The sequence below is a fragment of the Hyperolius riggenbachi genome, chromosome 5 (genome assembly GCF_040937935.1).
Source record: "Hyperolius riggenbachi isolate aHypRig1 chromosome 5, aHypRig1.pri, whole genome shotgun sequence".
NCBI lineage: Eukaryota > Metazoa > Chordata > Amphibia > Anura > Hyperoliidae > Hyperolius > Hyperolius riggenbachi.
Genome location: NC_090650.1, coordinates 256,230,524 through 256,374,702, shown reverse-complemented (window position 1 = coordinate 256,374,702; position 144,179 = coordinate 256,230,524). Strand labels below are relative to the sequence as shown.

The 144,179-nt window shown below is 45.5% G+C and overlaps 1 protein-coding gene across 3 annotated transcripts; it reads right to left on the bottom strand.

Moving 5' to 3' along the window:
- Window positions 1–34,303: 34,303 nt before the first annotated feature.
- RIPK1 (receptor interacting serine/threonine kinase 1) lies at window positions 34,304–108,750 on the bottom strand. Of its 3 annotated transcripts, XM_068236812.1 has the most exons (12): window positions 108,598–108,750; window positions 94,799–95,000; window positions 83,538–83,691; window positions 81,864–82,001; window positions 78,289–78,529; window positions 73,943–74,092; window positions 72,216–72,292; window positions 59,997–60,099; window positions 51,591–52,208; window positions 48,094–48,153; window positions 44,428–44,568; window positions 34,304–36,749 (listed from the first exon to the last, which is right to left on the bottom strand). In XM_068236812.1, the coding sequence occupies exons 2-12, from the start codon at window positions 94,975–94,977 to the stop codon at window positions 36,460–36,462; spliced, it is 2,151 nt and encodes a 716-aa protein (XP_068092913.1). In that variant the 5' UTR covers window positions 94,978–95,000; window positions 108,598–108,750; the 3' UTR covers window positions 34,304–36,459. The 3 variants fall into 3 exon arrangements, with proteins under 3 accessions (XP_068092913.1, XP_068092914.1, XP_068092916.1); XM_068236813.1 differs by lacking the exon at window positions 94,799–95,000; XM_068236815.1 differs by lacking the exons at window positions 94,799–95,000; window positions 108,598–108,750 and adding an exon at window positions 86,230–86,309.
- Window positions 108,751–144,179: the final 35,429 nt, after the last annotated feature.

The window sequence follows — 144,179 nt, the reverse complement described above, 5'->3', positions numbered from 1 at the left end:
AGAACATTATAAACTTATCTGAGTTCGAAATTAACAATTCTCACAGGTCGCTGCTGAACAGAGGTCTTTCGTTTTGTCCAACTCGCCATGGTGATCACTTTGAGGTCTATAAGGATATAAGATTATTTCTTAGGAGGGTCCTGTTCAAGGTGATGTGGGCAAATAAACGGAAAGATAACAAAGTAGATAGATTAGAGACTACAGAGACTGAGCTGACGTTAGCAGACAGGAGAAGTTTGATAGAGCTGGAATCGCTGGCGGATCTAGCCGGGACTGACCCTGACGAATTAGAGGATCAAACAGTGGCATTTTCAGATTTGAGACCTAAATCTAAATATTTTCCACCCCTCTCCCTGAATCCCCATTTAAAAATCTTTGCTGAGGCAGTGGAGCATGATTTAAAGTACATAAATTGGCAACCTCCCTCTATGGACAACTTGTCCCCTGATGAGCATGAAGCACTTATGGATCTGAGACAATCTCAGGCAGTGATTGTGAAACCCAGTGATAAAGGGGGCAATGTTGTCTTATGGGGGAAGGATAAGTATGTTACCGAGGTACAAAGACAATTAAGAAACTGTGATGTCTATAAGAAATTGAATTCTGATCCCTTTCCGGAGATTGTGGAGAAATTAAATAGTCTACTTGAATTGGCATTAGATGATGGTGCCATCAGTCATGATGAATGGAGATTCATGAAAGTTGATCATTATAGAACTCCAGTGTTGTATCTTTTGCCCAAATTGCACAAGAATTCTGAGACTCCTCCAGGCTGTCCGATTGTTTCGGCAGTCGGAGGTCCGTTTGAAAAAGCATCGACGTTCCTAGATACGAATTTGAAGGAGTTGGTTAATGAATTGCCCTCGTATGCACGTGATACGCGCCATGTATTATTTTTGATAAATGATTTGTTGATACAACCAACGGATCTACTTGTAGGTATTGATGTAGAGGGATTGTACACCTCAATCCCACATGATGTGGGATTGAGTGCTGTGGAATTCTTCTTAAAACATGTGGGGGCAATACAACCTGGAAGGTGTCAGGTCATCATGGATCTCCTGGAAATGGTACTTACCTTAAATTGTTTTAGGTTTGATGGTGTATACTACCGCCAGACCAGGGGGACGTGGATGGGCTCGGCGTGCGCCCCGGCCGCGAATGTGGGGTTCGGGGCGCATGCCGTGGCCTGGATTCGGTATATTGATGACGTCTTCATGGTCTGGCGGGGTACAGGAGAGGATCTTGAGGTATTTTTAGACCAACTAAACATGAATGACAGGAATATTGTACTTACGTATACTATCGCCGACAAAGAAATTAGTTTCCTGGACTCAGGGGCGGACATACGTGCAGGCCGTGCAGAGGCACAAGGGCCCCTCAGGTTCCGTTTCTGGAGGGGCCCATTCAGTACCGCTGATGATTAATTTTTTTACATAGTGTCAGAGGCAGAGCTGCATGAGCTAGGAGCCGAGGCGAGGAACGCTATTTGGCCACACCCCTCCTTCTCTCTACACCCCTCCCCTCTGGCTGTCTCTCCCCTCTGGCTGGAGGTACTGAGAGAGACGTCAGTATCAGACATGCGCACGCTGATCTGACGTCTCCCTGCGTAAGCCAATACGTGTGGCTCGGCGGGAAACAGCTGAGGAGAGCAGAGAGCTGGCACTGCTGCTGGCAGGAGATCCTGACGAGGAGACAGGAGACTGCAGTTCAGATCCAGGGCCCAGCTTCTCTTTGGACTTACCTTCCCCCTCCTACCATTGATGGATCTCCGGCCACGATTCTTGTCCCCTGAGGCATATAACAGTGACGCTGCTGGTGATGGGTGAAAGGTCACGCTGCTGTGCACCACTGACAGGAGTCAGAAGCCAAAACACACGTGCTGAATCTCCTCTCAGAGTCTCATGCAGGCAAGTTTCTGGATGTGGGGGAAGGGGAGAGCTGGAATTAGTTATGTGTAGTCTGGCAGGGGGAGTTGTGGACATGTCTGTGTGTGGGGGGATTTAGCTATGGGGGGCAGGTGTGAGTTCTAGGAGGGGGGCTAGATCTGGCTGTGAGGATTTACCTGTAGTGGCAGATTGGGTGTCAGTAAGGATGACATTTGGCTGTAGGTAGAAGCAGTAGGAGGGAGATATGGTTGTCACTGACACTGAATTGGTATCCATTGACGTTTGTTTGAGTATTGGAGGAATTATGCTGGGTACACACTATGAGATTTTCTGGCCGATTTACTGTCAGATTGATTATTTCCAACATGTCCGATTTGCTTTCCGATCGATCTCCGAGCATTTTCCGATCGATTTCCGTTCTTTTTAATAGGAAGTAGATCGGAAAATGCTTGGAAATCGATTGGAAAGCAAATCGGACATGTTGGAAATAATCGATCTGACAGTAAATCGGCCAGAAAATCTCATACTGTGTACCCAGCATAAGGTGTTTATTTTAGGAGGATGAAGGATTTTATTACCTTTAAATGGTTTCATTTATTTTTCTACAGTGAATTTGGGAGCAGTTTCGATGTTTTGCACATATTTTGTATCTTAAAGTCCTATGGGAGAAAAACGCTATAGAAATGTTATTGTATAAAGGAACCCTGAAATGACTTTAAAAAAGTGTTTCACTTACCTGGGGCTTCTGCCAGCCCCCTGCAGCCGCCCTCTGCCATCTCTGAGCAGTCCTCCGCTCCCCCGTCACAGCTATGTTTCATTATGGCGACTTGGAAGTCGATGGCCGTGCGCATCCTCGTTGGCACTCCTGGCGTCGGGAGCGTCCTGTACAGGTGCAGTGGCCATCGACTTCCAAGTCGCAATAACCAAACATAGCTGCCGCAGGGACCGGAGAATTGTTCCGTGATGGTGAGGGCTTCTGGCTGCAGAAGCCCCAGGTAAGTGAAATACTTTTTTTTTAAAGTAATTTTAGGTTTCTTTTAAGGTCTCTTAAGATGCATGGACCTGTACGTTTGGATTTCTTGTTCTGCTAGTTACAGAGTACATAGTCATTTCACTAACTGTCCTCAGAGGAGCTCACAGTGTAATCCTATCATAGTCAGTCTAATGTCTTATCATATTATTATGTATTTATATACCACTGATATATTCTGCAGCACATTACAGAGTACATAGTCATGTCACTGACTGTCTTCAGAGGAGCTCACAATCTAATCCTACCATAGCCATAGTCTAATGCCTTACCATATTATTATTATGTATTTATATAGCACTGACATCTTCTGCAGCACATTACAGAGTACATAGTCATGTCACTGACTGTCCCTCAGAGGAGCTCACAATCTAATCCTACCATAGTCATAGTCTAATGTCCTACCATATTATTATTATTGTTATGTATATAGCACTGACATCTTCCGTAGTACTTTACAGAGTACATAGTCATGTCACGGGCTGTCCTCAGAAGAGCTAACAATCTAATCTCTGCTATATGTATGCCCAATAGGGCATACATTTTTCATTAGGAGACAGGGCTTCATTTAATGTTTCCGTGGTGATGACCACTGTCTTTGAATCACACCACTGCTAAGTTCATGTACATTTGGCCCTGCCCATGACCTGTCATTACCACGTCCACTTTCTAGTGTGTGGACACGCCCATTTATTTTTGCAGCGGCAGGTCAGCACCTTCCCCAGCAGAGAATACAGCACCTGCATAGCACTCTCAAAAAAAAAAAAGAAAAAACAACCCGGACCTGCCTCCTGTTTACAATCCACTGTCTTGTCTTCCCACTGCACCTCCTAGCTCACTCAGCCTCTGTACTAGGTTCCAGCCTGGTGGTCTAGATTGCAGACTGCACCATCTTTGGCTAGTCAATCCTAGATTTATTTGCATTTGCTCCAGTCAGCTCCACTTTTCAGTCAGAAACATCTGATTTGTATGCTTGTTCAGGGGCTGTGGCTAAATGTAGTAAAGGCAGAGGATCAGCATGACAGCCAGGCAATATGCATTATTTAAAAGGTAATAAATATGTTGGCCTCCATATCCCTCTCACTTTGGGTGTGCTTTCAAGTTTAAAACACAGAGTCTGTCATGTCAGCCTCGGTCTTAATGATACAGGATTGGGGGTCTTGGAGATAAGTTTTGCTTTTCAGTTCAGTAAGCTGTATAATGCAGATGTCACATGTATGCATCAAGAAATATTTCTGGGCCTCAGGGAAGGTTGCCATAGACTGTATTGGTAAATAGATGCACTGTGTTACCACACCCAATTTAGTTATGTCCACACCCACTTTTAGCTGTATGTTGGGGGGGGGGCCGCAATTGGAATTTTGCACAGGGGCCCGCTGCTGGCTGTGTCCGCCACTGCCTGGACTTGTTGATCAGAAAGGACCTTGACAAATTGAGCACTGTTACTTACAGAAAACCGACAGCAGGGAATACTCTGCTTCACGCCTCTAGCTTCCATCCATCCTCACTACTGCAGGGAATACCGGTCGGTCAACTGTTGCGAGTTAGACGGAACTGCAGTGAGGAGGATGACTATGTGAGGGAGGCTGATGAGATGTGTAGCAGATTTTCCAGACGTGGCTATAGACAGGAGGTTTTGGATAAAGCAAGGCATCATAGCGACAGTACCCCGAGAAATTCATTGTTGTCTTATGATAAGGAACGGGGTAAATCAAGGAATGAGAATCTTCGTTTAATTACACAATACGGTACACATTGGAATTAACTCAGGAGAGTATTGGCCAAACATTGGCACATTTTGAGGCTGGACCTTAAGATAATAGAGGTGGTCGGGGACTTTCCCAGAATGGCGGCTAAGAGAGTACCCAACCTTCGCGACATGCTTGTACAATCGGAGTATCGTTGTAACGATCGGTGAAGCACAGAGAGGATCTGATTACCGGTGATCTGCAGTATCACTGGGAATACAGATGTATACCAGATTATAAGTGATCTGCAGTATCACCGATAATCCGATATACCAGCTAACCTCTGTTCACCTGAGTAGAGGGTAGTGTTTGGTGTAACAGTAACACTTTGAGGACTAAGCCTCAGCGCAGTAAGGTATACTGCACGGATTCCTTCCGAAGACCTGGACTCTCCAAGACGGGAGGAGTCAGGCTGCGAGTAGGAAGGATTGTCTAAAAGTAACACTCTGGAGGAAGTGTCACTGATAGAACGGGGAACCGCCTCCAACAGTGAGGTCGGTTCTCGAGGTCGGACAAGCCAGGTCGTACACACATGGACAGATAAAGTACAATATCAAGAGGCAAAGGCGGAGTCAGGTACAGGCAGGATTCGGCAACAGGGTATCAGAAATATCGAGGTACAAGATCAGTAGGCAGAAGCAGAGTCTAAGGACGAGCCGGGGTTCGGCAACAGAGTATCAGAAATATCGAGGTACAAGATCAGAGTTCAGTAGGATAATCAGGCAGGCAAAAGGTCATAACAGATAATCACAATCAAACTAGTACTTTAAGATATCAACAGAAACTAGCTAAGTGTAGGATTACAGCTCCAGCTGGTCCCGGCACACTTGCGGATCTGACTACGGATCTGGGTGCTCCCACGTATGTGATCGCAACGCCAGACAACCAGCAACTGAATAAGCAGCAGAATATGTAGTTGCTGGACTCTGCTGCCCCGCCCGAACCATTCAGCCAATCATGAGTCCTGCAGGAATCAGCTGACCTTCCTGATCAGCTGACACTTCCTCTGCAGGTATAAAGGTCCTGAATTCAGGCCCGCGCGAGCATAGCTCTCCATCTGCCTAGGTGCACTAACAGACCCAGCCACACCAAGCACATGCTGCTGCATGCAAACAGCCGCTTTGCTGTCAGGACATGCGGCGGCTTTTCCGCATTCCACCACACAACCAGACGCGTGCAAACCGCCGCGTAGGACGCGGAGTCAGCCGCCTAGCTCTTGGCACACGCGGTGGCTTTACCGCATTTCCTCACAATCGTTCAGTAAGTAGACAGTCGGCGAGGATGTGGTTGGATCCCTCTACGTGACCTCTGGGGATGTTCCCATGTGGTAAATGTAGTGTCTGTCACCTGGTTCATCGATGCAACGTGTTTGTTGATGCGCGATCGAGACGATCATACGATGTTTGGACGTTTATGAATTGTGAGAGCAGATTTGCTGTATATATGATTGAGTGCCCTTGTGGCTTGAAATATATCGGGAAAACTACACGTATGATCAAACAACAACAGCATGTTGGAAATATTAAAGCAGGTGATGAGGCAAGCCCCCTGGGGTTACATTTCAAACTTTACCATGATAAGAACCCTGATTGTCTGCGATTTAACCACTTGAGGACCCACCCTTTACCCCCCCTTAAGGACCAGCGCTGGTTTGATTGATCTGTGCTGGGTGGGCTCTGCAGCCCCCAGCACAGATCAGGGTGCAGGCAGGGAGATCAGATTGCCCCCCTTTTTTCCCCCCTATGGGGATGATGTGCTGGGGGGGGTCTGATCTCTCCTGCCTGCTGTGGGTGGCGGGGGGGGGCACCTCAAAGCCCCCCTCCGCGGCGACATTCTCCCCCCTCCCTCTCCTACCTGCTCCCCCGGGAGATCTGGGCTGCACAGGACGCTATCCGTCCTGTGCAGCCAGTGACAGGACGTCCCCTGTCACATGGCGGCGATCCCCGGCCGCTGATTGGCCGGGGATCGCCGATCTGCCTTACGGCGCTGCTGCGCAGCAGCGCCGTACAAATGTAAACAAAGCGGATTATTTCCGCTTGTGTTTACATCTAGCCTGCGAGCCGCCATCGGCGGCCCGCAGGCTATTCACGGAGCCCCCCGCCGTGATTTGACAGGAAGCAGCCGCTCGTACGAGCGGCTGCTTCCTGATTAATTAGGCTGCAGCTGGCGACGCAGTACTGCGTCGCTGGTCCTGCAGCTGCCACTTTGCCGACGCACGTTATGAGTGTGCGGTCGGCAAGTGGTTAAGGGTATCGTGAAGTTACAGATTCCTACCAGGGGAGAGGATCTAGATAGAAGATTGTGCCAAATTGAGTCTAGCTGGATCTTCAGGCTGGGTACTGTCATATCTGACGGATTGAATTCTGATCTTTCATTGGCATCCTTTTTACCAACATAAAAATGGATATGGTGTGTTTGGTGCGGATGGTGTGTGTATACCTGATGTCCACATACTGTTTGATATATCAACTGGCGAATCTGATATGCCCTATAACCGTCTGGTGGATGTTTTGCACTAGATAGATTGTGTGTATATAAAGAAATGTAAACAAATGCTTACTACAAGAAAATGTATGCGTGCTCAACACCAAGCTTAACCCTTACAAGTCTGGCTGTGCAAATCTGGCTAAATTGGCTTATCATGAGGCATTGCTCATGCAAAAATGCATTTGCTTTCGCATGCCATACTTTGCAGGGTCAAAAACTAATACCGCGAAGCGGTTGCCCTGCGGGAATTAGTTCATGCTACATAGCACTATCCAGGAGCGCCACGGGGAGGCTTCCCAATGCCCCCATACAACCAGGGGGACTGTGAGGCCCCAGGCTCTCTTACTGCCTAGGGACCACAGTGTTACCCCGGAGGGGGAGGCTGGGTGGAGCGGACGACTCCCCCAAGCGTGGCCAGCGCCGGGGGGGCATCCGCACCCACCTCCCAAAAGTTAAAAACAGGCACTTACCTTAACGTCCATTGCGTTCTGCTACTGCGCATAAACTTGGGGGCACTGCATGGGAAAGGAATGAAGTATGGGTCACCCCAAGCTCAGGGCTCAGGGCTGGCTCGCACACATCACTCCAGAAGGGGGGGGGAAGCAGGCACAGACAGTCCACTCCAGGGCTCACACCACCTAGAGCAAGCCATCCACCACCTGCCTCCAAAGGGTAGAGATTGCAAAATGCTTACTACAAGAAAATTTATGCGTGCTCAACACCAAGCTTAACCCTTACAATTCTGGCTGTGCAAATCTGGCTAAATTGGCTTATCATGAGGCATTGCTCATGCAAAAATGCATTTGCTTTCGCATGCCATACTTTGCAGGGTCAAAAACTAATACCGCGAAGTGGTTGCCCTGTGGGAATTAGTTCATGCTACATAGCACTATCCAGGAGCGCCACGGGGAGGCTTCCCAATGCCCCCATACAACCAGGGGGACTGTGAGGCCCCAGGCTCTCTTACTGCCTAGGGACCACAGTGTTACCCCGGAGGGGGAGGCTGGGTGGAGCGGACGACTCCCCCAAGCGTGGCCAGCGCCGGGGAGGGGGGGGCATCCGCACCCACCTCCCAAAAATTAAAAACAGGCACTTACCTTAACGTCCATTGCGTTCTGCTACTGCGCATAAACTTGGGGGCACTGCATGGGAAAGGAATGAAGTATGGGTCACCCCAAGCTCAGGGCTCAGGGCTGGCTCGCACACATCACTCCAGAAGGGGGGGGGAAACAGGCACAGACAGTCCACTCCAGGGCTCACACCACCTAGAGCAAGCCATCCACCACCTGCCTCCAAAGGGTAGAGATTGCAAAATGGTTACTACAAGAAAATTTATGCGTGCTCAACACCAAGCTTAACCCTTACAATTCTGGCTGTGCAAATCTGGCTAAATTGGCTTATCATGAGGCATTGCTCATGCAAAAATGCATTTGCTTTCGCATGCCATACTTTGCAGGGTCAAAAACTAATACCGCAAAGCGGTTGTCCTGCGGGAATTAGTTCATGCTACATAGCACTATCCAGGAGCGCCACGGGGAGGCTTCCCAATGCCCCCATACAACCAGGGGGACTGCGGGGCCCAACGCTCTCTCACTGCCTAGGGACCACAGTGTTACCCCGGAGGGGGAGGCTGGGTGGAGCAGACGACTCCCCCAAGCGTGGCCAGCGCCGGGGGGGGGGCATCCGCACCCACCTCCCAAAGATTAAAAACAGGCACTTACCTTAACGTCCATTGCGTTCTGCTACTACGCATAAACTTGGGGGCACTGCATGGGAAAGGAATGAAGTATGGGTCACCCCAAGCTGAGGGCTCAGGGCTGGCTCGCACACATCACTCCAGAAGGGGGGGGGGGAAACAGGCACAGACAGTCCACTCCAGGGCTCACACCACCTAGAGCAAGCCATCCACCACCTGCCTCCAAAGGGTGGAGATTGCAAAATGCTTACTACAAGAAAATGTATGCATGCTCAACACCAAGCTTAACCCTTACAAGTCTGGCTGTGCAAATCTGGCTAAATTGGCTTATCATGAGGCATTGCTCAGGCAAAAATGCATTTGCTTTTGCATGCCATACTTTGCAGGGTCAAAAACTAATACCGCGAAGCGGTTGCCCTGCGGGAATTAGTTCATGCTACATAGCACTATCCAGGAGCGCCAGGAGGCTTCCCAATGCCCCCAGCCGCGAGTGCGGCTGCGCAGCTCTAGGGCCAACCCCGCAATCCACGCAACTTGTAGCGTGGATCGGGGGGTTAGCCCTAGAGCTGCGCAGCCGCACTCGCGGCTAAGCGGACTGCGCAGCCGCGGCCAGCTCATGCGGCCATCTTTGTGCAGCCAAGAGAGCCCGACCCGGGCCGAGCGGTCGGGACCCGGCCGGGGGGCTTTTGAGCGCAGGGGACCCGGCGGAACGGCACGGAGGGCGTGGGCGGCGTCCTCCGTGCCTTAAATGAGCATACAGGTATTTTCCTTATTTTAAGATTTCACCTCGTAAGTCCTTTAAATAATGCCCGGCATCAGTCCTACAGCGCAGCGCGATCCACATTGCTTCCAAGCAGTATAGGAGCAGCCGCTGTAAATATCCGCATTGCTGAGCCCTTTGAGCCCCCTCTTTCTTCATGCCGGTATCAGCGTGATCCCAGCTAACAGGCACATCTTCAGCCACTATAGCAGCAGAGTCCTCAGAGGCTTCCGTACTGCAGTGTTTACTGGCGCCCTCTCATGACCACGTGGGTCGCAGGTCATGAGAGGGAGCCAGTAAACAGGACAGTACAGAAGCCTCTGAGGACTCTGCCGCTATAGCGGCTGAAGATGTGCCTGTCAGCTGGGATCATGCTGATACCGGCATGAAGAAAGAAGGGGATCAAAGGGCTCAGCAACGCGGATATTTACAGCGGCTGCTCCTATGCCGCTTGGAAGCAATGTGGATCGCGCTGCACTGTAGGACTGATGCCGGGCATTATTTAAGAGGAAGATTAGAGGAAATACATTGTGGGTAATTACAGCGGCTGCTTCAATGCCGCATGGAAACACTATGGATCATGCTGCAGCCTCCCCTCTGCGCACATCAACAGAATCATTTTCAGCCTGATTCTGAACGCCCAGACCAGAGGCATAGTACATACCAGGCAGTCCATGCACAGCTTCCTTAACCACTTGATGACCCACCCTTTACCCCCCCTTAAGGACCAGCGCTGTTTTGAGTGATCTGTGCTGGGTGGGCTGTGCAGCCCCCAGCACACATCAGGTTGCAGGCAGAGAGATCAGATTGCCCCCCTTTTTTTCCCCCTATGGGGATGATGTGCAGGGGGGGTCTAATCTCTCCTGCCTGCCTGGGTGTTGCGGGGGGGGGGGGGGGGGCACCTCAAAGCCCCCCTCCGCGGCGAAATTCCCCCCTCCCTCTCCTACCTGCTCCCCCCCCCCCGGCGATCGAGGCTGCACAGGACGCTATCCGTCCTGTGCAGCCAGTGACAGGACGTCCCCTGTCACATGGCGGCGATCCCCGGCCGCTGATTGGCCGGGGATCGCCGATCTGCCTTACTGCGCTGCTGCGCAGCAGCGCCGTACAATGTAAACAAAGCGGATTATTTCCGCTTGTGTTTACATTTAGCCTGCGAGCCGCCATCGGCGGCCCGCAGGCTATTCACGGAGCCCCCCGCCGTGATTTGACAGGAAGCAGCCGCTCGCGCGAGCGGCTGCTTCCTGATTAATCAGCCTGCAGCTGGCGACGCAATACTGCGTCGCTGGTCCTGCAGCTGCCACTTTGCCGACGCACGGTATAAGCGTGCGGTCGGCAAGTGGTTAATTCACATTTATTTCCTCATTGACTTTCGTCAGCAGACAAAATGACACAATAGCAGGTAGACAACATGAATGAAGTGGATCGATCTGAACTGTATCAAAGGCGAGTGCGGGAGAGTGACCAGGGGATAAGAGGACAGCGCAACAGCCGTTTCGCACCGGTGTGGCGCTTGTTCACGTGCGTATGTCCTGGGGCAAAGACGGCGTGTCCGGGTTTCCGAGATGTAATCAGGAGGCCCCACCCACCACGCTCGTCATTGGCCCACGGTACTAGGAAGTGAAAGTGGCTGGGGCTGAGGGGGAGGGAGCTGGCCGTGTGACGCGGCATGAGTGACGGAAAGTGCTTCCACTGATGTGATGCGTATGTGAAGGGAAGGAGGATCGCCTTAACACGCCGAATACAAAACCAATGTGCTCTTTGTAAATAAACAATTATCTTGTGATGTGTGCTCGTGAAACATAATTTTCCAGGCTACCATGCCAAAAAAGAAAACACTTTCATTCATTTATGTGCACATTTAAAATAGGTAAGTGCATAGCATCCATTTAAAAGACCCACGTCACCCTAGATACACCTGGATGTCATCACTGTTCCCCAGCATCCATCTATTCCTTAAGAACCATCTTTATTTAAACATATATTTAAAACCACCTCATTCCCTTAGCTAAAATCACTATGAAGTTGGAAGGGGAGGAAAGAGAGAGAAAACCAAGAACCTAGAGATAAATCTCTAAATCGGGAGTTTATTATACCCACCCACTCTCACTTTTCACCCTTGGGTCGGCTGGCATCAATGCAGTCACAACCCATACACATTCTAAAATACTGGGATAAAAAAATCAAGGAGGAGGAGGGAATACTCCCACTAATGCCCCTTAGTAAAGGCATGTGGAAATTATCATTACAAAAACTGAGGTTTTCCTCCGTTTTTGTAATGATAATTTCCACATTTTTTACAGAATCTACAGATTAAACGGCACATGCGGCACTCCGCAGGAATTAGTCAGGGATCAACATAGGGGCACATGGGACATCTAAGTACAAGAGCCTCCATAGGGTGTTATTTAACGGTTGGAATGATGACAGTGCATATATGGAATGGTTTGTCCCTGGGGAGGACAACCATTGGGGCAGTTAAATCTCCTTCCATGGTATCCACTCATCCCCTGGGAAAAAATGATGACTTTGCCACCAGCATTCTGGTGACATCTCTTGTCACATTATCATCCATAGTTCAATTGCACCTGTCCCCCAACCGATCCCTACATACCACATCTCCTGGGGGTATGCCCCAGGATTATGATACATTATCCCTCAAACCTGAGACCTCTATTGGCAAAAAGGAGACAGGAAAAAACGTTAAAGAAAATAAGGGGCAAAAAGAATAGACAATAAAAAAATTTAGGGAAAGAAGAAACCCATCTAATGGGGGAGGGGGATAAATTGTAACCCAAGAGGACATTCTTATAAGGGCACAACCTGCGACCAGAGTTGTGCCCTGCTTTTCAGAGGAGGGAAAAAGGAAGGAAAACCAGAAAACACTAAAGGAAGAAAGAGGCGCACCCCCAGGTCCACCATCAAGTCCAGGAATAAGGGGAAGTCCGGATCGCTAGGGGTCAAGGAAGCATGATAGTTCCAACCTATCATTGAGGCCTAACGGCCCCATTGCCTCCGTACGCAGAATCACGCGGGATTCTCGTCTAATTAACTCCTGATCCCTATTACCTCCCCTTCTGGGGTTACTGACATGTAGAAGTCCTGCAAATTTCAAACACTTGGCCTTAACTCCATGAACACTTCTAACATGATCGCTTAAGCGTGGACACCCCTTCCCAGACTTGATGGACTTGAGGTGCTCCCCCACACTCTCCTTCAGGGGCCTAGTTGTCTTGCCTACATAGAAGAATTGACAGGGGCAAAAAATAACATAGGAGACAAACTTAGTCTGGCAGGTTTTAAAAGCCCTCACCTCCCACTGTACCCCTCCCATTCGGAAATTCGTGCCTTCTAGCATCTGAGGATAGTATTTGCACTTGCCACATCTGTGGTTCCCCTTAGGACGTCTGATTGTTAACCAGTTAGATGGTGTAATGGAGCGATATTCGCTCTGTGTCAGGATATCACCTAAGGTCGGGGCTCTCCTATGAACCACTCGTGGGGGTTCGGGGAAAACCTTCTGTAGTACGGGGTCTCTGGTTATAAGTGGTCCTTTCTTTTTTATGACCTGAGATAGCTTTCTGGTCATAGGGGTATAATCAAAAGTGCATGTGATAGAGCTGCCTTTATCAGGTTTTGGCTGTCTAACCAAAAGGGAGGATCTATCTTTCCCTCCAGCCCTTTCCTTTGCTATCTTAAGGTCAACCTCATCATAATCCCTTGCCCGCAGGCGTGCAGTGAGCTCTCCCGCCTGTGTCTCAAATGTGTCCGGATTGGTGTTATTACGTCTAAGGCGTAAGTACTGGCCGTATAGCAGGGACGACTTTACATGCTCAGGATGATAGCTACTTCTGTGTAGTAATGAATTAACGGCTGTAGATTTCCTAAAGCCCTCACAGATCAATTTAGCGGTTTGATCTTTAAATCCAAAAAACATATGCCCCTATCGTTGATTTCTGCCGTAAATCGCATGTTAATGTTATTGACATTGAGGTAATCCATTAACTCTCCAAATTCCTCATGGCTTCCCCACCATATGACCAGCACGTCGTCCACATAACGCGACCACACCTTTATATTCCCTCGAAAAGGGTTGGAGGGGTTTAGCACATAATCCTTCTCCCAGGCTCCTAAAAAGAGCCCAGCATAGGTGCATGCCACAGAGGTTCCCATGGCCGTCCCAGAGGTCTGGTGGTACCACCTTCCATCAAACATAAATGCGTTATGCGTTAGGACATACCTGAGACATTCGCACAGATAGTCTTTGTATCCCGTGTCCTTGTTGGTTCTATCAAGGAACCGACGGACTGCCTTTATGCCCTCATCGTGGGGTATCCGGCTGTAGAGACTCTCTACATCAATTGTGGCAAGCCTGTATCCAGGTCGCCACTCAGCAATATTAATTGCGTCCAACGTGTCTGCCAGATAGGATGGAACCCCCACGAGAAGAGGGCGCAACAAATGATCCAGAAATCGTGAGAGCCGTTCCGTGAGGAACCCACATCCGGAGACTATGGGCCTCCCCGGGGGGCTTTCCATGGACTTGTGTAATTTGGGAAGATGGTACCACACAGGATACCGGGGGGACATGGGCAACAAATCAGTGGCTAACTTCTGTGGCATGCACCCCAACTCGACCCCCCGTCTTAGCAAACTACGGAGGGTCGATTGGTACTTTGTGGTCAGAATACGATCCAAACGTTCATAATAATCACTGTTTTCCAGCTGTCTGTATGCCTCCCGAGTGTAGATCTCACTCGACATAATCACCACATTTCCCCCCTTGTCCGCCTGTTTCACCACCAGGTCGCGACGCTGCTTGAGCCATCTTATGGCCCTCCTTTCTGTGCTGCTTAAATTATCCGGCACCTTGTTATAACAAAGGGCTCTCATTTCGTCCGCGACCTGGTGGAAAAATTGATCTATTGGCGAACCAGGGGGGACCGGCACCTCCCGAGTGGACCTACACGGACGGAAGGCCCCAGGGTTACCCAGACTAAGACACGAGCTGGAGGGGTCCCCCTCATCCATGGAGCAATTTCCACCCTCTTCCCATAGCTCCTCCAGTATCCGGAGTGCCTCCATCTCGGCCAAGTCCCAGTCCACCATGGGACTGAACCCTAAAGTGGACTGTGGGACCGCCGTTTGTGTAGGGCCTCCTTCACTCTGTCCTTGGAGCTCCACATTGTCATCACAATAAAGCTGATTAAGCATCATTTTTCTGGTCATTTTGTAAAGGTCAACAAAAAAGTCCACAAAGTCAAAATCTCTTGTAGGTGAGGAACCCAAGCCCTTTTTGAGAAGGGTTAGGCGCGCCTCGGGGATGACTTCCCCAGTTAAATTGACCACCTGCAAGTCCCCTACATCATCCTCCCCCTTCCCTACTATTATTCCCTGGTCCTCCTCTTCTTTGTGCCGTTGTCCCCATGAACGCTCCTGACCACCACTGGAGAGTCCCAGGTCGTTGTCCTTTCCAGGCTTATTCCGCCTTCTGCCTCCTCTGCGAATTCGTTTCCTAAAGGGGTCGAGGCACATGGTTTGGGGGTTGGTTGCTTGGGTTTAGAATCTGGATTACCCCCTTGTCTCTTCTTCCTAAATGGCTTTGGCTTAGAACGTTTCACACTTTTCTCATCCCCTGTATCCGACCCGGAGTCCGTTGTCCAGTACCCCCTCCTTTTCTTATGCCCCTTGTTCGGAGTGCCTCCCTGACCCCAATAGAAAATTCTACCTTTCTTAAAGTCGTCCTGATCACGGTGGAATTTCTTCAATTTCCTAGCCTTAAGTTCGTTTTGTATGGGTAAAATCTTCTTCTCTATCCTAGTGATGATTGCCTCAAAGTTTTCTTCTGTTGTAGCCTCCTGCAGCTGCTCCCTAGTCTCCTGCAGCTCTCCTGATACCTTGTTATGTTTGGCAATAGTCCATTCCCTCACGATCTCCTGCAGAGTTCTGCAATAATTCAAGTGGGCCATCTCCCACCTCTCTACAAACTGCTTATCCTCCCGATACTCCGAGGGCTCCTTGTAAGATCTGAAGCCCCGAGCAATGTAACCTGCCTCCTTGTACTTGTTGAGAGTAGTGGCAGTCCAGAAAAGCTTGGTCTCCTTCTCACATAGACCTCCCAACTTCAATTCTAGCACCCTGGTCACTACTTCCCGATTTGCTGGCCTGGTGCAGGACTGGCGCTGTGATCGAATATCGACCTTCTGAAACACCTTGGCTTATAAGTCGATAATCCAGGGAGGAATCACTTTCACTCCATGATTCTCATAGCTCCATGTCCGGTGCGCCCCCTTCAGCAATCATGAATGCAACTGGTGCTCATGGCTATAGAGACAATAAGGTACACAAAAGGAACTGGTTTGCCTGGCACTCAGTCATTGGGGGGTGAGTGGGTCCACTGCACCTTTAAATAAAAAACTCTGTCCTGTTCCACTTTGCTGCTCTATGTTTGTGAGGAAGCGTGCATTCAGGCTAGTGCAGAAATCCAGAAATCGTGAGAGCCGTTCCGTGAGGGACCCACAACCGGAGACTATGGGCTTCCCCGGGGGACTCTCCTCAGCCCCAGCCACTTTCACTTCCTACTACCATGGGCCAATGGCGAGCGTGGTGGGCGGGGCCTCCTGATTGCATCTCAGAAGCCCGGACGTGCCGCCTTTGCCCCAGGACATACGCACGTGAACAAGCGCCACACCGGCAGGAAACGGCTGTTGCGCCATCCTCTCATCCCCTGGTCACTCTCCCGCACCCGCCTTTGATACAGGTCAGATCGATCCACTTCATTCATGTTGTCTACCTGCTATTGTGTCATTTTGTCTGCTGATGAAAGTCAATGAGGAAATTAATGTGACTTAAGGAAGCTGTGCATGGACTGCCTGGTATGTACTATGTAACTGTTTGATGTCTGCACTAGCCTGAATGCACGCTTCCTCACAAACATAGAGCAGCAAAGTGGAACAGGACGGAGATTTTTATTTAAAGTTGCAGTGGACCCACTCACCCCCCAATTACTGAGTGCCAGGCAAACCAGTTCCTTTTGTGTGCCCAGAGAGACCAGAGGGACCCAGCTACTGCCACCCATCCTGGTGAGATAACCTGAAATGTAATTGTAGTGATTGATTAGTGTAGCTGGGGAGGATGGGGGGTTGTTGTGTAGTGTAGTGTAGCTAGGGGAGCAGCAGGTGTTAGTTAGCTTGTCAATGTAATTTAGATAGAGACATCTTGTTGGGGAGGGGGGAGGAAAGGTCAATAAGACCCTCCTGGACCATGGACTCACCTATGTTTCATATTTTTTCTCTCTAGTTTTTGCCCTTTAAACCTAGGTGCGTCTTATAGTCCGGAGCGTCTTATAGTCCGAAAAATACGGTAATTACTTTTTAGTGTTTTCTATAAAAAGAAATGTTATAATACTACTCTGCTAAAATGTATATTTCTTTAGTAACGAAGAAGTCATCTGGGGATTTTCAATACTATTTACCCATTGAGCTTTCCATTTACTTCCTGCCTCAGTGAACCTGAAGCCAAAAAAGGTGACAATTGAAGGGAAACTCTCAAATGGTCCAGAGGCTTCCCCCATCCTCCTTGATCCCACTGATCCAGCGCTGGGATCCTCTGAACATGTGCAAAAGTCAAATATGTTCATGTGGCCATGCCCGCGTCCATGTACAAGTGCATCCACACTGTGCAGGTGCAAGTACGTCCCACGCTAGTACACAGATAGGAGCTCAGCCGCAAAGAGGAAGGAGTTTACAGCAAGCAGCGGAGGGGTGGAGGATAGGACAAGTGTCTCTTTTTTTTATCACAGGCTTGCTTTAAAGAAAAATCTGTAAGAAACCCCACCCCCAGGGGTACTAACATCAGGAGGGGGAAGCCTCTGGATCCTAATGAGACTTCCCCCATCCTCCTACAATATCTTGTTGCCTTGACAAAGGGGACCCTACGGGGCCCTGAAACGACTCGGTGTATGGAGTGGATTTGTGTCACGATACTTGAATAAATCTGGAACTTGGTTCATTGAGTGTGCGGACATTTTGGATTCTATTGCATTTTACACCGGTCCAGCACTACCACAGTGGTGTGCGATTCTTTATGATTTATGGTGGAAAAATGGGCCTGCTCATGACATGGTGTGGGCGGAGCAAACTGTAATGCAACTCTGAGGCAGTGGGCCAGAGTTTCCTCCCAAAACACAGATAGGCAATGTGACCATAAAGGTAATTAGGCAATGTGACCATAAAGGTAATTAGGCAATGTGACCATAAAGGTAATTAGGCAATGTTCCCCAAATGCATAAGAAAGCAGCGTTCCCATAATTATGTGGTGAAATGGGAGATTTGCATTACGGATGTCAGTCCATGACATGACTATGTACTCTGTAAAGTGATGCAGAAGATGCAAGTGTTACATAATTACATGATAATGATATGGTGGGACATTAGACTGACTATGGCTAGGATTAGATTGTAAGCTCCCCTAAAGAACATGACTACATTCTCTGTAAAGCACTGCCTTTGATGCCAGTGCTATATAAATACATAATAATATCATAGGACATTAGACTATGGCTATGGTGGGATTAGATTGTCTGCGAAATCTGCAGAAACTGCTGATGCTACTTTATTAGCATACCATTGAATAATCATGAGCCCCCAAAATTCCAAATGCTGCCACAATAACCCCTATGTTTGAAATGCAGTCTCATCAAATAATAACTGCAACGGTTACCTCTGACACATAAATTGCAATGCCCGTTTACCTCCGACAAATGAAATGCGCACTACCTTTACCTCTGACACATAAAATGCAGCAGAAACGATTACTCCGACTCTCAAATTGTTAATGAGGCAAACATTACCTCATGCGGTCACAGAGTCTCATGCCTGGGACACCCAGTAGCCAAAAGTGGGACATTACCTGGGATACATTGCAGCCTGGGACGTGTCCCAGGTAAAATAGGACATCTGGTCACGGTACCCATACAGTAATTTTTAGCATCTGTGGTTTTGCCCCCCTCCCTCATAAAGTAATCTCTGGTGTCTAGCGGTCGCTCTCCCTCCCCTAAACAGTTTCCTGGTGTCTAGTGGTCCCTCTCCTATACAGTTCTCTGGTGTCTCGTACACCCCTCCCTCCACTATACAGTTTCCTGGCATCTAGTGCTTCCTCTCCCTCTCCTATACAGTTCCCCAGTGTCTTGTGGTCCCTCTCCCTCCATTATACAGTTCCTGGTTTCTAATGTACCTCCTCCATCCTCTATAGTCCTATACAGTTCCTGGTGTATAGTGGCCCCCCTCTTTCCCGTATACATTTCCTTGGCATCTAAATACAGTTCCCTGGTGGAGTGGAGTGGTTTCCCCGTACAGTAATCCTTGATGTCGTTCCCCCCTCCCTCCCCATACAGTAATCCCTAGTGTCTAGTGCCCCCCCCCCCCACCCCATACAGGCACAGTAATCCTTGGTGTGTGGTGATTCACCCCTCCCTCTCAACAATGCAGTGATCCCTGGTGTCTAGTAAGTGGCACCCCTTCCTCATATAGTGATCCATGGTGTCTAGTTTCCCTCCTCCATCATACAGTAGTCCCTGGTATCTAGTGTTTTCCCTCTCCCTTCCCCACACAGTTCTCTGGTGCCTAGTGGCTCCTCCCTTCCCATTCAGTGAGTTCTGGTGTTTAGTTGCCCCTCCTCTCTCTCCCATACAGTAATTCCTTATATCTAATGGTTTTACCCTCCCTTTCCCATACAGTAGAGATGGGCCTAACGGTTCGCCGGCGAACGGTTTCACGCGAACTTCGGTGGTTCGCGTTCGCGTCCCGCTGGCGAACCTTTGCGGAAGTTCGGTTCGCCCCATAATGCACCTTGAGGGTCAACTTTGACCCTCTACATCACAGTCAGCAGGCCCAGTGTAGCCAATTAGGCTACACTAGCCCCTGGAGCCCCACCCCCCCCTTATATAAGGCAGGCAGCGGCGGCCATTACGGTCACTTGTGTGCTGCCTGCGTTAGTGAGAGTAGGGCGAGCTGCTGCAGACTGTCTCTCAGGGAAAGATTAGTTAGGCTTAACTTGTTCCTGGCTGGCTGCATACCTGTTCTGTGAACCCACCACTGCATACCTGTACTGTGAACCCACCACTGCATACCTGTTCAGTGAACCTGCCACTGCATACCTGTTCTGTGAACCCATCACTGCATACCAGTTCAGTGAACCCACCACTGCATACCTGTGCTGTGAACCCACCACTGCATACCTGTGCTGTGAACCCACCACTGCATACCTGTGCTGTGAACCCATCACTGCATACCTGTTCAGTGAACCTGCCACTGCATACCTGTGCTGTGAACCCATCACTGCATACCTGTTCAGTGAACCTGCCACTGCATACCTGTGCTGTGAACCCACCACTGCATACCTGTTCTGTGAACCCACCACTGCATACCTGTGCTGTGAACCCACCACTGCATACCTGTGCTGTGAACCCACCACTGCATACCTGTGCTGTGAACCCACCACTGCATACCTGTTCTGTGAACCCACCACTGCATACCTGTTCAGTGAACCCACCACTGCATACCTGTTGTGTTCAGTGAACCCGCCACTGCATACCTGTTCTGTTCAGTGGACCCGCCACTGTATACCTGTTCAGTGAACCCACCACTGCATACCTGTTGTGTTCAGTGAACCTGCCACTGCATACCTGTTCTGTGTGTTCTGTGGCGACCATATGGGCTGTAAAGCCACCAAAACCTGCACTCTCGCCATGGTGCGCACCAGTCCAGCACGGCCATCACTACACAAACAGCTGTTTGCGGTGCGTTACACGGTGAGTTTAGTGTGTCAGTGTGAAGCAGTACCTTAATTACACTACCTGATTGATGTATACACATGCAAGATGTTTTAAAGCACTTTAGGCCTGTCATTTAGCATTCAATGTGATTTCTGCCCTTAAAACGCTGCTTTGCGTCAAATCCAGATTTTTCCCCGGGACTTTTGGCATGTATCCCACTCCGCCATGCCCCCCTCCAGGTGTTAGACCCCTTGAAACATCTTTTCCATCAGTTTTGTGGCCAGCATAATTATTTTTTTTTTTTCAAAGTTCGCATCCCCATTGAAGTCTATTGCGGTTCGCGAACTTTAACGCGAACCGAACGTTACGCGAAAGTTCGCGAACCCGGTTCGCGAACCTAAAATCGGAGGTTCGGCCCATCTCTACCATACAGTAGTCTGTGGTGTCCAGTGATCTGCCCTCCCTACATAGTTATCCTTGGTGTTCAGTGATCCTTTCCCTCCCCCATACAGCAATCCCTAGTGTCCAGCCCCACAGTCATTCCTGATGTTTAGTAGTTCTCCCCTCCCTCATACAGTAATCCCTAGTATCTAATGGTCTTTCCTCCCTATGCAGAGACCTGTACAGGGAGTAAGGGCCCCTTTACACTTAGTCAGGCGCAGTAGAGCTGACCCCGCCGGCGGGTTGCAATCATTACCGGCGACCAGTGGGTCAGCGAGGAGCACACAGTTCAACTGCTTGTGGAAAAATAATGCTGTTGTGCTGCCGCTTTGCAGCCCATTAATGCCTTGAATGGTATTGGGCTCCCAAAGTGCTCCTTAGCTGTATTGGCCAGTTGCGGCAGTGTACCTCTCCCCCACTAAAACTGTATGCAGCCACATGGTGGATGGCATGTTATATCTGTTGACAATACTTTGCATACTGTAATAAATTATGGTGTGTGTTATAAATCACCTTTTTGCTTCAACACCAGCAACTTCTTAGAGTTGCACCTCACAAGATAACTTGACTCTCAACACAGCAAGCATTATTGGAGATAGACCGTTCTCAGTCGTCTTCAAAGTACAAGTTGTTTATTCAGGAAACAGATATACAGAGACAGTTCGTCACATCTTAGCAAAGCAGATTCTCATGTTGCGTTACAGCTTCGTGATTACCTTCCTGCTGAAGGTAATTAGGTCCTCTTATGTCTATCCTATGTTACATCATCTAGACTACCTATGAACAGCATACATCATATCAGAACAGAAATGGATTATATAAAGGTTTAAGCCAGCAGAGACAGGTAGCAAGACAGAAAGTGCTACTCCATACTCCGGCTGTGGGTTTTATATGACCCAGAAAGAGTTAAATGTGACCTTATCTGAGCCATCTATGATTGGTTCAGATCCCTTGTGATGTCAGGACACACACCTACTCGATTAATATTCTATAAGATATTTTGGCCTAGATACCAAGAATTTCCATGTTGACTAAACATGGCTTTGTTTACTGTTCTTGTGGTCTCCATGTTGAGGTCAGTGAGACCTGTGGCCTTGCCCACAGAACAGCTTCTTGGTATGTCCTAGTTCTGCTGACAGAACTGTAGATTTTCTCTCTAAGAGAAAATCCCCTTAAAGGGCAGGTCTGCACCCCAAGCCTTTTTGACTAACTCAGTCCAAATAACTGAGGCCTACTTAAATTATAACAATCCCCCCTAAAAAGGCTTGATCCGCAGATCCCTGCTTCTGAACCCAACAGTACCTGGTTTCTTTTCTTTATGTTTAACTTTTCGATGCTCGTGCTCACACAACTTCTCTGCTCTAGGCGGTTACCCCTGGAAGAGAGGGCAAGACCTCTTGGTCTTCCTGTAACCAGGCTCTCTGGGGTGCCCTACTTCTAAGTCCCTCTATACCACATTCTCAGCATTTGCGTCACTTGCGTATCATTCACAAACTTGCATGATCACAGAAAAGTGAAACTCGTTTGTCTGTTACACGACGGAGCAGTGCCAGGTGCCTTCTAAAAGAGCGCCTTTATACAATCAGCTCCATCACAGGTACTACTAAACCTATACCTGTAACCCTGTATGTCCCTTAATTTGGAAATATTAGTTCATGAGATTGTTTATGAGGCACCAATCTCTTGACCAGGTTAATTTGTTCTGCGTTATTTGACACACAACCTCACCTGGATAATGATGCCCAAAGTTGTCATCCCCATCCCGACGACCAGTGGGTGTAGGAAGAAATTCTGAACTGCGGAGGCCCCGTCCGAGTGTCCCTGGAACATTGCCGGAAACCTTTTCCACCAGGTCAGACTGGAACTCACCTGCTTATATTTGTATTCTACCTCGTTAAGATCACCTGGATCATGGTGAAATCTTACCTCTAACTTAGTGTTCTGTTTGTTTAACCATTGTAACAAAGTGTGGTCATCTTGGGTCAAAACCTGTTCCCATTTGTACCATGTCGTGTTATCTTTCAGGATGGGAACTCCCCCTGAAGCTTTGAACTTTAGAGTTCTCTTAACAATTTGAGGAATGACATAATCAAACTTGAATGACTTGATCCATATGGGATCTCCACTCATACAATAAGCTCCCCTCAAAAAATGTACCTGAGCAGAACAATTATGAAAATGTATCTTGAATGTGTCATTAGACATTATGTTTAAAAAACAAACCTTTCCTTCAGCCACCGGAACTATTGGTTTGGCTTCAGGGCGGATCTTTTGAATGGTAGCCTCGCATTCTGTGTTATTGAGCCAGCACTAAATTTGACTTGTCCCGGCAAACACAGGTACCTCTGTGAGAATTGCCCGCATGAGGGCAATTCTACTTGTTTCACCTCCCCGTCTAGCACCAAAAAATGTTGACCTCTCAGGTCATGGTGTAAGACATGTGTTGAGGTGGGAACTAAGGAAGTGGCGGTGCCTAAAGAAGTGTTGCACCCTTTCCATTTGTTCACCCAAACATCTCGAAGCTTCCATGCAAAATATCCTTCTCCAGAAAAATCGATAAACCTCTCCTTGTCCAATCTCAGTTGTACAGGATCTTTTAGCATCCCCCTGACAAAATATGTCCCCCAACTGTCCTGATTGGCCCTCTTCCCCCCTTATGTCCTGAGGCAAAATGTGTACCTGAGGTCGGGAAGCCTGTACTCTCTGCAATCTTTCAATTAACCACCCTGGCGTTCTATTAAGATCGCCAGGGCGGCTGCGGGAGGGTTTTTTTTAAATAAAAAAAAAAACTATTTCATGCAGCCAACTGAAAGTTGGCTGCATGAAAGCCCACTAGAGGGCGCTCCGGAGGCATTCTTCCAATCGCCTCCAGCGCCCAGAATAAACAAGGAAGGCCGCAATGAGCGGCCTTCCTTGTTTTGCTTACATCGTCGCCATAGCGACGAGCGGAGTGACGTCATCCGACGTCCTGACGTCAGCCGCCTCCGATCCAGCCCTTAGCGCTGGCCGGAACTTTTTGTTCCGGCTACGCTGGGCTCAGGCGGCTGGGGGGACCCTCTTTCGCCGCTGTTTGCGGCGGTGATCAGGCAGCACACGCGGCTGGCAAAGTGCCGGCTGCATGTGCTGCTCTTTATTTGAAGAAAATGGGCCCAGCAGGGCCTGAGCGGCAGCCTCCGGCGGTGATGGACGAGCTGAGCTCGTCCATACCGCCCGGCTGGTTAAGAGTACTTCTTCACTTACCCAACTAGCATGAGGATAAGTGGCTGCATATGGACTGTGTAATATTGTCCCCTGTTGTGACCCGTGTAGTGAGAATGGGGTTTCCTGTGTTGGCTTTCCCTCCCCCGGGATCGCTCTCCCCACCCTCTTTGTCACCTGGAAATGTGGCTTGATCTCGATTTTTACTTGTTGTTTCGAGAACCACAAAACCTCGGCTTTCCAGCCTTTACGTGTGTGTATAGTTGTTTCAGAGACACTCTCTGTTGGTAGTTCCAGAGTGTGATGTTGTCCCCTGCGTCTCTCCTGTAGGAGAATTGACACCTCCTGCTCATTCCTCTCCAATCTGGAACCATCTCACTCTGGATAACCAAGACAAGGTACCCCTAAATCACACACTCCACCTTTTGCATGTACCCATTGTACTGCAATGTACCTTTTAACAAAACTTTGGATCGGTGCATTGATTCTGGGAGTGTGACATTCAATAGCAGATTTACACTGCCTTTCAATTCAAACTTCCAGCACACCTGACCCTTCAGACCTTTCACCAACATTGTGCCATGAAATTTGTTTCCACCTGGCACAAGTGCTCTTTTCCTCCATCCCTGCATGGTCCATCGGTGCCAATCAGAGGGAGGTGAGAAAGGATCTGTACCTTTGTCTCCAAACATTAACATGCTTGGACCTTGTGTTCTCATTAACCCCTTATTGTTCATGAGAATGTCCTCAATTCGGTCTCCTAGGACGAAATGGCAGCCTAGAATCACCATCAGCACAGTACTCTTCATTATAAAAAAACATTAGCAATTTGCATTATGCTTTGCTCAGTCAGATTTTTTTAGTCTCTTTCCAATCTCCGAAATCTCGCTGTTCTCCAAACTCGGATTGGCATCTGGAGCCTTTTGCTTATCCAACTGACATCTCTATCTCGGCTGCCAGCACCTCAGCTCTTTTGCTTCCATATTGCCAAACTCCTGAAATCGAAATGCAAACAAATCAATTCTTATTAATGATTTGGGATTCGCCCTGCGGCTTGTACTCTGTACACTTTAAATTGATCAATATATGCCGTAATTGATCTCGTTGCTTTATGATTCTCATGAACTCTGTTTACTCTTTTTGGTAGATTGGAGTTAAATTTCTCTCCCCTACCTAAGTACTATCCTAAGTACTTACCTGTTTAAAATATGCTCCCGCAGACTTCACCTTTGGAAGCTCTCACCTCATTGCAAGCTCTCCCCACATCCCCCCTTCTGTACATACACGGCCGTCGTATGCACAGAGTACGGATGCCACACACCTGTTGCTGCTTTGCAGGTGAGCCTGCAATGCTCTTGCTCATTTTCGCATTTACTTACCTAGAACGTCATTGCGATACCAGCTCTGCTAGAAGTCCTGTGTGTTGTACCCTCTGACCACTGTTTGCCATGCTACTACCCCCAGACTACAAAAAAAATGGCTGCCTCCCTATAGGAAGGAGCACTTTGCACTTAAACTACACAGGCTGCAGGGCTAAGCATTCCAGCGTCATATGCCTGTATGCAGATCCTTGAATGCCCACTTGGTAGGTAGTCATATGGCAAAACTGTACTGATACACTGTCACTCTGTAAATGGCAATTCCTTCATCTTTATAATTGCCCCATGAACTGCTGCCAGTTCTTGTTCTTTGTGCTACACTTGGTAGGAGCTGGAAAAAAAAATATTTGACCAATCAGTGGACGAGAAAACGCACAAACAGCCCCAGCCCAGCATTGACCTCTTTGTCAAGCTCTGGCCCTGTCCACTACAAAAAACGGAAAAACGTTACCGCTCTGCAACCACGGCGACGGAATACCTGGATTGGTCAACTCCCTTCTTTTTCCAACTCCGACACCCCCTGATGCACTGTCCCCCCTTTTACTCTCTTGGGAACTCATGCTGCACCACCCATTAAGGTGCCTCACTTAAAAGGAATAATCCCATAAGTAACCCAGTACTGATACTTCCCTGATCTGCTCTTGGAAATCACTTCCTGGGAAATATCTGACTGTTCTGTGTTTCCATGCACCTTGCTGGAAAACACTCCCATCAGTGACCATGCTAGTCAACTGCTTGGTGCACATATTCTGGCATTCCTTTCCCTGAACCCAGGCTCTGGGGAAATACTCCAGGATCCGAGATACTCAGTAGAGTGTCTCATTATCTCTACCATCCCTTCCTCTCAGCTGCTCTGCCCGTTGCTGTGAGCACAGCCTGACATGATGTGGATCCCCCAGCCCCTACTCCCCCCCCTGCCATGACGTGTGGGGGTCATGACTCGTGGGGGCGGGCCATCCTCAATGCCGCCATTTTGAGTCCTGGGCTGCCAGTTAAGATGGCTGCTTTGCAATCTCCCATAGCAACCTCTTAACCTCCTTAGCGGTAACCCCGTGTGTGACACGGGGTAAGCCGCCGGAGGGTGCCGCTCAGGCCCTGCTGGGCCGATATGCTTAATTTTTTTTTTGCTGGACGCAGCTAGCACTTTGCTAGCTGCGCCAGCACCCCGATCGCCGCCGCTGCGCGCCCGATCGCCGCTATCCGGTGCGGCGCGCGGCCCCCCCCCCCCCAGACCCCGAGCGCTGCCTGGCCAATCAGTGCCAGGCAGCGCCGAGGGGTGGATCGGGTCTCCCAATGACGTCCCGACGTCGCTGACGTCGGTGACGTCATCCCGCCCCGTCGCCATGGCGACGGGGGAAGCCCTCCAGGAAATCCCGTTCTTTGAACGGGATTTCCTGATCGCCTATCGCCGGAGGCGATCGGCGGGGCTGGGGGGATACCGCTGAGCAGCGGCTATCATGTAGCGAGCCCTCGGCTCGCTACATGATAAAAAAAAAAAAAAAATTAAAAAAAACTGTTGCGCTTCCCCCTGGCGGTATTTTTCATACCGCCAAGGGGGTTAATCCTATACACATTAGGAAAAAAAAAAAATCAAACAGAACAAACATTTTATGCCTAGTTACACATAGCATAATTACACATTGCAGAAAATCAGCATTCCGCTACATACCCTCTCGGATGCCTGCAAAAGAACCACATACAAGTCAAATAGCACAGCAGTTTGTGAAGTTTCTTATCTCCTCCTCAGAAAAAAAAAAACGCAAATCATCTTGGACATGCAGACAGAGAAAAAAAAACATGCACTCAACCCCGTGCACTCAAACCTACGCTCTGCGATCCGTGAATATATAAAAAAAACACGACACTGAACAATGCAAATCACCGAAAAAAACACGCAAAAGCCAAATACAGCAAGAGCCACACACAGTGCTTCTCCCACTATCCCAGCTGTGACTGTAAACTGCTTCATACCTTCACAGCGACCCAGTGAAGTGGGCTGTGTGCAATCCTGCATATCCAGCTCCCGCAAAAAAAAAAAAAAAAAAAACAGAGAGAAAGAAAAAAAATACTTCCAACTGCTACCAGACAGCGTAGACCCTCTGACTGGAAAGTGGAATGTCCCTCACCCAACATCTAGCCTTTCTCTCCGGCTTCTCTCTACCCTGTCCTCTATCTCTCTCACACTCCATCCACTACTTGTAGACTGAAACACCGCTGGCATCACTCCAAGCTCTCCTAACACACTGCGTAGACAGTAGCAGACCTTCTCTGAGAAACGAGAGAGAGAGAGAGAGAGAGAGAGAGAGAGAGAGAGAGATAACATCTGTCCAGCGAAAGGAAACATGCCCGTGAATAAACAAACGTGTATATACCCACTATGTAAGCAATAACATGCAACACAGGAACATTAAATCATAAGAAATCCTCACCTGCACATTAAAGCACATAAACTCTGAAGACAGCAGTATGTACGCTCTACACCGGAGCTGCAACCGACCTTTTCCCCCCTTCCCACCACTCACAGGAGGGGGAAGAAGTACGCAGCCTCCAACCTAACCTAGCAGCTGCACATAACACAGAATGCATTATTAACTCCTTGTACAACTCCAAATACAATAAAGATAATGCAATATAACAACGTAAACCATACTTGCCTTGGTCCGTGGACTTCTATTCGCTTGCCAATTCGATCAGCCGTAGCAACTTCCCCACGAAACTTCTGATTGGACACACCTGGAGCTCCTGCTGAGTCTTATTCCGCTCAGTGGATCGGCTTCTCATAACAACATAAACCATACTTGCCTTGGTCCGCGGACTTCTATTCGCTTGCCAATTCGATCAGCCGTAGCAATTTCCCCACGAAACTTCTGATTGGACACACCTGGAGCTCCTGCTGAGTCTTATTCCGCTCAGTGGATCGGCTTCTCCCACGGCAGTTGCTCGCCGGCCTCGGAGCGCTCCCACAACTCACGATCCTGTTTAGGCTTTTAACTGCATGTGCACCTGCAGCTTAACTCTAAAGTCCGAGAGTTTCGCTGCTGATTACCTCGAACTGCAGCCCGTGTGCTGGCTCACGCACACCACTTATCTGCTTGAAAAGCTTTCCAGTCCGCATCTACTCCGCTTGTTTTGCTGTGGAATTCCTTGAAAACTTCGGCCTCTGGCCCTTGTCTGCCCGTTTCACTAGACAGTGAAGGGTTTAACGGCACCACTGTTATTAATCACCTTTTTGCTTCGACACCAGCAACTTCTTAGCGTTGCACCTCACAGACTGTGAGATAACTTGACTCTCAACACAGCAAGCATTATTGGAGATAGACCGTTCTCAGTCGTCTTCAAAGTACAAGTTGTTTATTCAGGAAACAGATACACAGAGACAGTCACATCTTAGCAAAGCAGATTCTCATGTTGAGTTACAGCTTCGTGATTACCTTCCTGCTGAAGGTAATCAGGTCCTCTTATGTCAATACTTTGTTACATCATCTAGACTACCTATGTACAGCATACATCATATCAGAACAGAAATGGATTATCTAAAGGTTTAAGCCAGCAGGGACAGGTAGCAAGACAGAAAGTGCTACTCCATACTCCGGCTGTGGGTTTTATATGACCCAGAAAGAGTTAAATGTGACCTCATCTGAGCCATCTATGATTGGTTCAGATCCCTTGTGATGTCAGGACACACACCTACTCGATTAATATTCTATAAGATATTTTGGCCTAGATATCAAGAATTTCCATGTTGACTAAACATGGCTTTGTTTACTGTTCTTGTGGTCTCCATGTTGAGGTCAGTGAGACCTGTGGCCTTGCCCACAGAACAGCTTCTTGGTATGTCCTAGTTCTGCTGACAACTGTAGATTTTCTCTCCCAGGGGCTTACTCCAGCCCCTTGCAGCTGACATGTCCCTCGCAGCATCTCCGCTTGCTGCCACTGGCCTGGGGTCGCCGCCGGTGCAGAGGCCGACCTTGAGGTCGTCCTTACTGTGACTGCGCGAGCGCTGCTCTCAATCAAGCCAATGTTGTCCACAGTGTACTGCACAGGCGTGGACTTGATTGACAGCGGCGCTTACGCAGGCGCAGTAGAGGTCGGCCTCTGCACCGGCGGGGACCCTGGGCCAGCGGCTGTGAGCAAAGATGCTGCAATGAACATGTCGGCTGCAAGGGGCTGGAGGAAGCCCTGGTTAAGTATATCATGGGGCAGCATATTTTGACTGATAACGTCTTTATAGTGACACTGAAGTGAAAAAAATATGATATAATGAATTGGTTGTGTAGTACGGATTATTACTAGAAGATTAGTAGCAAAGAAAATATTCTCCTATTTTTATTTTCAGTTATATAGTGTGTTTTATAACATTGCATCATTCTTTAATATCTACCGTTTACACACTACTCAGCATTCTAAATGATTTTTTCAGAGAAGTCTTGTGAACTATTGACCTGTCCTCTGGCAGAGAAAATGAAAATTCTTCACTGACAGTTGAAATTATAAACTTCAGAAGACAGCCCTCTCTGCGACTTTGAAAGTTTTAGAGTTTAATGGCTCATGCATTGAGATAACAACTGGAGTTTCTTAACTCTTCCTGTACTGGAAACAGACTTATGCCTCTGATCCTATTGTTTTATTTCTTAGCTGTACTACACATACAAATCATCATAATTTTTTTTTCCGCTACAGTGTCTCTTTAAGTCCAAAAGCAATGCAAACTTATGTATTTTCTCAAACCTTTATGGCCTTTCAATTTTTTTCCCCCATGTGTGACTAGTAACTCCAATATACATAGCAAATTTGCTGTTGATAGCTTGTTTGCAAGCTTTGCAGTAGCCATAAACAGTTTCAGTGGGACGAAGGTGGTTTTAATACTTTCCTGCAATATAGACGTTTATAAATAAATTTATAAACGTCCTATTTGTGCACCCTTTAGTGGGGTTAGGCCTTGGAGGGGGGAGAGGTATGTGTGAGGGTAGAGTAGGGTTGGGTTTAGCGGTAGTAAAATATCAGTAATATTTGAAAAATTAATATTACCTGCCGGGAGCGATTGCTCGGCAAAGCTCTGATCTGGAAAAGAATAAATACAATGTATTTATTCTTAAAAACGCAAACACAATCACTGTACAAAGCGATTTTTGTGAGCGTTTGCGTTTTTCCTATACCTTCCATTGAGGCAAAATCGCCTCAAAAATGGCTCAGGCACCACTTTTCTGACCTGAAATCGGATGGAACACTCCAATCTGAACTACACCATAGAGAATCATGGTGTAACCACTTTCATGGTGTTTTTGAAAAAACGCCCTCGCTTAAAATTGGCCAAAAACGCCTCTAGTGTGAACTAACCCTTAGGGAGATTTTATGGAGCATGGGCACTGGAGGACATTTTTCGACTTCGGAGCGGCCAGGCCAGTTTCATGCTGTAATCTATTGGAAGTCAGTCTGCGGTGTATTGGCAAGCAATCCCTCACTGATCAGATTTGATCAGAATGATCTGTCTCACGGTCGATCTGCTCATACATCGCCTGATGTATGGGCATTTTTAGCGATTACCACAAGCTGCCAATTATATGCATATCATAGAGTCCCCCGTCAGTAAGCCAAATAGAATTACAATATTATGCTCAGTCAGTGCCCGGCAAAATTGTGGAACCACGCGCCTTGAGAAAGAGGGACCCTGCAAGGCCCCCAAAACAATTGTCAGTAATTCATCTGGCTGATTGCCCGAGGGGCATGACTGGGGCAACAGCCCCAGGACCGCCTAACGCCGATCAGCATAAGGTCCTGCGGACCTGTTTTGAAGGAGATTGCGCGCACATCTCCGCTTGGTAGGCGGAGCTCCGCCCCGCCTTTAGTCTCCCAGAGGTGAACATACATAAAACTATATTGAAAAATATTACATTAAATCTAGGTATTGATTCCCTCCAATCATGCTCAGAGGAGAACTCCCAGCAGCAGCCAGTCAGTCGAAGAATGTCTTTGTGCCCCAGACAGTGAAGCATACCCAGGTGACAACCTGATGCAGAATTGGATTAGATAACTCCTCGCTGGCTTCTACAGTATGTGGATGGGTGACGCCAGCATTGCTTCTACATGTGGGCAGAGGATATTTAAAGGTACAGTGGGCCGCATCTATAAGTTATACATTTTGTGTTGGGGGGGGGGGGGGGCAGTGAAAAAGCCTTAGTTGGAGGACCACTGTTCTATACAGTAGAGATACATTAACACTATGACTGGGACTATATAAACCAAACTTAAAAGACACCTGAAGTGAGAGGGATATGAAGTTTGAGATATTTATTTCCTTTTAAACAATACCAGTTGCCTGGTGTCTTTCTGATCTTTCATGTTTCAGTAGTCTCTGAATCACACATGGGGAACAAGCATGTAGCAAATCCAGTCAGAACATCTGATCTGCATGCTTGTTCAGGGGCTATGGCTAAGAGTATTAAAGGCAGAGGATTGGCAGGACAGCCAGGCAATGTGCATTGTTTAAAAGGAAATTATGTCAGCTTCCATGTTCCTCTCACTGCAGGTGTACTTTAAAATTGAGGTGAATCAAAGGATAAATACCATATACTTGCCTAAGAGGGAAGCCTCTGGATCCTCCAGAGACTTCCCCTGTCATCCCCCTAACACCGTAGCTGGCAAAAGACCATCCTGAAGATTGTGACCGTGCTGCACCTGCGTGACTATGAGCGTGCCTGCGCAATAGCATAGAGGCACCCATCCACAAGGGGCTTGTGCTTACTGCGCAGGTGTGGCCATACTCGTGCAGGCACAGTACGGCCACGCTTGTGCATGAGGTGCGCAGTAGCGATCAGAAATCCAGAGGCATTTCTCTTCTTAGGTAAGTATCTGTTTTTCACCCTTAGGTTTGCCTGGGGAACACTTTAAAGTGCTGTGAAACATGTCAGTGCTCTATAAATGTCTAGCATACATAACTTACCTGAATTGTGAGGGATATTGCTGTATCAAGGGCATACCTTAGCTCAATAACAGAGGATTCACACTGGTCACTGCAGGAAAAGCATGGGATTTTTCATATTCACATTTTCGCATTTGTTGTACAAATGTTTGTGTTCGTTTTTGTTTTTTTTATATTCAAATGCTTTATGTATATGAAAAATTGCAAAGCAAATTCTGCATAAATACAGATGAAGCTAATTTACATGAAAAATACATGTAATTAGCTTCCAGATCACCTGCAATTTTTCTTTCAGAATGCAATTTTTCTGCTTTCCCATTGACTTGCAATGAAACACAAATTGCGCATGAAAAAAAGCAGAGCAGTCTAAATTTAGAAAGCAGAAATATCACAAATGGGGATGTGGAAACAATTGCAAATAGCATGTGATGCCACTGAAATACATTACATATACAATGATCGCATTTTTGGAAAATCGCAATTTTGACGTGAATTTTAATAAATGTGAACCCTGCTTGTAAGATTCCCCCTCTGTCTCATCTGAGAACGTTGGATGTACGGATCAGGGATATAGATTGTTACACATTCACACATAGAAGTTAGTTCAATTAAAATAAGATATCTAATATTTACATATATCGTAAATAAAATACACCTACTGCTTCCAAACCTAGAAAATTATGTAAAAATACATTTCTGTAATATAAAATGAATTACATTTCACATACAGAGAGAAAAAAAATCAAAGTTTTTAAAGGTTACTCTCATATATTAAAATGTATATAAAATATTGCTATTCCATAGAACAAGATCACATTGCTTTCACAAATGCTCTTGCATCTTTGCATCCAAGTGATTAGAACAGCATGTTTCTTTTTTTATAGTTCTGATTAATTACGGAATTCTGTAGACAGAGTGCATTGAAGTCAGAGGGAAAGGTGAAATTCTGTCCGTTCGGCCAGTCATCCCTAGACCTGTCTAGTCACCAACTGCAGAGCTTGCTATATGTGTAGCATCTCATTGACTCACTACAGGCTACATTCACATTGTTTTACAGTTTTCACATTACCACATGCACATTTTAATGCATACAGCATGTTCATATACGTTGAAATGAGCATGTTCTGAGAAGCAACACAATACCTTTCAATGTAAAGAAGTCGTTTTTTTACGCATACAAAAAATGCATTTGTGAACCCGCCCATTCATTTACATGGGCTGAGATAAAATGTGTATATGTGAGCAGGAAAAAGTGAGCCGTGTGAATGGGGCCTTAAGATTCTTGTTCTGGAGCCTCTTAGTAGGCACTAGAAGCCACACACAGCTCTAAACACATATGCTATACTCACAGCCTCTCCCATACCTCAGCCCTGTCCTCTGCAGTCTAAGCAGTATGATGATGCCAAGCTGCAGCATCCTCTAACTACACTTAAATGAGATGCTAATAACTCTAGAATGCATGCAAATTTTATGCAGATTGTTATTAGGCCAATCCAAATCAACAGGAAGGGCCTCTGATTGGCCCAATTCCCAGCTGCATTATAGTTTCATTAAAGTCAGGGCCGTTTTTAGACAAAAGCATCCCAGGCCATTGGTCCTGGGGCTCCATGCCCAAGGTTTAAGCCCTGTCCCCCCCGAATGAAGTCCCGTCCCCACAGGTGCTTTATCACCGGCTTCTGCTGCATGCATGCAGCAGCAGGAAGCTTGGTGTCCTGAGGAGCAGCAGCACTGCAGGTCCCTGGAGAGCAGACATTACAAGGTCCTGATAGTGTGAGTTGCAGGCAGCAGCCACTGTGTCACATCCCTACCCCCCTCCCCATGCATCTTTCTGTCTCCCTGTACCTCCTTCAGTTCCCCATGCCACTCCTGCCCCATGCCTCCTGTCCCTCGTGCATCCCTCTAGCCACCTCTGCCTCTTTCTGTCCCCCTTTGTGCTACCTCTGCTCCCTTATGCATCCCTCTGTCTTACTGTGCCCCCCCCCCCCTTTGTGTTTCTGTCTTCCTGTGCCTCCTGTCTCCCTGTGTGCCTCCTGTCTCACTTTGTGACTCCTTCTGTGCCTTCCACTGTCCTCCATGCCAACTCTGACACGCCCTCCCACCCATGCATCCCTCCATCCAACTGTGAATAGACTGCTTCTGTCCCCTTTGTACCTCCATCAGTCCCCCTTGCTGCCTTCTGTCCCCCAATGCCTCCTTCCTGTCCCCGTGTCCTTTCTGTTCCCCTTTGCACATGTCCTTGTAGAAACAGATTGCAAAACGCAGCAAATCGCACCTAGTGTATAATAGCTATAAGGGCCTGAGCCCACTGCTGCATTTATAAAAACGCATAGAAATGCATGCACTTTTAAGCGTGTTTGAAATGCATTTTCAGGTGTTAAAATGCATTTGACGCGTTTCAAAGCAACTTATAAATGCAGCAGTGGGCTCAGGCCCTTACAGCGTGTTCATACTATGCACGTTGCTGCATGTGAGCACTGCCCATACAATTGTGTGTGCATGATCACATCTCTGCATTGCGATGGACCACATTATCCTAATGCACTTTCTACAGTGTGTTTCTGGATAACATGTGCGATAACATGCACAGCACAAGTCTATATGCTATGAAATGTAATGTTCATGTTATAATGTGCAGTGTGTGTTGTGTTATGTCCACATTGTAGCACAGGCTATGCCGTAGGTAAATTCTAAGAAGAAATAAGTTGTTTACCCAGATCTCTATAGCACTATATGAATATAGATTATGGATAACTTATAGCTGTTCAAAGCTTAAAAATTCAGATTTGTTAGTGGTACTCGCTGAGCATTGAATCCATTATGGAGTATTGTTCCTTTCTGTTTAGGCCTGAACGATTTTAGGAAAAGATTGAATCGCACGATTTCTGTCAGAAATTGCGATTTCGATTCGATTCACGATTTTATTTAAATCAAGATTTAGCACTATTCACCATGTACATTAACATTTACAAAAGCACATCAACAGAAAATGACATTGTACTATCCATTTGTGGTGATTATTCGGGATGGCAGCTCTGTGAATGAGTGCAGTACAGACTTGCTATGAAAAGGGAGGGAGATTGCGAGTGACAGATTAGCGAGGGGCACTCAGAAGCATGAGGACAAATTATTAAAAATAAATGAATAGACACACAGGTATATAAATTAAATACATTATTCATATACATATACATACTAACACTTATTTTAAGCTGTCATGACAGATGACTGAAAATGTTGGTGAAACTTACTGCATCCGCCCAACTAGATGCCACTCTGTGCCCCCCGCACTCTCCTGGTATCAAAAGATCCCGGCTGACTCCCCTAGTCTGGCACTGCAGTAACCTCAGGAGGCCCCTGCTGGAGACGCACCGGCCTTCCGTTTCGGAAGTGGCTCTCCCTCTGCCCTGTTAGGCCTTGCACGGGCCGCACCAGTCTCTCATAGCCCTGCCGGGCCCCGCCGGGAGAACCACAATTAGCGCAGACCGGCATGTACTTCCGGAACCTGCCGCTTGCAGAACACGTCACTGAGTTGAGCCGCGGAACGCAGGAAACAGACGTGAGTCACTGAGCCTCCACTCGCTACTGTGCACAGAGCAGCGAGGAGAAGGACTGCGCCGCCCGGGGGGATATCTTCAAAAAAAAATCGCAGCTGTGACGATCTCAAGATCGTCATTTCCGAAATCGCGATTTCGATCTTAAAACGATAAATCGTTCAGGCCTATTTCTGTTCTCATTTTATAAGAGAAAGCAAATACTTACTGTCTGGTATGATTTCTTTTTCATTAACACTAAAGTAAAATATTACTCGTAATCACAATAAGCAGATCCAGGAGACTCACTTATTAAATGAAGATTACATTCCATTAAGATAATAATAAAAAAATGTCCTGCTAGATAAACTGATAAAACCTCAATGAGATCATTTAAAATGAGTCTTATGCATTATTGCAAGTTCCCAGGTGAGGTAATTGAGGCTCCTTCCCAAGCTGGGCACTGTTAAGCCAGACTATTCGTTACAACAGGACAAAGTTCTGGTTTGCTTGGCTAGCAGCAATGGAGAACCATATAATTTTGTTGAGTGGTTGATGCATTTGATCAGGGTAGTCTTTTTCTAATCATACAGCCTAGATGTGCCTGGTGTTCAGATGGTGCGAGTCCTCTGGATTAGTTCTGTCAGAAGCTCTGTTTCCCCAAGATTGGAAAGGGCCTTTGCAGTTTTGCCAACAGTTACATTGTGTGTGCCTTCTTTCATTTGCCACTTGTATACCATCTGGTAAACCTTTTCTCTTAGGCCATCTCTTTCATAGTCATGGTCAACTTCTTCAATTTCTGCTGGACGAAATCCTACAAGCCGAGCAAACTCCTTCCACTTCCTGGATAAGTTGTCTCTTAGAAGCTGAAACTGACTCTCATTCATTGCAGTATCATCATCTAAAATATAAATATAGAAAAAAACATATTAGCACTGGATAACAGACAATACACAAATGTTACATTAGTAACAACAGCAAAGGAACATAACGCTTTTCTAGGGTCTGTTTTGGTAAGATCCCGCTGCATTGCATGTTAAATATGGCCGCTACAGCCTCTTGTTCTGTTACTACTCCTGCTGTGTAGTGCTAGGTGAGAGAGCGTTATGTAAAGTCACGATCCTCTCGCATTGCCTAAGCTCCCACAGTGCTGTAGTCACTAACCTTTATGTTGCACTGATACTGCACATAAAGGTCAAGTAGCGTTATACAAGTTGCATGACGCAAGTTAAGAAAATTTCACAAGCATGTTATGCAGACAACGCATATTACATGTATTATTGGCTGATGGTATTTAACTAACGTACTAACTTTTACAAGCACTATCAGTCCAATGTAAAGGTTCGTGAAATACACAATCTGGCAATCTGCAATAGTTCCAATAGCACACCTTTACATTAGGTGCTGAAGCATATGTTTCAGCAAACAAGTGATAAAGGACTGGTCTGCAAACTGATGACATTTTCAAACTACTTATTCACCCATGAAAAAAATGCAGTCCAGAGCATTTACAATGGGGCTCTTGCTGTCCCAAAACGATCATCTAATTTGTTGGACTTTGAGCGATTGCATGACATATGGGTGAATAAATAGTTTGGAGATTTCATCAGTGTGCGGACCAGTAATTTACTACATACTGGGCAGCACTGTGGTGTAATTGTTAGCACTCTCGCCTTGCAGTGCTGGGTCCCAGGTTCAAATACCAACCAGGGTGCCATCTGCACAAAGTTTGTATGTTCTCCCTCTGTCTGTGGGTTTCCTACGGCACTCTGGTTTCCTCCCACATCCCGGACATTCAGTACTCTACAGACGCTAAGGAAATGTGAATACGTTTTTTTGCCAATGTAGGAGGTTCTACTAATTCTAAAACTAAGTAGTGCTGGATAGTAGATGAACAGAAAAGGATCCGCAAACCAAGCCGGATTGAAGTGTAAAAGGCTGATATATTTATAGAAAAAATGCACAGACAGTGCAATAAAATCACAGGATCAACTCACGCGTATCGGGCCTACCATTTGCCCTTAATCGTAGTTAAAAGTGAGCCTGTATAAGGAGGAATTTATATGGAACCAGGGAGGAGAAAGCTCCACCCCCGGAAACACACAAACCACTCCTTAAAGAGACATACATCCTCAAAGGACACTAAACAAAAAGACCTCTATAATATCATTGAAATAGCATATAAAAGATGTATAAAAAGTTACCACTGAGTTTAACAAAGTAGATATATGAGCAAGAGAACACCAACATCACAAGGTACAGTAAGATTGATGGACATAACATGTTTTTAAAATGTAAGAAAAAAAGTGTACACAATCTCTCAATATGTATAAACCAGGCTCAGATCCCACTTTTTATTTAGACCCTGTGGTATGCGAGTACCCAGTCTATGAATCCAAAAGGCTTCGCGTTTCAATAACAATCTTTGAATATCGTACCCTCTAATTGGGGAAACCACCCGCTCCACCCCCTGAAACCTAAAGGAAGATAAATCCCCCCTGTGCACAGTTTCAAAATGTTTTGAGACAGCAGACTTACGAAAAGTGTTCCAATTTGTACCACAATAGTGTTCTGCTATGTGTGCTCTCAAGTGGCGGGTAGTGCACCCCACATATTGAATACAACATGAGATGCAAGATATGACATAAATTGTACATTTGGTATTGCAATTTACATATTGTCTGATAGGAAAATTCTTATTGTACACAAAAGAAAATATTGCATTACTCCTCCTGTGACACTGGCAATAATTGCACGTAGAGAAACCACAAGTATACGAACCCACTGTGGCCAACCACGTAGGAGTGCGAGAAGTGGAGGGGGACCGAAAAAGACTGGGTGAAAGGATGGACCCTAAAGTTCGGGCCCTTCTAGCAGAAAAACGACACCCTCTATCCAAAATTGTCTTAAGTTTTGTGTCCGGGTGTAATACCGGAATATATTTCTTAACAATATTAGTAATTTTATTAAACTCCAGGCTATAACTAGTAACAAAAGTAACCTGGTCCTGTTCAGCCCCACTCGCAGGTCTATTTTTCAACAAATCTGAACGTGGTCTCCTGGTACCTCTCAGACGTCCCACAGCTAACTGTTTGTGGGTATAACCCCTCTGTTTAAGTCTAGTTTCTACCAAATCACATTCCAGCTCGAGATCCAATGGATTTGAGCAGTTGCGTGCAGCTCTAGTAAATTCTCCTGTAGGGATGGCATTTATTGTGTGTCTGGGGTGGCACGAACTGGCTAGCAGGATAGAATTACCTGCTGTAGCTTTCTGAAAAGTACGTGTAGAAACGGACTGTGACAAAGAATCCCCTACAAGGGTAAGATCCAAGTAATCAATTCTACACGGATCTGAATTCATAGTAAACTTTAGATTGAGGGTATTACCGTTGGCATAAATCAGAAAATCCCCCAGGAGAGCCGGAGGACCCCCCCCCCCCCCACACCAAAAGCAAATAATCTATAAATGGTACAAATGGGAACACTTTTCGTAAGTCTGCTGTCTCAAAACATTTTGAAACTGTGCACAGGGGGGATTTATCTTCCTTTAGGTTTCAGGGGGTGGAGCGGGTGGTTTCCCCAATTAGAGGGTGCGATATTCAAAGATTGTTGTTGAAACGCGAAGCCTTTTGGATTCATAGACTGGGTACTCGCATACCACAGGGTCTAAAAAAGTTGGATCTGAGCCTGGTTTATACATATTGAGAGATTGTGTACACTTTTTCTTACATTTTAAAAACATGTTATGTCCATCAATCTTACTGTACCTTGTGATGTTGGTGTTCTCTTGCTCATATATCTACTTTGTTAAACTCAGTGGTAACTTTTTATACATCTTTTATATGCTATTTCAATGATATTATAGAGGTCTTTTTGTTTAGTGTCCTTTTGAGGATGTATGTCTCTTTAAGGAGTGGTTTGTGTGTTTCCGGGGGTGGAGCTTTCTCCTCCCTGGTTCCATATAAATTCCTCCCTATACAGGCTCACTTTTAACTACGATTAAGGGAAGACGGTAGGCCCGATACGCGTGAGTTGATCCTGTGATTTTATTGCACTGTCTGTGGATTTTTTCAATAAATATATCAGCCTTTTATACTTCAATCCGGCCTGGTTTGCGGAACCTTTTCTGTTTACTTCGTTATGGCTTGGCTGACCTGATCCTGCACCGACTGGTATGATGCCTGGGGGTTTAGAGCGTTTATGAACTTTCCTTGTTGCTAGTGCTGGATAGTGTACTGGTCAAGGGTTCTACCTTTGACATGGGAGACCAGGGTTTGAATCATGGCTAGGGTCAGTACCTATACAGTAAGAAGTCCTATGGCAAGACTCCCTCACACTGCAGGGTGGCCCCTTAGTGGCTGCAGCTTTTGAGTGCTTTGAGTCCAACAGGAGAAAAGTGCTAAAAAAAATGTTAGGATTGTTATTATTATTATAGGATTACTTCACAACAAATGAGGGTTTGGATGCATCCTTATCAGTGACTGGATAATGTACTGGTTTAGTGCTCTGCCTCTGAAACAGGAGACCAGGGTCTTCCTGTTCAGTAAGCTAGCCCCTATTCAGTAAGGAGACCTTGGGCAAGACTCCCCAACACTGGTACTGCCTACCGAAGGTAACCTAATGGCTGCAGCTGTGGCACTTTGAGGCCACAAGAGAAAAACGTAAATGTTCAGTGCCTATATTCTAAGTATAATAGCAAAAAAGTTTCCATACCGTGTTAGCCAAACAAATTATATAGGTAGAAAAAAACGTTTTGTAAAAAATAATACCTTTTAAAAATAATACCTTTTTGTGAGAATCTGCTCAGCTGCCTGTGCAGACAGGCAGCTTTTTGACCACTGTTCAGGTCTGCATTCTGCAGGTCTCTTTAAGAGAGACCTTTTGTCAATTCTGCAGCTTGCTGCTGAGGAATTTGCATACGTTTATCATGCAAATTGCCTAGCCACATCCATTGTGGGCTTGCTCTATAAGTACTATCTGTTTCCCACAATGCTGGGCTGGTCATAAGGACTCCTTCCTGTAAAACACTCCTGGAGGAGTGTCAGCCATGCTCTTTGTTTGAAGATCAGCTTAGAGTTATTCCTGGAACTTGCACTAGGCAGGTTTCCCTAGTGCAGTTAGGATTGTTTATCTGTTTTGTTTGTCTGTTGCGATTGTCCTGTCCCAGCGACAGGAAATCATTCTGTGTGGCTGGGTGCTAACCGCAACAGCGGTTGTTGCTGGTAGCCCCTCCTGATCTGTTTCCCTGGATCGTGCTAGCCTCTTTTCGCTATTGCTGTGGATCCTCCTGTTCTGCTACTCTGTACCTGGATCGCACTGGCATCCTGCGCTAGTGCTGTGGATCCTTCTGTTCTGTCTGTCTGAATCGCACTTGCCCTAGCGTTAGTGGCAGTGGATTCCTCTGGTCTGGATCTTGGAGCTAACCTCGGCTGCGGTCGCTGCTGGTTACTCCTGTTTGTTGTGTGCTTGGATCACACTGCTCTGACAGCAAGAGCAGTGGATCTTTCTGATACCTGGTTCGCACTGGCTCTGACGGTAAGAGCTGTGGTTCCTGTTTGATCGATTCTCGTTGTCTGTCTGTTTGCGTGCGCTTGCTGGTGCCTGCGGTAAGGCAACCGTGTAGCAAGTGCGTTTGTGTGGTGTCTGTCTTGTCTTGGTTAGTTAGGTGTGCTTGTCTCTATTGTGCTTATCGCGTGGAGACCGCGCACGAACGCGCGCACTGTTGCGAATGAGTGCGGTGTTCGCGTTCAGTTAGCGTTTGTTATTTTCCTTGTTATTCTCATTGTATTATTTGCTGTGCCTTTGCTATCCTCGTATTCTGTTCTGATCTGCCTTGTGTCACGTCTGGCGATCGCACCTCTCGCGATTGCGTTCCTATTTCATATCTGCTGTTGTGTGTGCACTGTCGCGGGGTGGCGACTAGGTTGGCGCACACACATACAACCTGTCCCTTTGCTCGTTCTCATTCGCAATCGCTTCTCTTGCGATTGCGTTCTGCGCTTCGTACAATTCCTGTCTGGCATTTGTGGAGGTACAGAGGATTGGTTCCTCTGCACTCCTCAGCGCCATCTGCCGACAGGAATTTCCCTCTACGGGTGCGTAGCACCTTTTGCTGGGTGCCTGCAATTACACGCTTGTGGAGGATTTCTGCCGAGTCAGCGCACGCGTTGTGCGCTGATCATGGAGGAAGTTCCACAATCGTTACACTTTTATTCTAAGTATAGTTATTTAGGTAAGTTATTTAATAAGACATACGAAAATGCTGCTAGTTATGTTCGTTATAGGAGATCATGGTTACTCCCACACACCGATATTAATCTGATCATTATAACAAAATAGTGGCATGCTAATTTGTATCTGCTGTACTGTTAGTGCACATTACAAATAACTGCTTATCCTGTACTTAAATACAAGGTGGGCAAAAAAATGTTATATTTTGAATGCGCATTTATAATATTGTTTTCATTGGAGGGCAATAAAAGCTTTGTTTTATAACTATGGAGTATAACAGATCTGTAGAGGACGCCATCAATGCCAGCATGGCATACATCACCGAGCATCTAGACAACCCTGCCTCCTATGCTAGGATCCTGTTCCTAGATTTTAGCTCAGCGTTCAACACGATCTGCCCAGACATCCTGATCACCAATCTGACTCAGCTCGGGGTTGACCCTACTCTTCGGGCATGGATCAAAGACTTCCTGACAAACAGAACGCAGCAGGTGAAGCTCGGCAACCACCTCTCCAGTGTTCGTACCACCAATACAGGGGCTCCACAAGGCTGTGTTCTGTCACCTCTACTGTTCTCCCTCTATACCAATAACTGCATCTCATCCACTGACTCTGTGAAAGTCATCAAATTCGCAGATGACACCACTATCATTGGCCTTATTGGTAGAAACGGGGAGTTGGAGTACCGCAGCGAAGTAGAGAGAATATGCAACTGGTGCAAGGACAACAACCTAGTCCTCAATGCAGCAAAGACTGTCGAGCTAGTTGCTGATTTCAGGAGAAACCCTCCCCCCCCTCCCACCTGTCCTCATTGGGGGAACCGAAGTTTCTAGGGTGACATCTGTGCGGTTCCTAGGCACGACTCTGACAAACAATCTGAAGTGGGAACAGAACACCACCAAAATCCAGAAGAAATCTCAGCAGAGGCTGTTCTTCCTGCGCCAACTGAAGAGATTTGGCATGCCCAGGGAGCTGCTGACTAGTTTCTATACTTCCACCATAGAATCCATCCTCTGCTCCTCAGTCATTGTCTGGTATGCTGGTGCAACGGTCAGCGACAAACACAAACTGCAGAGAGTCATAACGGACGCGGAGAAGATCATCGGAACTCCTCTTCCACCTCCCGACCTCCTCCACTCAAATAGGATGAGGAAGAGGGCCACCATGATCTCCCGTGACCCTGCTCACCCTGGCAGCCGCTACTTTAAGCTCCTCCCGCTGGGCCGTCACTATAGGGCGATACCATCAAAACCGCCAGGCGGAAGAACACCTTCTTCCCCCAAGCTGTTCGACTTCTGAACTCCAAACTCCCCCTATCTGGCCCGCATACCAGCGCACTCTAGCTGGGCTCATCAAAATTGACTCGTGGCCACTACATGCACCTTTATTATTATTATCATTATTTACCTATGTTTGAAATAGCAATGCATTTCAAGTGTACATGTTGTGCGTCTGTCTTGTATTATACTAACTTAGGCCTATGCCATGTGTACCACAAATAATTCCGATTACGGCTTTTGCTGTACTTGGCGAAATAAAGTGATTCTGATTCTGAGTGTAAGCAGGCTTCGAGCTGTTACATAACAATGCTTGCTTGCCTCCTGTGTCATATCCAGTACTACAAAGGAGTGTCCCCTACAAAGGAGTGTGTACCCTTCTTTCCCCCACCGATTGCAAAAAATGCACCTTTTTTCCTCAAATGCAGTCTTAAGGTGGTGATATACTGGTTGATTTTCTGCATCAATATCCAGCATATTATATCATTTAAATTAATCTGCTAGAAATTGATGCAGCAAACGATTGATTCAGTCAATCATGCCCACTGGAAAATTGCACTCTATCAACGACGTGCCCACATTGCCTGTTGTGTTCGGCATCTAGTGTTTATCACATGACACAGGCCCCCGGGAGGAGAAAAGAGACAGAAAGGAGTGCCTGGGGGTGGAGAGATGATGCGCTGATGGACAGGCGATTCACTAACTACTCTTCACAGCCGGAAAGGGGTGGGGGGGGGGTACCGAAATGGGGGACTGGGAGACCTGGGGACCCAGCAAGCAGGCATGAATTTTCAATAGATTTCATTCTGAAATCTATTGAAACTTCTGTGTACACTGTGTGGAGGGATTCAATCACCTAGATCCCTCACAGATCAGGTAATGATCTGAGAGGGATCTATCTGATGGCCACATCTACCAGTGTATGTGTCTCTCTCATGCTAAGCAATGCACCTAGTTTCAACAAATTGCCTTTGCACCCTTATACCAAATGAGTTGAGTGCAGTTTAAAACATTTGTACCTTTTTAATAAATGACTAATTGGTTTAAATCCTAGGGAAAAAAACAACTTACCAAATGCAGGCTGGTATTGCAGATTTGGGCTTACAGCAACATGTCTGTTCGTCATAAAAGATTCTCCCACAACTGACATGTAATTGCCATGACCAATCTGCACAGCTTTGCTATTTGATATCGTAACATTCATTAATTTCTCTAAAAGACAAAAAACAAACCAGAAAATAATCAGTTGTCTTAGTAAGCAATCATTTGGCATCAGCAGATATAGTTCTTACGTAAGCTACATTTTTTTTCCCATGCTTATATAGAGCAATACTTTTACCACAGTGCTTTACACATTATCACATTATGAACCCATACAATCGTAGTAGAAGCATACAATCACCATGCAAATAGTGTCCAGGTCAGAGCTGAGACTGACACTCTAGTTTTGGGCAGCAACCCAACTACATATCACCATCTATTAATAACCGGTTAATAGGGAAGATACAAACTGAAATTATAATGTACAAAGGAGATCTACACATGCTTGCTCCTCTTCTCCAAGGAGGTACCTTGACATACTTCATTGCAAGAATGTAGAGTCCTCTTAAGGTTTACTTAAAGGGATACTGTAGGGGGTCGGGGGAAAATGAGTTGAACTCACCCGGGGCTTCTAATGGTCCCCCGCAGACATCCTGTGCCTGCGCAACCGCTCACCGATGCTCTGGCCCCGCCTCCGGTTCACTTCTGGAATTTCAGACTATAAAGTATGAAAACCACTGCACCTGCGTTGCCGTGTCCTCGCTCCCGCTGATGTCTCCAGGAGCGTACTGCGCAAACACAGACCTTACTGGGCGTGCGCAATACACTCCTGGTGCCATTAGCAGGATCGAGGACATGGCAACGCAGGCGCAGTGGTTTTCAGACTTTAACCCATTCGCGTTCCGTCGTTTTCACGTGAGAAATGTTCACCTCCTATTCATTAGCCTATAACTTTATCACTACTTATCACAATGCACTGATCTATATCTTGTTTTTTCCGCCACCAATTAGGCTTTCTTTGGGGGGTACATTTTGCTAAGAGCCACTTTACTGTAAATGCATTTTAACAGGAAGAATAAGAAAAAAATGGAAAAATTCATTATTTCTCAGTTTTTAGCCATTATAGTTTTAAAATAATACATGCCTCCATAATTAAAACTCACGTATTGTATTTGCCCATATGTCCCGGTTGTTACACCGTTAAAATTATGTCCCTATCACAATGTATGGCGACAATATTTTATTTGAAAATAAAGGTGCATTTTTTCCATTTTGCATCTATTACTATTTACAAGTTTAAAATAAAAAAAATATAGAAATATTTCATCTTTACATTGATATTTAAAAAGTTTAGACCCTTAGGTAAATATTTACATGTTTTTTGTTTTTTTTTATTGTAATATTTTTTTTTTTTATAGTAAACATTTTGTTTGGGTAGTTTTGGGAGGGTGGGAGGTAAACAATAGATTTATAATGTAAATGTGTGTTAATTTTTTTAATTTTTTTTTTTCAGGTGTAGTATTACTTTTTGGCCACAAGATGGCTGCCATGAGTTTGTTTACATGACGTCACTCTAAGCGTAGCACGCGCTTAGAGTGACACATTGGGAAGGAGACAGCCAGAAAAAGCACAGCTTCCGAGAGAAGCTGTCGCTTTTTCAGCGGGGGAGAGGAATCAGTGATCGGGCACCATAGCCCAATACATTGATTCCTTGGATACTGAATCCGCGGCCGGGAGTGCGCGTGCACGATCGGCCGCGGGAGCGCACGGTAGCGCGCATGGTTCCTGGACGTAGAAACTACGTCCAGGAACCAAAATAGGTTAAAGTCTGAAATTCCAGAAGTGAACCAGAGGCGGGGCTGGAGCATTGGGGAGTGGCTGCGTGGGCACAGGATGTCTGTGAGGGACCATTAGAAGCCCCGGGTAAGTTCAACTCATTTTCCCCCAACCCCTCTACAGTATCCCTTTAAGAAAATGTTGCATGTCTGGGTTCACAGTGTGACCAAGTTGTGACTAAGAGTTACTTTTACCGTTCTACAGTACTAGTGTGGTGTCCACTCATATCCCACATGAGGAGAAAAGGATTGAACAGAATATGGGGTTGATTAACTAAGATGCTCCTGGACTAGAGATCACTGAATAAAACAAGTGGTGCAGCAAACACAGTGTGTCCTGAATTTATTTCACATGATAAACTTTCTCATTGTTGGTGTATGTACACCGCTCCAATCGTCCAATGTTTAATATACTTCATTGTAACCTGATAAAACCCAGGACAATTGCTAATCTTTTGTTATATAATGGAGAGTTTTTAATAAATCCTGGCCAGGACTTAGCATTATATAGTATAAGAATATGGAATCAGAGGTACTGCATTTTTCAGTATATAACATGCTCCAGAATATAAGACAGCACCCAGGTTTAGAGGGCAAAAACCAGGGGAAAAATATACTAAACCTGGTGCCTCCATGTTCCAGGAGCGTCTTGTAGATGTTCTCCCCCAATTATTGTGTCCCCCTTGTACCTCGTGTGCTCCTGTGACCCACGTGTCCCCTTTTGTCCCCCATGCATCCCTTCTATCCCCCATGTCTCTTCTGCTCCCCAGTGTCCTGTTCCTCCAAGGAGCAGTGAGGGAGAGGTCTCTGAACGCTATGTGCTTCATGTGCTTCCCCATGGATTAGGTCAGCAGCTCTGCTGCTTTCATTTATGTGGAGACAATACGGGGAGTCTCTGACATCATGGTGGGTCGGCCGTTCATATTGGCGGACGTTCGCAAATGGGGGACTCCCTGTATTTTTGCATATAAGACGCATATATTCCGAATAATATGGTATATTTTACAGTCTGGTAATCCATGTCTGCTCACTGCGGACTAGCTTCTGAAGCGAGTAACAGATAAAGGTTTTCCACTTCAAGTTCTAATGTAATAACTGCAGACACCCTAAATGGCAGTGAAAGCCCACAGAAGGAGTTGAATTTATTCCGGGCTGTCAGCTATACCTTTTCCTCTAGTGGTGATCTGCTGAGTACATCTGCATGCCAATGAAGCTTCCGAAAGGAAAAGAAAATGATATATTACAGTGACATTGTGAACAAGGCCAGATGTATACTCTATCTTGTGCAGCATCTCCCCTCTTCCATATGTTACTCCCCAATTCTACCCTCACTATTCCATTAGTAACCTTTTCTTCCATATGCAGCAACCACTTTTCCATGTCTAGCCGCTCCCTTGGGCAGCAGATCCCCAAGGCCAGAGCCTTTGTGGCCTTTCCCAACCCCCCCGATTGTGGAGGGGTAAGAGGCGACTCAGGATGCTGCAGACACACTTACATGGAAGCTGGAGGGACCCTGATGTATAACTGACAAAATGGTGGTGAATGGCAGGTGATGGTTAGCAATATGATTGCCATTGGACTGCCAATAATCCTCAGATGGGTGTTTAAGAGACAATGACATACTGGGAAAGTTTTGAATCCTGTCTTTTCTGCCGGCATATTTTAGAGAATTAAAACTTTATCATTTAAAAAAAATATGGCAGTGCTCAAACACACAAGATATATTTTGGGGTGCAGCCCTAAGCCACTTTTTTCATGTAGTTAATAGATCCACAGCCGTGTTTAATACCCTTTTCTTGTAAAACAGTGTAAGCTATAATAAACATGTGCATGTGGTTTTCATATGACTCCTAGACCTTACCTGGAGTGTGTGCAGGGGCATAGCTAAAGTCTCTCTTAGAAAAATGACTGCCTGGTGTACCTAAAACAAAAAAGAAAAACATACATTAGAAAGCCTTACACAGAAGCCCTTGGCATAAAAAGTTTAATAGCCCACCTACATGTAAAACATACACTATGCCACGAGAGATGATGATGCTATATAAATCTGCTGTATAATAATATTAATAACAGTTTTCATTTCATGGAGCATAAATAATGATGCAACCTTAGCAAAGCCCAATGCTCCTTAAAGAGAACCTGTACTGAGTAAAAATATTTAAAATAAACACATGAGGTAACTTCAAATGAACATTACATAGTTACCTTGCCATCAGTTCCTCTCAGAAGCTCACAATTTTCTTCTGACAATAATCCCTTCCAGTTCTGACAATATTTTGTCAGATCTGAAATATATCAGTTGCTGTCAGTAAAATATCAGTTGCTGTCAGTTATAGCTGAGAGGAAAAATGTACCAGGTAATGTCCATGTTTCCCTATGGCTCAAGTGGGCGATGTTACAGTTTAACTGTGTGCTGACCAGACAGCTGTTATGGGTAATGCCTATTATCAAAATAGAGGACGGAAAATTCCCTTGATCACAGTGCACAAACAGGGCGCGGGACAGGAGAAAGATACTGAGGAGTAGACTACACGGGAGGTAAGTATGACTTGTGTATGCTTATGTTGACTTTTAATTTTCAGTTCAGGTTTTCTTTAAATATTTCTGGCAACTGTGGGCATGATACAATTACAAAACTTCACCAGCGATAAGCTCTTGCAAGGGCTTAAAAGCAAAAGCAAAGCAAAGCTGCAGAGATAGGTGTTGTACTCTCCAAATTAGAGTTAACATTGTTAATCACTCAAACTAGAGGAAAATTAGAATTAACATTGATAACCACTCAAACCAGAGGAAAATCAGGCTCATCCCTAATCCTGCATGCAGAAAACCTTGACTGGTAGCCTTAACTGCTGTATATAACTAACCTTTGAGGAACATCCTCTCGTCAAACTAAGGTATTTTACAAACATTGCTCAATGTTAAAGCTTTCAGCCTTTCCTCTCTATATATTGCTTACAATTTAATGATTGACCTTTTCTGTGTACCATACACAGATCATACTGCAGATCAAATTGTAGCCCTTATTGCTCACATAGTGTACATATAAAGTATGTGTAGAGATCTGGGCTTATTTTTGTTGCAATTATGTAGAGTGGACATATTTGATGGCGATTTACAGAGTCCATGTTCCTAAAATTTCCCTCAGAAGAGCTCAGAGTTTAACCCATTCCATAGTCTTAGGCTCAACACACACCATACAATCTTGGTTGTTCAATCTTACCACTTTCATGTAGTATAAGGCCTGGTGCACACCAAAAACCGCTAGCAGATCCGCAAAATGCTAGCAGATTTTGAAACGCTTTTTCTTATTTTTCTGTAGCGTTTCAGCTAGCGTTTTGCGGTTTTGTGTAGCGGTTTTGGTGTAGTAGATTTCATGTATTGTTACATTAAGCTGTTACTGAACAGCTACTGTAACAAAAAACGCCTGGCAAACCGCTCTGAAGTGCCGTTTTTCAGAGCGGTTTGCGGTTTTCCTATACTTAACATTGAGGCAGAAACGCATCCACAATCCAAAATCTGCAGCAGCCCGGGAGTATGCGTTTCTGCAAAATGCCTCCCGCTCTGGTGTGCACCAGCCCATTGAAATATATTACCCTAGCGGATCCGCACCCGCAAGCAGATCGCAAACAGCAGCGGAAACGCTCCGGTGTGCACTAGGCCTAAGAGCTTATCCAATCAATCATTCAAGGTATTTTCAATCTGTTGGCCCTTATACTACATAGATTTGGTAAATCTGTACAACCAATATTGTATGGTGTGTGTTGAGCTTTAGGCTGATTTGAAAAAAGTAGGGGGGCAGGTGACCAATTCATGTTGTTTTGGGATGTGGAATAAAATTAAGTCCCAGGAGAAAATACACAAACATGGGGAGAATATACAAAATCCAGATAGTATCAAGGCTAGAAATAGAACACAGGCCGGCTTTTCAGGGTAAAAGTGCTTACCAAACAGAAAGTGGCAGCAACTGTATTTGAATGGCCAAATTCCAAGCTGTAGTCATAATGTCTTAAAATTAAACTTAATTGGCATCTCATAAATAACATTCAATAATGACCTTTAGCTCAGAAGTCCAGACAAACAACAAAAAAGGATTTAAAAGTTACGTATCCACCACACGGTATCCGTTGTGATACGCATTCTAAAAAAAAATTAAAAAAAAAAATGGCAAAACAATGGTGATCAGAGCGGCATACAGTCCATAGGCTTATGCTTGTACCGGAGCTGTGATCATGCGCGTCGTCCAGTAAACGCATTGCATACTATTAGAAACTGGCACACCGCAAAAGTACCAGTGTAGAAGCCCCATTGAAATAAATTTACATGGTACTGCGATTATATTGTGTGAAAGGACCCTTTAGTAGTAGGCATTTTTATACAATTCAGTGTCCTTTACAGCCTCTTTTTGCAGAGTCCTCCACCTGGCTAATTTCCCTTAGGGTCCGTTTCCACTAGCCACCGAGTGCGGCTGCGAGACGCGCGGTGGCACTTCCTGGAATCCCTATGGGATTCGCAGCCTCCCACACGGAAACTGACAGAAATGTCGTACGAATCGCTAAGGTAAGCGATTCGGCGGCACCATAGTTTCCTATGGAAGAGTTTCCGCGTGCGGTTTGCCTGCGGGGAAGCTCTCCGAATTCGGCCCAGATTGCCGCACTAGTGGAAATGGGCCCTTACATTCAGCTGTCACAATGCATTTCTCCAATAATTCAGCAGTCACAGCTGCTCTCAGACTCTGTCTATGATTAGTAAGTACTTCAGAGTTGGAGCACACTTGGGGGAAGACTACAAAGCTGGGAGAGATTTGAGGGCAATAAGACTGAGGTACAATACAAGGTACTGGAGAATTGGGACCTACTTTGAAGAGCAGTATAAAACTATGGAAAAGGTTCTGAAGCACAAGAAATATTCACCACATAAATGGGGGCACTGGAACTTTGGCACCCTAAATATGTTGCATGTGGCACCACCACCATTACTGGCCACACCTACTTTTTTCACCACTGCACCATAGCTTCCCCCACTCAGCTAATATACAATTTCTTAAGAAAGCTCTGCAACTAAACAATTGAAGAATGTGACTCCTATCTGTGCATATCAGAATAAAGGATTAGGATCAGTTTGCACAATCAGCTCTACTCCTAGCCAACTTTACCCATTACATCCACCTCCTCCAAAAATCAACAGTATGGACTTGGTTCCAAAACTACAGACAGGACAAGAACATACGACAGATGCAGACAAGTAAATAAATCTTACAGTACATATGACCTAATAATGAGAATCATCAAAATTAGTCATGAAGAAAAATGGGGATTACATCATCAGTGCTGTGGAGGAGTACTGTAAAAACACACTCACCTCCCATGTGGCTTATATCACTTGGATATGCATAGTTTGGGTTCGGCAAGTAAGGATTTTGCATTCCGGACTCTGGAATTGGAAATGTAGTGGAACCATGTGATGCAGAACTGGTGGGTCCCATCCAGGCTGCACGTGTGTTAGTCGGATGAGGCGTGGATCCTAGTATGCCAGCGAGCGAAACATGTGGCGCAGGTGTATATTGTGGATTAGCCATTGGCGAGAAGTCATGAGGCACATAATACTCGTCGTTGGTTGGCTGACTATATAGGTCTGGAGGAAGTGCAGCATTATGATAGGGGTAGCTGGTTAGCGTCTGAGCTGGCTGTTCAGTGCCATATGGTGGAAAATTTCCAGGAGAGTACTCAGAAATGGATGGCTCATTAAACACTTTCCGACTTCTAGATGCATTTCCAGCCTGCCTGGAATTGTCTGTGATATTTCCAGTATGACTGCCAGTCCAATGATAGTGTATCTCTTCTTCAAGCTTCCTTTGGAGAATTTCATTTGGTTTTTCTTCCTCACTCTCTACTGGTTCATTATTTGAAGCTCTAAATAAATTCTCATCCACATTGCCTTGTGCCAAGCCCATAGAACTGTGAAGAGACTGAGGATTATCTACAGAAAGACAAGAGAAATGTAAATATATTGTTTTAAGTCCATGTCCATTCCATCCTAACTTATCTGACAACCATTCACACCAATTACAAAACCTGCCCTATATTCATCTCCAAGGTTCTTCAACTTCCAGTGGACAGCCATGGAGATGGAGCTCACCTTCCCCTCACAACTCCCTCCGTTGTCATGCCCCTGCCACTATGCCCCCCCCCCCCCCCACTGTTGCTCAATATAGTCGGGTCTCTACATTCATTGGGGGGTGGAGGGGGGAGAGTGATTCATGCACCAGACTCCTTCACAAATTCACTGTGGAGGTTGGGCCACTGCATGGCAGTGGAAGGGGAGTTAGGGATTAAGAGAAGGCATGGAATGAGGCTAGGGTTTGGTTGGGTGGGGAGGTCTGGGACCTTGAAAGGTCACATTGGAGCAGAAGAAGGCAGGATACTGAATTTGCAAATTTTAACCTAAGTGAAATTTACATATTAGTACAGAAACACTTAATCTATTCTTTTTTCTTCATTACAGGTGGATTCCAAGCAGATGCAATGTGAATTAATGAAGGAAGGGTGTATGCTACCCAAAATCTAATGGTTTGTCTTCAATGTGGATTTAGCCAACTTTATCTATCTGTGCACATCGCTGTCAACAATGTTGTCTTCTATGTAAACACACTGTTGCCTTCTGTGTATGTTGGACAACTTGCAACCCGTATTTGCTCTGTTGTCGTGAATTCAGTAAAAACACATTCATTCTGCTTGGAATCCATCATTTACAAACAATGAAAAAAAAAAAAAAAAAAAAAAAAAAAAAAAAAGATTCTTGAACATCTGTACAGAGGAAGAGTTAACCCACAAATCTGTGCACTTTTAATGATGTATGTCAGTTAATAAAAAAAAAAAAAGTTATGCCTACAGTTGAGCAAACACACATGCAGTATATACTTGGAGACCGTCCATGCATCAGTCTGGCATTCAACACAGGCAAGCTTGGCTGTGGACTGCCACTTGAAAGATGTAGTTGGACAGAAAATTGACATTCAGTAGCATCAGGCCCTCCATGAATGTACTACTAGTGCAGTCAAGCTGGATAAGAACCTGACATTTGACAAAGTTAAAGTGAGTAAAAGGCTGCTATATGGCAGGACCAGCCAGTTTAGAGGATTGACGTGGCAGAGGCTGACTTATACCATGCATGGTCTCAGCAAAGGAAGACTAAACACCAGCCAAGGTCTTACATAGTTACATAGTTATTTAGGTTGAAAAAAAGGCATACGTCCATCGAGTTCAACCAGAGAACAAAGGTCTTGGTTAAGGCTAGTGATGCTTGAGGGAGAATTGCTGGCAGCGCAGGATAACTAGTGATGGATGGTTGTAGCAGGTGAAACTGGACACTTGGGCCCTTATTTAATTCAAAACGGGAAAAGGGAAGGAGCGCTCTCTGGTGCATTAACCTTTTTAATCACTCTTTCGCAAGATATAAAATAAACGTACACAATATAAATGTCAATAAAACTTGTCACACTCTAGGTGTATGTCACCATGTCCTGGAGATGGTATCTCTGCTTAAACGCCTCCACGCTATGGCCAGTAGCAGCAGGAATCCGGAATTCCGGTAGCGTCAGCGGGGCCAGGAACACAAGTGATGTCGGCAGCTGCCCTGCGCCTAGTACGTCATGACGCGTTTCGGCGCTCTACGCCTTCGTCAGATGACGTACTGGCGCAGGGTGAAGGGCTAAATAGACGGCTGGGAGCTCGAAGTATGTGCGCGCATGCGCGCAATGCCGGAATACACCAAGAGGGGCCGGCTGTTGCGCGGAAGCGGGGGGTGGAGTTAGTATCCCAGCAACTGGCTGGACGCTTTGAGACAAAGCTACGTCAGGTGGGCAGTCTTCTATCCCAGCTCCCAGCTGGTGGCCATAGCAACGGCTCAATGTGTTTAGCAGGCTAAAAATGAACCTTGCCATGAATAGCAATACAGCGTATATCCATACAATAAAACCATGCGAATCTACACTTATATTGGTGCATTTTTCTAAACCAAAATAAAAATTAATAAATAAATGAATAAATACATAAATACACAGAAATTCCTCAATGGGCATTAAGTGTGCTTTCAGAGAAAGAGCGTGGGGATCTCCTCACATCATATGAAAATACATCTGAGACCCCCGCATCAAACAACAATCCAAGTCACAATAATAGTGAGAAATTGGAAGACAGCACAAACAGCCCTCTTATAGAAATGGTAACAGAGAATGCTGTAAGAGACCCCCGACAGGATTCTTTTTTAGGGCTGAATCACTCACAGACCACCCAGTCTGTGAAAAGGCACCTAGAAGAGTCCGAAGAGGAATCAGGGGAGGAAGGAAAGCCCAAAAAAGGAAAAGTAGAGCTAGGTTAGCCCCAGAGGCGACCAGTTCCACTATAAAGATTTTCAATTTATCTACACGTTGCCTAAGTCCTAGTGAGGAAAGTCTGTTGAAAAGAGGTTTAAATTTTGCCCCTATCGCCAAACCTGATGAGTTTACCCTTTTTAAGGATCTACATCGATTTGTGCGATCTCTCACCCTTAAGAGGTTTTTTTCTATACAAAAAGTGAAGAATTCTCAAGCAGTTGAAAACCAAACGCCTCTGGTTCCTTATGACCCAGAAACAACTGAACGAGGAGAACCACATGATCTTGTCGATGAACAGGCACTGCAGGACTTGGAGGACTTACAATTAGAAGCAGGAGGACCGGAATTAGATTTTGGGACTGACAGTGATTGGTTGCAGTTCCTTCCAGATACAGAAATCAAGACCACCATATTCAAGCCAAAATCGGCATTCTATCCAACCCAATGTAAAGGCCAATACATCAACTCATTCTACAAAACAGTTCTAGAACAGCTTAAAGAGACATGTAACACTAACATAAAACCAAAGGAACAAAATTTGAATAAAGGAGAACGGGAAGCTTTGAAAAATCTCGCAGAGGATCAAAGTATAGTGATCAGACAGGCTGATAAGGGAGGCGGGATAGTGCTCTTAAATTTTGATGACTATAAAAAAGAAGGCCTGAGATTATTAACTGACTCTTCCACCTATAGTAAGCTTTCAGCTGATCCCACTGATGGGTATAGAGGGGAGCTTATTATGATCACTGATACAGCATATAACAATGGACTGATCACTGTAGACGAAAAGAGATTCCTGGAGCCCTTATACCCACAGACCCCATACTTTTATATTATACCAAAGATACATAAGGACGTTAAGAATCCGCCTGGAAGGCCAATTGTGGCAGGAATGGGAGGCCTACTGGAGAACATTTCCACATATGTGGATTCTTTCTTACAGCCATGTGTCCTCAATACAGAAGCCTATACAAGGGACTCCCAGCATGTGCTAGACCTACTTTCAAGGTACAGTTGGGAGGAGAGTTACTATTGGGTCTCTCTCGATGTAACCTCTCTTTATACCTGCATACCGCATGAGAAAGGACTTGAGGCCACAAGATTTTTCCTTGGAATCAATCTAGATCTTCCATCAGAACAGATAAATTTTCTTATAGATCTACTTGCATTTGCGTTGGGGCACAATTATTTCTCATTCATGGATTCAATATATTTACAGATCTGCGGAACTTCCATGGGGGCTGGATTTGCCCCAAGCTTTGCTAATCTTTACATGGCATACTGGGAGAACTTATACATCTGGGGAAATAATCCATATAGAAAACATTTAGTCTTCTATACAAGATTCATTGATGACATCCTAATCATTTGGGACGGCACTAAAGAGGAGTTTGAAAGCTTCTTAGCATACTGCAATAATAACAGCTTCAATTTGTTCTTCACTCACGCTATAGATAGCAAGAGTATAGTATTTTTGGATCTTGTGTTGATGACAGATGATACCAATAGGAAGATACAGTCTAAGACCCATTTTAAGCCTACAGCGGGGAACTCATACCTACATGTATCTAGCTGTCACCACCCCAGGTGGATCCAAAACATACCAAAGAGTCAATTTTGTCGACTAAGAAGAAATTGCTCCACCACTAAAGATTATGAAGAACAAAGTGTAGTATTAGCTAATAAATTTCTGCAAAAAGGATATGGGGAGAAACAAATTAATCAAGCGATAGATGACTTTAGGAGCACGGACAAAATTAAGACCAGCATAAAAAAGAAGAAAAAAGTTGCGGATAATAAGAAACAAAGAATGGAGATTGAAAATAGAGGACCCTCGTTTGTTACCACCTACAATAAAAGTGCAATGAAAATAAAAGACATTGTCAAAAAGAATTGGCATATTGTACTACAGGACCCATGGTTAAGGAAAGAACTCCCAGACAAACCGGAAGTTATTTTTAAGAAGGCACGTTCTATTAAGAATAAGTTAGCACCAAGTAATATAGGTGACTGCAGGCAAGAAAATTCAAGAAAAATGAATTCATTTTTTCCGCAGCTAGTCGGCAACTATAAATGTAATAAGAAAAGATGTGGATGTTGCCCATTTATTCGACATCGGGTATCAGAGCTCCTTGATAGAGATGGAGAAGTCGTTAAACTAAAAGACTTTATGAACTGTGGCTCCCCTTTTATAGTCTATGTGCTCTCCTGTGGGTGCCCAGATAAGTACTATGTGGGGAGGACTACCAGACCCTTGCGACAACGACTCGGCGAACATAAGAGGAAAATTCAGGAAGGATGTATCAAACATGCTGTTCTGAGACATTTTGTTGAAGCCCACGGAGGGACCACCGAAAGTTTGAGAATACTAGGGGTTGAACTTATATCCAAAAATCTAAATAAAGGCTTGAGATACAAAAGACTGTGCGAACGTGAGTCCTACTGGATCTTTAAGCTCAATTCCCTAACGCCAATAGGACTGAATGAGGGATTAGAGGTTGCCACATACATCTAACTGAATTTTTTGTCAGGTTATAGTGGACATTTATTCACTACATTTAGCTGCAAAATAGGGCCACCTATAGAACGCTAGCAGACAAACCACGCACGTCTTGTTAGTCCACCATAATATAAGTGAGACAACTAAGGTAGGCCCCTTTTGGCACCTGTCGGTTCCTGCTTATACCAACATTGTAGGAACCTTTTTCACCGAGCCTTAACATTGTCCTCTCCACCAAACCTCCCACTACCATTGTCTCTAATTATATTGTACTCCCTCACAGATTTTAACACACCCATAAAATATCTTTAAAAAGGGTGCACTCCTCATCCGTCATGAAGCTTTCTTCATAATTGTTAGTTCGTTATACCCTGAAGATAGATCTAAAACTCCTTTTAGTCAGTGTATGTTATGTAGCTGTATATAATATACCTTGTATGACTATGAGATCATACAACTTCGCTTTTCATGTGATGAAAATGGTCACCCATGTGCCTAGATTTTTTAGACTGTCTAGAATTTATGTAATTTTGTATCAAATTATATATTGGTTGTGTTATTTATCATTTTTAGTGTAACATAATCAAGGCGATTTTTATCAAATGAGGTATAGCGCTTATTAGCATGTTCATTTATGTATTTATGTATTTATTCATTTATTTATTAATTTTTATTTTGGTTTAGAAAAATGCACCAATATAAGTGTAGATTCGCATGGTTTTATTGTATGGATATACGCTGTATTGCTATTCATGGCAAGGTTCATTTTTAGCCTGCTAAACACATTGAGCCGTTGCTATGGCCACCAGCTGGGAGCTGGGATAGAAGACTGCCCACCTGACGTAGCTTTGTCTCAAAGCGTCCAGCCAGTTGCTGGGATACTAACTCCACCCCCCGCTTCCGCGCAACAGCCGGCCCCTCTTGGTGTATTCCGGCATTGCGCGCATGCGCGCACATACTTCGAGCTCCCAGCCGTCTATTTAGCCCTTCACCCTGCGCCAGTACGTCATCTGACGAAGGCGTAGAGCGCCAAAACGCGTCATGACGTACTAGGCGCAGGGCAGCTGCCGACATCACTTGTGTTCCTGGCCCCGCTGACGCTACCGGAATTCCGGATTCCTGCTGCTACTGGCCATAGCGTGGAGGCGTTTAAGCAGAGATACCATCTCCAGGACATGGTGACATACACCTAGAGTGTGACAAGTTTTATTGACATTTATATTGTGTACGTTTATTTTATATCTTGCGAAAGAGTGATTAAAAAGGTTAATGCACCAGAGAGCGCTCCTTCCCTTTTCCCGTTTTGTTCTCTATCAGTATAGTGCTTTGGTCCCAGAGTACATTGGAACAGCTGCTGGTGAATAACCTGTCGCATCCTTGTGGTTGGATTACGTCTGAGCGCAGTGGAAATACGTGTTTGTTTCCTTATTTAATTCACTTGTTCTAAGTTTTCTCCTAGGAGATAATTTTTCATCTTCAGTTTAAAATAACTTTTCAGTACTCTGCAAATGAAAAAGTACTAAAAAGTAGGTGGGCGTTTTCTTGCTTGCTGGTGGCTCAAAAGGCATTTTGCTGATAAGGTGGCAAAATATCACCTAGGACAGTGTGTCTCAAACCTGTCTTCGTGGCTCCCCAACGGTGCATGTTTTGTAGGCAACCTCACCTATGCACAGGTGGGGTAATTAGTGTATCAGCTACATTGAATCCACCCAACTGAGACACTAATTATCCCACCTGTGCATAGGTGAGGTTGCCTGCAAAACATGCACCGTTGGGGAGCCACAAGGACAGGTTTGAGAAACACTGTCCTAGGTGATATTTTGCCACCTTATCAGCAAAATGCATTTTCAGCCACCAGCAAGCAAGAAAACGCCCCACCTACTTTTTAGCACTTTTTCATTTGCAGAGTGCTGAAAAGTTATTTTAAACTGAAGATGAAAAATGATCTCCTAGGAGAAAACTTAGAACAAGTGAATTAAATAAGGGCCCAAGTGTCCAGTTTCCGCCTAAGTTGGATTTTGGCCAGCTTCCGCACTTCCTGTGTAGCGCGGCCTGTAACGATTGTTACATTACAAATTTTACATGAACTCTGTTTATAAGATAACCATCATATATTTTTATCTATTGTAACCTCATGTTTGTGTTTTTAATTTTTTTATATAAATATATACGTAACTTTCCCTCTTATAGTACTTTTCTGCGAGAATGGTCCTTAATAGGTGTATGAAGATTGCTGCATCCCATCGTTGCATTCCAATATTGTTCATCTGGTAATTATCGTTCCTTGCAAACGATCGTTATCGCAAGTGTGTACGTAGCATCAGCCTGGTACACACATCCAATTTTGATTGGCAAATCATTAGTCAATATTACCACTTCCAAGTAGTATTAGAGCTCACCTGAACAATCTCTGTCCATAAAAAGCGCATGTGTTTATGAACCTTCGAGCCTGGTACACCACACTTTCATTTATGCCCAATTTTACCACCTCAATGTTCTATGTGGGTCAACAGATATTGAATACTGTGAGCAGATTGATTAGGTAAACCATCATACTACATGAAAGTGGTAAAACTGGTCAGTAATTGGCCAATCATAATTGAATGTGTATATCAGGCTTTATTTTATGCTGTGGTCAGTTGAGCTGAAGATGCAGTGTTAATCATATCAGTTATCAATTGTTGCAGTGGTGTTACGAAAAGCCACTTGGCACTTCAGAGTCCTGTAAGGTGCAGTGCCCCATAGTAATCAATGCACATGCTCATCAAATGTTAGAGCATCAGGACGCTGAGCCCATTTGCCTTTTTCTAAAAACCCAGTTATGGCAGAATATGATTGCTCTAGAATGCTATTCCTTTTTGATTGGATGCAAAGTATTGAAAATGGAACAAACCTCTTGTGGGCATGCTGGGGGGTTCTGCGTCACAGTCTACCTGCAAAGATGCCATCCTTTGAACAAGTGCATCAGGAACAAAAGCATCTTTAGGATAGTTTTCCTAAAATGAAACAAGATAAATACGACACATGATTAATATGTTTAGATGACGGAGTTTAAAAAAAAAAAACATGAGTCATTGCGACATGTTTATGTTAAAGCTAAAATTTTGGTTTTGCGAAGAAAGCATAATCTCTATATCGCCATAACATACTTCAAGGAGTTTAGAAAATATATGGATATACAATTCATCCATTGATCTTTCCTTTTTGATTTATATAAGGATTACACACAACTTTCCAGCAACAAAAATGGCTTCTCAAGATTACTGTTCTGGCCTCAGTCACTCACGATAACATCTACTGCACGAAGATGTGCACATCTGAGAGCAAAAATCCAAAGCTCTGAAAATGTATTGAAGCTAAAGCTTGGTACACACATCCAATTTTGGCTGACCAATTTTACCACCTCCATGTAGTTTGATAGCCAACAGATGTTTACTATTATCAACAGACTGTGTAGATAACCTTTCATACTTCATGGAGGTGGTAAAATTGTCCAATCATTGGCCAATGAAAAATGGATGTGGTGGCTTTAATGCTAAGTACACACTTAAGATAAAAGTCTTTGGAAAGTGAAAGATCAAAGACCAATTTTACCCCCTTCCATGTAGTATGAGAGCATACTCAACACAGTCTATTCTATTGAGCTGAACTCCCCATCAGATAAAAATCTTTGCAAGATGCTGTACACATGCAAAAGATCAGTATCTGAAAAAGACCAGTTCCTGCAAAAGATCAGTTCCTGCAAAATGCATTCATAGTCTATGTTATCTGCAGATCTCATACACACCTTGTTTAACGGACATTTATCTGCAGATCTGAAGATCCATCCTGCATCTTTGTGTAATGTGTGTGCTATCAATAGCCAGAGCCCGAATTATGTTAAGAAGGGGACGGGTGGTGGTAGGCGTAGGGTTTACAGTAGTGGCTGTAGAATTAGTATAGTTAGAAGCCACACAGTGGCAAAATTATGCTAAAAGTCTTAGTAGAATATCGGCAGTATTGTTGATATTCTACTAGACGCTACACTCTGCACCCAAATTACCTGGCACCGTTTTACGATGTTCAAGTCGTGTTTGCATCAATAGTAACATAACTTTTCTTCAATTAAATAAGCAAATTTAATAAGGAAGATTGCTGTTTATTTGTCAGCAGGTCTGGAGAACTAAAACAAGTAAGCAATGATATTTGCCACTTTTTCTGGTGTAAGCATCAGGTCATTAACCACTTGAGGACCACAGTCTTTCTACCCCTTAAGGACCGGCCACTTTTTTTCCATTCAGACCACTGCAGCTTTCACGGTTTATTGCTCGCTCATACAACCTACCACCTAAATGAATTTTGGCTCCTTTTCTTGTCACTAATAAAGCTTTCTTTTGGTGCTATTTGATTGCTCCTGCGATTTTTACTTTTTATTATATTCATCAAAAAAGACATGAATTTTGGCAAAAAAATGATTTTTTTAACTTTCTGTGCTGACAATTTTCAAATAAAGTAAAATTTCTGTATACATGCAGCGCGAAAAATGTGGACAAACATGTTTTTGATAAAAAAACAAAACCATTCAGTGTATATTTATTGGTTTGGGTAAAAGTTATAGCGTTTACAAACTATGGTGCAAAAAGTGAATTTTGCCATTTTCAAGCATCTATGACTTTTCTGACCCCCTGTCATGTTTCATGAGGGGCTAGAATTCCAGGATAGTATAAATACCCCCCAAATGACCCCATTTTGGAAAGAAGACATCCCAAAGTATTCACTGAGAGGCATAGTGAGTTCATAGAAGATATTATTTTTTGTCACAAGTAAGCGGAAAATGACACTTTGTGACAAAAAAAAAGAAAAAAAAAAAGAATCCATTTCTTCTAACTTGCGACAAAAAAAAATGAAATCTGCCACGGACTCACCATGCCCCTCTCTGAATACCTTGAAGTGTCTACTTTCCAAAATGGGGTCATTTGTGGGGTGTGTTTACTGTCCTCGCATTTTGGGGGGTGCTAATTTGTAAGCACCCCTGTAAAGCCTAAAGGTGCTCATTGGACTTTGGGCCCCTTAGCGCAGTTAGGCTGCAAAAAAGTGCCACACATGTGGTATTGCCGTACTCAAGAGAAGTAGTAGAATGTGTTTTGGGGTGTATTTTTACACATACCCATGCTGGGTGGGAGAAATATCTCTGTAAATGACAATTTTTTCATTTTTTTTACACACAATTGTCCATTTACAGAGTTATTTCTCCCACCCAGCATGGGTATGTGTAAAAATACACCCCAAAACACATTGTACTACTTCTCCCGAGTACGGCGATACCACATGTGTGGCACTTTTTTGCACCCTAACTGCGCTAAAGGGCCCAAAGTCCAATGAGTACCTTTAGGATTTCACAAGTCATTTTGCGGAATTTGATTTCCAGACTACTCCTCACGGTTTAGGGCCCCTAAAATGCCAGGGCAGTATAGGAACCCCACAAATGACCCCATTTTAGAAAGAAGACACCCCAAGGTATTCCGTTAGGAGTATGGTGAGTTCATAGAAGATTTTATTTTTTGTCAAAAGTTAGCGGAAAATTGATTTTTATTGTTTTTTTCACAAAGTGTCATTTTCCACTAACTTGTGACAAAAAATAAAATCTTCTATAAACTCACCATACTACTAATGGAATACCTTGGGGTGTCTTCTTTCTAAAATGGGGTCATTTGTGGGGTTCCTATACTGCCCTGGCATTTTAGGGGCCCTAAACCGTGAGGAGTAGTCTGGAAATCAAATTCCGCAAAATGACCTGTGAAATCCTAAAGGTACTCATTGGACTTTGGGCCCTTTAGCGCAGTTAGGGTGCAAAAAAGTGCCACACATGTGGTATCGCCGTACTCGGGAGAAGTAGTACAATGTGTTTTGGGGTGTATTTTTACACATACCCATGCTGGGTGGGAGAAATAACTCTGTAAATGGACAATTGTGTGTAAAAAAAATCAAAAGATTGTCATTTACAGAGGTATTTCTCCCACCCAGCATGGGTATGTGTAAAAATACACCCCAAAACACATTGTACTACTTCTCCCGAGTATGGCAATACCACATGTGTGGCACTTTTTTGCACCCTAACTGCGCTAAAGGGCCCAAAGTCCAATGAGTACCTTTAGGATTTCACAGGTCATTTTGCGGAATTTAATTTCCAGACTACTCCTCACGGTTTAGGGCCCCTAAAATGCCAGTTCAGTATAGGAACCCCACAAATGACCCCATTTTAGAAAGAAGACACCCCAAGGTATTCCGTTAGGAGTATGGTGAGTTCATAGAAGATTTTATTTTTTTGTCAAAAGTTAGTGGAAAATGACACTTTGTGAAAAAAACAATAAAAATCAATTTTCCGCTAACTTTTGACAAAAAATAAAATCTTCTATGAACTCACCATACTCCTAACGGAATACCTTTGGGTGTCTTCTTTCTAGAATGGGGTCATTTGTGGGGTTACTATACTGCCCTGGCATTTTAGGGGCCCTAAACCGTGAGGAGTAGTCTTGAAACCAAATGTCGCAAAATGACCTGTGAAATCCTAAAGGTACTCATTGGACTTTGGGCCCCTTAGCGTACTTAGGGTGTAAAAAAGTGCCACACATGTGGTACCGCCGTACTCAGGAGAAGTAGTATAATGTGTTTTGGGGTGTATTTTTACACATACCCATGCTAAGTGGGAGAAATATCTCTGTAAATGACAATTGTTTGATTTGTTTTACACACAATTGACCATTTACATAGAAATTTCTCCCACCCAGCATGGGTATGTGTAAAAATACACCCCAAAACACATTATACTACTTTTCCTGAGTACGGCGGTACCACGTGTGACACTTTTTTGCAGCCTAGGTGCGCTAAGGGGCCCAACGTCCTATTCACGGGTCATTTTGAGGCATTTGTTTTCTAGACTACTCCTCGCGGTTTAGGGCCCCTAAAATGCCAGGGCAGTATAGGAACCCCACAAGTGACCCCATGTTAGAAAGAAGACACCCCAAGGTATTCCGTTAGGTGTATGGCGAGTTCATAGAAGATTTTATTTTTTGTCACAAGTTAGTGAAAAATGACACTTTGTGAAAAAAACCCAATAAAAATCAATTTCCGCTAACTTTTGACAAAAAATAAAATCTTCTATGAACTCGTCATACACCTAACAGAATACCTTGGGGTGTCTTTTTTTTCTAAAATGGTGTCACTTGTGGGGTTCCTATACCGCCCTGGCATTTTACGGGCCCAAAACCGTGAGTAGTCTGGAAACCAAATGTCTCAAAATGACTGTTCAGGGGTATAAGCATCTGCAAATTTTGATGACAGGTGGTCTATGAGGGGGCGAATTTTGTGGAACCGGTCATAAGCAGGGTGGCCTTTTAGATGACAGGTTGTATTGGGCCTGATCTGATGGATAGGAGTGCTAGGGGGGTGACAGGAGGTGATTGATGGGTGTCTCAGGGGGTGGTTAGAGGGGAAAATAGATGCAATCAATGCACTGGGGAGGTGATCGGAAGGGGGTCTGAGGGGGATCTGAGGGTTTGGCCGAGTGATTAGGAGCCCACACGGGGCAAATTAGGGCCTGATCTGATGGGTAAGTGTGCTAGGGGGTGACAGGAGGTGATTGATGGGTGTCTCAAGGTGTGATTAGAGGGGGGAATAGATGCAAGCAATGCACTGGCGAGGTGATCAGGGCTGGGGTCTGAGGGCATTCTGAGGGTGTGGGCGGGTGATTGAGTGCCCTAGGGGCAGATAGGGGTCTAATCTGATAGGTAGCAGTGACAGGGGGTGATTGATGGGTAATTAGTGGGTGTTTAGGGTAGAGAACAGATGTGAACACTGCCCTTGGGAGGTGATCGGACGTCGGATCTGCGGGCGATCTATTGGTGTGGGTGGGTGATCAGATTGCCCGCAAGGGGCAGGTTAGGGGCTGATTGATGGGCGGCAGTGACAGCGGGTGATTGATGGGTGGCAGTGACAGGGGGTGATTGACAGGTGATTGACAGGTGATCAGTGGGTTATTACAGGGAAGGACAGATGTAAATAATGCCCTGGCGAATTGATAAGGGGGGGTCTGAGGGCAATCTGAGCGTGTAGGCGGGTGATTGGGTGCCCGCAAGGGGCAGATTAGGGTCTGATCTGATGGGTAACAGTGACAGGTGGTGATAGGGGGTGATTGATGGGTAATTAGTGGGTGTTTAGAGGAGAGAATAGATGGAAACACTGCGCTTGGGTGATCTGATGTCGGATCTGCGGGCGATCTATTGGTGTGGGTGGGTGATCAGTTTGCCCGCAAGGGGCAGGTTAGGGGCTGATTGATGGGTGGCAGTGACAGGGGTGATTGATGGGTGGCAGTGACAGGGGGTGATTGACTGGTGATTGACAGGTGATCAGTGGGTTATTACAGGGAAGGACAGATGTAAATAATGCCCTGGCGAATTGATAAGGGGGGGTCTGAGGGCAATCTGAGCATGTAGGCGGGTGATTGGGTGCCCGCAAGGGGCAGATTAGGGTCTGATCTGATGGGTAACAGTGACAGGTGGTGATAGGGGGTGATTGATGGGTAATTAGTGGGTGTTTAGAGGAGAGAATAGATGGAAACACTGCGCTTGGGTGGTGATCTGATGTCGGATCTGCGGGCGATCTATTGGTGTGGGTGGGTGATCAGTTTGCCCGCAAGGGCGGGTTAGGGGCTGATTGTTGGGTGGTAGTGACAGGGGGTGATTGATGGGTGATAGGTGATTGGCAGGTGATCAGTGGGTTATTACAGGGAAGGACAGATGTAATTAATGCACTGGTGAATTGATAAGGGGGGGGGGGTCTGAGGGCAATCTGAGCGTGTGGGCGGGTGATTGGGTGCCCGCAAGGGGCAGCTTAGGGTCTGATCTGATAGGTAACAGTGACAGGTGGTGATAGGGGGTGATTGATGGGTGATTGATGGGTAATTAGTGGGTGTTTAGAGAAGATGACAGATGTAAACAATACATTTGGGAGGTAATCTGACGGCGGGTTTGCGAGCGATCTAATGGTGTGGGTGGGTGATCAGATTGCCCGCAAGGGGCAGGTTAGGGGCTGATTGATGGGTGGCAGTGACAGGGGGTGACAGGGGGTGATTGATGGGTGATAGGTGATTGGCAGGTGATTGACAGGTGATCAGTGGGTTATTACAGGGAAGAACAGATGTAATTAATGCACTGGCGAATTGATAAGGGGGGGTCAAAGGGCAATCTGAGCGTGTTGGCGGGTGATTGGGTGCCCGCAAGGGGCAGATTAGGGTCTGATCTGATAGGTAAAAGTGACAGGTGGTGATAGGGGGTGATTGATGAGTGATTGATGGGTAATTAGTGGGTGTTTAGAGGAGAGAATAGATGTAAACAATGGATTTGGGAGGTGATCTGATGTCGGATCTGCGGGCGATCTATTGGTGTGGGTGGGTGATCAGATTGCCCGTAAGGGGCAGGTTAGGGGCTGATTGTTGGGTGGCAGTGACAGGGGGTGATTGATGGGTGATTGACGGTTGATTGACAGGTTATCAGGGAAGATAGATGCATACAGTACACAGGGGGGGGGGGGGGGGTCTGGGGAGAATCTGAGGGGTGGGGGGGTGATCAGGAGGGGGCAGGGGGGGGGGATAAAAAAAAAATAGCGTTGACAGATAGTGACAGGGAGTGATTGATGGGTTATTAGGGGGGTGATTGGGTGCAAACAGGGGTCTGGGGGGTGGGCAGGGGGGGGTCTGAGGGGTGCTGTGGGCGATCAGTGGGCGGGGGGGGGGCAGATCAGTGTGTTTGGGTGCAGACTAGGGTGGCTGCAGCCTGCCCTGGTGGTCCCTCGGACACTGGGATCACCAGGGCAGGAGGCAGCCTGTATAATACACTTTGTATACATTACAAAGTGTATTATACACTTTGTAGCGGCGATCGCGGGGTTAACATCCCGCCGGCGCTTCCGTATGGCCGGCGGGATGTTACGGCGGGTGGGCGGAGCCAGTTGCCGGGGGAAGCGCGCGTCATCAATGACGCGATCGCTCCCCCGGCATGCCTAAAGGACGCGCCGCCTGAAGGCGTATTGCGGTCCTTTAGGCGTCCACTTTGCCGCCGCCCATGGGCTGTGGGCGGTCGGCAAGTGGTTAAAGGGGACCTGAAGCGAGGTATATGAGAGCTGCCATATTTATTTTCTTTTAAGCAATACCAGTTGCCTGGCTATCCTGCTAACCCTTTGTCTCTAATACTTTTAACCATAGACCCTGAACAAGCATGCAGCAGATCAGATGTTTCTGAAATTATTGGCAGATCTGACAAAATTAGCTGCATGCTTGTTTCTGGTGTGATTCAGACACTACTGCAGCCAAACAGCCAGGCAACTGGTATTATGTAAAAAACTAATAAATATGGCAGCCTCCAAATACGTTACAATTCAGGTTCCCTTTAAGCCTTCATTCAAGTGAAGCAGGTAAAAAGGATGCCATAGGAGCCCTGTTAAAAACAGTGTCTCCATAGCCGGCAATGCCCCTATTAGCAGTTATAAATGGTAATTTGGGCACCTGCCATCTCAAATTTGTTTTACATTTATTGTAGCACACAATATAGGCCTCCCATGACATGCTAAGTTGTCCTGCTCCACATACTGGAACACTGATACAAGGATTACTCACCTGTTTTGATGGATTACACCCACCTGTTAAAATAGGTCACCTGTAGTAAATAGTACACATTTTAGCACATTTATCCTAATTAGCCAAACAGATAAGCATGCATCTTTTGCTACCTGTTCTAACTGTTGGGATAGGCCTAATGAGTAAAATGTGTCCTGGGTAGCTATTTCGGAGCAACTTGTTAATGTTGATGAAGTATGGGTATACCACTATAAATGGAAAACAAACAGTTCTTATGAAGGCACTTGGGCTTTCCATGGCCAAAGAAAGTCAGAACCCAAAATGTAACTGCTTTGGCTAAATAAAAGCCAAGCACTGGCATTAAAGTTGATATAGCTGAACTATAGCCAGCTGTCAGTGGTGAAAACCAAAGGTGCCATTAAGGACTGCTTCTCCTGGGAGGCCTGTTTAGACTAATGGAATGGGTGTAAATGTACTTCAAGTGGTTTATCCATTATTCATGGATAAACTGATATAATCAGCAAACAAGTGAAGGACATCCCGACTCTTTTTTCCAGCCGTCAAAGGCATAATTAGGGAAGTACAATCAGGTCCAAAAATATTGGGATATCGACACAATTCTAACATTTTTGGCTCTATACACGACCACAATGGATTTGAAACAAAACAAACACATTGGGCTCTATTCACAATCATTTTCTGCATGCGGAAATGCGCTTGCGGTAAATTCCCGACTGAAAAAAGACCATCTTGACATTGAACATTTTTTACGCATGATTATTTACGGCATAAAATTGTACGCATTGTTTACCCGCATGCGTACAAAATGCTGTAAAAATCTGCGAAAGTCGGTAATTCCCACAAAAAATAAATAAGTCAAAATTCACAAAAAAAAGAGGCACCTTATTTCTGACTTAACTACCGATTTTTTATCACCTACTGGTACTTGGTGAAATATTTCGCTTTCCATCGACTTAAATGAAGTCTGGAGCCTTGAGTGCTGTGTTTGCTGGACTTTTTCTGGGGGGGACAAGTTTTTTTACGCATGGTTTCAGCATGTTTACTATGTAATTACGCATGTTTCCCAAATTTTTTTACGCATTGTTCCCGAATGCGGGAAACATGCGGAACATTTTTAGTGAATGTGGAAAAGTGCGAAAATTATCACTGGCGGTAATATAGCAGTAAAAAACCTCTTAGGGTACGTTTCCACTAACGCGAATTTGCATGCGTTCCCCGCATGCAAATTTGCATAACCACTTAAAAGTTAATGAGCCTGTGTCCACTTGTCAGGAAAACGGAGCGTTTTCTTGTGCAGGAAAAATCTGCACAGCAGAGGCATCCGAATTCGGACACTGCAAACACCGCATGCGATTCGCAAACAATGTATTTAATAGGGAATTCGCATGGCAGTTTTTTATGCGAATTTTCATGCGAATTCGTATACGATTTCGCATGGAATAAATGAAAAAGCACACAGGCACGGACATGGTTAAATTCGCACACAGCATCATCCATGCGAAATCGTATGCGAATTTGCAGTAAAATTTGCATACAACTGCATGCGATTTCGCTCCTGCATGCGAATTCGTTCGCAGAGAATCTGCTGCGATTCCCCACCGCACTAGTGGAAACGCACCCTTACAGCATGTGTGATTGTGAATAGAGCCCTATGTGCTTTAACTGCAGAATGTCTGCTTTAATTTGAGGGTATTTACATCCAAATCAGGTGAATGGTGTAGGAATTACAACAATTTGTATTTGTGCCTCCCACTTGTTAAAGAAAACATGTACTGAAAAAAGTTCCCCTGGGGGTACTCATCTTAGTAGGGGAAAGCCTCTGGACCCTATTGAGGCTTCCCCCATCCTCCTGTGTCCCATGGCGGTCTCGCTGCAGCCCACGGAACGCACAGGCGACAATTGTCGGGCTGTGCAATATTTACCTTTTCTGGCTCCAGCGGGGGCGCTGTTGCGGCTCTTCCCACGGAGATAGGCGAAAATAGTCGATCTCCGTCGGGTCCGCTCTACTGCGCAGACGCAGGAGACTTGCGCCTGCGCAGTAGAGTGGCCCAACGGAGATTGGCTATTTTCGCCTATCTCCGTGCAGAGAGCGGATACTGCGCCTGCGCTGGAGCCAAGTGGTAAATATTTACATCGCCGCCGCTCCGGGAGGATTTTCGCTGCCACCGTGGGACCGAGGAGGATGGGGGAAGCCTCAATAGGATCTGGAGGCTTCCCCCACCCGAGGTGAGTACCCCCAGGGGAGGTATTTTCATTACAGATTTTCTTTAAGGGACCAAAAGTAGTGGGACAGAATAATAAATCAAACATTCACTTTTTAATACTTGGTTGCAAATCATTTACAGCACAGTTCCCCAATCCTATCCTCAAGGCCCACGAACAGTACATGTTTTGCAGAAAACCACAAACATGCACAGGTGAAGTAATTAGTGTCTCAGCAGAGCTGATTAACTACCTCTGTGGATTTCCACAAAACATGCATTGTTGGTGGGCCTTGAGGACAGGGTTGTGGAACACTGCTTTACAGTCAATTACAGCCTGAAGTCTGTAACGCATAGACATCACCAGATGCTGGGTTTCATCCCTGGTGATGTTCTGCCAGGCCTCTACTGCAACTGTCTTCAGTTCCTGCTTGTTCCTGGGGCATTTTCCCTTCAGTTTTGTCTTCAGCGAGTGAGCAAGTGAAATGCATGCTCAATCGGATTCAAGTCAGTTAATTGACTTGGCCATTGCATAACATTTCCCTTCAGAAACTCTCTGGATGCTTTTGCAGTATGCTTTGGGTCATCTGTCCATTTGCACTGTGAAGTCCCGTCCCCTAAGTTCTGAAGCATTTGGCTGAATATGAGCAAATAATATTACCCATAACACTTCTGAATACATCCTGCTGCTTTTCTCAACAATCAAGAGAAGATTTCACCAGAGTAAATACAGAGGGTTTACAAGATTTAAACCACTGGTGAGCCTTAGGCCAAATTAGTTTGCCAAACGACATCTAAAAAGTCTTCACAGTTCTGGAACAACATCCTATGGACAGATGAGAAGAAGATCAATTTGTACCACAGTGATGGGAAGAGAAGAGTATGGAGAAGGAAAGGAACTGCTCATGATCCTAAGCATACCACCTCATCAGTGAAGCATGGTAGTGGTAGTGTCATGGCATGGGCATGTATGGCTGCCAATGGTACTGGTTCTCTTGTATTTATTGATGATGTGACTGTTGACAAAAGCAGCAGGATGAATTCAGAAGTGTTTAGGGCAATATTATGTGCTCATATTCAGCCAAATGCTTCAGAACTCATTGGAAGGTGCTTCGCAAAAGCATACTGCAAAAGCAACCAAAGAGTTTTTGAAGGGAAAGGAGTGGAATGTAATGCAATGTCCAAGTCAATCACCTGACCTGAATCCAATTGAGCAATCATTTTACTTGCTGAAGACAAAACTGAAGGAAAAATGCCCAAAGAACAAGCAGGAACTGAAGACAGTTGCAGTAGAGGCCTGACAGAGCATCACCAGGGATGAAACCCAGCATCTGGTGATGTCTATGCGTTCCAGACTTCAGGCTGTAAATTGACTGCATAGGATTTGCAAACAAGTATTAAAAAGTGAAAGTTTGATTTATGATTATTATTCTGTCCCATTACTTTTAGTCCCTTAACAATAGGAGGCACATAAGCAAACTGTTGTAATTCCTACACCTTTCACCTGATTTGGATGTAAATACCCTAAAATTAAAGCTGACCGGCTGCAGTTAAAGAACATCGTGTTTATTTCATTTCAAATCTATTGTGGTTGTGCATATAGCCAAAAATGTTAGAATTGCGTCGATGTCCCAATATTTATGGACCTGACTGTATGTCCTGAAAGTGTGTGTTGGAATAGATTCTATGGGCCCTGGGTCACCTGATCTTGCCATTACAACAATGGGCTGGTATCCCTGAATCTTTGTACAAGGTTTCAGAACAGATCTAAGACTTGGAAGACCTATTTGTGATGCAACACTCTGTGTTCCAGCTGCTGACAAAACTATAATTCATATGGAATTAATTAGCAAACATTAATGTTTTCATGTAAGTGGAGTTGTTTTTAACAGACTAAAAATTCCTTTGAATATTAATCCAGGAAATCATCCCCTTTCCCGTCTATTGAGTGATGACTTAAGCCTAGTACACACTAGCAATTTTGATAGGCCAATCATTGGTCAATTTTACCACCTCCATGTAGTATGACCATTTACCTATATAATCTGCATAGAATTGAAAATCTGTTTGGTCCTCATACTACATGGAGGTGGTAAAATTGACCAATCATTGGCCAATCAAAATTCCTTGTGTGTACTAGCCCTAATGTCGTCACCAGCAGAGGTAGCTTGAGATAAGCCTTTTGTTTTATGGCAATGTTCCAGTATTTGTGCAGACATGTTTGCAGCATAGTCTTGTAAAGCGCTTCCTGATTAGACCGTGGCAGTTGCACATTACTTACGATCAGCTCAGACAAGTCCTGTTCAATGGACCCCTCATATTTTTCAGTGTATACGGGTTTCATTATCTTTTCACATTCTGGAAAGAAGAGTAAAAATGCAAGGCAATAAGTGAGATGTAATGGGCTGATCAAGGTCTTCCATCATCCTCATCTGAACTATGGCAGCAGTGATGCTAGCCTCTTTTAGATGCATAAAGAGAATCGGCCAACATGACAGTAGTTCCAAGCAGCCATGATACAACATATTAATACTAATAATAATAATAATAATAGACAAAAAAGAGCACAGCCAAGCTAAACATCTTTTGGTACTTGCACATTTTACTGTCTACAAACATTGACTGCCTCCTGTTTAAACTATATGTACTCCTGATGCACCTTTCCTGAGTTGCAGGATGTGGAATAAGGCGTGTCCACTGCACCTGGCTGCCAGCAGCACTAACCTGGCCACCAGAGTTTCCAGCCCTGGTGTGCAATCCACTATCAAACTAGACATAGAGCTAAAATAAAAATTTGTCAGATTAAAGAAAGGCCCAGCCCGCTGCCCAGCGAGTAAGTCAAGTGGGAAAGGGGACAAGGATTCCAGTAAAGTGGGGGACATCACATTAAAAGTATTGGACACCTCTCGTTCAATACGTCCTAAGGGCTGGAACCCACTAGAGCGATTTTTTGAGCATTTAGGGAGCACTTTAAAACGCTAGCGCTTTCCCTAAACGCTCTGCCAATGTAGATAATGTAACAAATTCCAAAGTAGCGATTAGCAAAATCGCAATCGCAGGACATGCAGCATTTTTGAAGCGTTTGCGCTTCAATGTAATGTATTGAAGCGCTGGCAAATCACTCATGAATCGCTACACATAGTGATTTGAGTGCGATTGCAAGCTGTAATAAAATTCTCATACATTGAAAGGACCAATCAGAATTAAAATTGCTACACAATCGCTGGCAAAAAGCTTACACTTTTTAAAATCTCTCCCAAAAGCGCTGGAAAACGCTCATGAAATCGCTTACAAAACTCTGAATAAAAACGCTAGCGATCGCGATTTGTAGTGGGTTCCAGGCCTAACTCAGAAATGGAGCATGGCATGGACGCATAGTGCAAATCAAAGCTAAGACTCTCAGATTCACAACGATATGTACATTTCAAAAGGAGAGTTAATTTAAATAGCAGGCAGTCAAATTTAGTAGACAGTATAACACCCAAGTATTTATGGGGCAAAATGTACACCAATTTGCAGTTCGCATCACATGGCAGCCTGACAGCATTTCACAGATCAGCCCATTTATAAAACAGTTTAAGAAGCCTTTGCTGTGCTGTTACTAGATGTGAATTAAATAGTGATGGGGCAAGAGACTGCGGCTGTGCATACCTATCAATCTACCGCCAGGAGATTTGGGCAGGTAAATGGCTTAACCTGCTCCTGCACAAGTCCCTGCGGCGTTAATTACTATTCCCCCTCCAGGCCGCCATGGATAGAGGGGGAAAGATGTAATTTGGCTTTCAGCTATTGCTGGCGTTCCAGGGTGGCATACACAAACACCAAGGGGGACTCTGCTGTAATAAATAATTCATACTACAATGCATGCATACACTCATAATTAAAGAAAAGTAAATAGGCCCCCTTCCTCCTGATCTCCCCAGGCATGTATCTATGTTGCTGTCTCTTTAATCTGACCGTATAGGTTCTTGGTCATAAAAGGTTAAATCTCTGTACTGTAACTTCTACCTTCAAAAGAGGGCCTTTCGCCTGGCTCATCCTTCCAGCATTGCTGCATAAGATCAGATGCCTCCTTAAAGCTGTTTTGAAGATCATCAGTCATGTCTGGCCTTTGACCATCCCTCACACCAAGCGACAACTGACTGTCAGTGAGAACATCTAAGTAATAAATAAATAAAGTTACCCACAGTGCATTGTTTTCATCCCTTGTGTATGTACACTGTGCTCCTTAGCTTTGTGTCATTGATAGCATCTAAATAAAAACAATTTTATAAAAGCAACACATGCTTTATGTAGTATGTTGAATTTATCTCTTATGACTGTGTACTGCAGAGTTACTGACATAATATATTTGAGTTAAAAATTTGTAATGAAAAAGGAAGACATTGTTTCACTATAAAAAACGGTGTCAAATCTGCCAATCAGTGACTCCGAAGCAGAATGCAGGTTGGGACAACTGTAAGGACAGGGTACCTTTATCACAGTTATTTAAATGAAAGAAACCAAAGTGACAGTTTTTTGCTGAGAAGAGACCAACATACTGTACATCCCCAGTCCTGACAGTAGAGGACTAAAACAAGCATCTTCTCTTCCTTGTATAATCCACAGGAACAATGTCTGTTTGGGAATATTTGATCAGATCTACGGACAAACAGGATGATTGGTCAAAACTAAACACAAACATGGATCTGGAAGTTTGAGGAAAAAATGAACTGGGCTCTGAGCAGTGATAGTGATTTGGAGGTCTGCTGCTCTGATCCTGGTACTGCCTGATGGTATGATCGATTCAGACTTCAAGTCCAGGTATACATATAGATTTTCTCTTATTTGTAAGTATTAGCCTCTGCAGCATTAGAGTCCCAAGTGAGTTTCCTGGCCCGGACACTGTCTGAAATAAATGTGTATGTTCTCCACTTGTCTGTGTGGCTGGGCACCGAGCGTTCCTCCCATGCCTACTAGTGGGATAATTGACTTTTGCTAAAGCCTGGCACACACATCTAGTTTTGATTGGTCAAGGACTGGCCAATTTTGCCACCTCCATGTAGTATGAAGGCCAACAGATTTTGAATGCAGTTAGAAGATTATGCAGGTAAGCTATCCTACTACATGGAAGTGGTCAAACTGGCCAATCAAAATTGGATGTGTGTACCAGGCTTTATGTAAACTGACCCTAGAGTATGGCAATATGGCAGACATTGACTGAGGTACAGACACATAGTAAACATATACATGCATGACCATAGTAAACATATACATGCATGTCCCAACCTAAGTGAGCAGACTCAGTGAGGCCATTGCACTCCTTAACTGCCCATGCACTATAGGTCCTACAGGTGAAAACATTTTACAAATATCAGTTTGTTGGTTCAACACTGCAACAAAGAAATTTAGATTCTGTACTAACTTAAAAATAAATCCATATTTTTTTACATCAAAATGTTATATATTACATTTCAGATAATATTTGGGTCTTTCCAGAGTGCATATCCTGGGATGCCTAGAGGGATTGGTAGGGGCAACTTTTACTTGTTTCAGTTATCCGGTCTCCAGTCTTTGCCATATTCTTGGCTTGCTACAGTTCCCTCCACTCCTCCTTCATTCAGCTCTTCCTGGGTTATGATGCACTATGAGGCTGACTAACAGCAGAGCACAGTGTAGGATACTGCAGCATGGAAAGGACATGGTGGCAGGCAGTAGCTAGATGAAAACTGGAAACTAGGCAGGTAGAACATAGATGTGGTACCTACACCAATCTCCCTCAGCATGCCCCATACATGCACTCTCTAAACTGGTGGGGGCAGAACAGATATTGGTTCAGGCAGTCCAAAGGATCTAGGCCAGGATTCAATGATCTTTCAAGACTGGTCTGCATTTCTCAAAAAAAAAATAAAAAAAAAATCTGCCATTTGATTGCAAAGCTTGGCAACCATTTCCTAACCATATCAGCTGAAAGCAAGGTTAGCTGAAAGGTGTGTGAACTGGCAGTTGTGCAACTGCCATCATCTAATATGTGTTTTTGTGCGTTTGGTTTTTTTAACCACTTCCCAACTGAGGGGTTTTACCCCCTGACCACCAGAGCAATTTTCACCTTTCAGCGCTCCTTCCATTCATTCGTCTATAATTTTATCATTACTTATCGCAATGAAATGAACTATATCTTGTTTTTTTTCGCCACCAATTAGGCTTTCTTTAGGTGGGACATTATGCCAAGAATAATTTTATTCTAAATGTGTTTTAATGGGAAAATAGGAAAAAATGTGGGAAAAAAAATTATTTTTCAGTTTTCGGCCTTTATAGTCTTTAAATAATGCATGCTACTGTAATTAAAACCCATTAAATGTATATGCCTATTTATCCCGGTTATAAAACCGTTTAAATTATGTCCCTATCACAATGTTTGCCGCCAATATTTTAGTTGGAAATAAAGGTGCATTTTTTTCAGTTTTGCGTCCATCCCTAATTACAAGCCCATAGTTTATAAAGTAACAGTGTTATACCCTCTTGACATAAATATTTAAAAAGTTCAGTCCCTAAGGTAACTATTTATGTATTTTTTTAAAATTGTAAAAAAATTTTTATTTTTTTTTTAATTACAAAAAAAAAATTGGGGAGTGTGGGAGGTAAGGAGTTAATTTTTTGTGTAAAACAAGTTTATTTGTGTGTAAAAAATGGTTAGGGTGTAGTTTTACTATTTGGCCACAAGATGGCAACATTACCAATTTGTTTCATGCGACCTGCAAGCGTCCTTCCCGACGCTTGCAGGAAGTAGAAAGAGGCTGGGACTTTGTTATTTTTTCACAATGATCGCGCTGCTCAGCCGAGCGGCAGCAGATCATTGCGGGGCTTAGATCAACGAACGGGAATGGATTTTCCCGTTCGTTGATCTCTGGGCGAGCGGGCGGCGGCGTGTTTACTAGCGGCGGGCGGCGTGTTTATGAGCGGGAGCGCGGACAGCGGCGGGAGTGCGCAGAGTACGGATTTCTCCGTCCCTGGGGGTGAAAGGATGGAAAAAGGGGCGGAGAAATCCGTACGCGCGGGGGTAAAGTGGTTAAATATGTTTGGCAGGTCTTAAGTGGTTTCCCATGGAAACTGCCGCTCGATTGAGTGGCCTTTCCATGTCAGTTAACGGAGGGTGTCTCCGTGAACAGCCGGAGAGCCGCCGATCGCGGCTCGCCGGCAAAATGTACACTCGCGGGGAAGAAATCCCAGCTGTTTACATCATACGGTGCAGCGCCGTAAGGCAGATCGGTGATCCCTGGCCTCTGATTGGCCGGGGATCGCCGGCATATGATAGGCTGAAGCCTATCCTTCAATGCGCAGGACGGATATCCGTCCTGCGCAGCCCATGGAGTGAGAGGGAGGGATGGGAAGGCAGGGAGCGCCGAAAACGCTGCGGAGGGTGGCTTTGAAGAGCCCCCCCGCAAAGCGCAGCAAGCCGGCGGCGATCAGACCCCCCCAGTAGGACATCCCCCTAGTGGGGAAAAGTCTGATCGCCCTGGCTAAATCCTGATCTGTGCTGCAGGCTGGAGAGCCCACGCAGCACAGATCCTGCAAAACACCCCTGGTCCTTAAGTGGTTAAACGATCCAGTCTCATGACCAGAAACCGCAAAACATAAAAACACTAAGTAACTGTAGTTATAAAAGACTCAGGCCCTTTTACACTTAATCAGTTGCACTTAGTTATAAATGAAAGAAAAAACTGATTTTCAAAGTAATGCCCAGGTTTTCCTATGGCACAGTTCCCACTATACGCGTTTTAACTGCAATCTTTATCACAATGCACTGCTATGTAAAAAACACGGGTACTTATGTATTATCCCGTCTGGAAAGTTTGGCAGTTTTTGTTAACGTTCTGTTTTCTCCCCCAGGAAGATCTGGCCATTTTTGAAAAGCTGAAAGTCCAGGCTTTCTGTTGTACCGGGTCCCGAGTCGGTATGATACCCACTTGCAAAGTTATGGGGTTTTGAAAGAGGTGTCCACTGAACTTGGCTGCAGAAAGTGCAATTACAGAAGTACGGAACAAACCCAACATGATGATAAGCAGCACAACTGGTAGGTCTTCTTCCTTTGCAGCATAAATATGTGTCCTCATAACTTATGTTAAGTGCCCTGGATCTCATTACAGATGAAGGAGCAGCACATCTATGCACCCTCGTCTTCTCTCTGTCTTACTGGCATTTGCAGGTGACTCAATTCCACTGTGCTCTCTGCAGCAAAGTGCATTCCTTGAGAAAACCACCTGTGTCTCTTCCTCATAGGGTACTACACAATTACCTAAAACATACTGTACTTCAGAGAATAGATAGAGGACAACTGATTAAAAAACACATGGCAGAACAAAAGTGTGCCTTACTTTCATAGGGCTCCTTGTCGCTAAGAATCACCCAAATAACTATTCCAAAGCTGTAAACATCGGATTTCACAGTAGCTCTGGTGTTTATTTCCCGGAGGTGTTCAGGTGCCAAATAACTCAATGTGCAGGCACTGACAGGCTTGGCCGTATCGCTTTTTCTACTGCGACTCCTTTTTCGACTAGTTTCTTCCTTGGTTAAAGTACTCCATTTCTGAAAGGCTGCAACGCCAAGATCTGCAATCTGTGGAGACATGGTTAATCCCAGGTCAGACATAACTACTAAAATCTTGTAAAAATACAAATCTTGGTGCTTTAACCTAACTGGTGGTAACCCTGAGTCAGGCTTGGGGTGGAAAAAATAAGCCAGGAGTGGTAATCCCGAGCCTGACTCGGAGTAGCCAGAGGGAGGTTTGTGCAAAACCTGAAGCGCAGCAGGCGTTTCAACTCACCTCCCCCAGGACACAGATGATGGCAGCCGTTTTTCAGTCCTCTGAGGTTCTGGATCCCCCTGGTGAGATTACGATTTGTCATCATGACGACAGCCGGCAATCTCACTATAGGGTAAGAGCGCCACTCGGAGGACAGAGGGAGAATTGTGGAGCTGGATCCCACGGAGGTAAGTGCAGGGCTGCCGCAGATCTCTTTGCAGTAAGATTTTTTCCCCCCAGTTTTAGAGTCTAAAAGCATGCAAAAAAATGGCACTGCTTTTAGACTCCAAAATCCAGATATAATCATACCGCCAGAGAGGTTAATAAAAACCTGAACTGGGATGAGAGTGGAAGAAGCCACTGCTGGCTTTTAAAACTTCCACATACCTGGCTTTGTCCATATTCTCTCCCTTTATGCCATCTGAATCACTGGCTCAACGCGAGTATGGAGAATTAGAGATCCCTTTGACTCCAGTTTTAGTTAATTGGTTTCATGCTACTTCCATGCATACAGATAAGAGACTAATCAATACAAAAGATTGCTGTGACCAGTGTTGGTGTTCAAACTGGGTACAGAAAATTTGAACACCCAAATAATCCCGATTGCAGCTGTTCAGCAGTGCACCTGAATGAGCGGACAAGGTCAGGAGGAGTTTGCTGCCTTGTGTGTCATGTTGTGCTTCATGACTTTCCGATACTTCCTCCTTCCAAACTGGAAGGAGAAACTATTGGGGTCACGTGAAGCTCAACATGACACACAAGGCAGTGAACTTCTACTGATCCTGTCCACTTGTTCAGGTGCTGAACAGCTGCAATCGGGAGTATTCAAGTGTTCAAATTCACTTTACCAAATTCGAACACCAACACTAACTATGACAGCCAAGCAAATGGCATTTTCTAAGATTTGTATTATTCCCAGTTCATGTTTTTAACCACTTGCCGACCGCGCACTCATAACGCGCGTCGGCAAAGTGGCAGCTGCAGGACCGGCTGCAGGCTAATTAATCAGGAAGCAGCCACTCGCGCGAGCGGCTGCTTCCTGTCAATTCACGACGGGGGGCTTCGTGAATAGCCTGCGGGCCGACGATCGCGGCTCGCAGGCTAAATGTAAACACAAGCGGAAATAATCCGCTTTGTTTACATTCGTACAACGCTGCTAACAGTAGCAGCGTTGTACCAGATCAGCGATCTCCGGCCAATCAGCGGCCGGGGATCGCTGTCACATGACAGGCAGGAGCCTGTTAGAGGCTGCACAGGACAGATCCGTTCCTGTGCAGCCTCTGATCTCCGGGGGGAAGGGAGGTAGGAGAGGGAGGGGGGAATGTCGCCGCAGAGGGGGGCTTTGAGGTGCCCCCCCCCCAAAACTCAGGCAGGCAGGAGCGATCAGACACCCCCTGCACATCATCCCCATAGGGGGGAAAAAAGGGGGGGGGGCGATCTGGTCGCTCTGCCTGCTACCTGATCTGTGCTGGGGGCTGCAGAGCCCACCCAGCACAGATCACAGAATACAGCGCTGGTCCTTAAAGAGAACCCGAGGTGTGTTTAAAGAATGTTATCTGCATACAGAGGCTGGATGTGCCTATACAGCCCAGCCTCTGTTGCTATCCCAAACCCCACTAAGGTCCCCCTGCACTCTGCAATCCCTCATAAATCACATCCATGCTGTGAGGCTGTGTTTACATCTGTAGTGTCAGTCTCAGCTGCTCCCCCGCCTCCTGCATAGCTCCGGGCCCTGCCCCCGTCCCTTCCCTCCAATCAGCAGGGAGGAAAGGGATGCAGGCGGGGACTGGAGTTCTGCAGGAGGCGGGAGAGCAGCAGACTGACACTATAGAGATAAACACAGCCAGCTCTGACAAGCTGTTTGTCAGCAGCATGGCTGTGATTTATGAGGGATTGCAGAGTGCAGGGGGACCTTAGGGGGGTTTGGGATAGCAACAGAGGCTGGGCTGTATAGGCAGATCCAGCCTCTGTATGCAGATAATATTCTTCAAACCCACCTCGGGTTCTCTTTAAGGGGGGATAAAGCGTGGATCCTCAAGTGGTTAAAGAGAGTCTAAAGCCAATAAAATTACCTCTTTTGTCTCTCCAGTCCTCTTCAGCATTAAGATCAAAGATGATTTGCTGCATCCCCGTGGGAGAACAATGTATTTCACCCCCCAAATCCCGGGGCAAAAATTCTACGACTTTCCAAGTCGCAGATTTTTCTGCCTGGGGGAGCCAGAGCTGAGCGCAGTAGCTCTGCCTCCAGTGAAGTCAGTCTCCACCGATCTTTGCCTCTACCCACCACTCTCAGAGAAAAAAGACTGAGAGGGGTGGGGAGAAGGGGAGATTGACTGCACTGGAGGCAGAGCTACTGTGCTCAGCTCTGCCTTTTACAGGAAGTAACAGAGGATTTTGTCCCGGGGATTTCAGGGGGGATAAATACAACGTTCTGCCGCAAGGATGCAGTGATTCATATTTGATGTTAATGCTGAAGAGGACTGGGGAGTAAAAAGAGGTAATTTTATTGGCTTCAGACTCTCTTTAAGGCACAGTAGTCAGGGACGGATCAAGATCAAGTTGCGCCTGGGGCAAGGTCAGGTTTTGGCGCCTAAAGGTCAGGTTTTGGCGCCTAAACTGCCATTCATTTTGCCGCCTTTTTAAGAATTCAACAAACTGCGCCTGGGGCAAGATACCCGCTTGCCCCCCCCCTAGATCCGTCCCTGACAGTCGTCAAGTACGGCTTAAAAGTCCATTCAAGGCACAGATGTTTTCCTAGATCTGTGTAGGTTTAGCACTCAGTTGCAGAGCTTGTTTATGTGTACGTAGAAGCCCATATCAAATCACTGCATGTTTAGTCACTGATACATTTTTTATACATGCATAGTTTCTGATCAAAGCTATAGTGAAAGGGGGAAGAGACTATAGAGGCTTAAACAATCATTCATCTAATGGTCTGTAGAGCAGTTATCTACTTTATATAAGCTAGGATGTTGATTGTCTGGTTTAAATGCTACATGCTTGAGGAAAAAAAAGCCAGATATACCCTGAAACAAGGCAATGAAAGAGCTAGTTGCAATGTACCCATTCTGCATTTGCAAAAACTGAAGTGTATTTATTACAGTGTACTTTAACATAAAGAAGAAACAATATACGGTACTGGTTTACCTTCACATGAAACTCATCATCTGCCAAAATGTTTGTTGGCTTTAGGTCCTTGTGGATGACTTTCTGACTATGCAAATAGGCCATTCCTTCAATAATTTCCAGGATAAAACGAGCTTTCACAGAAAGCGGTACGTTTGTCTAGACTCGCATGAAGAAAATGAACAAGTATTAAGAGAAGTATTAAGAGGCACATTATAGTCAGAAGATTAAATCTAGCAACAACTATAATGCTTCATACACACTTGAGATAAAAGTCTTTGGAAAAGGCAAGATCACAGACCAATTTTACCCCCTTCCATGTAGTATGAGAGCCATACTCTACACAGTCTATTCTATGGAGCTGCACTCCCCATCAGATAAAAATCTTTGCAAGATGCTGCACACAAAGATGCCCGTACACACTCAAAAGATCATTATCTGCAAAAGATCTGTTCCTGCAAAAGATCCATTCCTGCAAAATGCATTCATAGTCTATGATATCTGCAGAGCCTCGTACACACCTTGTTTAACAGACAATCATCTGCAGATCAGATCCACCAGGATGGATTTTCAGATCTGCAGATGATTGCCAGATATGCAGATGAAGTCTGTTAAACAAGGTGTGTATGATGATCTGCAGATCTCATAGACTATGAATGCATTTTGCAGGAATGGATCTTTTGCAGGAACAGATCTTTTGCAGATAATGATCTTTTGAGTGTGTACGGGCATCTTTGTGTACAGCATCTTCCAAAGATTTTAGACAGGAGGCCAGGGAGTCGAGCGGGCGTCTGTCAGCGCGTATCTCCGCCTCTCCCCCGCCCCTCTCAGTCTTCGTTCGCTGAGAGGGGCGGGGGAGAGGCGGCAATGCGCCGCTGATTGACGCGACTAAAGGCAGGGTTGCAGCCGTTAGCCCTGCCTCTAGGAGCAGCAAAATCTACGACCAATTTGGTAGTTGATTTTGCAGGGGGGGGGGGGGGGGGGGTTGGGGGTGAAGGGACCCCCGAACTATGAGCTCTGAAGCGAGAATTATTCTCGCTTCAGTGTCTCTTTAAAAGAAAAAAATGACACACTGACACTTTTTTTTTAGCATTGCTATCACAGACCATCAATATGCCATGCTTCTGTGTTTGACAAGATATAAAAGCCTAAAACACTAACAAATAGGAGCTGATTATTTAAAGGTTTTTAAAAATCAGCAAATCAAAACCTTATCACCTATTTAAAGCACCCTGTAATCAGGATGAAAAATAGTTAGATAGTTACCTCAGTAGGGGGGAGCCTCTGCATGGTCCAGAGTCTTCTCCATTCTCACTGTGCCCCTCTGCTCCAGAGCTGGGACGCTCTTCACAATATTCAACTTTAATGACGAGTATTGCTTGTGGCCACGCTCCCCTCAGTGCACTAGAGCTGCTTGTGTACGGCTTTCTTCTCCGTGCATGAGCAGCACTATGCTACTGTGCAGATGCAGACCATCCGTGTGCCTGCGCAGTGTGACCACACTCATACACGGAGGGGAGCGTGTCGGCGAATAAGGTCCTGGCCAGCAGAAGACGGGTGATGGACATATCGGAAGCCTTTGGAGCATCCATAAGCTTTCCTTAACTGTTGTAAGCATGCTAACTTTTTTTTTTTTTCTCCTTTTACCCCACACTGACTAAGTAAAGCGGCGTATGCGCGGTTTTGGTGTCATACCTGTGTTAATACATTTAGCAAATTTCCTTTGGTCATATATTCCATCACCAAAGAGTAGTTGCCGTCTTCCAAGAGGATGCCGAGCAGCTTTACAACCCGCTGATGATTCAGCCTGTGCATTATTTTACCTTCTTGAAGAAGATCGTTTTTGTATCTAGAAATACAAGGAGGTTTGTTGTTAAAAAAAAAAGTTAATATCACAACTTGAGACAACTAAATCATAATGCTTCTCCAATCTGTTGCTACAATTGTAACAGGATTTATGTTGACTTATGACAAGATGCATTCAGGCATACTAAATAATGAAAAGAATGTGAGCTGTAATGTACAGGCATGTAGACCAGTTTGGTGGTTGGTTTTGGTCTAATAATAAGATCAAAGTTTAGTTCATATTTGTATTTTGAGTTTAACAGATTTATATGAATAAACCAAAGTAATGTTTTTACGTTAAATACCTATGAAAGTACCACCGCATATGGGGCTTGATTCCCTAACCATTAGTTTGCACGTGCAAACTAGGGTGCTAAGTAGTCACCCTCCTTTTAATATGTCAAGTCTGCCATTCTAACCCAATCAGCCTGACATAATAATCTCCAGCCTTGTGCTCATCAACATTCTCACCTGAGTTAACAAGACGATTACTGAAATGATCTCTGCAGGTCCTTTAGGGTACGTTTCCACTCGAGCGAATCTGCATGCGTTTCCTGCATGCAGATTCGCTCAACCAATACAAGTGGATGGCGCCGTTTCCACTTGTCAGGAATTCTGTGCGGCTCGCTATGCAGAAAAAATCTGCACAGCAGAGCCGTCAGAATTCGCACGCCGCACACCCGCACACGAATCGTCGGTAATGTAACTAAATAGGAAAACCGCAAGCTCTTTAGTCTTGCGGTTTTCCCGGCGTTTCCGCGTACGATTTCGTCTAAAAACCCATGTCAATGCTCGCCGGCATTGACATGGTTAAAATCGCGTCGTTAAAACCGCGGGCGATTCCGTGTGAAAATTCGCATGGAAACGTCAACGAATCCGCAACCGCATGCAGATTCGTTGACGCGGTTTCCACGAGCAAATCGCGCCGCTCAAGTGGAAACGTACCCTGAATGACAGCAATGAAATGCAGTGGAAAGGTTTTTTGGGGGATTCAGTTAATTTTCATGGCAAAAAAGGACTATGCAATTCATCTGAACACTCTTCATAACATTCGAGAGTATATGCAAATTGCTATTATAAAAACTTAGGCACCAACTTTTCTCATTTCCAATATTTTTTACAGTCGCAAAACTTTTGGCCAGGACTGTAGATCCCGTTTTTTATTTTTCTTCACATTTGTCCTTAACCTCCTTGCTGTTCTGATTCTTTCCAGATTTTAGGGTCTAAAAGAGGTGCATTTTTTTTTCACTCTTTCAGACCTTGAGGGCCCTTTTCCACCAGCGCGTTTGCGCTGGCTGAATCGCAAAACCGCAAACCGCTAGCGATTTTACAATCGCTACGGTTTGCTTTTTAACATAGGAATCGCGGTAGGTCATTTCCACTACCGCGATTCGCTTTTGTCGGGAACGCGAACGCGCGACGGAGCGATAATTGCCGCGATTCTGCTATGCAGTGCATAGCATAGCAAAATCGCGGCCGCAAATGTCGGGGGAATCGCCGGTTTTGCGATTCAGCAATCGCTAGCGTTCAGCATGAACGCTAGCGATTGCAGGTGGAAAAGGGCCCTAAAACCCAGGGAGATGTGCAACAGAATAAAAAATTTACCTTCCTGGGCTCCAGCGCTGCAGTTTGCACTTTCACCACAAGATGGCGCTAATGTACATATAAACGAACTTCTCTATATATTAGCCCCGCCCCCGATGACGTCACGCTGCCACCACCGCTCTGCTGCTCTGCTTGGCTGCCGGGTCCCCGGAAGAATAGCGGGGACCTGGGGGATCCCGGCGGCCAGGGAAAGACCCCACACTGCCGGGGAGAGAGGCTGGAGTCCCGCTGAGCAGCAGGATCGTGCGCGGGACTCCACAAATCAAGGTAAAGCTCTGCAATGCCTACCCCGACCTGAGCTCGGGATCACCGCTAATAGCTTCTTTTTTCTACCCCGAGCTCAATTCGGGAAAACCGGCAAGGAGGTTAAATCATCTCAGGTACACTTTTAAGTCACACCTTCTGTTGCATTAAGACTGATAAGCTGTTTCTCTCAGGCATCCCTTTCATTTACAAGATAACTCTCCTGTTCTTGAAGCTGTAATACAAATCTCTCTTATTCCCAGACTCATTCAGACAAATGAGTTTGTTAACAGGCTAGAGAGAGTGCTTCAAACGTGTGCAGGCTAATAACGTGTGAAGGACAAAACAAATGCTTAAATGGTCCAAATTTCCATTGTTATTGCGATTCAATACCTAATCCAATGATTCTCTATGGTGCACTCCTTTCAATGAGATGCCGGTGGTCATTGATAAAAGTGAAAGTGAAGCTTACACGCATAACTTCCTGTGTTAGTTCACAGTACACAGGAGGAATAAATTTGAGGAGGGACAATCCAGTGGCCAAATAGTAAAACCCTAATACATACATTACAGGGTAATTGAAAAATCAATTCTCTCATTTTTATATGTTAAGCAGATAATACGGATGCTAACCAGGCAATCCAAAAAAGTTAAAAATCCCTCTTAATTTTCTTCTAAATAGAATATCATTTACCAGGTCCCCTGGCTCTTATTTGGTACATCTGCTGCAAAAGAGAAGTTGCAGTGCATGCTGTTTTTTTTTTATTTTATTTTCTTCTTTACTTTCCTCTCTTTTTCTCCTCGGATATAACTAATGCAGCCTGACTGGCTGAAGTTTGTTTTACTCCAGTTTTCCCCTCCCACACTTCTTTTCCTCTCCGATTGGCCAATATTTCTTGTGCTGAGAAGCTGAGAGAGTGACTCAGCTGAAATTCGATCCATACAAATAAACCAGGTCTGCAAAGTCACACAATGATTTGTGAGGATGCACTTCTTACTGCAGAGCTGTGTGGGAGTGTCTGAAGACTGGGAGCAGGGCGGGCAGTGCATACTAAATCAGAAAGAGGAGAGGAAACAGAGTAAGAAAGGAAATTACATCATGGCTTCAGACACAAGGTTTCTAAAATAGAAATTGACAGAAACAGAATTCTCTTTGTTTAATAAATAAAACTCACTGAAATCAAAAATGTAGACAGTGCAATACACGTGATGTACACAGAGTAAGTATTCATCTACTTATATACAGGATCTTCTCAAACAATTAGCATATTGTGATAAAGTTCATTATTTTCTGTAGTGTACTGATAAACATTAGACTTTCATATATTTTAGATTCAAATACACACAACTGAAGTAGTTCAAGCCTTTTATTTTTTTAATATTGATGATTTTGGCATACAGCTCATGAAAACCCAAATTTCCTATCTCAAAAAATTAGCATATTTCATCCGACCAATAAAAGAAAAGTGTTTTTAAAACAATAAGAGTCAACCTTCAAATAATTATGTTCAGTTATGCACTCAATACTTGGCCGGGAATCCTTTTGCAGAAATGACTGCTTCAATGCGGCGTGGCATGGAGGCAATCAGCCTGTGGCACTGTTCAGGTGTTATGGAGGCCCAGGATGCTTCGATAGCGGCCTTAAGCTCATCGGGCTGGTGCACACCAAAACCCGCTAGCAGATCCGCAAAACGCTAGCAGATTTTTAAACGCTTTTTTTTATTTTTATGAGGCGTTTTGCGAATTGCTGCTGCGGTTTTCAGTATAGTAGATTTCATATATTGTTACAGTAAAGCTGTTACTGAACAGCTTCTGTAACAAAAACGCCTGCAAAACCGCTCTGAACAGGCGTTTTTCAGAGCGGTTTGCGTTTTTCCTATACTTAACATTGGGGCAGAAACGCATCCGAAATCCAAAAAATGCCTCACCCAGGCATTTTTCGTTTCTGCAAAACGCCTGCCGCTCTGGTGTGCACCACCCCATTGAGATACATTGACCAAGCAGATCCGCAGCCGCAAGCGGATCTGAAAACGCCCAAAAAGCCGCTCGGTGTGCACCAGCCCATCCAGAGTGTTGGGTCTTGCGTCTCTCAACTTTCTCTTCACAATATCCCACAGATTCTCTATGGGGTTCAGGTCAGGAGAGTTGGCAGGCCAATTGAGCACAGTAATACCATGGTCAGTAAACCATTTACTAGTGGTTTTGGCACTGTGAGCAGGTGCCAGGTCATGCTGAAAAATGAAATCTTCATTTGAAGGTTGACTTTTTTTGTTTTAAAAACACTTTTCTTTTATTGGTCGGAAGAAATATGCTAATTTTTTGAGATAGGAAATTTGGGTTTTCATGAGCTGTATGCCAAAGTCATCAATATTAAAACAATAAAAGGCTTGAACTACTTCAGTTGTGTGTATTTGAATCTAAAATATATGAAAGTCTAATGTTTATGAAACACGGAATATCCCTCACCTGTCTCTCTATAAAACTTAACTTTTAATGAAATGCTAAAAGAGATATATGGCTGATGCTGTATAAATGAACTTGAAAGTAATGCAGGACCCGCTTTGTCAGCAAATATAGTAGTAGCATCCGCTACTCAGGTCTGTTTGCATTACCAATAAATATAAAATTACACTACCCCCACCAAACAACCCGACATGTTTCACTTCTAAATGAAGCTTTTTCAAGGGAAAAGTGCAAAGACAGTGCTAACAGTGATAAGGTGCAAAGTTACATTCTTAAAATCAAGTACACATTTAGCCTATAGGCCTATAACATAATGACAGCCAAAAGGTTTTGGCTGTCATTATGTTATAGGCCTATAGGCTAAATGTGTACTTGATTTTAAGAATGTAACTTTGCACCTTATCACTGTTAGCACTGTCTTTGCACTTTTCCCTTGAAAAAGCTTCATTTAGAAGTGAAACATGTCGGGTTGTTTGGTGGGGGTAGTGTAATTTTATATTTATTGGTAATGCAAACAGACCTGAGTAGCGGATGCTACTACTATATTTGCTGACAGAGGGCTCTATTCATAAAACCTTCCCGCAAGTTTTCCGCTCAAAACAGCGGACTTTCCCGACCATTTAGCAAAGTGGGCATTCAAAAAAGCTGTTCCCGCATGAAAATCTACAATCCCCCAGCAGAGCGAGAAATTTCCGCCTTCTCCAGTGTTTTTCTAGATTTATCTAGAAAAAAGTAACAAAATGGCCATTCATAAAGTTTAGAGGAAGCGGTATGTGGACGGGAAATACCGCTTCCTCTGATTTTGCGGATTACATACAAGTGAATGGGACAGACCTCCCAGAGAGAGCAGCGCACGGAGGGACTCTGCCGGCTGAAGTGTTTCCGCATGCCTTCCGACAGCTTACCGCCAGCCTTCAGCGGGAGATCTCCGCTCTTGCATCACAGCTTTCAAGATTTCTTTGAATGACCACCCAAAAGTGTGAAATACCGCTGCGGTATTTTCCCTCCAGGAGTTTTTTCGCAACAACTTTTTTATGAATAGAGCCCAAAGCGGGTCCTGCATTACTTTCAAGTTCATTTATACAGCATCAGCCATATATCTCTTTTAGCATTTCATTAAAAGTTAAGTTTTATAGAGAGACAGGTGAGGGATATTCCGTGTTTCATATACTCTTGTTCAGGTGCTGTTGATTTCAAAGTCTAATGTTTATCAGTACATTACAGAAAATAATGACCTTTATCACAATATGCTAATTTTTTGAGAAGATCCTGTAAGTGTTTTTTCTGAGATAATATGGCTAACAGCTTCTCTTTAAAGGGAATGTCCAAGCAAAATAAAAAAAATGTGTTTCACTTACCTGGGGCTTCTACCAGCCCCATGCAGCCATCCTGTGCCTTCATAGTCTCTCACTGCTGCTCCAGTCCCCCGCTGGCAGCTTTCTGACCTCGGAGGTCGGCGGGACGCATTGCGTACATTTTTACGCATTCCCGCTAATGCAGGAACATTAACACATACATTTTTACGCATTACTGGTTTAATGCGTAAAAATTTACGCATTAAACCAGTAATGCGTAAAAATGTATGTGTTAATGTTCCTGCATTAGCGGGTATGCGTAAAAATGTACGCAATGCGTCCCGCCGACCTCCGAGGTCAGAAAGCTGCCAGCGGGGGACTGGAGCAGCAGTGAGAGACTACGAGGGCACAGGATGGCTGCATGGGGCTGGCAGAAGCCCCAGGTAAGTGAAACACATTTTTTTATTTTGCTTGAACCTTCCCTTTAACCTCCCTGGAGGTATGATTATTTATAGATTTTATTGTCTAAAGCAGTGCAATTTTTTAACAAGCTGTCAGATCCTAAAAACTGTACCGCTAGATAGATCTGTGGCAGGCCTGCACATTACACAGCTCGGGGTTACCGCTCTGAGCTGTGAATTTCCGTCCCGAGCTTGACTCGGGGTTACCACTTAGGAGTTTGAATAAAAATATACATAAATCCCCCATTAAAATTAACCCTTTATTTACGCCACACTCCCATAGTTACCAACACATTTGTAAAGAAAAAAAAATTAAAAAAAATAAAATACATAAATAGTATAACCTTAGGGACTCAACTTTTTTAATATGTATGTCATGAGGCTATATTACTTTTGCAAATAAGAGCTTGTAATAAGTGATGGATGCAAAATGGAAAAAAGTGCACCTTTATTTCCAAATAAATTATTGTCACCATACATTGTACTAGAGACATAATTTAAAGTACCCCTGACGTCGTTTATACATAAAACTAGTAGACCACTCTAGGCCACTCTCACAACCCCCCTCCCGCAACAGCCGCCCCACTGTGCGCACGCCCTGCTCCGCGCATGCACATATCCACCCGACGCGTGCGCACACGCCCGGCTCCCAGGCCCCGTCCTTCTCTTGTTCCAACGGCTGTCCGTGCTGCACATGCGCAGTAGCAAAAAAGCACAGACACAGGGACAAAGTAGGATGCAGGGACACGGGGATTATTATAAATAAAATGATTTTAATGCTTTTATATTAGCTGTGCTGTGACACAAGAGTCCCAGCACAATCCTCCCCCTTTATCACCCCCCGTCCCCTGCTCTGCTCAGCCGTGATGCAGAGCATAATGATGGGCGGGGAGATGGTGTCAGTGCTTCCTTCTCTCTGCGCGTCATCAGAAATGCCCCCTCCACTCATCGCTATTAGTTACTATTTGCACAGCGCGGTGTGGAGCTGCTCTGTGTGAGGTCTTGAGGTAATTTAGCTTAGAACGATAGTGCACTAATAGCTATATTAGTACACTATCATTCTGAGCTAAATTACCTCAAGACAGCACACAGTGCAGCTCCACAGTGCGCTGTGCAGATAGGAACTAATAGCGGCGAGCGGAGGGGGCGTCTCTGATGACACGCAGAGAGAAGAAAGTAACAGCACTTCCTCCCCGGCCATCATCGACGTTCTGCTCCAGTAGAAGATTTTGGCTGAGCAGAAGGAGAGCTAAAGAGGGAGGAAAGTGCTGTGATATATGTCACAGCACAGCTAATAAAAAAAATTAGAGGAATGTTCTTTTAATATGAGGTCAGGGGTACTTTAAATGACATAATAACTGGTACAAATGAGCAAATAAAATGTGTGGGCTTTATCTACAGTAGCTCATTTTATTTTAAAACTATAATGGCCAAAAACTGAGAAATAATGAATTTTTTTCCATTTTTTTCTTATTCCCATTAAAATGCATTTAGAATAAAAATTCTTAGCAAAATGTACCACCCAAAGAAAGCCTACCGGTAATTGGTGGAGAAAAAAGACAAGATAAAGATCATTTGATAAAATTGGTGAATGAATGGGAGGAGCGCTAAAATGTGAAAATTGCTCTGATCCATAAGGGTAAAAAACCCTTAGTGGTCAACTAGTTAAGCTAAAGCAAGCTTTATTTTTTTAACGTTTTAAAGTGAAACTAGATACATTGAGATGCGAAAGTTTGGGCAACCTTGTTAATCGTCATGATTTTCCTGTATAAATCGTTGGTTGTTACGATAAAAAATGTCAGTTAAATATATCATATAGGAGACACACACAGTGATATTTGAGAAGTGAAATAAAGTTTATTGGATTTACAGAAAGTTTGCAATAATTATTTAGCCACTTAATGTTTTAGTACAGTATATCTACTCCCCTAAAAACGTCATCTAAGCCTCAGGGGAGTAAATATAGGTACTCTTTGGAAATTGCCGCTTTGTGCTCTCCTGCTCGCCTGTGCGTGAGATCCTGTGCTTGTTATCGCCGCCACCCGTTAGCCCGGAGATCAATGAATGGGAATGCAGTTCCCATTCATACTTTTACGTCCCCGTGTCAATGATCGCAGCATCAATGTGATACCTGCGGTCATTTGTAAACACTGTAATTACCCTTACACTTGTTACTTACTGTTTTGCGTACTATAACCTCGTGCAGGAAGCTAATGATTGAGGACATTTTGTGGCCAAATAGTAAAATTACACCTACATCCATTTATTTTAATTATATATAAAACAAACCATAAATAGTTACCTTAGGGACTGAACTTTTTTAATATGTATGTCAAAAGGGTATATTACTATTAAAGTTTTAAATTATGGTCTTGTAAATAGTGATGGACGCAAAACTGAAAAAAAGCACCTTTATTTACAAATAAAATATTGGCACCATACGCGGTGATAGGGACATAATTTAAACCGTGTAATAACCGGGACAAATGGGCAAATAAAATACGTGGGCTTTAATTATGGCAGCTTTTATTATTTTAAAACTAGAATGGCCAAAAACTGAGAAATCATGAATTGTTTCCATTTTTTGCTTAACCTCCTGGGCGATAATCCCGAGCTGAGCTCAGGGTATGTCGCGCAGGAGGAGGAGTTCTCAGGCCCTGGTGGGCCGATTTGCATAATTTTTTTTTGTTACACGCTGCTAGCACTTTGCTAGCTGCGTGTAACTTCCGATCGCCGCCGCTATGCCGCGCAGCCCCCCCCCCCCTCCCCGACCCCTTGCGCAGCCTGGCCAATCAGTGCCAGGCAGCCCTGAGGGGTGGATCGAGACTCCCTCTGACGTCAGGACGTCGGTGACGTCATTCCGCCCATTCGCCATGGCGACCGGGGAAGCCCAGCAGGAAATCCCGTTCTGAACGGGATTTCCTGCTTACTCTGATCGCCGAAGGCAATCGGAGTGGGTGGGGGGATGCCGCTGCGCAGCGGCTATCATGTAGCGAGCCCAGGGCTCGCTACATGATTTAAAAAATAAAAAAAAAAAAATTAAAAAAAAAGTGCTGCGCCCCCTCCTGGGCAATCTAATTGTATCGCCCAGAGGGTTAATATTCCCATTAAAATGCATTTCGGGAAAAAAATTCTTAGCATAATGTACCACCCAAAGAAAGCCTAATTAGTGGCAGAAAAAAACAAGATATAGATTATTTTGTAGTGATAAGTATTGATAAAGCATTGGCGAATGAATGGCAGGAGCGCTGATATGTGAAAATTGCTCGGATGCATAAGGTGAAAATACACTGAAGGCTGAAGTGGTTAAACAAAATTAGGCAGATGCATATATTTGGACACCACAAAAAAGAAATGAAATCAATATTTAATAGATCCTCTTGTTGCAGAAATTACAGCCTCTAAATGCATCCTGTAGGTTCCAATGAGAGTCTAGATTCTGGTTGAAGTTATTTTGGAACATTCCTCTTTACAAAACATATCTAGTTCAATTCAGATTTGATGGCTTCCGAGCATGGACAGCTCTCTTTAACTCATACCACAGATTTTCAATTAAATTCAGGTCTGGGGACTGAGATGGCCATTCCAGAACATTGTACTTGTTCCTCTGTATGAATGCCTTAGTGGATTTTGAGCAGTGTTTAGAGTTGTTGTCTTGTTGAAAGATCCAGCAGCTTTGTCACCGATTCCTGGACATTGGTCTCCAGAATCTGCTGATACTGAGTGCAATCCATGCGTCCCTTAACCTTTGACCAGATTTCAAGTCCCTGCACTGGCCACATAGCCCCACAGCATGAAGGAACCACCACCATATTTTACTGTAGGTAGCAGGTGTTTCTCTTGGAACACTGTGTTATTTTTCCTCCATGCTTAACGCCCCTAGTAATGCCTAAATAACTCCATTTTAGTTTCATCAGTCCACAGCACCTTATTCCAAAATGAAGCTGGCTTGTCCAAATGTGCTTTAGGATACCTCAAGCGGCTCTGTTTGTGCTGTGGGCAGAGAAAAGGCTTCCTCTGCATCACTCTTGCATACAGCATCTCCTTGTGTAATGGTTGAACGATGCACAGTGACTCCATCTGCAGCAAGATGATTTTGTAGGTCTTTGGTGCTGGTCTGTGGGTTGACTGACTTATCACCAATGCTCGCTTCTGTTTATCTGAGATTTTTATTGGTCTGTTACTTTGAGCCTTAATTTGAACTGAGCCTGTGGGCTTCCATTTCCTCAATATGTTCCTAACTGTGGAAACAGACAGCTGAAATCTCTGAGACAGCTTTCTGTATCCTTCCCCTAAACTATGATGGTGAACAATCTTTGTCATTTAAGAGTTGTTTTAAGACCCCCATCTTGCTACTCTTCAGAGAAAATGAAATGAGGAGGGACATTTACAATTGACCTCTCATAATTGGATTCTCCTGTGTATGTAGATCAGGGGTCACTGAGCTTACCAAGCCAATTTGAGTTCCAATAATTAGTTCTAAAGGTTTTGGAATCAATAAAATGACAACAGTGCCCAAATGTATGCACCTGCCTAATTTGATTTAAACAATTATTGCACACTTTCTGTAAATCCAATAAACTTAAATTCAATTCTCAAATATCACTGATGATATATGATCATATATATATACATATACATATACATATATATATATATATATATATATATATATATATATATATATATATATATATATATATATATATATATATATATATATATATATATATATATATATATATATATATATATATATATATATATAATCATATATCATCAGTGATATTTGAGAATTGAAATTAAGTTTATTGGATTTACAGAAAGTGTGCAAACATGCATATATATATATATATATGATGATATATTTAACTGACAATTTTTATGGTAAAAACCAACGATTTATACAGGAAAATCATGACTATTAACAAGGTTGCCCAAACTTTCGCATCCCACTGTAGGTGTACCTCTTTAAGTACAGAAATACAGTAATGCACTGTATTTTTTAGGCCATAATAGAAAAATGACAAGAGACATTACTTACGAATCGCGTTTACACCCTGTGAAAACAGTCTTCAGTACAACCAGGCGATATTTTCGGTGACAGCACAGGTACACTTTTCCAAAGCCACCATTGTCAATGACTTTCTTGTCTAATAAGTCATTCGAACTCATGCGGATGTCATTAAGAAACATATCTTCATCATCGACTAGGCTGTCCATGGTGGAAATTTTCCTTTAGCGACCTAATAAAAATAAAATAAAGATCTTAAAATGGTAACCCGCCTGGTGTTCTGATTACCCGCGGGTGGTTTTTTTCACCGATTTTTTTTTTCTATCATGTAGCTAGCCTAGCGCTAGCTACATGATTCCCCCCTCCCTGCCGAATTCCTCCCACCCTTCCAATCGCTGCCGATCAAACCCATTAGGAAATCGTGTTCTGAACGGGATTTCCTGTAGGGCTTCCCCCATCGCCATGGCGATGAACGGAATGACGTCATCGACGTTGTGACATCAGAGGGAGTCCCGATCCACCCCAAAGCACAGCCTGTCGGTGATTGGCCAGGCTGCGCACAGGGTCTGGGGGGCCTCTGTAGCGGCGCATCGGCGGCGATCGGGTAAGACACGCAGCTGGCAAACAAAAATTTGTGAAAATCGGCCCACCAGGGCCAGAGCAATCCAGCGCTGCGTTACTGGACGAGCTGAGCTCGTCGGTAACGCCCAGCTGATTTAAAGTATGCTGTAAAGATAACAACAATGATTTCAAGAGTAAATACTTGAGCATGATTTATATGAATCTTATAACATTTTATACCTACCTGGCAAACATTCTCACACTTATTTACCCAGAAGACAAAGGACAACTGTAATGAGGGGGAAATGGAGGCTGCAATATTTATTTCCTTTTAAACAATACACATTCACTGGCAGTCCTGTTGATCCTCTGCCTCTAATACTTTTAGCCATAGACCCTGAAAAAGCATGCAGCATATCAGGTGTTTCTGGCATTATTATCAGATATGGCAACATTAGCTGCATGCTTGTTTCTGGTGTTAATCAGACACTGCTGCAGCCAAATAGATCAGCTCCTCACCACAGTTTTCCTGTAAAGATAACCCGTGGTGAGAGTAATATGGAGGTTGCCATATTTATTTCCTTTAATAATAATAATAATAATTTAAAACAATATCAGTTGCCCGACAGTCCTACTGAATCTGTGTCTCTAATACGTTTAGCCATAGACCCCAAGTAAGCATACAGCAGATCAGGTACCCTGACTCAGCTGATTCAGGTTTTACTGAATTAGCCAAATGCTTATTCCAGGGTTTTGACTCAGACACTACTTATGCCAAAAGATCAACAGGGCTGCCAGGCAACTGGCATTGTTTACAAAGAAATAAATACGGCTGCCTCCATATCCCTCTCACCTCGGGTTCCCTTTAAGTGGACATAGCAGCTGTTTGGTTATCATACTGCTACATACATAGACTTTTCCTACCTTGTGCAGCCTTCCAAGGTAAAATACATGTGCTACTTGTTTGGCCTTATCCTGCATTCAAGTTTGCCCTTTTTCCTTTGTGAAGGAATTACAGCCATGTCCAGTTAGGGTGCTTTAAGCACTCCTCTTGAACCAGAGACAAAGCACTTTCACGTATTTTAATATATATATATATATATATATATATATATATATATATATATATATATATATATATATATATATATATATATATATATATATATATATATATATATATATATATAGATATATATATATATATATATATAGATAGATATATATATATATAGATAGATAGATAGATATGCACACACACACACACACACACAGTGGCTTGCAAAAGTACAAAAGTATTCGGCCCCCTTGAAGTTTTCCACATTTTGTCATATTACTGCCACAAACATGAATCAATTTTATTGGAATTCCACGTGAAAGACCAACAGAAAGTGGGGTACATGTGAGAGGTGGAACAAAAATCATACATGATTCCAAACATTTTTTACAAATAAATAACTGCAAAGTGGGGTGTGCATAATTATTCAGCCTCCTGAGTCAATACTTTGTTGAACCACCTTTTGCTGCAATTACAGCCGCCAGTCTTTTAGGGTATGTCTCTACCAGCTTTGCACATCTAGAGACTGAAATCCTTGCCCATTTTTCTTTGCAAAACAGCTCCAGCTCAGTCAGATTAGATGGACAGCGTTTGTGAACAGCAATTTTCAGATCTTGCCACAGAATCTCGATTGGATTTAGATCTGGACTTTGGCTGGGCCATTCCAACACATGGATATGTTTTGTTTTAAACCATTCCATTGTTGCCCTGGCTTTATGTTTAGGGTCGTTGTCCTGCTGGAAGGTGAACCTTCACGTCTCAAGTCTCAAGTCTTTTGCAGACTCCAAGAGGTTTTCTTCCAAGATTGCCCTGTATTTGACTCCGTCCATCTTCCCATCAACTCTGACCAGCTTCCCTGTCCCTGCTGAAGAGAAGCACCCCCAGAGCATGATGCTGCCACCACCATATTTGACAGTGGGGATGGTGTGTTCAGAGTGATGTGCAGTGTTAGTTTTCCGCCACACATAGCGTTTTGCATTTTGGCCAAAACGTTCCATTTTGGTCTCATATGACCAGAGCGCCTTCTTCCACATGTTTGCTGTGTCCCCCACATGGCTTGTGGCAAACTGCAAATGGGACTTCTTATGTTTTTCTGTTAACAATGGCTTTCTTCTTGCCACTCTTCCATAAAGGCCAACTTTGTGCAGTGCAGGACTAATAGTTGTCCTATGGACAGATTCCCCCACCTGAGCTGTAGATCTCTGCAGCTTGTCCAGAGTCAGCATGGGCCTCTTGATTGCATTTCTGATCAGCGCTCTCCTTGTTCGGCCTGCGAGTTTAGGTGGACGGCCTTGTCTTGGTAGGTTTACAGCTGTGCCATACTCTTTCCATTTCTGAATGATCGCTTGAACAGTGCTCTGTGGGATGTTCAAGGCTTTGGAAATCTTTTTCTAGCCTAAGCCTACTTTAAATTTCTCAACAACTTTATCCCTGACCTGTCTGGTGTGTTCTTTGGACTTCATGGTGTTGTTGCTCCCAATATTCTCTTAGACAACCTCTGAGGCCGTCACAGAGCAGCTGTATTTGTACTGACATTAGGTTACACACACATGTGCACTCTATTTAGTCATTAGCACTCATCAGGCAATGTCTATGGGCAGCTGACTGCACTCAGACCAAAGGGGGCTGAATAATTACGCACATCCCACCACACAGTACAGACCAAAAGTTTGGACACACCTTCTCATTCAAAGAGTTTTCTTTATTTTCATGACTATGAACATTGTAGATTCACACTGAAGGCATCCAAACTATGAATTAACACATGTGGAAGTATAGTAAACACCCAAAAAGTTTGAAACAACTGAAAATGTCATATTCTAGGATCTTCAAAGTATCCACCTTTTGCTTTGATTACTGTTTTGCACACTCTTGGCATTCTCTTGATGAGCTTCAAGAGGTAGTCACCTGAAATGGTTTTCACTTTACAGGTGTGCCCTGTCAGGTTTAATAAGTGGGATTTCTTGCCTTATAAATGGGGTTGGGACCATCAGTTGCGTTGTGGAGAAGTCAGGTGGATACACAGCTGACAGTCCTACTGAATAGACTGTTAGAATTTGTATTATGGCAAGAAAAAAGCAGCCAAGTAAAGAAAAACAAGTGGCCATCATTACTTTAAAGGGGAACTGAAGAGAGAGGTATATGGAGGCTGACATGTTTATTTCCTTTTAATCAATACCAGTTGCCTGGCAGCCCTGCTGGTCTATTTCTCTGCAGTAGTATCTGATTAAAACCAGAAACAAGCATGCAGCTAGTCTTGTCAGATCAGACTTATAAGTCTGAACCACTGAAACACCTGATCTGCTGCATGCTTGTTCAGGGGCTATGGCTAATAGTATTAGAAGCAGAGGATCAGCAGGGCTGCCAGGCAACTGGTATGGTCTAAAAGGAAATAAACATGACAGCCTCCATATACCTCTCTCTTCAGTTCCCCTTTAAGAAATGAAGGTCAGTCAGTCCTAAAAATTGGGAAAAATTTGAAAGTGTCCCCAAGTGCAGTCTCAAAAACCATCAAACGCTACAAAGAAACTGGCTCACATGTGGACCGCCCCAGGAAAGGAAGACCAAGAGTCACCTCCGCTGCGCAGGATAAGTTCATCCAAGTCACCAGCCTCAGAAATCGCAGGTTAACAGCAGCTCAGATTAGAGACCAGGTCAATGCCACACAGAGTTCTAGCAGCAGAAATCTCTAGAACAACGGTTAAGAGGAGACTGTGTGAATCATGGTGGCCTTCATGGTAGAATATTTGCTAGGAAACCACTGCTAAGGACAGGCAACAAGCAGAAGAGACTTGTTTGGGCTAAAGAACACAAGGCATGGAAATTAGACCAGTGGAAATCTGTGCTTTGGTCTGATGAGTCCAAATTTGAGATTTTTGGTTCCAACCACCGGGTCTTTGTGCGACGCAGAAAAGGTGAACAGATGGTCTCTACATGCCTGGTTCCCACTGTGAAGCATGGAGGAGGAGGTGTGATGGTGAGGGGGTGCTTTGCTGGTGACACTGTTGGAGATTTATTCAAAATTGAAGGCATACTGAACCAGCATGGCTACCACAGCATCTTGCAGCGGTATGCTATTCCATCCAGTTTGCAATTTAGTTGGACCATCATTGATTTTTCAACAGGACAATGACCCCAAACACACCTCCAGGCTGTGTAAGGGCTATTTGACCAGGAAGGAGAGTGATGGGGTGCTGCGCCAGATGACCTGGCCTCCACAGTCACCAGGGTGAGCTGGACCGCAGAGTGAAGGCAAAAGGGCCAACAATTGCTAAGCATCCCTGGGAACTCCTTCAAGACTGTTGGAAGACCATTTCAGGTGACTACCTCTTGAAGCTCATCAAGAGAATGCCAAGAGTGTGCAAAACAGTAATCAAAGCAAAAGGTGGATACTTTGAAGATCCTAGAATATGACATTTTCAGTTGTTTCAAACTTTTTGGTTGTGTACTATACTTCCACATGTGTTAATTCATAGTTTGGATGCCTTCAGTATGAATCTACACACAATATATATATATATATATATATATATATATATATCTTTATATATTTATTTTTAATAATAATAATAATAATAATAATAATAATAATAATAATAATATGTACCCAAAATTGCTACAACTCCACAGCCCTGGTTGTTATGGCCAAGCATGATGGCCACTCTATCTGCTCTCTAATTGGTGGATTGCTGCACATCTCACAATGGCTTCCTGTGGCTCTGGTGTGTAATCCTGATTCCTGACTATGGTGCTATGTCTCAGCTTGCTAGTGCTCAAAAATACTGTGCCTTAGCTTTCCAGTGCTATAATATTGTGTTCCAGCTTCTTAGTGCCAATCAAAATGCCTTCCAGCTTTCCAGTGCAGGTACTGTGTCCTAGATTTTCAGTGTCACTCTTGTACCGTGTACCGGACAGATGAATGCTATCCAAAAGATGTCCCAGCTTTCCAGTGTCCCTGTATTGTGTCCCAGCTTTCTACTACCAACCAAAATATTACCCAGCTTTCCAATGCCTCTGTACTATGTGCCAGCTTCCAAATGTGTATCCCAGCTTTCGACTCTCCTCCAAAATGTCACTTTTCTCAGTTACCCCAAGAAGATGTCCAATGACAAAGGTTCCAATGAAATTGTAATAAATGACAGTGAGTGAATGGTGACCACTAACAAAAACTGTGACAAGAACAGAGATTCACTGGCTGGGCTGCAACCACACTGTAACAACTAAAATAGTTGTTAAAATGTGGCCTGCACAGCATTAAGTATAGGAGCAGGCCCACCCTAGCCCCTGCAAAACCACCACACACACGTACACACTTTTGTTGGGGGGGGGGCAGGATTTGGGCGCGATGTGCGCGATCCTCTGTAAAACCACGCCCCAGGACTTGACGCCTTTCGGCATTAGGTGGTCCTGGGGCTGCCACCTTTCTATCCTATTGACGTTAGGCGGTCGGGAAGGGGTTAAATATGTCACCTTTTTATTATTTTGGGGGGCAGGATGACCATATCTATGGCCTTGATTCACCTGCCTGGCAGTCAATTTCTGCTGGATTTCTATGCAAAAAATGAATTAATTTTCATTACATTTTTGCCTGTAGCTTACCAAAACGTGTCAAGCAAGGATTTAATATACATTTTGTGTATAATAAAAGTTTCAAACACAAGACAATGTAAAAAAATGAATTTTATTTAAAAACTGTAAACCTACCAAGACAAGGCCGTCCACCTAAACTCACAGGCCGAACAAGGAGAGCACTGATCAGAAATGCAGCCAAGAGGCCCAAGGTGACTCTGGACGAGCTGCAGAGATCTACAGCTCAGGTGGGAGACTCTGTCCATGGAACAACTATTAGTCATGCACTGCACAAAGTTGGCCTTTATGGAAGAGTGGCAAGAAGAAAGCCATTGTTAACATAAAAGCATAAGAAGTCCCGTTTGCAGTTTGCCACAAGCCATGTGGGGGACACAGCAAACATGTGGAAGAAAGTGCTCTGGTCAGATGAGACCAAAATGCAGAACGCTATGTGTGGCGGAAAACTAACACTGCACATCACTCTGAACACACCATCCCCACTTCTCTTCAGCAGGGACAGGGAAGCTGGTCAGAGTTGATGGGAAGATGGATGGAGCCAAATACAGGGCAATCTTGGAAAAAACCTCTTGGAGTCTGCAAAAGATTTGAGACTGGGGGGGGGGGGGGGAGGGGGGGGGGAGGTTCACCTTCCAGCAGGACAACGATCCTAAACATAAAGCCAGGGCAACAATGGAATGGCTTAAAACAAAACATATCCATGTGTTAGAATGGCCGAGTCAAAGACCAGATCTAAATCCAATCGAGAATCTGTGGCAAGATCCGAAAACTGCTGTTCACATAACGCTGTCCATCTAATCTGACTGAGCTGGAGCTGTTTTGCAAAGAAGAATGGGCAAGGATTTTAGTCTCTAGATGTGCAAAACTGGTAGAGACATACCCTAAAAGACTGGCAGCTGTAATTGCAGCAAAAGGTGGTTCTACAAAGTATTGACTCGGGGCTGAATAATTACGCACACCCCACTTTGCAGTTCTTTATTGTAAAAAATGTTTGGAATCTAGTATGATTTTTGTTCCACTTCTCACGTGTACACCACTTTGTATTAGTCTTTCACGTGGAATTCCAATAAAATGGATTCATGTTTGTGGCAGTAATATGACAAAATGTGGAAAACTTCAAGGGGGCCGAATACTTTTGCAAACCACTGTACTCCACAATGTTATGAAGAGTGTTCAGATGAATTGCATAGTCCTTTGCCATGAAAATTAACTGAATCCCAAAAAAAAAAAAAACCCTTTCCACTGCATTTTATTGCTGTCATTAAAGGACCTGCTGAGATCATTTCAGTAATCGTCTTGTTAACTCAGGTGAGAATGTTGACGAGCTCAAGACTGGAGATCATTATGTCAGGCTGATTGGGTTAGTATGGCAGACTTGACATGTTAAAAGGCGGGTGATACTTGAAATCATTCATCTTCCATTGTTAACCATGGTGACCAGCAAAGAAACGCATGCAGCCATCATTGCGTTGCATAAAAATGGCTTCACAGGGAAGGATATGTTGGCTACAAAGATTGCACCTAAATCAACAATTTATAGGATCATCAAGAACTTCAAGGAAAGGGTTTCAATTCTTGCTAAGAAGGCTTCAGGGTGTCCAAGAAAGTCCAGCAAGCGCCAGAATCGTCTCCTCAAGAGGATTCAACTGCGAGATCGGAGTGCAACCAGTGCAGAGGTTGCTCAGGAATGGCAGCAGGCAGGTGTGAGCGCATCTGCACGCACAGTGAGGAGAAGACTTTTGGAAGATGGCCTGGTGTCAAGAAGGGCAGCAAGCAAGCCACTTCTCTCCCAAAAAACATCAGGGACAGATTGATCTTCTGCAGAACGTATGGTGAATGGACTGCTGAGGACTGGGGCAAAGTCATATTCTCAGATGAAGCTCCTTTCCGATTGTTTGGGGCATCTGGAAAAAGGCTTGTCAGGAGAAGAAAAGGTGAGCGCTACCATCAGTCCTGTGTCATAAGGCAAAAGTGATAACTAAGTGGCTCGGGGACCAAAACATTGAAATTTTCGGTCCATGGCCTGGAAACTCCCCAATTCTTAATCCCATTGAGAACTTGTGGTCATTCCTCAAGAGGCAGGTGGACAAACAAAAACTAACTACCGTATAAACTCGCATATAAGCCGACCCGCATATAAGCTGAGGTACCCACTTTTCCTCTAAAAAAATTGGAAAAAGTGATTGACTCGCATATAAGCCCCCTCCCCAGTATTGCCCACTTCACGGTATAAACAGAAAGGAAGTTCTGAGTTTAGTACCATTTCAACCATTCATATGATTAAAATGAGGGTCTGGCTAGTAGAATAGGGATAAGGACAACACATCTGGACTGGCAGGCTGGTATGACAGGAACATGGACAAAGAGTTCAGACTGGAAAGGCTGGCTGGAAGGTTAGGGAGAGGGACAACACATATAAATAAACACTAATAATAATAATAATGTAGACTGGCAAGCTGGACTGACAGGCTTGTATGGCTGGACTGGTAGGCTGGTATGGCAGGGACAACAATAAGAAATGTGGACTGGACTGACTGGCAGGCTGGCATGACATGTGTAACCACCAGCACAAGGGGACTGACTTGTGTAAGGGATCGTGCAATGATCCCACACTCATGTGCTGTTCTCCCCCCCCCCCCCCCTCTTATGTCCCTGCACCCTCGCAGCAACATAGAGTGTAACTCAGCACTACAACTGACCTGTGTCCTCTGATAAGTTGTAGCAGAGAGAGGCATTGTCACTGCCCCAAGGACGCACAGTTCAAAATGAAGTTGCCGCTTCCTCTAGGGATCCCCGCTGTGTCCATTTCTGTGGTAACTCAGAAGCAGTGGGTGTATCAGTCAAGTGCAGCTCTGGGGATTCCCTTGCCTCTCTGTCCCGTTTGCTGTGTCTCATGATGCCACCTAGTGGCGCCTTGAGAAACAGCGAGCAGGACAGAAAGACAAGGGAATCGCCAGAGCTGCACGTGACTTTGATACACACACTGCTTCTGAGCTACCACGGAAATGGACACAGCAGGGAGCACTGGAGAAAGCGGCAACTCTGTTTTAAACTGTGCGTCTTTGGGGCAGTGACGATGTCTCTCTCTCTGCTACAATTTATCAGGGGACACAGAGGTCAGTTGTAATGCTGGATTACACACTGTTGCCGTGGGGGTGCAAGGACATGAGAGGCTGCCCGGGGGACATTGACTCGCATACAAGCCGAGGTGGGGGACTTTCGAGCACTTTTTTTTTTTTTTGCTCAAAAATTCGGCTTATATGTGAGTATATATGGTAATTCTGAGAAACTCAAAGAAGTTATTTTGAAAGAATGGGTTGCTATCAGTCAGGATTTGGCCCAGAAGTTGATGGAGAGCATGCCCAGTCGAATTGCAGAGGTCCTGAAAAAGAAGGGCCAACACTGCAAATACTGACTCTTTGCATAAATCTCATGTAAATGTCAATAAAAACCTTTGAAACAAACAACTGAAATAAAGATCTAAAAGCAGTTTACCAGCAAACTTTGTGAAAACTCATATTTTTGACAGTCTAAAAGCTTTTGGCCTGGACTGTATATGAACTATTTACCTTTTTTATCTATATGCTCTCAGAAGCTGTTCTCAGCAAGGAAAGAGTCTTATGGCTCTAATTCCTTATCTGTGAAGGTTACCCTATAGTCTGACTATGTCCCGACTTGAGAGAAAACGGTCACTTGCATACCTAAGTGTTAACTCAATTCAGTCTGAAACATAAAAAAGGAACACAGCCTAGTTATCTGTATGCTTAGCACTGTACACACACGTCTATCTCATCAGGTCACATGTCACCTCGGGTACCTTTAATTAGTTAACAACTGAGGGGTTTTTCCCCTTCAGGACCAGAACAATTTTCACCTGTCAGGGCGCCTCCCTTCGCCAATAACTTTTTAACTACTAATCAAAAAAAAAAAGGATCTACAGTATACCTTGTTAGGCTTTTTTTTTGGGTGGTGTATTATGCTAATAATTGTTTTATTTTAAATGCATTTTAACAAGAAAAATAAGGAGTAATTGAAAAAAAAAAAAATTTTTCTCAGTTTTCAGCCATTATAGTTTTAAAATAACACATGCTACCATAATTGAAACCCACTTATTTTTTTTTTATTTGCCAATTTGTCCCGGTTATTTCACTGATTAAATTATGCCTCAATCACAATGCATGAGGGTAATATTTTATTTGGAAATACCAGGTGAAAAAGATGTATTTTTTCAGTTTTGCATCCGTCACTAATTACAAGCACTTTTTTTTGCCAAAAAAAAAAAAAATATACAATCTTAACATACATATTAAAAAAGTTTAGTCCCTAAGGTAACTATGTAATTGTCCCTCTGCAATTTTGATTTAACTTTTCGATGGCATACACACGTTACAGGAAGTAACGCGTGTACACAATACATAGATTTTTGTTAATGAACACTGGCATCTCATTGATGACGGTATTCATTGATATTGGGCACTTAGATCAGTGAATGGGAACTGTGTTCCAGTTCTCTAATCTGTATACTAAAGGATCGCTTTGAGAACATTGCAGGGGAGCTGACGGGAGCGCGCACAGCAGCGATCGTGGTGATAGACTAAAGTCTACATCCCTCGGACTTCCGATGAAGTCCTGAAGGGCATAGATATACTGCTCGCGGTGCAGTAATGCATACAGCATATGTAGACATATAAGAAAAGGTCCATATAACTACATATGAATGCTTTCCATGCATAAGCTGTAACTAAAACATACTTCAGGTTTGTTTATCTTTTTTCAAAATCTATTATAAATGATTGTGACTAGTGGCGTAACTAAGAGTGCACGTTTTACATGGGGCCCCAAACACTCAATTTATGTTGAGCCCCAAAACCTATTAAGGACAGCTGAAGTGTCACAATGGTGTATTTAGAGTAAGGAAACCGTTTGTTAAGGATTACCACTATCCAATGCAGGTATAGAAGTGTTAATTACCAGTATAGCTCCAATGCAAAGCTAAGATGGATGAAGAAATGCCCCCAGTGGGCCTTTTTTGTCTGCATCTCCTATTGCTATGCCACCGATTGTGACTAGTCCCTAAAATCCAGCTGAAATACCATCTGGGGTACATATTCCCAAAAGTCAGACGTTTCTCAATATATCGGCTTTTACAGCCACTCAGCAGGCAGCTGGTTTGTATTGTTCCTGGAAGCTTACCAGTTCCAGTTTTTAAGAACCCCTATAAACAAAAATGATAGCTTTTTACATGACATGCACATGATCTTATAGAAACAGTCCAGATGGATCTCATCTACAGGTATGTGACAAGTTATAACTTTTTTGTACCATATCACAGAATGTTTTAGTCTAGTATATATACATACTTCCTTCTGTATGTCCTTACAGACAACCCTCAGCTTTCAAGAAACAGTCAGCATTATCGTCATTGACCATCAGTAGTTTCACTTTCATTTTAATGGATTTTAGTGTAGCAAATGTTTTCAGTCTACATCAAGAACAAACAAACCTTCCTGCAAACTGCCAGAATAACTGCCTTCACCTTCTATGGCTTTAATTATTTGATTTCATCAATTCCAGCAATCTTTCACACACTCCTTGGAGTTCTGGTTCACCATGAGCTTGCTGGATACTCTGTAAACAAAAAAAACTCCATCATCCCTAGTTTCCCTTTACATGTAGAGTCTACAGGTGCATAAACACAATTACTGTCGCCAACGGGGATCTGAACTCCATGCCTCAGTGACAGTATGGGACTGATTTCTGCAGACATGTCGCTAGTCTGCAGGCTAGTGATGCATTCTGTTGCTATGGAAGGACGGCCTATAGCACAGCCCACAACAAAATAGCATAAAGGTGTGAGTAGTAGAACAGTGGGTCAATCACCCTAGGCCAGGTACGTTAAACCGGTCCTATGAGGGCCGGGGTCCTCACACATTTTTGACGCAGCTCAAATTAATTGATGGGTCTGAATCAGGAAATGTGTGGTCCATCAGGTAGAACACATTCCTCTCTTTCTCAGTCCATCCTTAACGCTGGCATGGATCTGGCCCTCCAGGCCTGGAGTTCGACACATGTGCCCTTGGCTACCTAAGGTGAAGACTACAAGTTCTGTTTAACTTACCTGGGGCTTTTTTCTGCCTCCCTCAATCTATTATAGGTCCCTTGCTGTGGTTCCCGAAAGGTCAGCAAGTCGTGCTCCTTCTGGTTTGTGCCCCTGTGGCTGGGAATGTTGTGCACATGCACAGTACGTAGAGACTACAGCAATGCTTGCACAGAACATTTCTGCCCATGGGGGCACAATAGAGGAGGTGTGCATCTTGGGCAGCACATGCGCGACTTACAGATCTTTTGGAGGGGGAGGGAGGAATGTGCCACAGCAAAGGACCTGATAGACTGGGGAAGCTGGAAGAAGCCTAGGTAAATTAAACAAAACTTCTAGCCTTTGACTCGTAATGCCCCCTAAATCCAGATGGTTTAGGGGTAATAGCATATCCCCAGATTTCTAGTGTGTCTCAACCTTTCAATGCCCATCTCTCACCTCAAAAGCACATCTCTGCTTTGTAGTGCCCATTGTCCATGAATTCCAGCTTTCTAAAGCCCACTGGTACACAAAGCATGATAGTAGGTAGGTTAAGGTTCGTACACACGTCCAACCAAATGCACAACCAACTCCAAAACATAACCGACCCCACAACACAACCATCTAGATATCTTTACATACTGCACACAGAAGCAAAATGACAGACTGCACGATATGGCCTCACTCAAAACAAGCGCATGTCACTCAAACGACTTGAGCACACATGTCCAATGCACAATGTCAGCCCCAAAGTCATGCGAGTTGATCTGCAGGATAGATCACGGCAACCGCCTGTTATCAGTCGCTTGTTTAGTCGTTTGCTGCATATACATACCAAATGACATTTGGGCAGATTTCATGGACGTGTTTACGAGACTTAACCTCCCTGGCGTTCTGGACAAGCTGAGCCCGCCGGAGGGTGCCACTCTGGCCCTAGTGGGCCATTTTGAATTTTTTTTTTTAAAAAAACACGCAGCAAGCAAAGTTGGGGACGATCGCCGCCAATGCGCCGCTATCCGCCGTGTAACGAGCGCCCCTCCGTGCGCTGCCTCGGGACTCCCTATGACGTCACGACGTTCAGAATGGGATCTCCTGACGGCCATCATCGCCGGCGGCGATCGGAAGGGTGGGTGAAATTCGGCTGGGAGAGGGGTATCATGTAGCTAGCGCTAGGCTAGCTACATGATTTAAAAAAAAATGCATAATCAGAACGCCAGGGAGGTTAAAATATAGGTAGAACATTTAAGTGTGGCTTACAACAGCTGTCAAAAGGGGTGGCCCGTGTACCAGAAAGAGGGAGGGTAATAAGTTAGGATCCCCACAACTCTGGCCCCTCTTTAAAGCAGCTTTACAAAAACAACAGCTCCCTTTAGTTACGCCTATTTTAGCCATAGTTGGCCTTGGCCATAACAAATAATAACATTTCCCGAGAACATGCAAGGCAAAGCTAGCAATCCTCACGTCTAAAGGGATACCGGGGTTACCTTTGAAAGTTTTTTTTTCACGTAAGAATTGTCTCCCATACCACACTGCTTGTCGCACACGTACCTATAGATGGCAGCTCATATTCTCATAACAAGCCAGAGAACAGCACAAGAAACGTGGCTTCTCCAGCAGCATTCTTTTTGCCAACATACGATACAATGTTCAACTAGGACGTCTTCATGTTTCATACTGCAGCACGCCCTGCTTCCTGGTGGAAGTGCCGTCCCCACCCACCTCAATGCTCTGCTACCTTGTACGTCACTGTGTTGCACAACTCAGGAAGAATCCCACTGACTACCGAGAATGTATGAAGTGTGTGTGTGTGTGTGTGTATATAGATATAAATATAGATATGAAGCATGTGTGTGTATAGGAATAGTTATATATATATATACACACACACACACATACACACACACACACACAATACATGTACAATACAATATACATATATATATATATATACAATATATGTATAATATACGCTCTATACATTGTTATGCCTGGAATTCTGCCACTATTTTTATTAGTTCAAAGTCCTTGTCCTTCTTTATGTTTACGCTATTTTCACACTGAGGCCTGGAACCCACTAGGAGCGCTTTATTGAGCGCTATTGTGATTTGAAAAGCTCTTTCTAATGTAATGCTATGGGTTTGATCCCTCTACAGCTGATTTTATAAAAATCCTCCAAAGGTTTCCATTAGCAAGAGCTTTTTCAAATCACTATCGCTTAGAAAAGGCTGTCAGTGGGCCCTGAGCCCTGATGTTGCGTTGGATAATATAATCACATGGCACACACAATGCTACTATATTGCAATGGTACATTAACACTAGCACATTAGCAGTGGTGTGGCGGGACCCATGGGAATAACATAAGGCATGCTGTACTGGATAACATGCGCGGTTGCAGTGAAGCATATTTTTTCAGTTCTGTATGCAGGGCCGGATTTAGAGCTCAGGAGCCTATAGGCACATAAGGTCTGGCGCCCTAAGCTCCAACCCATAACACAAGCCACACCCCTTCAAAACCAGAACTTTCTCTAAGACCGTGTCCGCACTTCTCATCATGCACCCACGCAAGTATGGCTGCCCCTGCACATAGAGCTGCTCTTGGACAAGCATACACATGCTCTTGTCAGATATGTTCCATAGGTCCGTGTGCAGCAACAATGAGGGCCAAAGGACTTGGGAAGCCTCCACTGGATCCAGAGGCTTCCCCCTTCTTAGGTAAGTATTTCATTTTTTTCAAGTACCACATTGGGTACACTTTAAAGGATTTCTGAAGCAAGGGGGCTTAAAGAGACTCAGAGACAAAGTAATGTAAAGCCATTATACTTACCCGGTGTTTCCTCCCGCTCCATAAACACATCTAAGTCCCATACCCTCCTCCCGCGGTTTGCTGTTCAGCCGCGGTGAGCCCCGTTAACAGGTTCAGTTGATGCCAGCATGGAGTGACATCACTCAGCCTGTTACTGAGGCTCACCGCGGCTGAACGGCAGACTGCAGGAGGATGGTATGGGACTTAGATGTGTTTATGGGGCGGGAGGAAGCACCGGGTAAGTATAAGGGCTTTACATTACTTTGTCTCTGAGTCTCTTTAAAAATCGTTTTACTCACCTGGGGCTTCTTCCAGCCCATAGCAGCCTTCTCATGCCCTTGCCGCAACCTCGCCAGCGGGATTGCGATCTTCACCGGCGGCCAGCGGGACAACGCAAAGGACTGGGCTGCAGCAAGGGCATGAGATGGCTTTTATGGGCTGGAAGAAGCCTCAGGTGAGTAAAAAACTTTTAAGCCCCCCTCATCTCGGAAGTCATTTAAGTACACGTTACGCAACATACTGCCCGTTTGTAATTTTGATAGATATTTAGTAGAAATCAGCTAGCATCACCGATCGTGCAGAATGGTTCTTTGATGGTAGATCAGGTGCAACCATATTTGTGCAGGGGGTGGGGAATATTGCTGGTTATACATCTTTCCTCCTAATGCTGGTCTTCCCTGGACTTTATGCATTGCAGAGTAATACCGAAGCGGCTTGCTCTCACTCACCTCTCCAGCTGGCGTGCTTCTTCCTCTATGCTGCCATCATCTCCCGGATCACAGAGTTACCCCATGAACTGATAGGGTACATGAGTGCATCCTGTACATGCTGCCGGATCACTACGGGCAGCGGGAGATGACAGCAACACAGAGGAAGGAGCACACAGGTTGAAGAGGTAGGCAGAGAGCTTCACTGCACTAATACTCTGCAGGGACCAGGGTAGAGCAGTATAGCATAAGAGCAGTATAGCAGGTAGGACACCTGGAGGAGTGGCAGTAATTGATCTTTAAAAGATTTCATGCTGAAATCTATTAAAAATCGATACGTAATGTGTGTCAATGATAGATCCCTCTCTGATCAGATGTCGATTAGAGAGGGAACAATCTTTTCGGCATGTTGAGAGAAAGTGTGGCAGTCTTCAGGCTCACGCTCAGTGTGCCTACCCCCATGACATCAAGGTGACTAGATGTCTGCTCAGTACTGTAGTGCCATCTAATGACCTCCCCTCCTTCCCACCTTATACAGAAAGGTTCTACAATACTGAGAAGACGGTTTATCTTCTTGACTGCCATGTGATGGGAGGATGGGATAAGGGGAACTACCATTAATTATGCACACGCACGTGATGATGTGGTGGGGGGACAAGCACACACACATGCATGTGGTAAGGGGGAAAACACGCACACAAGCATGTGATGAGGGGAGGGGGAAGACACGCACACACACATGCATGTGATAAGGGGGGAAACACACACACACACGCATGTGATGAGGGGGGGAGACACGCACACACACATGCATGTGATGAGGGGGGAGACACGCACACACACATGCATGTGATGAGGGGGGGAGACACGCACACACACACATGCATGTGATGAGGGGGGGAGACACGCACACACACATGCATGTGATGAGGGGGGGAGACACGCACACACACATGCATGTGATGAGGGGGGGGGGAGACACGCGCACACACACATGCATGTAATGAGGGGGGGAGACACGCACACACACATGCATGTGATGAGGGGGGGGAGACACGCGCACACACACACATGCATGTGATGAGGGGGGGAGACACGCACACACACATGCATGTGATGAGGGGGAAGACGCACACGCATGTGATGAGACACACACACACACGGGGGGGGGGGGGGAGGGGGGTGAGACTTACACTAAGCATGCACACAAACACACACGCGTGTGATGAGGGGGGGAAGACACACACATACTCACACTAAGCATGCAGACACACACACATGTGATGGGCGGGAAGACACACACATACTCACACTAAGCATGCAGACACACACACACAAGTGATGGTGGGGAAGACACACACATACTCACACTAAACATGCAGACACACACACACATTTGATGGGGGGGAAGACACACACACCTGATGGGGGTGGGAAAGATACACACACAGTTGCACAGGTGCTGCAGGGGGCTACACTGTTAAACCTTCTTCCGCCCTCTCCCCCCTCCATCCCTCTCCAAAATTTCGTTCATTTGCAAGTATTTGCTACCTGCACATCCAGAGAGCAAGTCTGCTCCTCCCATCCTCGCACGCTAGGAGAGTTCCTCCTCCAGCAGGAAGCGTGTTTTTCTCTATCCTATCCGGCGCCGGTTTTTTGCGGTGTTGCCTAGCAACACTAACACACCAGATGGCCTACGTCTGTCATCTCTTTGATGACAGCGCAGGCAGCAGAGTGTGACGTGTGACTTTGAGGGCGCCGCTGCGGGTCTGATCGACAGAGCGGCGCAGGCCTGGCAATGTAGGAACAGAGAGCTGGCCAAGTCAGTAAATTCAGGAGGCTGGGTTGGTGGGCAGGCAGAGCGGAGAGGAATGTACCGCCCTGAGCGCTGCACATCTCCAGCCGCTGTATGGCTGTTTGGCTCTCTGCTTCATCCCGCAGTGCAAGGGGACAGTCTAGGGCAGCTAGTGACCCGCCCCTCGCAAACGACCCGCCCCTAGGCACGTGCCTACAGTGCCTAATGGCAAATCTGGCCCTGCCTGTATGCATTGCATGGGTGGTATGGTGGTTAGTGCTCTTGCCTTGCAGCACTGGGACCCTGGTTCAAATCCCAGCCAGGTCAACATCTGCAAGGAGTTTGTATGTTCTCCCTGTGCCTGTGTGGGTTTCCTCTGGACACTCTGGTTTCTTCCCACATTCCAAAAACATACAGATAAGTTAGTTGGCTTCCCCTAAAATTGTCCCTAGACTATGATACATGCACAACATGATATAGACATCTGACTATGGTAGGGACTAGATTGTGAGCTCCTCTGAGGGACAGTTAGTGACAAGACAATATACTCTGTATAGCGCTGTGTATTGCTTTATAAATACTTAAATAAATAAATTGCATGCATACAGTGCAATGTGACTTTTCTTCTATTTTGCGGTTTTATTTTTACAGCATATGTAACACAACGCCTTAGTGTGAAACAATGCCACATGCATCATGAGCTGAAAGGATGCTGGTGCAAGGTGACCCGGAGAGGAGGGACAGGGAGAGAGAGGTGTGCCCCCCCCCCCCTCAAACCCAGAAATGAGTCAGACAGACATTTAGGCCTCAATCGCATACAAGTTGACCCCTACACTTTTGTTTTGTGAGTCATGTATCCGAGGATATACGGTACTTACGTTTTTGTTGGTCTGCTCCAGTTCTTTACCTGCTGCAACAACCAGTCCATTGGAGCTAGAGTTCCTCTTTAAAGCCTGTTACAAACATCCAATTTTATTGGCCAATGATTGGCCAGTTCTACTACTTCCATGCAGTATGAGAGCTTTCCTACACAATAGAATTCAAAATCTGTTGGCTCATACTATGTGGAGGTGGTAAGATTGGTCAATCAAAATTAGATGTGTGTGTCAGACCTCCTACACACATTTCACCCGCGAGGGCTTGCAAGTGAGTGATGCATCTGCGCAGCCTCAACCCTGCAATGTTGCCTGAAGGAACGGGTCCCAAATAGAGATGTAGCGAACGGTTCCAGGCGAACATTGGGGGTTCGCGTTCGCCTGCGCCAGGCGAACCTTTGCGGAAGTTCGATTCGCCCCATAATGCACTATGAGGGTCAACTTTGACCCTCTGCATCACAGTCAGCAGGCACATTGTAGCCATTCAGGCTACAGTAAGCCCTGGAGCCCCCCTTATATAACGCAGGGTCCGGCGGCCATTACAGTCACTCGTGTGCCTGCTATTAGACAGACTAGGGCGAGCTGCTGCAGACTTGTTCTTCTAGGGACAGATTAGTTAGGTTCTTGGCTGCTTAGTTTGCTCCTGGCTGATTGTTATTGCTTTTATAGCAACCTAGCTCTTTTCAGAGCTCATCCTGTACTTTATTTTTTTTTACTGTGTGTCAAACTGACACTTTTGTTGCATGCACAGCCTTGCTAATTGATAGTGTGTGTGTGCCACTGCCAGCAGCCCAGCACATTCAGTGACTGACTACCTGTGTGTGTGACAGGGAGCTGCACATTGTACTACCCAGTACTGCATATACCCCACCCACTTCATCACTGCACATAACTTCCTGTTGTGTTGAGTGAACTCAGCTCACTGCATATACCTACTACCTGTTGTGTTGAGTGAACCCAGCTCACTGCATATACCTACTACCTGTTGTGTTGAGTGAACCCAGCTCACTGCATATACCTACTACCTGTTGTGTTGAGTGAACCCAGCTTACTGCATATACCTACTACCTGTTGTGTTTACTTAACCCACCTCATCACTGCACATAACTACCTGTAGTGTTGAGTAAACCCAGCTCACTGCATATACCTACTACATGTTGTGTTGAGTAAACCCAGCTCACTGCATATACCTACTACATGTTGTGTTGAGTGAACCCAGCTCACTGCATATACCTACTACCTGTTGTGTTGAGTAAACCCAGCTCACTGCATATACCTACTACCTGTTGTGTTGAGTGAACCCACCTCATCACTGTACATAACTACCTGTTGTGTTAAGTGAACCCAGCTCACTGCATATACCTACTACCTGTTGTGTTGAAAGAACCCAGCTCACTGCATATACCTACTACCTGTTGTGTTTACTTAACCCACCTCATCACTGCACATAACTACCTGTTGTGTTGAGTGAACCCAGCTCACTGCATATACCTACTACCTGTTGTGTTGAGTGAACCCAGCTCACTGCATATACCTACTACCTGTTGTGTTTACTTAACCCACCTCATCACTGCACATAACTACCTGTTGTGTTGAGTGAACCCAGCTCACTGCATATACCTACTACCTGTTGTGTTGAGTGAACCCAGTTCACTGCATATACCTACTACCTGTTGTGTTGAGTGAACCCACCTCATCACTGCCCATAACTACCTGTTGTGTTGAGTGAACCCAGCTCACTGCATATACCTACTACCTGTTGTGTTGAGTGAACCCAGCTCACTGCATATACCTACTACCTGTTGTGTTTACTTATCCCACCTCATCACTGCACATAACTACCTGTTGTGTTGAGTAAACCCAGCTCACTGCATATACCTACTACCTGTTGTGTTGAGTGAACCCAGCTTACTGCATATACCTACTACCTGTTGTGTTTACTTAACCCACCTCATCACTGCACATAACGACCTGTAGTGTTGAGTAAACCCAGCTCACTGCATATACCTACTACCTGTTGTGTTGAGTGAACCCAGCTCACTGCATATACCTACTACCTGTTGTGTTGAGTGAACCCAGCTCACTGCATATACCTACTACCTGTTGTGTTGAGTGAACCCACCTCATCACTGCACATAACTACCTGTTGTGTTAAGTGAACCCAGCTCACTGCATATACCTACTACCTGTTGTGTTGAGTGAACCCAGCTCACTGCATATACCTACTACCTGTTGTATTGAGTGAACCCGGCTCACTGCATATACCTACTACCTGTTGTGTTTACTTAACCCACCTCATCACTGCACATAACTACCTGTTGTGTTGAGTGAACCCACCTCATCACTGCACATAACTACCTGTTGTGTTGAGTGAACCCAGCTCACTGCATATACCTACTACCTGTTGTGTTGCGTGAACCCAGCTCACTGCATATACCTACTACCTGTTGTGTTGAGTGAACCCAGCTCACTGCATATACCTACTACCTGTTGTGTTTACTTAACCCACCTCATCACTGCATATACCTACTACCTGTTGTGTTGAGTAAACCCAGCTCACTGCATATACCTACTACCTGTTGTGTTTACTTAACCCACCTCATCACTGCACATAACTACCTGTTGTGTTGAGTAAATCCAGCTCACTGCATATACCTACTACCTGTTGTGTTGAGTGAACCCAGCTCACTGCATATACCTACTACCTGTTGTGTTGAGTGAACCCAGCTCACTGCATATACCTACTACCTGTTGTTTTTACTTAACCCACCTCATCACTGCACATAACTACCTGTTGTGTTGAGTAAACCCAGCTCACTGCATATACCTACTACCTGTTGTGTTTTCTTAACCCACCTCATCTTTGCACATAATTACCTGTTGTGTTGAGTAAACCCAGCTCACTGCATATACCTACTACCTGTTGTGTTGACTTAACCCACCTCGTCATCACTGCATATACCTAGCTTTGTGTTGAGTGAACCCAGCTCACTGCATCCTACTACCTGTTGTGTTGAGTGAACCCACCTCACTGCATCCTAGTACCTTTACTGTTCAGTGAACCCAGCTCACTGCATCCTACTACCTGTTGTGTTGAGTGAACCCACCTCACTGCATCCAAAAACCATTACTGTTCAGTGAACCCAGCTCACTGCATCCTACTACCTGTTGTGTTGAGTGAACCCACCTCACTGCATCCTAGTACCTTTACTGTTCAGTGAACCCAGCTCACTGCATCCTAGTACCTTTACTGTTCAGTGAACCCAGCTCACTGCATCCTACTACCTGTTGTGTTGAGTGAACCCACCTCACTGCATCCTAGTACCTTTACTGTTCAGTGAACCCAGCTCACTGCATCCTACTACCTGTTGTGTTGAGTGAACCCAGCTCACTGCATCATACTACCTGTTGTGTTGAGTGAACCCACCTCACTGCATCCAAGTACCTTTACTGTTCAGTGAACCCAGCTCACTGCATCCTACTACCTGTTGTGTTGAGTGAACCCACCTCACTGCATCTTAGTACCTTTACTGTTCAGTGAACTCAGCTCACTGCATCCTAGTACCTTTACTGTTCAGTGAACCCAGCTCACTGCATCCTAGTACCTTTACTGTTCAGTGAACCCAGCTCACTGCATCCTACTACCTGTTGTGTTGAGTGAACCCACCTCACTGCATCCTAGTACCTTTACTGTTCAGTGAACCCAGCTCACTGCATCCTACTACCTGTTGTGTTGAGTGAACCCAGCTCACTGCATCATACTACCTGTTGTGTTGAGTGAACCCACCTCACTGCATCCAAGTACCTTTACTGTTCAGTGAACCCAGCTCACTGCATATACCTAGCATCCCCCCGAGATGGACAAAATGGACAAACCAGGTAGAGGAAGAGGTAGAGGCAGACCCAGAGGAAGGCCACCAGGCACCGGCAGGTCTGTGCGAGGTGGTGTTGCTGTGATTTCGTGCAGACCTGGCCCAAAATACAGTGCTCAGAAGAATGCACGTGCCATCACTTCCCAAAATCGTGAGGAGGTGATTGAGTATTTAACACAGAACACCTCATCTCCCGCAGCCACCAGCGCTACAACAAGCACCACATCCGCTGCATTTGACACTTTGCAGGAGTTATTTGGTGGTGGTGGTGAAATCACCGATTCACAGCCACTACTGCAACAACAAGAAGAAGGCGCAGGTACACCACCTCCTACGTCTGAGTTAGGTGGCGATAGTATGGACGTAACGTGTGAGGAGGGGGCTGATGAAACACCTGAAGTTGGTGCAGTTGAGGAGGTGTCTGAGGAAAGTGCAGCTGGCCAGGAGGATTATGATGACGATTATATGGATACCACATATGTTCCTGGTAGAGGAGATGACCAGGGGGACAGTTCAGAGGAGGAGTCAGAGAAGACTAGGAGGAGACGACTCCATGATAGAAGCAGAGAATGCTCGTCCTCAGAAACAGCTGGGGGCAGTGTCCGGCGCCATGTATTGCCAGCTATGGCCAGACAGCCAACATGCCCTTCAAGTCAGCTGCTGATGCCACCGTAGTGCCATCAGCCCAGGGGGGCTCAGCGGTTTGGAAATTTTTTCACGTGTGTGTCTCAGATCGGAGCAAAGCCATCTGTTGTCTCTGCCAGCAAAAATTGAGCCGTGGAAAGGCCAACTCTCACATAGGGACAAGTGCCTTACGAAGGCACCTGGAGAGAAGGCACAAACAGCTATGGCAAGAACACCTGAGGAAAAGCAGCACCCCTCAAAAGACAAGCCACCCTCCTTCTCCTCTTCCTCCTTCAGGTGCATCGTCTTCATCCACTTTCTCCCTTGCACCCTCACAGCCACCCTCCTCCACACCGCCTCTTCCCTTCAGCGGTTCCTTCTCCTCTGCCCACAGCAGTACCCAGCTGTCCGTGAAGGAAGTATTTGAGCGGAAGAAGCAAATGTCTGCCAGTCACCCTCTTGCCCGGCGTCTGACAGCTGGCGTGGCGGAACTATTAGCTCGCCAGCTATTACCATACAAGCTGGTGGAGTCGGAGGCTTTCCGTAAGTTTGTATTGGTACACCGCAGTTGAAGATACCAGGCCGCAATTATTTTTCACAAAAGGCCATACCCAAACTCTACCGTGCAGTTGAGAGGCAAGTGGTGTCATCTCTGGCACACAGCGTTGGGTCAAGGGTCCACCTGACCACGGATGCCTGGTCTGCCAAGCATGGGCAGGGCCACTACATTACATACACAGCCCATTGGGTCAACCTGGTGACCGATGGCAGCAAGCAGGGAGTACGTGGCTGCGCAGAGGACCGACTTGTCACACCTCCACGGCTTGCAGGCAGGCCTCCAGCCACCTCCTCTCCACTTGCTATCACCGCTTCGCTGTCATCATCCTCCTCCTCCTCCTCCTTGGCTGGTGCCGCCATCTCCTCTCCAGCTACACAGCCCCAGCACCCCAGGGCCTATGCTGCATGCCAGGTACGACGGTGTCACGCAGTGTTAGACATGTCTTGCCTGAAAGCGGAGTGTCACACTGGAGCAGCTCTCCTGGCTGCTCTTTACAAACAGGTGGAGCAATGGCTGACCCCGCACAAGCTTGAGATCGGTAACGTGGTGTGTGACAACGGCAGCAATCTCATTGCTGCGTTGAATTTGGGAAAGCTGACACACATACCCTGCATGGCACATGTGCTGAATCTGGTCGTGCAAAGATTTGTGTCCAAGTACCCAGGCTTAGAGGACGTCCTGAAGCAGGCCAGGAAGTTGTGTGGGCATTTCAGGCGCTCTTACAAGGCCATGGCACACTTTGTCGATATTCAGCGGAGAAACAAGTTGCTGGTGAGACGCCTGATTTGCAATAGCCCGACTCGCTGGAATTCGACCCTCCTTATGTTCTCTCGCCTGCTAGAACAGGAGTAAGCCGTCACCCAGTAACTCTACAACTACAGTAGAAGGACACACTCTGTGGAAATGGGGATGTTCTGGCCCAACAACTGGATACTCATGCGAAATGCATGCAGGCTCATGCGGCCATTTGAGGAGGTGACCAACCTGGTGAGTCACAGTGAAGGCACCATCAGCGACTTGATCCCGTACGCTTACTTCCTGGAGCGTGCCGTGCATAGAGTGATGGATCAAGCTGTGGAGGAGCGTAAACAGGAACAGTTACAGTAGGAAGCGTTGTGGGATCAATTCTCATCAGAACCAGATGTTTCCTCAACACCTGCGGCAGCACAAAGGGGGGAGGAGAAGGAGGAGGAAGAGTCATGTGGGGAAGAGGAGTCAGACTAGGATGATGAAGAAGGTGTTTCTTTGGAGGATGAGGGGGAGGCGGACGCAGAAGAACAACCGCAGCAGGCGTCGCAGAGGGCTTGTGCTGCTCAAAGTTCCCGTGGTATTGTTCATGGCTGGGGGAAGGAGGAGGACTTACCTGACGTCGCTGAGTAAGAGCAAGTGGAGATAGAGAGTACGTCTGCATCCAACTTTGTGCAGATGGCATCTTTCATGCTGTCCAGCCTGTTGAGTGACCCCCGTATAAAAAAACTCAAGGGGAATGAGCTGTACTGGGTGGCCACGCTACTAGACCCTCGGTATAGGCACAAAGTGGTGGAGATGTTTCCAAATCACCAGAAGGCAGAAAGGATGCAGCACTTGCTGAACAAGCTGGCAACTATTCTTTACAATGCGTTTAAGGGTGATGTCACAGCACAACGCAATAAAGGTACCACTGCCAGTAATCCTTCTCCCATGTCCACGCAGGCAAGGACAGGACGCTCTAGCGATCTCATGGTGATGTCGGACATGCGGACATTCTTTAGTCCAACGCCTCACCTTAGCCCTTCCAAATCCACCCTCCACCAATGCCTCGACTGGCAGGTAGCCGACTGCCTGGCGTTAAGTGTGGATGTAGACACTGTGAGAAGCGATGAACCCTTGGACTACTGGGTGAGCAGGCTTGACCTGTGGCCAGAGCTGTCCCAATTTGATATCCAACTTCTGTCTTGCCCTGCCTCAAGCGTCCTGTCAGAAAGGACCTTCAGCGCAGCGGAGATTCAGCGTAGAATCAATTTGCCGGTGAGACGCCTGATTTGCGATAGCCCGACTCACTGGAATTCCACCCTGCTGATGTTCTCTCGCCTGCTAGACCAGGAAAAAGCAGTCACCCAGTACCTGTATAATTACAGTACAAGGACACAATCTGGGAGGATGGGGATGTTCTGGCCCAACAACTGGACACTGATGCGAAATGCATGCAGGGTCATGGAGCCCTTTGAGGAGGTGACCAAACTGATGAGTCGCGATGAGGGCACCATCAGCGACTTGATCCCCTACGCCTACTTCCTGGAGCGTGCCGTGCGTAGAGTGGTGGATACAGCTGTGGAGGAGCGTGAACAAGAAGAGTTAGGGCAGCAGGAGTCGTGGGAGCCATTTACACACGAACCCGATGTTTCCACAACACCGGCGGCAGCACAGAGGGGGGAGGAGGAGGAAGAAGAGGAGTCGTGTGGGGAAGGAGAGGAGTCAGGCTCTGATGATGGTGATAATGAGGAAGGTGTTTCTGTGGAGGAGGAAGAGGCGGCGGAAGGAGAACAACCACGGCAGCCATCACAGGGGGCTTCTGCTGCTCCACGTTCCCGTGGTATTGTTCGTGGCTGGGGGGAGGAAGAGGAGTTGCGTCCCGTCACTGAGGAAGAGCAAGAGGAGATGGAGAGTACGTCTGCATCCAGCTTTGTGCAGATGTTCTCTTTCACGTTGTCCAGCCTGTTGAGGGACCCCCGTATCAAAAAACTCAAGACAAATGACCTGTACTGGGTGGCCACGCTACTAGACCCTCGGTACAGGCACAAAGTGGCGGACCTCTTAACAACTCAACAAAAGGCGGAAAGGATGCAGCACTTGCAGAACAAGCTGTCGATGATGCTTTACAATGCATTTAAGGGTGATGTGGCTGCACAACGCAATCAAGGTACCACTGGCAGTGCATAACTTGCACTTGAATGGATACACTTTTAAACAATTTAAAAATACAACCATCTAAACTTTCAAACAATTTAAAAATACAACCATCTAAAGTTTCAAACAATTTAAAAATACAACCATCTATCATTTTCAAACAATTTAAAAAAAGGGCAAAAAAACTTGCCCTCCGTAAAACATTCTTGGCAAATGCTTTCGACTTGGTTTGTCTTCCGCTGGGTCAAGGGTCCATCTGACCACAGATGCCTGGTCTGCAAAGCACGGTCAGGGCAGCTACAGCATGGGTCTCAGCAGGCTCCCACTTCGGGCCAGAATCTAACCTTCATTCCCCGCGGTGACAATAGCAGACTTGCCCTCCATAACGGATTCCCGTTAAAAGGATTTAAAGTTGATTAATTACAATTAGGGCCTCAAAGTCCTGTATTGCATGCCTGCCTGCTGCCCTCCTTGGATGTGCAGTGGTAGCCGTTGCTCAGGCTCTACACCGGATTCCATCCCTCATTCCCCGGCCATTACCCGGGGTCAATCACAAATGGCAGACTTGCCCACCTCCATATAATTCTCGTGAAAGGAATGTGGTGTCATCTTTGCCGGCCATAACGGATTCCCGTTAAAGGATTTAAAGTTGATTCATGACAATTAGGGCCGCAAAAGGTCCTCCTGAGTCCTGTATTGTTATTTTTGGTCACTACCTCAGGGCGGGCGTGCATGCCTGCCTGCCTGCTGCCCTCCTTGCCTGGATGTGCAGTGGTAGCCATTGCTCAGGCTCCACACCGGATTCAAACCCCTCATTCCCCGGCCATTACCCGGGGTCACTCACAAATGGCAAACTTGCCCGCCTCCATATGATTCTCAAGAAAGGAATGTGGTGTCATCTTTGCCCGCCATAACAGATTCCCGTTAAAGGATTTAAAGTTGATTCATGACAATTAGGGCCGCAAAAGGTCCTCCTGAGTCCTGTATTGTTATTTTTGGTCACTACCTCAGGGCTGGCGTGCATGCCTGCCTGCCTGCTGCCCTCCTTGCCTGGATGTGCAGTGGTAGCCGTTGCTCAGGCTCCACACCGGATTCAAACCCCTCATTCCCCGGCCATTACCCAGGGTCACTCACAAATGGCAGACTTGCCCGCCTCCATATGATTCTCATGAAAGGAATGTGGTGTCATCTTTGCCCGCCATAACAGATTCCCGTTAAAGGATTTAAAGTTGATTCATGACAATTAGGGCCGCAAAAGGTCCTCCTGAGTCCTGTATTGTTATTTTTGGTCACTACCTCAGGGCGGGCGTGCATGCCTGCCTGCCTGCTGCCCTCCTTGCCTGGATGTGCAGTGGTAGCCGTTGCTCAGGCTCCACACCGGATTCAAACCCCTCATTCCCCGGCCATTACCCGGGGTCACTCACAAATGGCAGACTTGCCCGCCTCCATATGATTCTCGTGAAAGGAATGTGGTGTCATCTTTGCCCGCCATAACTGGTTCTCGTTAAAGGATTTAAAGTACATTCATTTCAAATACACAGCAGGGCCTCGAACGTCCTCCTCCTGTATTGTTATTTTTGGTCACTACCTCGGGGCGGGCGGGCGTGCATGCCTGCCTGCTGCCCTCCTTGGATGTGTAGTGGTAGCCGTTGCTCAGGCTCCACACCGGATTCAAACCCCTCATTCCCCGGCCATTACCCGGGGTCACAATGGCAGACTTGCCCGCCTCCACAGGATTCTCATTGTAGCGGTACTGAACAAGTACACAGCAAGTAGAAAATGTAATTTAAAAACAAAACATAAGCTTTTTAACAATGCCATGGAAAGTTGAGAAGGAAGTCACACATTACCTGACATCACTGAGTGAGGAAAAGCAATCTCGCTATGTTGCGCAGTAGTCCAGCATGGCCGTCACTACACAAACAGCTGTTTGCGGTGCGTTACACAGTGAGTTTGGTGTGTCAGTGTGAAGCAGTACTCTAATTACACTCCCTGATTGATGTATACACATGCAAGATGTTTTAAAGCACGTTAGGCCTGCAATTTAGCATTCAATGTGATTTCTGCCCTTAAAACGCTGCTTTGCGTCACATCCAGATTTTACCCCGGGACTTTTGGCATGTATCCCACTCCGCCATGCCCCCCTCCAGGTGTTAGACCCCTTGAAACATCTTTTCCATCACTTTTGTGGCCAGCATAATTTTTTCTATTTTTCAAAGTTCGCCTCCCCATTGAAGTCTATTGCGGTTCGCGAACTTTTCCGCGAACCGAACCTTCCGCGGAAGTTCGCGAACCCGGTTCGCGAACCGAAAATCGGAGGTTCACGACATCTCTAGTCCCAAACCCTGTTGGGCGACATTGACTGAGAATGTGTATGGACCGTAAGGCATTTTAGTATATGGTAACTAGCCTCTAGACTAGTTACCTTATAATGCACTGATAGGAAGTGGTATGTAAGAGAGGTTATGACAAGAAAGCATAAAGGAAAGTAAGTATGTAGGAGAATTTAATTACAGGAAAGCATGAAAGAAAGTACTGTAAGCAGTGGAACAATGACACAGAGAGATGAAGATCCTGTAGACCAGTAAAGATGTGTTGAATGTACAAGAGTATCTTCCGTAACAAAGCAGACGCAAAAGAAGACCAGCTAGAAATAGGAGCTACTAAAGCTGGCCATACACAATTCAATTATTCACTCGATTTTTTTGTTTCCTGATATCACAATAAATATTATGATACATTATTTTATGATTGACTAAAAACCAACATTGTGTATCTATCATTAAATGGATTTTAGCCCGTAATATTTTTTGCAATATCGTTCAAGAATTTCAGGTCTCGTTTCCACTTGTGTGTTTCTGATCATGTTTTCAGTAATGCACAGTGATGCAATCTGTAGGGACCTCAAAAGTGCATAGACTGCACTGCCTCATGTCCCCATTTATGCATTGTGATTCATCGCAGAATCACAACACATGGTTGCATGCATTTCTACACGTTTCGGTGTGATTCCATACATTATAAATGAATGGGATTGGAACTACATCAGGGAAAATCATGGAGCAACACAGAGCCATGCATTGAGTAGAGTGGTATTTCAACTAATGTTCCTCTAAGGAGGCTTGGTTCATACATAAAAAGGTATCCTGTCCTGTCCAGACAGCTTTTGATAGTTGGCATCGGTTTTGTATGTGTTTCTATGGATGTGTTCAAACATAAATCTGTACATTTCCGTTCCAGTCCTGTCCTGTCAGTTTTGTATGTGTTTCTATGGGTGTGTTGACAAATTAAAGGTTTACATTTCCAGTCCACTCAGGTAAAACTGATGCAAAACTGACAGGACAGAACTGTAATGGACAGGAAATGTACAGATTCATGTGTGAACAAAGCCTTTTAAGGTTTCTTTCTCTCAGGCAGCTGAAGGCATAGAATTAACCGCCTGTCATCTGCTACCATCCACCGGCTGAGAGATTGCTAGCAAAGGAGGTGGACAGACGTCAAAACACTTTTTTTCTCTCGCTGGGTAACACCACCGCGTGTCATACCAAACGCTGAGATTTGGCTGCATGTAATTTTAGCCAGAAGGTGCCTGTGGCCGGCAGCTGGGAGGCTGAACTGCTGCCCAACATTGAGCAGTTTAGCTGCCCATGGAAAAGAGGCCTCAGTGGAACTATAATATAATGGGAAAATAAGCCCATCTTCACTTAGGTATAAAGGTCCTCTTCTTAGTTTGCCCTCCAAAAGGAACTAGAACACTAGGATTAGGGGAGGAGGGTGGAAGCAGTAGTGTACCTACCATAAGGCTGCAGGTGCTCACAGCACCGGGTGCAGCCATGGCTAGGCGTGCCGCAGTAGTGCTTAGTCACTGTGTTCTTCCACCTGGTACCTTTTTTCATAGTTTGGGCAACATTCTGGAAAATAGCAGGCAGTGCAGGGGACTGTACTACTTCCTGCACTAGATGTAGCACCCCTCTCCCTTCCTGTCCCGTGGGCATTATGTCTCCTCGCTCTCTACACACAGCCTGCAGTGAGTGAATTTGCAGAGCAGCTGGGTGAGTGACAAGAATGATTGCTGTGCTGCATCTGGGACATTAGCAGGGAGAAGTAGCAGGATGTGTTTAGTGCTTCAGAAGTTGCCTGTCATTAGCAGCTATGTGTACTGGCTGCTGTAATACCACAGTGCCCTAGACTATTGATTATTTATCCAGATTACAGTAATTAATCAATAATGCAGGGCAGTCTGATGTTGCAGAAGCCAATGATACAGGTGCTGACAGCCGACTTCTGTAGTAAGTAGAGATGGCCCAAACGGTTCGCCGGCGGACAGTTCCCAGTGAAATTCAGTTGTTCGCATCCGCGGCGGGACGCGAATACATAGCGCGTTCGACCCGCCCCCATACATCGTCATTGGGCAACACTTTGACCCTCTACAACACAGTTAGCAGACATATGGCAGCCAATCAGGCTGCACTACCCCACGGACCCCCCGCCCCCCCCTATAAAAATGCAGCACCGCCGGTCATGTTTTCAGTCTGCTACTGCTTTAGTGAGAGGGAGGGAAAGACATTGCTGGAGATAGGGAAAGCATTAGTTAAGCTGTTGTTAGCTTGCTCCTCGCTGAAATTTATTGCTGAAAGCACCCAAAAAAAGCCCTTTCAAGGACTAATGTTCTTCTGATGTGTTTTTCTTTTGTGTGTGTGTGACACTGCATATAGCCCTGTCGCAGCTGGCCCTTGCTGTACTCCGCCAGCACACTGTATTACCAATGCATATCTTTCCACTGTATTTGTGATTGAACTTACTACAGCATAGCTCTCTGTGTGGGTGACACTGCATACAGCCCACAGTACCAGCTGGCCCTTGCAGTACTCCGCTAGCATACTGTATTACCAGTGCATATCTTTCCACTGCATTTGTGATTGTACTTACTATAGCATGGCTCTCTGTGTGGGCGACACACTGCATTAATACAGCCTGCTGGCCCTTGCTGTACCCCGCCAGCACTCTGTATTACCAGTACATATCTTTCCACTGCATTTGTGATTGAACTTACTATAGCATAGCTCTCTGTGTGGGTGACACTGCATACAGCCCACAGTCCCAGCTAGCCTTTGTAGTCCGCCAGCACACTGTATTACCAGTGCATATCTTTCCACTGTATTTGTGATTGAACTTACTATAGCATAGCTCTCTGTGTGGGTGACACTGCATACAGCCCTGTCGCAGCTGGCCCTTGCTGTACTCCACCAGCACACTGTATTACCAGTGCATATCTTTCCACTGCTTTTGTGATTGAACTTACTATAGCATAGCTCTCTGTGTGGGTGACACAGCATACGGTCCACAGTCCCAGCTGGCCTTTGTAGTCCGCCAGCAAACTGTATTACCAGTGCATATCTTTCCACTGTATTTGTGATTGAACTTACTATAGCATAGTTCTCTGTGTGGGTGACACTGCATACAGCCCTGTCGCAGCTGGCCCTTGCTGTACTCCGCCAGCACACTGTATTACCAGTGCATATCTTTCCACTGCTTTTGTGATTGAACTTACTATAGCATAGCTCTCTGTGTGGGTGACACACTGCATTAATACAGCCTGCTCGCCCTTGCTGAACTCCGCCAGCACACTGTATTACCAGTACATATCTTTCCACTGCATTTGTGATTGAACTTACTATAGCATAGCTCTCTGTGTGGGTGACACTGCATACAGCCCTGTCGCAGCTGGCCCTTGCTGTACTCCGTCAGCACACTGTATTACCAGTGCATATCTTTCCACTGCTTTTGTGATTGAACATACTATAGCATAGCTCTCTGTGTGGGTGACACAGCATACGGTCCACAGTCCCAGCTGGCCTTTGTAGTCCACCAGCAAACTGTATTACCAGTGCATATCTTTCCACTGTATTTGTGATTGAACTTACTATAGCATAGTTCTCTGTGTGGGTGAAACTGCATACAGCCCACAGAGAGACAGGGACAGTTAGCTAGGCTGTTCTTTATTGCTGAAAGCACCCCAAAACAAAAGCCCTTATGGGGGCTCATATTGTTCTATTCTGGGTTTTTTTTGTGTGTGTTTGTGTGCGAAACACTGCATACAGTCCAGGCCAGGCCACAGTTATTGCTGGGCCTTGCAGTTCTACTATCCTCTTCTATCAAATTACAAGCCAGCACACTGTGTATTATAAGCAGTGCTTAGCTTGCAACTGTATTTGTGATTGAACCTACTATAGGATATCTGTCTGTGTGGGTTACACACTGCATACAGGCCAGGCCACAGTCATTGCTGGGCCTTGCAGTTCTTTTATCCTCTTTATCTATTACAAGCAAACTCACTGTGTTTCATAAGCAGTGCTTAGCTTGCAACTGTATTTGTGATTGAACGTACTATAGGATATCTCTCTGTGTGTGTTAAAGTACACAGCCCCGAGATACACACACACACAGCTGCTGTGTATTTGACACTGATTGTGTGCATCTTTGTGATTACACACACTGTCTCCCCCCTTCCCTCACCTTAGGGGGCTCTCCCTCCCTCCCTCGCTCTCCCCTCCGGAGTCCGGAACGAAGTGTGCAGCGGCTGGGCAGCGGGCGGAACTTATCTCGTCTCGCTCCTGCGCCGGAAGTTCTGGTGCCGCACTCTGGTCTGGACCAGACCAGAGTAGCGGCTTATCCATCCGGCGCCTGCGACGAGACGAGGTAAGTTCCGCCCACTGCCCAGCCGCTGCACACTTCGTTCCAGAGGGGAGAGCCCCCTAAGGTGAGGGAAGGGGGGGAGACGTCCGCCCTTCCCCGCTGTGCCCATAGCTCTCTCTCTTCTCTGCGCTGCTCCCCTCCTGCTGGGGCACACCTGGCTACTTATTCTGGGGACATATACCCCTGCCTACATATACTGGGCACATATACCCCTGGCTATATATACTGGGCACATATACCCCTGCCTACATATACTGGGCACATATACCCCTGGCTATATATACTGGGCACATATACCCCTGGCTATATATACTGGGCACATATACCCCTGACTACATATACTGGGCACATATACCCCTGGCTACATATACTGGGCACATATACCCCTGGCTACATATACTGGGCACATATACCCCTGGCTACATATACTGGGCACATATACCCCTGCCTACATATACTGGGCACATATACCCCTGGCTACATATACTGGGCACATATACCCCTGGCTACATATACTGGGCACATATACCCCTGGCTATATATACTGGGCACATATACCTCTGGCTACATATACTGGGCACATATACCCCTGGCTACATATACTGGGCACATATACCCCTGGCTACATATACTGGGCACATATACCCCTGCCTACATATACTGGGCACATATACCCCTGGCTACATATACTGGGCACATATACCCCTGGCTACATATACTGGGCACATATACCCCTGGCTATATATACTGGGCACATATACCTCTGGCTACATATACTGGGCACATATACCCCTGGCTACATATACTGGGCACATATACCCCTGGCTACATATACTGGGCACATATACCCCTGACTACATATACTGGGCACATATACCCCTGGCTACATATACTGGGCACATATACCCCTGGCTATATATACTGGGCACATATACCCCTGACTACATATACTGGGCACATATACCCCTGACTACATATACTGGGCACATATACCCCTGACTACATATACTGGGCACATATACCCCTGACTACATATACTGGGCACATATACCCCTGGCTATATATACTGGGCACATATACCCCTGCCTACATATACTGGGCACATATACCCCTGTCTACATATACTGGGCACATATACCCCTGGCTATATATACTGGGCACATATACCCCTGGCTATATATACTGGGCACATATACCCCTGGCTATATATACTGGGCACATATACCCCTGGCTATATATACTGGGACATATACCCCTGCCTACATATACTGGGCACATATACCCCTAACTACATATACTGGGCACATATACCCCTGACTACATATACTGGGCACATATACCCCTGCTTACACATACTAGGCACATATACCCCTGCCTACATATACTGGGCACATATACCCCTGCCTACATATACTGGGCACATATACCCCTGGCTATATATACTGGGCACATATACCCCTGACTACATATACTGGGCACATATACCCCTGCCTACATATACTAGGCACATAAACCCCTGCCTACATATACTGGGCACATATACCCCTGCCTACATATACTGGGCACATATACCCCTGGCTATATATACTGGGACATATACCCCTGCCTACATATACTGGGCACATATACCCCTGCCTACATATACTGGGCACATATACCCCTGACTACATATACTGGGCACATATAACCCTGACTACATGTACTGGGCACATATACATCTGACTACATATACTGGGCACATATACCCCTGACTACATATACTGGGCACATATACCCCTGACTACATATACTGGGCACATATACCTCTGGCTACATATACTGGGCACATATACCCATGCCTACATATACTGGGCACATATACCCCTGGCTACCTGTTCTGGGGACATCTCTACCCCTGGCTACCAGTTCTGGAGACATCTATACCGCTGGCCACCTATTCTGGGGACACCTATAGGCCTGGGGCTACCTATTTTTAGGGAACCACTGCTGTCAGATTGAGTGTATTTTGGGGAACTGCTGCCAGGTAAGAGGTGTCTACCATATTAAGGGGGCATTCTGCCTATTTATGTGAAATGCTGTCTATTTATGTGCCTCACGACTGCTGAATTTGTCTTGTTGGGGGCCTCATGGTTACTAACTTTGTCTTGTTGGGGGCCTCATGATTTGTTGGGGGCCTCAAGATTGCTGAATTTGTCTTGTTGGGGGCCTCATGATTGCTGAATTTGTCTTGTTGGGGGCCTCATGATTGCTGAATTTGTCTTGTTGGGGGCCTCATGATTGCTGAGTTGGTCATGTTGGGGGCCTCATGATTGCTGAATTTGTCTTGTTGGGGGTCACATGATTGCTAACTGCGAGACTATGGAAAAAGCTGAATCATCATCATATGAGACAATAGCATTAAACCTACTTTTTCCGCTTTTTAAAACAGAAAATGAAACTGGGGGGTTCTAAAAAAATGAATACATTTTTCAGGAGTAGGATGGATGAAATTGTTTATCTTCACAGTTTATTTTCAACTTGGATTTTCCATAATGTTCATCTATGAGTTAAAATGTTTGTATTTAGTTTAAATTGCTGTTGGCACTTTGTGATAGTAAAGTGACTTTGCAGTTTGGACACTCGACCTCGAAAAAGGTTCGCCACCATTGTCCTAATCTAATGTCCCATCATTGCTTAGTTTATGTAAACTTTTCTCCACCCACGACCACACCCACATTCTGGTCCATGACCACACCCATTTATGATGTAGCCCCATTTTTTGGACGCTCATGAGCATGATCCCTGGACCGAACAATAAAAACAAATGGAAAGGCTATTCAAAGCAAGGTAATTGCTTGGGCAATGGGCAAAAAACAATGCCGGTTGTTCCCAACACTGAGATAAGCTTATCAAACAGCTGAATGGAAGACTCATGGTGAAGGAACTGCCTGGACAGGAAAGCCAGCTTGTGGGCATATTTGCAGGGTGCTGGCACTCGGGTGGTACCAGGCCAGTTCCAGTACATGTGGCATGATTTGAAAGTCAACCTTTGTAGATGGTCAGGGCTGAGGTTTGCAGTGTTGTTCATCATTATATATATAGTGAGTGGGAATGGTACATCCTTGCCTGACATGGTGGGAGAGCAGGTTGTGGTTGGTGATGGTGACAGTGTGGTCCATGATGATACCAGGAGCAGGGGTGACAAATGCTCCGGACGCGGAGCAGTACAGTTTGGTGCTGATCCTTTTCTGCACTACGATGACAATTATGCGAGGGAAATCATTTTCAAAAGCAGGTCTGTAACTGCGAGATTTCATAATTCTGCACTGTGCAGAATTATCTGGAGATATCGGCCACAAGGTACAGCTTCAAGCCATCCATAATCTCCTGATGTGGAAGCTGAAAGACTACACAGGAGTAGCAGCGGGTCAGGCAAGAATTTATGCTGGTCACAAAGCCTGTCACCAGGGGCGTACCTAGAAAGCCCCGGGCCCCCCTGCAAAAAAAAAAATCTGCCCCCCCAGGGCCCGCTTGGGGACTTTTGGGGGGCAGGAGGGGTCGCAGCATAAGAGGAGAGCTGTGGCCGCAGATCGGTGGGGAGGGGGGAAATTCCCCCCCCCTCCCTCACCTCGGGCTCTCCTCTTAGCGCTCCCCCTCCTGCAATCAATCATTGGTGGTGCTCGTGGCAGCAACGGCGGCGGCAGGCAATCTGAGCACATACCTCCTTCTGGCCAAAGGTCTCCGATCACTAAGAGCTTCATAGAACTTCCTGTTTACACAGGAAGTTCCATAAAGCACTTAGTGATCAGAGACCGGCCAGAAGGAGGTATGTGCTCAGCTTGCCTGCTGCCGCCGCTGCGGCTGCCACGAGCACCACCAATGATTGCAGGAGGGGAGCGCTAAGAGGAGAGCCCGAGGTGAGGGAGGGGGCGGGGATTTTCCCCCTCCCCACCGATCTGCGCCCACAGCTCTCCTCTTATGCTGTGACCCCTCCTGCCCCCAAAAAGTCCCCGAGCGGGCCCTAGGGGGGCCCTGGGCCTCCCCGCGACGGCAGGGGTCGCATCCCCTATTGTTACGCCAGTGCCTGTCACTGAACTGGAACTCCGGCCGGCATCATGGTAGATCCATTCCGATCACCATCCCATTTTTCGGGGGAATGTCCACTCCCCACTTCATCTCGGTACACCACAGTTTTCTGTGGCAGCGCATGATTTACCTCGTAGTTTTTCTGGAGAGTGGCCACAAGGTACAGCTTCTAGCCATCCATAATCTCCTGATGTGGAAGCTGAAAGACTGCACAGGAGTAGCAGCGGGTCAGGCAAGGATTTATGCTGGCCACAAAGCCTGTCACTGAACTGGAACTCTGGACAGCATCAGGGGCAGTGCTAGCCCCAAAGATCAGTGGCTCGTGCCCCGGATCTATTTTGGAGTGCCCTGGATGTCCCCCAGGCAAAGTCAGCTGCGGCGCCTCAATGAGGGCATGCTAGGAACTGTAATGCATCAATCAGGGTTATGCTAGGTGCTGTGGTGCCTTTATGTGGGCATACTGGGTGTTGTGGTGTCATGCTGGGCGCTGCGATGCATGGAGCTGTGGCTCTTCTATAGGGGCTAGCTGGGAGTTGTGGTGCCTCAATGGGAGGCCCGTGGGAGCAAAATAGGGGTTCCACTAAAAGGTCGGGAATGCTATGGGGGAACTGCCAGACAACCTGGCAGCAGGCCAGCATTCTCGGCAGAAAGCCAGACAAGCCAGCACAAAAGCCAGGTGACTTTGCCTAGTTATGCTTAAATGACACTGCCTATCTATGTGATACGATATGTTGCACTTTTTTTTCTTGTATTAATGGAGAGGCGTCTTCATCCAACATTTTGCTGGGCAGGTCTTCTTAGACTGCTGTTAAGTTTATGTAAATTTGGCTCCACCCATGACCATACCCACATTCTGGTGTGTGGCCACACGCATTTTCCGGCTCGAGTGCCCAAATGTGCCCCGGATCTCCAAAGATCCTAGCAACGCCCCTGGACAGTATCATGGTAGATCCATTCCGATCACCATCACATGTTTCAGGGGAATGTCCCCTCCCCACTCCATCTCCATACACCATAATCTTCTCTAGGCAGCACATGATTTACCTCGTAGTTTTTCAGGAGAGCGGCCACAAGGTACAGCTTCAAGCCATCCATAATCTCCTGATGTGGAAGCTAAAAGACTACACAGGAGTAGCAGCGGGTCAGGCAAGAATTTATTCTGGCCACAAAGCCTGGCACTGAACGGGAACTCCGGCCGGCATAATGGTAGATCCTTTCTGATCACCATCACATTTTTTCAGGGGAATGTCTACTCCCCACACCTCTCCTTCAAGCTTGCAATTTATCTGCAGCTAAATTTTCTGTGAGATGCTTCTCAGTTTTGTTGGATTAGAGATTGCTTTTACATTCACAACTTGAGAAGGCACAGGTATACAGGTGTTTGTACACAGCACAAGTTCTTCTTTATGGCACCGTACAGGTCAGCGCTCGTCGGCAGGTATTAGCTCTGGAATTACCACAGTTATCAAAGTATCATATCAGGGGAAAAAAAACTTTGTAGAATTTTATAAATAACTTTTCAATTTTTAATGAATCAAAAAAAATTCTGCCCTTAAGATTATAACCCTACTCTGCGTCAAATATGTAATTTTACGAAGGACTTTTGGCATGTATCCCACTTCCGGCATGCCCCCCCTTCAAGTGTTAGACCCCTTGAAACAACTTTTCCATCACTTTTGTGGCCAGAAATAGTCCCTGTATGTTTTAAAATTTGCCTGCCCATTGAAGTCTATGGCGATTTGCCCGGTTCGTGCTAACTCAAACTTTTAAGGAAGTTCGCGTTAGTGGTTTTTCGAACACAAAATCTGATGTTCGGGCCATGTCTAGTGGTAAGCAGAGAAACAAGCTCCAAGCAATTTAGATTAGCTTGATTTCATGTAATCTTATCTCTTTTCCCAGCTCCCCATCCCACCCTGTTGTCTTCCCCATGACCCTTTCCTCTTTTCAGATTTCAGTGGCTTCTTTTAACAGCATGTCCTTGCCAAAAAGCACTGATAATGTCTGCAGTCCTGGTGAGAGGACTTCCTGCCATTTCTCCTCTCCCACTAGGCCCTCTGTCTTGTGCCTCTACCTCTTTATTCCCCCTCCTCCTATGCATACCCCTCTTTCATACATCCCCCTTTTCTGACTGTCCTCACAGGAGCTCACAATCTAATCGTACCACAGTCGAGTATTATTATTACAGGAAGACCCATCGTCTCAGGGTGTGGTTCCCTGACAGAACGTCTGTCCAGGTTCCTGGACCATTTGCTGCATCCCTTGCTCGTGGGGGTCCCGGCCTACTTGGCCGATACGCTCGATACGATCAATTTGGTCGAAAGCGTCGCGTGGAAATCGGGCTATAGACTGGCCACAATCGATGTGGAGAGCCTGTATAGCAGGATACCCCACGAGGAGGGACTAAAAGCAGTCCGAAGGTTCCTGGACAGGACCAACAAGGACGAAGGGTACAAAAACTTCATCTGTGAATGTTTGAAGTTTGTTTTAACGCACAATGCGTTCCTGTTCGATGGAAGGTGGTACCACCAGACCTCCGGGACAGCCATGGGGACTTCTGTGGCATGTACCTATGCGGGCCTCTTTCTAGGAGCATGGGAGGAGGATCATGTGGCGAGCTCCGGGAACCCATATAAATGCAACATTAAGGTTTGGGCCCGGTATGTGGACGACGTGCTGGTCGTGTGGCAGGGAAACACGGAGAGGTTTGAAGCTTTCATGAGCTATCTCAATGACAATCGAGTCAATATGCGCCTCACCTCAGAGGTGGGCGAGGAGTCTATCAGTTTTCTAGATCTCAGAATAAGGCCGGATGGAGAGAACCTGGTGTGTGAGGGGTTCAGGAAAGCCACGGCCGTAAATCCTTTGCTGCACAGAAACAGTTTTCACCCCAAGCATGTAAAAACCTCCCTGCCATACGGCCAGTACCTACGTCTAAGACGGAATAACTCTAGTCTTGATACCTTTGAACTACAGGCACAGGATCTGACTGCACGATTGGAGGCTAGAAAGTACGACAAGCGCTCCCTCACTATGGCCCACGATAGGGCGAGAAGAGCAGATAGGAACTTGCTCCTTGCTAGAGGCTCTAGTAGCAGAGAGAGGGACACCTTCACCTTCGATTACACCCCCATGTCCAGGGATCTGACTAAAATCATTAAGAAAAATTGGGGGACAGTAATGAGAGACCCTACCCTCCAGAGGGTTTTCCCCAACCCTCCCAGAGTAGCCTTCAGGAGAGCCCCAACTTTGGGTGACACTCTAATTCGGAGCGAATTCCGCTCGCCCCCCATCCATAATTGGTTGTCGGTTAGATGTCCCAAAGGGAACCATAGATGTGGCAATTGTAGTTACTGTGGGAACATGTGGGAAGGTACCAGCTACAGATTGGGAGGCCTACAGTGGGAGGTGAGAGCCTTCATTACGTGTCAAACCAAGTTCGTTTCCTATGTGATTTTTTGTCCCTGCCTTTTCTATTATGTGAGCAAAACTACTCGCCCCCTGAAGGAAAGGGTGGGGGAGCACTTTAAATCAATTAAGTCCGGCAAGGGTTGCCCAAGATTGATAGAACATGTGAGGGAGGCACATGGAGGAAGGGCTAGGTGTTTGAGATTTGCAGGCCTTTTACATGTTGCCCCATCACGTAGGGGTGGTGACCGTGACCGAGAACTTACCAGACGGGAATCACGAGTTATATTACGGGCAGAGGCCATGGGGCCACTAGGTCTGAATGACAGGCTGGAGTTGGCATGTTTCCTGGACCCTTGAAAACTGAGAATAAGTCAATCTGACCTATGTGCCTGCACCTCCCCTTCTCCCACTTTGCTAGGTGAACCCCAAACCCCATTACCTTTGGCTCACTGTCACTGCCTTTTCCTCTCTTCTCTCTGTGCTGGGGCCTGGTTGTATGCATCCCTGTCTCAATGTCCCATATGGACTGGCTCCCATGGAATTGACCCTGAGTGGAGACAAATAGATGCAGTATGCATTGCCGGGATCCCAATGGCGGACCGGTTCAGTTACATTAAATAGGTATTGGTATGCACACCTTCAATATAGCAAGTGAAAATGCTCCTAGAGGGTGCTCAGTCGATAAACCAGACCTGGCTATAGGTCTTACAAAGTCATATATACAGAGAATGACTGGCACACCACGCAATGAAAGTTGCTTAAATATGATTGTATTGTCACTACCCTTTGAAAAAGCATTTGCGAAACAGCGCTGTCAGGGTAATTTGCAACGCTTACTGTACAATCTGTGTTTCATCTCACAACGCTGCCAGTCACTTCTCTCTTTGATCTGCCGCTGGGCGGATGTACAGCACTGACATATGGACTTCTCTGGCAGCAGTGAACATTTGTGCATAAGATTGTTTTACTGACCCTTTTTGTTGTGTATGCCTCCATTGTGTTTGTTTACTATTGCACTGTATCACAGTTTGGGCCGCTCTCTGTTTGTTCAGAGCCCATTGTTTGCAATTTGTCTGTTCTTTATATGCAAATCACTCTTGTAGTGACAATACAATCATATTTAAGCAACTTTCATTGCGTGGTGTGCCAGTCATTCTCTGTATATAGGACCGGTTCAGTTCCCATTCCTTGTTTAAGACTATGCAGGATAGACCCAGTCGGGGATGTCTGAACAATTTTTGGTTCGGCAGCTCCTGCGCTTTCCCAATGCCCCTTATATGTTCTTTTTTTGGGCAGCGGATGCCCGACCTGGATGCCAACAGGTACTGGTTTTTAAGGGGTCAATTTTTGGAAGCTGGTTTGGGGTCTGTGGGTGTTACCCCCAATGGAGGATTCTGGGCTTTCTCTGCTACCTGGCTTCTGTCACTCCGGTTGTCCCGGGTCTATCTGGCCTTCTTGGCATGGTAGAATACGGATGCTCCCTGTCCCTGCTTCTCCCCATTCACCTCCTTCCTACTATATATGGCACAGTAGATGGGCCCCTGTTCATAGTGTGGATCGTCCTAAAGAAACTGCCCTCCCCGGATTCCGCAGGTGCGGATTTAATGTAAATAAAACAGGGGAACGGGCATATGCATTCTGGAGGCGAACACGCCCCATTAGGTCTCGTTTCTCATAGCTTTACCCCCCAATCTTTTTAATGGGAGCCCCTCCAGGTTAGGTCTCGTGGGGTGATCCCTTTTATAGAATATGTTATTAATAAATAAATAAATATAGATTTTATAACATAGGGCGTTAGGATGTTATTGAGCTATGCCAAAATGTCAGCTTTTAGCAGACACGTTTAATGCACTTATGCACTTTTTTGGAATATATGAAACACGAATATTTGCATTTGTATGTTGCACCATTAATATGTTACATGTAGCATAATGTTACACCTAAGGATGTACGCACAAGTTGTTATTGCATGCACTGTTTATACAAATTTGATCACACGCTCAATCAGCATCACAATACAAGCCAGGCGCTTGTTTCTCGCCGCTAAGCGGCGAGTCTCCGCCCCCTCACCCCCGACCTCCACTCCCAGATACTCTACACCAATGGGGCAGCGCTGGGGGCGCGGCTTAGAGATCCTATGAAGGAAGCCGTTCAGCGCTGCCCCGTTCAGGACGTATGCACGTGAGCAAGCGCCAGACGGCGTGAAACGGCTGTAGTGCCGTCCATTCAACCCCTGGTCACCTCTCCCCTACTCACCTCCGCACCTCCGTGGACCCAGGTTTGGCAATCTTTGTTTCTTGTGTCATGTATGCTGGCTGTTGGCAGAAGATCCCAATAAAGGCTAACCAAGAGAAAGGTGCACAGCGTTTTCTTCAATGTACCAATGTGCTTTAGTTTGTGCTCTGCACTAATCATAGCTTGCTGCACTTCTCTTTGCTGGGACTGTTACTCCATGAACACAGGTGCAATTATATGGGGTGAATTTGCTGCAGATACATAGGAGCTTGCTCTACCCCCCACCTATTCAGTTGAGTGCCAAGTGACTTTCCCTTCTCAAGTGTACCACATTATTATTACTATGTACACAGTATTATTGTGTATTTCTATAGCACTGATATCTTCTGCAGCACTGTATAGAGTACAGAGTTTCATAACGGTTAACTCCATCCCCATCCTCCTTTTCCCCAAAAATCCCTTAAAATTTGCAGCGAAACACTCGGCGCCCCTACCAGTCAACCCTCTCATTTAAAAGAAATGGTTGTTTCAGGGGGAGGGAGGTGCCTGTAAATAATCAGCACCACGTGTCAAATTCCCTGGGTATGCCGCTGGGTGGAAGGTGCAACAAGTGAGAGAACAGGAGTGTAGGCGGTAGCCACTTACCTGCTAATGACCTCAAAAGATAAAAGGTTGTTATCGTAAGAAGCAAGCTTTACTGAATTCTTGAATACTTATTCTGTGATTCAATAAGCTTGAGGTTAATCAAAATTTGAGTTCCTCTGACCCTTCTCCTCTGTACACTAGGATGTTTTTCCCGTGGTCTCAAATGTAGTTTGTATTTTTTTTTACTAGTATTAGAGGCATTTGACAATTGCAGCCTAAAGTTGAAAAGTACAGTATTGTAAGGCTTGACAGGTTATATCCACAATCAGTCCCTATGCCCCAATCTAATGCTGCGACTCTGAGCCCAGCCCACAGTCTTCACCTATAGACAAGCCCCCGCGTGAACAGGACACTTTATCTCCTGATTATGGTTACCCCCAGGTCTTGATGTGCAAGGTATACAGACTGAAGTAGAGTGGACAATAACCCCCCCCAAAGCCCCACTGAGGCAAGTATCAACAGAGTTCAAAAGTTTACAAGTGGCAAACTGTAGTAATACCTTGGTGATGAGAATGAGGCCCACAATGGTGACAGGCAAGGTCAGTCCAGGCAGCAAGCAAGAGTGTCCAGGTAAGAAGCAAAGGTCGGTCTAGGCAGCAGACAAGAGTATCCAGGTAACAAGCAAAGGTCGGTCCAGGCAGCAGACAAGAGTATCCAAGTAACAAGCAAAGGTTGGTCCAGGTAACAAGCAAAGGTTGTTCAGGAAGCAGGCAAGAGTATCCCGGTAACAAGCAAAGGTCGGTCCAGGTAGCAGGCAAGAGTATCTCAGTAACAAGCAAAGGTCGGTTCAGGCGAGCAGACAAGAATGGTCAAACAAGCCAAAGGTCAATTCCAGATAACGATACAGCTAAGACTGCACACCCAGCAACTAGCCACAGCTATGCTATCATGGGCGATGACTGGGAGCACTCAGCACTTTTAAATACAACTCTCATCCCATCAGTGGCTGGCCACACTCCGCACATCCAATCAGTCAGCAGTATCCTACCTAAGTGTCAGCTGTATAATCAGCTGACACTGCGCTGTAAGCTGACCGCAGTCTGCTAACTACTGTTTACCTTTGCGGAGGGTGTACTGAGAACGCGCCCTTCGCCTGTCAGGAAGTGTGGCCTGTGTTCCAGCCTGCATGTCATCAGCGGGGAACAAGCTCCAAGACCTGAAAGTGGAGGTCTCAGCCCGGCTCTCTGCACAACTTTTACCAGATACAGATAGGTCCCTTATAAGTATATTCTTAAACATTAAGGCTACATTCACAATGTTGACCGGTGTTTCCTGTGACGGCAAGCAATAAAGCGGGGGAAGCAGGGCCGCATGTTATCCACATTTTTTTTATTTAAGTATTTATATAGCGCTAACATATTACGCAGGGCTGTACAGAGTATATTGTCACTAACTGTCCTTCAGGGGGGCTCACAATCTAGTCCCTATTGCCTACCATAGTCATACGTCTATGTATGTATCATGTAGTGCATGTATCACAGTCTAGGGCCAATTTAGGGGGGAGACAATTAACTTATGTGTATGTTTTTTGGGATGACACATGATGTGTCGTATACAGTAAAATATACAGTCAATGAAAGTATGCTTTACTGGTACTGTTAACTTGCATTATTGCAATGCTGCACAGTGTTATACTGCAGTGGATTGCAGAGTGGCAAGCCGAATGCCGTTATGTCCAAATTATAAAATGGTTTGTCCAGCCGTATACTATTACGTTCTGTTATTTATTTATTTTTTTACATATGTAGACTTACCCTTTAATAAAAAATATAATATATCAAGACTAGTATTGAATTCATAAACAATGATGCAGCAGCAATAAGGAATATTATGATCTGCGCAGCTTTATTGTAAAAATGATTCCCTGCGTGTTGGTTTATGTTCTGATCGTCTGATTTTACTGTGTTGCAATAGGAAACCATACATGTTCATTTCCTGTGGTAACTTCCTACCAAATGCTTTGACTGCAGGATTTGAAAGGATCTTCGTTAACTTTTTTTTCTTTTTAAAGTTGTCAGTTTTTTTCTTAACTACTTAAGGACTGAGGTGATTGAAATCTACGCCGTTTTGGTGGTTACCTGGCTGGCAGGGCGTAGATTTCAATCACTGCCACAGCGCGCATCCGCCGTTTTCTTCGCACCCCCCGATCTCGCCGCTGAATCCCCGCCATGTCCTGTTGCAGCTCACTTGATCTGCTTGTCTCTATGTGAGCCGGTCAGGAACTGATTTCATTGGCTCCTGGCCGTGTCTATTATTGTAAGCAACTCCCATTAGCTTACATTTATAGACACGGTCAGGAGCCAATGAAAGCGGCTCCTGACTGGCTCACATGACTCTGCCGTCATAGAAATGGCAGAGTGGATGTCCTGAGGATCCCGGCGTGCGGCGGTGACATCGGTTTCAGTGGGTATATGCGGCGATTAGTCGGGATTCCAACGTTATTGTGCCAGCGGTCTTTGGTCTTAAAGGGGGCAGAGGCCGCTGGTATTTAAGTGGTTAAATAACTTGGATGTGTGGTGAATAGAAAAAGCAAATGTTCAGGTGAAACTGACTTTGGCTATGCCATGAGCAAGATTAACCCCTTCCCGACCGCCTAACGCTGATCGGCATCGGGAAGGTGCCCCCCCTTATCGTGGCTGGCAGGCTGTAAAAAAACAAAAAACAAACGGCCAGAATAACTTGTACAGCGCTGCGATCTAGAGGTTCACAAAGCGATCCCTCTCATAGGCTAATGGCGATTACTGTTATTGGGTCATGGGGGGAGGAACCGGCGAATCATGCGAACCGCAATAGTCTTCAATGGGCAGACAAACTTTCAAAACTACAAACATTAATTCTGGCCACAAAAGTGATTAAAAAGATGTTTCAAGGGGTCTAACACCTGGAGAGGGGCATGGCGGAGTGGGATACATGCCAAAAGTCCTGGGGAAAATTACGGATTTGAAGCACAGCAGGGATATAATCCATAAGGGCAGAAATCACAGTGCATTCTTAAATTGGAGGCCTAAAGTGCTTGAAAACATCTTGCGTGTGTATACAGGGATCAGGGAGTGTAATTAGTGTACTGCTTCACACTGACAGACCAAACTCACTGTGTAATGCACCGCAAACAGCTGTTTGTGTAGTGATGGCCGTGCTGGACTGGTGCACACCATGACGAGAGTTCAGGCGATGGCGGTTTTCAAGCCCATATAGTCGGACTGAGGTAGCTCAATGACAGAATAACAGTGACTGAGTGTCCAGCTGATCAAATTTGGTCTGTCCACAATGAAGCAACGACCTTATTATCTTCTTGGGTCAGGTGTGCCCCCAACACACTCATATAGCCGGTCATTGCTTCATTGTGATACGCAAGCCCCTTCACCACGGCAAAGTAACAATCACGAAGGGGAATTGACACATGTACATGCCTTTTGTTTTGCTGTTGCAGCCCCAGTGCAGCCAGAAAAATTAGGCAGGCATGTACACGCACCAGAAAAATTATTATAGCGGCCGCTGCTAGCTGTGGCCTTAAAATTCATGAATCCACCTGGAGTCCTGGACCCTGTTGGTGGTGGCGGAGAAGGCAGTCAAGCGGCCTGCAGGCAGAGATGCTGTGTGGGGACCGACTTAGTCTTGGGGCATGCAGTCACATGGCGTGCAGGCAGAGATGCTGTGTGTGGGGACTTACTTAGTCTTCGGGCAGGCCTGACTGTGCTTTGCAGACCAGGCATCCGTGGTCAGATGGACCCTTGACCCAACGCTGTGTGCCAGAGATGACACCACTTGCTTTTCAAAATCGCGGTACAGTTTGGGTATTGCCTTTTTTGAGAAATAATTGCGACCTGGTATCTTCCACTGTGGTGTGTGGCTTTGCTTTTGTGTGCTGCTTTTCCTCAGGTGGTCATCCCATTGTAGTTTGTGCTTTTTCATCATGTGCCTTCGTAAGGTAGTTGTCCCAATGCGGGTCTTGGTCTTTCCATGGCTCAATTTTCGGTGGCAGAGAGTACAGATGGCGTTGCTCTCATCTGAGGCAGACACACAAAAAGATTTCCACACCGCTGAGCCCTGGGATGATGGCACTTTGGTGATGGCTGCCGATGTGTTAAGTGGGGTGTCAGAATCAGAGCAGGAGGAGGAAGATATGTCATGCTTCCATGCGGAAGCTGAGGAAGATGAGGTGTTCTGTGTTAAATAGTCCACTACGTCCTGACAATATTGGGGGTTGATGGCACGTGCCTTCTTCTGAACACTGTACTTTGGTCGAGGGCCACACAAAATCACGACAGCACACCCTCGAACAGACCTGCCGGGTGGCCTGCCTCTGGCTCTGTCTGTTGTTTTGTCCATATTGGGGGGGATGAAGTGAAAGGTATGCCCTGACTTGACTAATGTAATGTGCAGTCACACAGATGCAGTGAAAGGTATACAAAGGTACACACTGACTGCTATTTAAAACAGCGTGCGGTCACACAGATGCAGTGAAAGGTATGCAGTGACTGGTATATAAAACAGCGTGCGGACACACTGATGCAGTGAAATGTATGCAGTGACTGCAGGCAGAGGAGTTTGGAGCCCTAAGCAACTTCAAAATGAATGTGTCTAAGACTGAGGCTCTAAACATATCACTACCCTCTCACCAGCTCCAACACCTCCAATCCTCATTCTCTTTTAGATGGGTTTCAAGGGCTCTGAAATACAGTATCTGGCGATATACCTTCCCGCTGACCTCACAAAACTCTTTGAACTTAATCTCCCTCGGTAGATACAATTAACAAGGACTTATTGGCATGGAATAAACGTAACCTCTCCTGGTTGGGCAGAGTTAACGTTATCAAAATGGATATCTTGCCAAGATTGTTATATGTTTTCCAGGCTGCCCCGGTACTGGCCCCCAGATCCTTCTTTTTAGGCCTCAAACAGCGAATCAGCTCCTTCCTATGGCAGGGTAGGAAGTCCAGGACCAATGTCAACCTATTGTTCAGATCCAAGGAGGTTGGAGGTTTGGGATTACCCAACTTCTCTAAATATCACGATGCTGCCCTTTTGACTGGTTCTTGACTGGTTTTATGGCAGAGATCAAAAACAGTGGGTTACTTTGGAATCCAAGCTAGACCCATCAGACCAGCTGGCTCTTTTTTGGACCTCAAAAATTAAAAGACCCCCTCTCAATACCCTTCAGTTTTGATCTGCAGAGGTACTTAGTAAGTGGGATAGTTTGTCTAAAAAATACAACCTTTCAGCCATCCCTAGTCCCCTTACACATATACTGGATAATGTTTATTTTGGTCCTGGAATTCAGAGGAAAGATTTCATAGGAAGAGGCAGAGTCAGATGGCCACAAATTAGGCACTATATGGGGTCTGCTTCCCTCATGGCGCTGGAGAGGTAGGGAAGATGCCCCTTACCCAGACTGGTTCCTCATCATTCAATTCCATCAGTTCTATAAATCTATGCTCTCATCCGGTAATGTGCATAGACGTCTCTCCCCGCTTGAGGAACTTTGCTCGCTGGCCTCCAAGCCTCAACATATGCTCTCCCAAATTTATAAAATCCTGATAGCTGACTAAGGGGACTTAGGCTTCCAGAAATCACAGGAATCCTGGCAGAGGGATATAGGCAGGGCCGGGCCGAGGCATAGGCTGGAGAGGCTCCAGCCTCAGGGCGCAGTGTATGAGGGGGCGCAGAATTCATTCAGCTGTCATTCCTAATTGTGTTTGAAGCAGAAAGAAATAAGAAAAGGGGATACATGGCAGTGACTGCAAGCCAGATAACTAGATATTAAGGTGTTGGGGAGGTTGTGAGCCCTGTGGCGCCTCTTAGTCTAATAGCAATCAGTGTGTGACGGCTGGGGTGGTAGGGATGGAGGGGCGCACTTTGGTGTCTCAGCCTTGGGTGCTGGAGGACCTTGTCCCGCCTCTGGATATAGGCAGGGAGATAGATTTGGAAGATTGGGACAAGTCATTTATTCTATTACATAA

Coding starts and splice junctions, on each gene's coding strand:
- RIPK1 (XM_068236812.1), bottom strand. CDS start 94,977: ATGGACAGCCTAGTCGATGATGAAGATATGTTTCTTAATGACATCCGC. Junction 74,093..78,288: donor CGACAAGGAGCCCTATGAAA/GTAAGGCACACT, acceptor TTTATTACTTAG/ATGTTCTCACTGACAGTCAG. Junction 44,569..48,093: donor TGCCCCTGCACACACTCCAG/GTAAGGTCTAGG, acceptor TTTGTCTTTTAG/AGAAATTAATGAATGTTACG.